General features: G+C 36.6%; 7 protein-coding genes across 7 annotated transcripts in view; 4 read left to right on the top strand and 3 right to left on the bottom strand.

The window, feature by feature from the left end:
* Positions 1–6,813, top strand: part of LOC132543685 (large ribosomal subunit protein mL45-like) — a 10,014-nt gene extending 3,201 nt beyond the window's left edge. The window contains exons 4-8 of the mRNA XM_060207201.1: positions 70–134; positions 2,135–2,286; positions 3,194–3,248; positions 5,228–5,377; positions 5,796–6,813. Of these exons, the coding sequence (XP_060063184.1) occupies positions 70–134; positions 2,135–2,286; positions 3,194–3,248; positions 5,228–5,377; positions 5,796–6,095 (722 nt within the window). The 3' untranslated portion in view covers positions 6,096–6,813. The remainder of the gene's footprint in view (positions 1–69; positions 135–2,134; positions 2,287–3,193; positions 3,249–5,227; positions 5,378–5,795) is intronic.
* Positions 6,814–16,406: 9,593 nt separating this feature from the next.
* LOC132543712 (uncharacterized) lies at positions 16,407–19,576 on the bottom strand. Its single transcript, XM_060207231.1, has 2 exons — positions 19,369–19,576; positions 16,407–16,900 (listed from the first exon to the last, which is right to left on the bottom strand). The coding sequence occupies exons 1-2, from the start codon at positions 19,574–19,576 to the stop codon at positions 16,407–16,409; spliced, it is 702 nt and encodes a 233-aa protein (XP_060063214.1).
* A 3,805-nt stretch (positions 19,577–23,381) lies between these two features.
* On the bottom strand, positions 23,382–48,606 carry LOC132543693 (calcium-binding mitochondrial carrier protein Aralar1-like). Its single transcript, XM_060207212.1, has 17 exons — positions 48,587–48,606; positions 42,857–42,910; positions 40,198–40,343; positions 39,681–39,796; positions 38,995–39,134; positions 38,341–38,487; positions 37,745–37,886; positions 35,718–35,811; positions 33,624–33,708; positions 32,860–32,953; positions 30,807–31,015; positions 30,408–30,488; positions 29,974–30,114; positions 29,269–29,407; positions 28,543–28,701; positions 28,131–28,221; positions 23,382–27,480 (listed from the first exon to the last, which is right to left on the bottom strand). The coding sequence occupies exons 1-17, from the start codon at positions 48,602–48,604 to the stop codon at positions 27,321–27,323; spliced, it is 2,016 nt and encodes a 671-aa protein (XP_060063195.1). The 5' UTR covers positions 48,605–48,606; the 3' UTR covers positions 23,382–27,320.
* Positions 48,607–48,784: 178 nt separating this feature from the next.
* Positions 48,785–70,750, top strand: LOC132543680 (histone acetyltransferase type B catalytic subunit-like). Its single transcript, XM_060207196.1, has 11 exons — positions 48,785–48,790; positions 52,224–52,295; positions 54,102–54,177; positions 54,377–54,500; positions 55,001–55,142; positions 58,073–58,226; positions 58,475–58,579; positions 61,335–61,441; positions 63,745–63,896; positions 66,146–66,262; positions 66,691–70,750. Exons 2-11 carry the CDS (start codon positions 52,235–52,237, stop codon positions 66,859–66,861), a joined length of 1,209 nt encoding a protein of 402 aa, XP_060063179.1. The 5' UTR covers positions 48,785–48,790; positions 52,224–52,234; the 3' UTR covers positions 66,862–70,750.
* LOC132543679 (aspartate aminotransferase-like) lies at positions 63,260–98,807 on the top strand. Its single transcript, XM_060207194.1, has 13 exons — positions 63,260–63,297; positions 73,571–73,920; positions 84,789–84,923; positions 85,713–85,840; positions 90,526–90,589; positions 91,379–91,418; positions 92,499–92,589; positions 93,127–93,192; positions 94,071–94,184; positions 94,873–94,955; positions 95,590–95,743; positions 96,326–96,502; positions 97,740–98,807. Exons 2-13 carry the CDS (start codon positions 73,701–73,703, stop codon positions 97,776–97,778), a joined length of 1,311 nt encoding a protein of 436 aa, XP_060063177.1. The 5' UTR covers positions 63,260–63,297; positions 73,571–73,700; the 3' UTR covers positions 97,779–98,807.
* A 21,085-nt stretch (positions 98,808–119,892) lies between these two features.
* On the top strand, positions 119,893–121,566 carry LOC132543713 (fibroin heavy chain-like). The gene has a single exon (XM_060207232.1). The coding sequence runs from the start codon at positions 119,893–119,895 to the stop codon at positions 121,564–121,566; it is 1,674 nt and encodes a 557-aa protein (XP_060063215.1).
* Positions 121,567–126,119: 4,553 nt separating this feature from the next.
* Positions 126,120–131,673, bottom strand: part of LOC132543692 (bone morphogenetic protein receptor type-2-like) — a 79,928-nt gene continuing 74,374 nt past the window's right edge. Inside the window, exons 10-12 of the mRNA XM_060207210.1 lie at positions 131,188–131,324; positions 130,705–130,837; positions 126,120–130,484 (exon numbers count right to left, since the gene is read on the bottom strand). Of these exons, the coding sequence (XP_060063193.1) occupies positions 128,794–130,484; positions 130,705–130,837; positions 131,188–131,324 (1,961 nt within the window). The 3' untranslated portion in view covers positions 126,120–128,793. The remainder of the gene's footprint in view (positions 130,485–130,704; positions 130,838–131,187; positions 131,325–131,673) is intronic.

The following is a 131,673-nucleotide window of genomic DNA, read 5'->3' on the forward strand; positions in this document are numbered from 1 at the left end:
TACAACATAACAGAGTGAAATCAACAATAGTGATTGACATTTGTGTGACGAGGAGTTGTTACATTTCAGACATGGTATTTGATGAGTTTCTTCCTCCAGAGGGTGATGGGAAATCGTCTCTCTTGTCTGTACAAGTAAGTGAGATCTTACTGCCTACTATTGTATTGTCTTTGTGATAAATCTGTTTGTAGATTATAAATGACATTGTTTAATAAATGGTGAAAACAACCTATACTATCTGTAAAAACCAATTTTACTAAAAGTCTTACAGAAACCTCATGTAATGCATGTTTCCGGTTGGTCGTTTTCATGCCTGGAGCACAACTTTGCCCTAAGTGAGGCAAAGATAATTGTTTTAAAAACATTTTCAAGATCTGTTATCATTGAGCTCTTGATTATCTCCTTCACAATTTAAAATACCAAAATATTTTAAAGAAAAAAAAAAAAAAAAACACACACACACACATACTGTCTCGGGTGAAAGCTCTGGTTCCCAGTTCCAAGGTGTTTGGCAATACCGGTAATAGGATTCTGATAAACACACCACATAGTACCTAGTGTGTGAATGAATATAAAGAATGACATCTCTTATTCTCTCAGTAGAATTTGGTATCAACATATGGACTATTCAAAGTTTATCTCAATTTGAGATTCTGTATGATAAACAATCATCAAATTTCTTGTTCAAGTTTCCTATCTTTCTAGATTTCCTCATCAAAATGAAAACTTTGGACATGTAACACTGTGCTCTTTGACACTGACCCACATGCTCATTAGAATATCTGTTTTGGTAAAAGGAGCAAACAAAGGACAACAAACAGAATTTGTTGAAATACTCAATAATGAAAGTTGTTAATATGATGATTATGCACATTTGTAACCCATGTTGATATAATTTGTAACCCATGTTGATATAATTTGTAACCCATGTTGATAACCCATGTTGATATAATTTGTAACCCATGTTGATATAATTTGTAACCCATGTTGATAACCCATATTGATATAATTTGTGAGCCATGTTGATATAATTTGTGACCCATGTTGATATATTTTTTAAGACTGGTCGATATGATGAAGATTTTCCTCAGTTGCTGTTGTCTTCTTACTACAAAAGCTTAAAATGTATTGTTAATATGATTATAATATTGATATAAAAAGTTTCAGTTTCATATATAAAGAAATGACAAAGTAATGATGATTTTACTATCCAAGATCAACAAAGATTTCCAACAAAATAATGACAATGACACAAGAATATAGAGCCATTTTTATGCCAAAAAATGCAAAAAAAAATTGTATGGTTTTTAGGGAAAATGTTACAATATCACTTCTTCATTTTCTAAAGAAAACTCAATGTGAACATGGTGATAATAACATGTTACATATCATATATGCAAAGCAAGAAATCACAGTTTCAAATATATTGGGAACAGGAGATAAAAATGTGATGGATTTTGAGAAAGAACGTGCTCTTTTTACATTAAACAAACTTTTCTGAAGATCAATAATACAATATCCTGTTGGAGTTCATTTGTAATTATGTGCTAAAAAACATCTTCAAACCAGCGAAAATATGCATTGCTAAAAATTATGACCTTGACCTGTATGCAAGATCACAAGGGTAGAATTTCCCTTAAATTATATTACTTTACTGAAGTTTTCCATAACAAGATTCACTGTGTCACATTTGTAGATAAATGTTCACTTTGCATTTTATAAGCATGCTAGTTTCAAAGTTTGTAAATAGACACTTTGTCAAATGTCATTTACACATATATTTGTAAAATACATTGATTACCAGGTCAGCAATGAAAGCCCATTGGGCCTCTTGTTTTTACTGAAAAGAAGTTCCATAACCTGCTTATATGTTAATGAGTAATTTGTTTAGTTGGACAGGTGTTTGATTCAAATAAAGATGATACCATATGAAGCTTAGTCATGTAAAAGGTCATTTTAGTGGAATGTGTAACAGATAAAAATATATCCCAGACCATAGCTGTCAGGGCTTTCAGTACTTTGATTTCTTTAGTTATGTATAAATCTGAATGTTTATTGTAACGGTAAAGTGGTATTACAATCTACTTCAATTATTGGATACTTATGAGTTACACATGTATGGATATTTTAACAGAAAGGTAAAGATGTGTGGAAAGGGAGTCTCTTAAAAGGAAAGAATGTGATAGACCGGAGGAAATTGAAACAGTATGACACAGCTTATGACGACAAAACATTTGCAGATATGGCCCAGTCACAACTCATAAAGACCTACACACTTTTACAGGAGTGAGTATAACACATATTTACAGGAGTGAGTAAAACACATTAACAGATGTGAGTATAACACACATTTACAGATGTGAGTATAACACACATTAACAGATGTGAGTATAACACATGAACAGATGTGAGTATAACACACATTAACAGATGTGAGTATAACACACATGAACAGATGTGAGTATAACACACATTTACAGATGTGAGTATAACACACATTAACAGATGTGAGTATAACACACATTAACAGATGTGAGTATAACACACATTTACAGATGTGAGTATAACACACATTAACAGATGTGAGTATAACACACATTTACAGATGTGAGTATAACACACATTAACAGATGTGAGTATAACACACATTTACAGATGTGAGTATAACACACATTAACAGATGTGAGTATAACACACATTTACAGATGTGAGTATAACACACATTAACAGATGTGAGTATAACACATGAACAGATGTGAGTATAACACACATTTACAGATGTGAGTATAACACATGAACAGATGTGAGTATAACACACATTAACAGATGTGAGTATAACACACATTTACAGATGTGAGTATAACACAGATTAACAGATGTGAGTATAACACATGAACAGATGTGAGTATAACACACATTAACAGATGTGAGTATAACACACATGAACAGATGTGAGTATAACATACATTTACAGATGTGAGTATAACACACATTAACAGATGTGAGTATAACACACATTAACAGATGTGAGTATAACACACATTTACAGATGTGAGTATAACACACATTTACAGTTGTGATTATGACACAATCCGTCAGGAATCTGTTACAGTCATGTTTATACTGACTTTGACTCCAAGCCAGATGAGTGTAATTGACATGTTGTAATGTAACTGTCTTGTTCATGTTTCAGTGTGAAGGCTAATGAGGATGAGCTCCATCAGCTGGTGTCAAACTTTGCATATCCAGTAAGTAATCTTTACATGATAAAATTTTACCCTATCGATATAAATATACCATACCCCTCCCCACCCAACTTTCCTTGATGATAACATTACTGTTTGTTACCAACTTACAAATTGTGTTTGTTTGGAGTCTTATGTCCTCCCAAAGGTAGAAGAAATTGTGTACTGATGATTGGGCAGTATTTTTAGGTCACCTGACCCAAAGAGCCATTGTGTAAACTTTTCTCTAGTTCCACTGGTGGGATTGAGCTAAAACTTGCTTGAAATGATCCTGAGATGGTCCTGATTAAGTGTTGTTATTTTTTTTGGGTATGTCTGAAATCCAAGATGGCCGTCATGGCCGCCATCTTGAAAAACATATTTTAAACTTCTTCTCAAGTTCCCCTGATGGCTTTGACCTAACAATTGGTTGGAATGTTTAGTAGCCTACAAAAAGTTGTTATTTTTTTACCTTGTCAGAACTTTGACACCAAAGCCAGGAGGCCATTTATTAGTATTATCAGTATAGGATGACAGTTATGATGGTATACCTGTATTTACATTGGCTTACTATCATCAGTGTCACCATTTCTTTTTCCTGATACTTTAAAGATACTTACCCTTTAACCTTTATATTTAATACTGGTTATCTTACTTGACATCAAGGTTTCTGGGCCAGTTGTACTGACATGTATTTGACAGGACTTGTTGGGTGTGGTTCACTTTTACTCACATGTTTTTGACAGGACTTGTTGGGTGTGGTTCACTTTTACTCACATGTATTTGACAGGACTTGTTGGGTGTGGTTCACTTTTACTCACATGTTTTTGACAGGACTTGTTGGGTGTGGTTCACTTTTACTCACATGTTTTTGACAGGACTTGTTGGGTGTGGTTCACTTTTACTCACATGTTTTTGACAGGACTTGTTGGATGTGGTTCACTTTTACTCACATGTTTTTGACAGGACTTCTTGGATGTGGTTCACTTTTACTCACATGTTTTTGACAGGACTTGTTGGGTGTGGTTCACTTTTACTCACATGTTTCTGACAGGACTTGTTGGGTGTGGTTCACTTTTACTGTCATGTATTTGACAGGACTTGTTGGGTGTGGTTCACATTTACTCACATGTATTTGACAGGTCTTGTTGGGTGTGGTTCACTTTTACTCACATGTTTTAGACAGGACCTGTTGGGTGTGGTTCACTTTTACTCCAATGTTTTTTGGACAGGACTTGTTGGGTGTGGTTCACTTTTACTGTCATGTATTTGACATGCCTTTTTTCATTGTTAACTTTTACTGTCATACAAAGATGATGAAAACTCAGTGTATACATTGATCATATCAAGACGATGTACAGTGTACAAAATTCAGGGCTCTCAACCCCTCAATAACAGAGTTATTGCCCTTTGTTGAAAATATCTTGTTTAGAGCATATCTTGGCTTGCATTTAAAGTAGAATATTGAAACCCGTTTACGTTGATCATAAGAAGACAATGTGCAGTGTACCTATGTTATGGCCCACAACCCCTTCATTACAGAGTTATTGCCTTTTTTTTAAAACTTTTGTGTGCACTGTATTTCTTTGTCTGCATTTAAACTAGGATATTGAAACAGGATGTATACTTCTGTCTTACAAAAGTAAGGTGCAGTGTAGCAAATTCAGGGTCCATGACCCCTCAATACAGAGTTATTGCCCTTTGTTAAAATTTTGTTTCATAATCATAGCTTTGATTGCATTAAAACTAGGATTATGAGACTTGGTATATACATTGGTTATACATGTGCAGTATACCAAACTCAGGGCCCTCAACCCCTTAATTACAGAACCACTGCCTTTTGTTTAAATTTTTGTGTCCATCAAAGATATTTTCAGGGAGCATTCATTAGTTTCGCTGATACTCTTGTCTATCTTTTGTTAACAAGATGACTTATGTAACAAAAATGACAGCTTTTTTAGACACACATGACCAGTAAGGCCCTTGTGACTCTTGTTTTGCAGAAATTAGTGTTTGGCTTGGAATTTAAGACATTTCGATGGAAATTTGTTGAATCTATTGAGCCACCGAGGGTTGTCCATATTCGAACAAATAAGATGATGGCAGACGATAACTTATATGCACAGGTGACAGTCCGTTGTCACACAAGACAGGTAATGGGCTTCATTTTTATAATCTTGATCTCAGAAATGCTTGTTATTACATCTGAGTTATGGTTATATTTACTCTATGACCTTAACTTTTATAAACATGAATATCATTTATTATATAATACTGGTACCTGTACATTAATCGTACAATGTATTGGTCAATATCTAAATTGTTTGTAAAGTACAAACAGCATTTATTGCATTATTCTTGTCTCTGTTACAGATTCATCAAAAATGTTTCATTTTAAAAAATAATCTTTCTTTCTCTTAAATGTCTTAATTATTATATCTGAAATTAAGTTGCTGTTTCATTAACTGATTCTATTAGAACCAGAATGAAAAACGTGGTTTACTCACTGAAATTATTATAATGAAAATTAAGTATTCACAAAGTAAGTTTCAATCAAATATTTTCTTACAGATTTTAGCGATATATGACAGATTTGGCCGTTTAATGTACGGCAGTGAGACGTTACCAAGGGACGTTTTAGAATATGTGGTGTTTGAGAAACACATTGTAAATATGTATGGAGAATGGAGATTACACAGTAAAATCACACCGTCATGGATGCCACAACAAGCTCCACTGATAAAAACCCTCGTAAAGCCAGAAATCCCGGACAGAGAGAAAATTCAAAAGGAAATAGATACATTGGTGTCTGGCAATGAGGTAGATAATGAGGATGAAACGGAAAAACAGGAAGTTCAAGCAACAAAGTAAATTACGAGAAGAGCATGGACTGCAAGAAAGATCAATACATCAAGTGAAGAATTGTGAATGATGACACCAGGAGGAAAACTGAAAAATGAGACAGATCAGTTCTAACTGAGGTCATCTTTAGGCACAGCAAATTACAATCAACTTGTACCTATAAATCATCGTTAGTTTTGACGGGATATTGATATCAATTCAGTTGTTCAGTCGGTGTAAACTTTTGTTGTTTTGAGATCTTTTATCTCGGTTAAGGACCAATATCTTTGAAACTCTGGAAACAACATCATGAATTTTTTCAATTTTGTGATTTTCTGTTATCAAGAGATATCTTTCAGTTTTAGACTATGGGAGACTTTATAGGATTTATATAAGATTATAAGATGTGGTTCAAAATTAGAACAAATTTTACTGAATAAAACAACAGCAAACTGGTTACTGCTACGATGTTTATTAGAAGTGTATTTTGCAGCATGTTTTTCATTATATATTGAGAAAATATAGTTATGTATTATCAGATATTTTCTTAGCTGAAAGTTGTTTGACTGAGTATTGAAGTAGGGAAAGTAATGGGATACCTTTATCCCTGTGAGCAAGATATTTGAATATGCAAGTTAAGTTACAAATGTGGTTGTGATATAAATATTATCATAGCTTTTTGTGCGAGTGTGAATGCAGTGTGTTTGCCATATGAAGATATCATTGAAATAAACTCTAGATAAAATTCTGTTCTTTGTTATCCTTCCTCTGTACATGAAACTGAAAACTTTACTGCTGTAATCCCTTATGTACCGGTATATGTGATATTAGGTCTGATGGTATAAATGTAATCCCTTATGTACCGGTATGTGTGATATTAGGTCTGATGGTATAAATGTAATCCCTTATGTACGGTATATGTGATATTAGGTCTGATGGTATAAATGTAATCCCTTATGTACCGGTATGTGTGATATTAGGTCTGATGGTATAAATGTAATCCCTTATGTACCGGTATATGTGATATTGGGTCTGATGGTATAAATGTAATCCCTTTTGTACCGGTATATGTGATATTAGGTCTGATGGTATAAATGTAATCCCTTATGTACCGGTATATGTGATATTAGGTCTGATGGTATAAATGTAATCCCTTATGTACCGGTATGTGTGATATTAGGTCTGATGGTATAAATGTAATCCCTTATGTACCGGTATATGTGATATTGGGTCTGATGGTAAAAATAGTATAAATGACCTCTCATCTTCATCTCTACATTACCTCTTTTACTCTGTACGCATTTTCCTGTCTTTTCTTGTCCAAAGGAAGATTGTAATACTGGACATAAGTATTGCAGTTGTCTCTCGAGAGGCGGACGTCGGGGAGTCAACATCATTGCATAATCTTTTGGCAAGCGAGAGCTATTACTTGAGAAGTACTTGATGGATCTTCCTCAAATTGCATATATAGGTTTTTATTGGTCCTTTGTTGTGCCCATTTGATTTTTGGCCTAATAAAAAAAAAAAAACAAAATGGCCAACAGGCAGCCATCTTGATTTTTTTTAATGAAGTTTGTTATCGCTATTTCTTGAGAAGTACTCGATGGATCTTTCTGTACTTGCATATATAGGTTTCTTTTGGTCCGTAGTTGTGCCCATTTGATTTTTGGCCAGATCAGAAAACAAAATAGCCAACAAGCAGAATTTTTTTAATGAAGTTTTTCATCGCTATTTCTTGAGAAGTACTCAATGGATCTCTCTCAAATTTCATGTGTATGCTTTCCTTGATCCCTAGTTGTGCCGGATTGATTTTGGTAATGATAAGAAAAACCAAAATGGCCAACAAGCAGCCATCTTGGATTTTGACATCAAAGTTTGTTATCACTATTTCTTGAGAACTACTCTATAAATCTTTCTCAAATTTCTTGTATAGGATCCTTTATTACCCTTGTTATGCTTTATTTAGTTTGGTACTGTCAGAAAAACAAATGGCTGACAGGCAGTCGTCTTGGATTTTGTCTAGAAAGAATTGTTATTGCTATTCCTTAAGAAGTACTGAATAGATAGCTCCCAAATGTCATACTTACGGTTCTTAGGTCTCTCCTTGTGATCGTTTGATTTTGGGACTGATCAGGAGAAACAAAATGGCTTCCAGTTTGGATTTGGCAGGTAAAGATTATCATTGCTATTTTCTGCAAAGGAATGTTCAAATGTCTTGCCATTAAGAGCAAAAACAGATAAGAGAAGAGAAAACAAAACAAAACACCGTTGCCTTTAAACAAAATCGGTCGCGACAATGTTGGCTATTTATGTCACTTATTTCGTAATTCTGTATTGACTTTAAGTTATCAAATAACATATGCCACACCCATAACAAAATCAAGGACTGAAAAACAGTATTTTACTGTCGCTGTCATTTCCACCCGCCATCATGTGTGTTCGTGGTTATTGGAAATCGACACGAACGCACATTGAAAAAACATAGACAGAAATGACAGTTCCATTTTGTAAATAATGGGATAACATAGGAACATAACTGGAAATGTATAAAACACATACAATTTATGTTATTACACTGATGCCCCTTTTACCTGTCAGCATACGACGTGATCGTATGATGCAATATAGGAATGTATTTAGATTTTTTTGAAAGCATTTCTTACTAATGGTACATTGGTTTTACAATTTAGTGATCGGTGTGATTTTTTCTCCACAGGAAGGAGAGGTAACGGAAAAGAAACCGATGTTCGCGACATGGTTTAAATTTTTTTTAATATGAAATTTCCCAACTAAGCATCAAATCTACGAGCACGTGTACATATATGACTTCATCGTCGTCTATACTACACAATGGACCTACCTGAAATTAATTTCATATTTTGATTATAGATCTTGGTAATTGATATAAAATGGAACAGTCATTTCTGTCTATGTTTTTTCAATGTGCGTTCGTGTCGTGTCAATTATGATATCATCTTTGTAACAGATAATTAATTTCATACGAAACTGATTGCAGCTGTCGGACGTCTTCAGTCTCGTGCGGAGAAAGATAAGTTTTTGTTGTTATCGAGTGGATGGAGAAAACTGACAAATGAAGATACATACTCATGTTCTATTGTATTGGCGATGAAGGGGATAGGTCTACATTATACTTTTGCATCAGTGTGTAATGTACTGACAAATGAAGATACATACTCATTTTCTATCGTATTGGCGATGAAGGGGATAGGTCTACATTATATTTTTGCATCAGTGTGTAATGTACTGACAAATGAAGATACATACTCATTTTCTATTGTATTGGCGATGAAGGGGATAGGTCTACATTATACTTTTGCATCAGTGTGTAATGTACTGACAAATGAAGATACATACTCATTTTCTATCGTATTGGCGATGAAGGGGATAGGTCTACATTATACTTTTGCATCAGTGTGTAATGTACTGACAAATGAAGATACATACTCATTTTCTATTGTATTGGCGGTGAAGGGGATAGGTCTACATTATACTTTTGCATCAGTGTGTAATGTACTGACAAATGAAGATACATACTCATTTTCTATCGTATTGGCGATGAAGGGGATAGGTCTACATTATACTTTTGCATCAGTGTGTAATGTACTGACAAATGAAGATACATACTCATTTTCTATTGTATTGGCGGTGAAGGGGATAGGTCTACATTATACTTTTGCATCAGTGTGTAATGTACTGACAAATGAAGATACATACTCATTTTCTATCGTATTGGCGATGAAGGGGATAGGTCTACATTATACTTTTGCATCAGTGTGTAATGTACTGACAAATGCAGATACATACTCATTTTCTATTGTATTGGCGATGAAGGGGATAGGTCTACATTATACTTTTGCATAAGTGTGTAATGTACTGACAAATGAAGATACATACTCATTTTCTATTGTATTGGCGATGAAGGGGATAGGTCTACATTATACTTTTGCATCAGTGTGTAATGTACTGACAAATGAAGATACATACTCATTTTCTATTGTATTGGCGATGAAGGGGATAGGTCTACATTATACTTTTGCATCAGTGTGTAATTTACTGACAAATGAAGATACATACTCATGTTCTATTGTATTGGCGATGAAGGGGATAGGTCTACATTATACTTTTGCATCAGTGTGTAATGTACTGACAAATGAAGATACATACTCATTTTCTATTGTATTGGCGATGAAGGGGATAGGTCTACATTATACTTTTGCATCAGTGTGTAATGTACTGACAAATGAAGATACATACTCATGTTCTATTGTATTGGCGATGAAGGGGATAGGTCTACATTATACTTTTGCATCAGTGTGTAATGTACTGACAAATGAAGATACATACTCATTTTCTATTGTATTGGCGATGAAGGGGATAGGTCTACATTATACTTTTGCATAAGTGTGTAATGTACTGACAAATGAAGATACATACTCATGTTCTATTGTATTGGCGATGAAGGGGATAGGTCTACATTATACTTTTGCATAAGTGTGTAATGTACTGACAAATGAAGATACATACTCATTTTCTATTGTATTGGCGATGAAGGGGATAGGTCTACATTATACTTTTGCATAAGTGTGTAATGTACTGACAAATGAAGATACATACTCATTTTCTATTGTATTGGCGATGAAGGGGATAGGTCTACATTATACTTTTGCATCAGTGTGTAATGTACTGACAAATGAAGATACATACTCATGTTCTATTGTATTGGCGATGAAGGGGATAGGTCTACATTATACTTTTGCATAAGTGTGTAATGTACTGACAAATGAAGATACATACTCATGTTCTATTGTATTGGCGATGAAGGGGATAGGTCTACATTATACTTTTGCATAAGTGTGTAATGTACTGACAAATGAAGATACATACTCATTTTCTATTGTATTGGCGATGAAGGGGATAGGTCTACATTATACTTTTGCATAAGTGTGTAATGTACTGACAAATGAAGATACATACTCATTTTCTGTTGTATTGGCGATGAAGGGGATAGGTCTACATTATACTTTTGCATCAGTGTGTAATTTACTGACAAATGAAGATACATACTCATGTTCTATTGTATTGGCGATGAAGGGGATAGGTCTACGATCTACTTTTGCATCAGTGTGTAATGTACTGACAAATGAAGATACATACTCATGTTCTATTGTATTGGCGATGAAGGGGATAGGTCTACATTATACTTTTGCATAAGTGTGTAATGTACTGACAAATGAAGATACATACTCATTTTCTATTGTATTGGCGATGAAGGGGATAGGTCTACATTATACTTTTGCATAAGTGTGTAATGTACTGACAAATGAAGATACATACTCATTTTCTATTGTATTGGCGATGAAGGGGATAGGTCTACATTATACTTTTGCATAAGTGTGTAATGTACTGACAAATGAAGATACATACTCATGTTCTATTGTATTGGCGATGAAGGGGATAGGTCTACATTATACTTTTGCATCAGTGTGTAATGTACTGACAAATGAAGATACATACTCATGTTCTATTGTATTGGCGATCTACTTTTGCATAAGTGTGTAATGTACTGACAAATGGATACATACTCATTTTCTATTGTATTGGCGATGAAGGGGATAGGTCTACATTATACTTTTGCATCAGTGTGTAATGTACTGACAAATGAAGATACATACTCATGTTCTATTGTATTGGCGATGAAGGGGATAGGTCTACATTATACTTTTGCATCAGTGTGTAATGTACTGACAAATGAAGATACATACTCATTTTCTATTGTATTGGCGATGAAGGGGATAGGTCTACATTATACTTTTGCATCAGTGTGTAATGTACTGACAAATGAAGATACATACTCATGTTCTATTGTATTGGCGATGAAGGGGATAGGTCTACATTATACTTTTGCATCAGTGTGTAATGTACTGACAAATGAAGATACATACTCATTTTCTATTGTATTGGCGATTAAGGGGATAGGTCTACATTATACTTTTGCATAAGTGTGTAATGTACTGACAAATGAAGATACATACTCATTTTCTATTGTATTGGCGATGAAGGGGATAGGTCTACATTATACTTTTGCATCAGTGTGTAATGTACTGACAAATGAAGATACATACTCATGTTCTATTGTATTGGCGATGAAGGGGATAGGTCTACATTCTACTTTTGCATCAGTGTGTAATGTACTGACAAATGAAGATACATACTCATTTTCTATTGTATTGGCGATGAAGGGGATAGGTCTACATTATACTTTTGCATAAGTGTGTAATGTACTGACAAATGAAGATACATACTCATGTTCTATTGTATTGGCGATGAAGGGGATAGGTCTACATTATACTTTTGCATCAGTGTGTAATGTACTGACAAATGAAGATACATACTCATGTTCTATTGTATTGGCGATGAAGGGGATAGGTCTACATTATACTTTTGCATCAGTGTGTAATGTACTGACAAATGAAGATACATACTCATGTTCTATTGTATTGGCGATGAAGGGGATAGGTCTACATTATACTTTTGCATCAGTGTGTAATGTACTGACAAATGAAGATACATACTCATTTTCTATTGTATTGGCGGTGAAGGGGATAGGTCTACATTATACTTTTGCATCAGTGTGTAATGTACTGACAAATGAAGATACATACTCATGTTCTATTGTATTGGCGATGAAGGGGATAGGTCTACATTATACTTTTGCATCAGTGTGTAATGTACTGACAAATGAAGATACATACTCATTTTCTATTGTATTGGCGGTGAAGGGGATAGGTCTACATTATACTTTTGCATCAGTGTGTAATGTACTGACAAATGAAGATACATACTCATGTTCTATTGTATTGGCGATGAAGGGGATAGGTCTACATTATACTTTTGCATCAGTGTGTAATGTACTGACAAATGAAGATACATACTCATTTTCTATTGTATTGGCGATGAAGGGGATAGGTCTACATTATACTTTTGCATCAGTGTGTAATGTACTGACAAATGAAGATACATACTCATGTTCTATTGTATTGGCGATGAAGGGGATAGGTCTACATTATACTTTTGCATAAGTGTGTAATGTACTGACAAATGAAGATACATACTCATTTTCTATTGTATTGGCGATGAAGGGGATAGGTCTACATTATACTTTTGCATAAGTGTGTAATGTACTGACAAATGAAGATACATACTCATTTTCTATTGTATTGGCGATGAAGGGGATAGGTCTACATTATACTTTTGCATAAGTGTGTAATGTACTGACAAATGAAGATACATACTCATTTTCTATTGTATTGGCGATGAAGGGGATAGGTCTACATTATACTTTTGCATAAGTGTGTAATGTACTGACAAATGAAGATACATACTCATTTTCTATTGTATTGGCGATGAAGGGGATAGGTCTACATTATACTTTTGCATCAGTGTGTAATGTACTGACAAATGAAGATACATACTCATGTTCTATTGTATTGGCGATGAAGGGGATAGGTCTACGATCTACTTTTGCATCAGTGTGTAATGTACTGACAAATGAAGATACATACTCATGTTCTATTGTATTGGCGATGAAGGGGATAGGTCTACATTATACTTTTGCATAAGTGTGTAATGTACTGACAAATGAAGATACATACTCATGTTCTATTGTATTGGCGATGAAGGGGATAGGTCTACATTATACTTTTGCATAAGTGTGTAATGTACTTTCAAATGAAGATACATACTCATGTTCTATTGTATTGGCGATGAAGGGGATAGGTCTACATTATACTTTTGCATAAGTGTGTAATGTACTGACAAATGAAGATACATACTCATTTTCTATTGTATTGGCGATGAAGGGGATAGGTCTACATTATACTTTTGCATAAGTGTGTAATGTACTGACAAATGAAGATACATACTCATTTTCTATTGTATTGGCGATGAAGGGGATAGGTCTACATTATACTTTTGCATCAGTGTGTAATGTACTGACAAATGAAGATACATACTCATGTTCTATTGTATTGGCGATGAAGGGGATAGGTCTACGATCTACTTTTGCATCAGTGTGTAATGTACTGACAAATGAAGATACATACTCATGTTCTATTGTATTGGCGATGAAGGGGATAGGTCTACATTATACTTTTGCATAAGTGTGTAATGTACTGACAAATGAAGATACATACTCATTTTCTATTGTATTGGCGATGAAGGGGATAGATCTACATTATACTTTTGCATCAGTGTGTAATGTACTGACAAATGAAGATACATACTCATTTTCTATTGTATTGGCGATGAAGGGGATAGGTCTACATTATACTTTTGCATCAGTGTGTAATGTACTGACAAATGAAGATACATACTCATTTTCTATTGTATTGGCGATGAAGGGGATAGGTCTACATTATACTTTTGCATCAGTGTGTAATGTACTGACAAATGAAGATACATACTCATTTTCTATTGTATTGGCGATGAAGGGGATAGGTCTACATTATACTTTTGCATCAGTGTGTAATGTACTGACAAATGAAGATACATACTCATTTTCTATTGTATTGGCGATGAAGGGGATAGGTCTACATTATACTTTTGCATCAGTGTGTAATGTACTGACAAATGAAGATACATACTCATGTTCTATTGTATTGGCGATGAAGGGGATAGGTCTACATTATACTTTTGCATCAGTGTGTAATGTACTGACAAATGAAGATACATACTCATTTTCTATTGTATTGGCGATGAAGGGGATAGGTCTACGATCTACTTTTGCATCAGTGTGTAATGTACTGACAAATGAAGATACATACTCATTTTCTATTGTATTGGCGATGAAGGGGATAGGTCTACGATCTACTTTTGCATCAGTGTGTAATGTACTGACAAATGAAGATACATACTCATTTTCTATTGTATTGGCGATGAAGGGGATAGGTCTACGATCTACTTTTGCATCAGTGTGTAATGTACTGACAAATGAAGATACATACTCATTTTCTATTGTATTGGCGATGAAGGGGATAGGTCTACATTATACTTTTGCATCAGTGTGTAATGTACTGACAAATGAAGATACATACTCATTTTCTATTGTATTGGCGATGAAGGGGATAGGTCTACGATCTACTTTCGCATCAGTGTGTAATGTACTGACAAATGAAGATACATACTCATGTTCTATTGTATTGGCGATGAAGGGGATAGGTCTACGATCTACTTTTGCATCAGTGTGTAATGTACTGACAAATGAAGATACATACTCATTTTCTATTGTATTGGCGATGAAGGGGATAGGTCTACGATCTACTTTTGCATAAGTGTGTAATGTACTGACAAATGAAGATACATACTCATTTTCTATTGTATTGGCGATGAAGGGGATAGGTCTACGATCTACTTTTGCATAAGTGTGTAATGTACTGACAAATGAAGATACATACTCATTTTCTATTGTATTGGCGATGAAGGGGATAGGTCTACGATCTACTTTTGCATAAGTGTGTAATGTACTGACAAATGAAGATACATACTCATTTTCTATTGTATTGGCGATGAAGGGGATAGGTCTACATTATACTTTTGCATAAGTGTGTAATGTACTGACAAATGAAGATACATACTCATTTTCTATCGTATTGGCGATGAAGGGGATAGGTCTACATTATACTTTTGCATCAGTGTGTAATGTACTGACAAATGAAGATACATACTCATTTTCTATTGTATTGGCGATGAAGGGGATAGGTCTACATTATACTTTTGCATCAGTGTGTAATGTACTGACAAATGAAGATACATACTCATTTTCTATTGTATTGGCGATGAAGGGGATAGGTCTACGATCTACTTTTGCATTAGTGTGTAATGTATGAGGTAAATGGATGATTGTTTAAACAGAAGCAATAAGAAACTTTATCGTGTACTTCTCTTGTATAATATGATGTATGTCGTCAGCGTTGTGTTTTAATAACTGAAAACATTCACTTTCCTTTTACATTTATCTATTTATTCATTTTTTAAAATTATATTTTTCATAAAACCGATAAAAAATCATAACATAATCCATAATGATCTAATATGTCTCTCTGGAATGTTCAAAGTCATTGTCCTTTAAAATTGAAGTCCCATTCGGCTTCACTTCTTACAGAAATAAATATGTCATTAATTTTGCTTCCAAAATAGGAACACAATGAACAAATTCTTGAGTGTCATTTTCCCATGGATTTCTGACACAGTGCTACAAGTGAAAAGTAGGACAGACATTGAAAACCGTTCTAACTGTTCACATCCGCTCCGAAAGTTCATCTTTCATTCATCTTCACATTTTGTGTAAAATGCATATCTTAGTTCGTTTTCGTCGCCGATGTTGGTTTGAGTCGTTATTCTATTCAAGGTCGAAAAAAGTTCATCGCCATGATAACAAATGTGCTTTGCCGTAGTCTGAGATATATCGTGAGAGACCTTTCGTTTCTGATGGGATCTCCTTTCTGGTGGACTCGGGCTGATTTGAGGCATATCGATGTCGAATTCAAAGCTATCTGACGAGGAGACAGACACTGCGGATGACGGACGCCATTCGGGGTCTGCGTCGGTATCTGGTGACGTCACATCGCCGCCAAGGCAGGGATCGCACACTAAGTCTATTAACGATTGTCGTTCCTGAAGGCAGTCGTCCAGCCCCTCAGAGATCGAATCGGTGTTTGGCGAGCTGAACTCGTGAGTGTTTGCTACAATACTCATCTCGTCAAATATCTCAAGGAGGAAATTGTCATTTTCGTAACACACCATATCCACATTATCATCTGTAAAACAGGAAGATACAGGGATTAGTACACAACTTACTAACACGGACAAGTATGTGTACTAGACAGTGGTACACAGCTTATTAACACGGACAAGTATGTGTACTAGACAGCGGTACACAGCTTATTAACACGGACAAGTATGTGTACCACACAGCGGTACACAGCTTATTAACACGGACAAGTATGTGTACTAGAGAGCGGTACACAGCTTATTAACACGGACAAGTATGTGTACCACACAGCGGTACACAGCTTATTAACACGGACAAGTATGTGTACTAGACAGCGGTACACAGCTTATTAACACGGACAAGTATATGTATTTTTTGTTTCTTCAATTAACTACATTACATCCTAGTTATTATATCGTTGGATTACGGCAGTAGTGATACGTGTATCTTATTATATTACTAAAAGTGTTTGTGAATACATCGATAATTTAATATCGTCGATGAAAGATTCCGAAAAATTATGCTAAAATCCATTATCATTAATGTAAAAATTGGAATATCTGTTTATTAAAAAATCACTGTTGGTTTTCTCGTACACTTATGGTGCCAGACTACTGAACACTACCCTCTTCTTCCTCGTTAAAATTGATTTTCATATAATTATACTATATGTTGCAATTATGAAAACCTACTCTGAACTCCAGGAGTTACTTCCCTTCGTTTCACTCTGTCAGTATATTTGCATGTCGTTTACAATTGTCGTTTTATGTTTGAAATTTATATACTTTCCTTGTTAAGATTTTAAAACAATGTCACGGTTTTACTCTTCCTAGGGGAATTCCCATGCCAGCTTATTGCCTGCAATGCTTTTTGTGGGTCTTCGACTTTTCAAATTACTATCCTGTATGAAATGTACATTATTGTTCGCCGATAAAATAAAAGAAGAGCATTTGAGATTTTAAATGATAAACAGCTTTTGAATTCGAGGTTTTTAGGCTAAACGTACTCAGTATGTATATAGCCTATTGCGACGGCCTTTCAGGAAAAAAATCACCATTTCGAAAAGAGCTCTCTAGCCGCAATTTTCTGCGTAAATAATGCCGCTATCTTTCAAATCGCTATTTTAAAAGCATCCACAATTAGTTTATTTTTTTTATAACAATACGATTACTATATATTTTAAAAAAGAAGCACAAAATGGTTGAACTATTGATAAATTTAGAACAATATATTTTACGGAATTTGCTCACGGACATCCCCGACCTGTGCTATTGAAGAAGATCGAGCTGACGTGATTCCTATCGCCTGCTGTGGATATTCCTAGAAAACAACCATTCAAGTTTTTGAAGATAAAAAGTTTGCGCTTCGTAGGCAAGGTACATTTGGTGCTCATGATTTATGAATAATTTATATTTAATTCTGTACTGATTATGATGTTGACTTTGTTATAACTTATATTTCTTGTCTTTTCGTTTTATTTGATGGAGGTTGATTGTGCTGATTTCTCAAGGTTTGTTAATGTGTATCAAATTTCCTTGAAATGAAAATATTCCTTAAAAAAAGTGCGTATAAAAAACCCAAAATATTCTTGTTTATAATTATCAATTAAGTAGAACTAAATATTTCCATAACATATTTATTCATTTTGCGTGTCATGGTGACATTATCTAATGCATTGGAGATCAGACATATTAGTAGCTATAGTGAAAATATTGTAAATTTTGTACATATATGTAAGTCTGGTTTAATCTCATAGAACTATTTTTTATAGATATAATTACTGGAAGAAAAGTCTAACCATGATACTTCAAGGAAGATAGGCATGTAAATACATTTAATGTAATTACTTACACTTTTATCTATCTAAAATGCTATGTACACCTTATTTACTTTCCTCGACTACAAATATAATTATAATAAGTAAGGACTATTACTTTGCAATACATTCAAAATAAAGAAGTAGGTATAAAGTCCTTTCGATTTGTCTAAATCCTCATTGATAGGATAGTTATTGCAACATCTTGGATATTTCAAAGGTTTTATTTAGTCAACTTCATCATTGAGCTATTTATCATTTGGCTTGTTGGCGATAAGTATATGGTTGTGTGTATTTTTTTTTTTTTTTTTTATTTTTTACCTATTTTGATTTGTTCGCATTATTGTCGTCAAATTTGAAATAAGAATTAAAGAAGATATAAAATCGCTTAAAATTAAGAAAAATAACCTCTGGTTCTCTTATTTTAGTAATTTTTGTATTCCAAAGTGTAGGAGTATGGGTAAAGTAATATAGCTTAGCGGTTATTTGTGAATATTTTTCAATACGTTTAGCCTCTAAGTACTTTGATTTAATTTACTTTCATGTGCTGACTTTCACTAATAATTATCTAAATGCGTTGTTGTTTATTTTACATCAAATTTTCAAGGTGTGTAATAGGTGTCTGTATCTTCTGGTACAATATCCTAATAATTATAAAAAAAAAATACTGATATCAAATGTGACAATAGAAAACTTACCCAGAATGGACGCGAGCTCGTCTTCAGTAGGTGATACACAGGGGCTGGTGTCTATTCGTAGAAAACATCCACAAGTACATGAATCCGGTAGGTGAAGCATCAGACTCGGGGCTGTCCAGCCGAAGTGTGTATTTTCCAATCCAGGAAACTGGATAGTGTCCTTCTCCGAGTCCAGATCCATGGATAGTGTATGTCGCGAGTCCTCCATGATGCATCTGGTGTATCAGTTCCCAGAGCTATAAACTGTCTTGTGGTCAGTAAATGTCACGTGCTGAAAGGACGTCAGTGACTGTATCCCATATGTCGTTCTCTAATATCATTGATCAGGGACTAACCGGAGTTTGACGGCGGTTCTGACCATCATTCGCTTGTTAGTTGTCCAGTCAAAGTAAGGTGAGATGTTGCGGTAGAAATTGCCGTTACATCTTGGCCGACTTCAAAGTGACCACCCAATGACTACGAGATGGCCATACAGTGTAGTCCACTTCTAATTAACATTCTTATTAGTAGAGCGCGGTGTAAGCACGTGCAACTCACACATAGACAATAAATGACATTGTTTTGGGATGACGGGTTCTAAATCAAAACGTTTATATATGTCTGTCATACGTCTGTATTTGAGTAAAAACAATATGTACATTTTTCAATTATTAGAAAATTTCATTCATATTCTGAACTGTTTTGGTCTGTTTTGAACAAGGACGTACATTAGTATACGTCAGTGGTTTTGAATTTTGGCAAAATGTACAGTGCGTATACATTGTATTAACAGGGACGTATAATATGTATTATACGTCCCTGGTATTAACAAGGATTGCTAGAAGCATGAAGAAACATGTTGATAAAGAACTGAAACAAATATATCAATAAACAATTATCAGGATTTAAGGAACTGACTTATTCGGAAAGACTGAAACGCCTAAAATTACCAACATTGGCATTCAGGAGGATTCGTGGGGATATGATTGAAGTCTTCAAAATTACGAACAATTTTTGTGATAGTAGCGCTGCTGGTTTCCTTAAATTGTGGATTGACATAGTTCAAATTCAGCGAACAAGGGGTCACTCCAAAAAACTTTACATGCAGCCCTGTAAACTTGACATCAGGAAACAATTTTTTCTTTGCGTGTGGTCAAAATATGGACCAATCTTCCGAACTATATTGTATCGGCACCAAACAGTTAACTCTTTCAAAAATAGATTAGATGAACTCTGGGCAAATCAAGAACTGGTATATAATTATAAATCAGAAATTCTGTAGTTCCTGGGTCTGACGTCTCAAATGACAATAATTGTAAACATTATCATTGTATCACTGAGACCGGTATAGAGGATCGTAACGATCCTGCACTAATAAGGACGGAATAAAACAATAATCGTTAAAATAAAATCGGTCTGTTTTGGGATTTCCGGATTTGAAGGTAAGAAAAACCACGCAAAGTATAATAGAAATATGTACGGTGTTTTCATGATAATATCACATATGTTATTATTCCGTTGAACGATTTTAAAAAAATAATAAACGAGTATTCTTTAAAAGCTATTTAATATTATTCTTGATAAAGGCGAATTTCCATCCAGTTGGCCAAAGCGAATCATTTACCATTGTTCTAGAAATGTGATCCTGATGACCCCAGTAATTATCACAGTATTAAGTTTGTCCACAATTACAAGTGCGTAAACAATGGGTTACTAAAATGGTATGAGCAGTTTGATATTATCACTGATGTCCAGGTGGGCTTAAAGCCTGGTCACCACATCGATGACGCCATACCTGCTCTACCTGGGATCATTAGAAAAGAACTTTGTAGATTATCGCGAGGCTTTCGTCAGTTTCAAAAGAAATTAATTGTTTTTGAGTTATTAGATGTTTCGAAGTCCCTTTACGGTGGTTTTTAAACTATGTGTAAGATACGTGTCGGAGCTATCTGATTTCTTTCCATGCACACAAGGCTTGATGCAATGTGAAGGGTTATTTCCCTTCCTTTATTCTATGTATGTAAACGAGTTCATTAATACGTCGTGTACTGCACTATCTCTACAGATTTTTCTATTGATGTATGCTGATGGCACAGTTCTGGTCTCTGAGTCAGCTTCCGATTTAAAGAAGATGTGAGAGTCTTTCAAATTATTTATTGACATGGCAGTTGTCAGTTAATATAGAAAAAATCGTTGCATTCCGAACTGTCAGTGAATCCAAAATTGAATGTCTTCGATGTCTTTGTTTCATCCGTTCTTTATTCTAGCTATGAAGTCTGGATGATTTATCCTGACTGATCAGATAAAAAAGTGCACAACGACTTTTTGAAAAAAAAAACAAAAAACAAAAAAACAAAAACTGAATGTTAAAATGAGTACACCTTCTTTCATGCAATATACTGAACTAGGTCGTTTGCCTATGCATATTACCCGGACGTGCCGGATAATTAGAATATTTGTTGATATAATTTAAGACTAATAATTGTATATTGAAGTCTGTGTCTGAAGAATGAATCACCGAAGCTGTAACTGGCGGCGTCAGGACAAAAACTTATTGCTATCCACTGATTGTCGGGACGTTAGCTTAAATCATATAGTTGATAACGAAAAGTATTTTTTTAAACATTTTTTTTCCAGACAACGTCTTTTCGATAATTTTAAGAAATTACGAAATGAGTATGCTGAAAACTCTTCAGAATGTTATCTTTACAAATTCTTGTGAGACTGCTCTACTTTACTTCATCATTCTATATCTATTCGAGATGATTATCTTTCGAGTTATATCTAAATTTTGATTATCTTCTCATCAGCGATTAAAAGAAAGTAGATATTACAAGAGAACGTAGGATTTGCAATCATTGTAACCAGGACCAAGTAGAAGTCGAGTTTCATTTCATTTTATTTAATTTAGTTTTTTTTTGTCCTCTGTATATAAATTTACGTAAAAGTTCATTAAAATATATTATATAATATCTGAATATTTTGTATGTGTTATAATAGAATGATATTGTACATATACATTGTATTTAACTGTTATGTGTTATAATAGTATTATCTTGTACATATACATTGTATTTAACTGTTATGTGTTATAATAGTATTATCTTGTACATATACATTGTATTTAACTGTTATGTGTTATAATAGTATTATCTTGTACATATACATTGTATTTAACTGTTATGTGTTATAATAGTATTATCTTGTACATATACATTGTATTTAACTGTTATGTGTTATAATAGTATTATCTTGTACATATACATTGTATTTAACTGTTATGTGTTATAATAGTATTATCTTGTACATATACATTGTATTTAACTGTTATGTGTTATAATAGTATTATCTTGTACATATACATTGTATTTAACTGTTATGTGTTATAATAGTATTATCTTGTACATATACATTGTATTTAACTGTTATGTGTTATAATAGTATTATCTTGTACAAGTACATTGTATTATCATGTATTTAACTGTTATACTTATGAGCTGTAAGGCTTAAAGTGAATGAACAATGAAGTACAGTTGCGGATGGAGGTTTTGCATGAAAAAATGGAGAACATAGTGAGTATATCTTACTGAATTCCAAGCATTCAATTCTAGTTTCCTTTCAGATGTCGCAAAAATGTTAATTTTTTCTGAATTTACCAATCATGTTTCAAAGATGACGGTGAAGGTACCAAATTTGAGAGTTAAAAACTCATGCACTCAAGTTAAATGAAAAATTGACTTCGATTTGAAGTTAGGCAGATTAAAGGCAGCATTCTTATACAGAAATAAGACAAGAGTGTATATGCATATTCGGTAGAGATATGTAAACGACAAGAGCAATACATACATATATTTTTAGGATATATTCTGTATAAGATAGTTGTCAGTTGTTAAAAACATGTTATATGTACGTCTCTGGTAGGGGTATATTCTGTCTGGCAGTCTGATTTTCAGAAAAGCTCTCAAAATGGACATAAAACCAGTCTGATTTACTAAAATGGAGCAAACTACAAATAAACAACAGAAGACAAGAAATCTTGTTGACAGGTATAAAATTTACCAGATGATTTATTTAACAAAGTATCTTTAATAAACAAAAAAAAAAAAAAAAAATTCCAAATGCATACTAACAAAATCATTCCTTAAGATTCTGTCACAAACAGAAGTTCAAAATATTTTGACAGGAAAACTAACAAGTTATGCCCTAAGAAAAATCTCAATTCCAGCTTTCTGATCGTCATTATATTGTAATGTTTCACATTGGAAAAGACTGGATTTTTTCCCCCCAGACAGCTCTCCATTCCAAAATATCATGTCACCATCTTTTTTTAAGATCTATAATTATCTCATTACACTGGTTTTGAATTATCATGATGAACTCTGTCAGCTTTCTTGTATCACATATAGTTCATGATAGTGAAATTGCACACAAGCATGTCTGCCAATTTAAATTCTAAAATCTGGGCTTTACAACTTGAGAATGAATGCCTGCCAAAATTTTTCTTTAGATATAAATATATGTAAGCTATAATCCATTCGGATGTTGACAGTTATAATTTTTAAGACTACTATAAAACACCTAACCTAAATCATAAGGAGGGACAAACAGGTTGAATATCTGATAAAATTACAAACCCTGTTTGGAAAATAGTTTACTAAATTGCAAATGTGTATTATGCTAAAATTTACAGTGTATTACAAATTTTTATGCATTTTAAACTTCATATAAAATGAAATTTCCATGAACACTCAAACATTTGTTCAAATAAGTATAAAATACTGTAAGCTTTCATTGTATGAATCTGACAACCTATTTCTTTCTAAAAATAACACTTTCTATGGTTATATTTCTGGGCTATTCCAGCGTAACATCTATCCCAACCAGGAACTCCATTTTTTAGTTAGAGGTACCACCCTCGGAAATAAATTGATAAGTTTGCTCTGAAGTAATATGATAGGAAGGAAACTGAAGTCTTGGCTAGAAGTGATTTATTTTGGAGTCCTCGTCCCCAGCAGATGTTTTACTGGAATAGTTTTTATCTACATGAAGTATATAAAGGAGTAATAGTTATAAAACACAATAACTTGAAACACCAGTGTGACTGCAATAATGGATTAGCACTCTACTAAAAATGTGAATGAAAAACACAACTTTTACCAGAGATGGTAGAAGTGTTTTCATAAAAAAGAAAGAAAATGAAGCTAACAAATAAATATTTCTTACAATATTTAATTTTTTTTTTTTACAGTAATTCGGCAATCAGCAACATCTCAGGGGAAAATAAAGGACAAAAAACCCAACTTGACCCTTATTGAACAAATTCTTAGTGGTAATGGGTTTGTTAAGAGTTGCAATAGCTTCCTACTGACTTGTAAATAAAATTGAGGCCCTACCTACAGATCTATCAAAACACATCAAAGTTCTGCCTGCAGGATTTAAAAAAATATATATATGAACTGAAGTTTAGGCAAGACACTCCAATTTTGGTCTTACCATTTTGGGTGAAAATTTCATTAAAATTTTAATAAAGTTAAATGACCATAACCCCGGAAAAAATAAATAGACCATAACCAAATCAGAGCTTGACCTGTACTTTATGGCAACAATATCTGTTTAAGTGAAAATAAGCAGAAACAAATTAACACAGAATGATGTGTCTTTACAAAAAAAAAAAAAAAATATCCGTAGAATAAACCTTTTCTCAATAACTTCAAGTTTAAAAGAAGGTGAAGTCTTTAAATGACACAATAATGAAGAATTACCTTATGAGAACAACATTCTTTGTAGGTTCCTTGTTTTATTGATTGTCTGGATTTAATACTTAATCATCTTTCCAAGCCAATTAATGGGAAAATAAACATGAAATATAACGCGATTTACTCTACTAAATTGTATGTGGGGTTTTACATCAGCCTGAATATTCTGGGTAAACCATGACAATGATGCCAAACTAATGCATCAGTTGCCCTGAGAGCAGATTACCGTAATGAGAACTGTCCAAATATAGAAGCACTTTTGTAAATGTATAAGAATAATCATAAAAAATGCCAAAATTTCCGGACGGAAATGATAAACATTTCATGCAAGTGTAAATTTTACAGGAACCATGATATAATATTGGCACGAACATCGTTTTATTAAAATATAAATCAGCTTACCAAACCAGCATAGCAGATTTGCAATTAACATCAAATGCATCATTCACAAAATCAGATTTTAAACAAAACTTTTACCAAAAATACAAGTACATGTATCTCCCTCAAGAAATCAATAGCAACCTAAACACTCAAATTTGGTGGGATAAATGTTGGGTAGTGTTAGTTAGAGACCCATGCTTTGGAGCACCAATTGTTTATACTAAAGACTTCTGACAGGGGAAACAACTCCATACATAAACTGTTTACATACACAAGGTTGATATTACCATCAGTAATCTGAATTGGCATATCAACATGTTCCTTTGGAAATGAGAATTAAATATTTTGTGAAAATCATAGCACTTTTAACTATCACAGATATTTTCACCATTATCAAAAAGAATTTTTTTTGCAAGAACAGACTGTACAGACAAACCTAGCTGCTTTAGTGGTCACCTGTTTTCAACAGTCATCTGCCATTAGTGGTAAACCTTTGAAGCATCCTTTTTGCCAGCAAAATAAGCAAATCACAAAACAAATCCTCATTCTTTTCAGTAAACATTTTTCAGTACACATTGAGTAAACAAAATCAACAACTGGTTATTCTGTTTCATGAATATCAATTATACTCGTTAAGACTGGAAATATATGAATGCTCTGTTCAGCTAATCTAGGATATAAAATTACCAGTGTCGCCAACTCAACTGACTTTGTCAGGTTAACCTTATATTGGCCATATTATGATGTGTTTAAATCAAGAAAAATGCTAGAATCACTCAATATTTTTTATAAGAAAATAAAAAATAAAAATGTTTAGGATCTAATTTTGTCAAAACAATGTTCAAACATAACATAGAACATCATCTAAATACAAGCGTATGTCATAACTATACAATGGAATTGATTGTAAGATGTTTTTCATTGATGACACTTTGAAACATCCTGATTTGAAGGCCATGACCAGATATTATTTGACAAGCAGTTGGCGACACTGAATTACATCTTTTATTACATGAGCTTACTTGATGCATCAAAAAAGATTTAATAACTTGAGACATTTTGACACACAATGACACCCACACTATTAATAGACTTGTAATAATATTTGGTATCTATAAATATAAACTACACTCTGTAATGGCAAACATTTACCTCCCTCTCCTCTGAGTTTGTCAGATCTGATTCAATTTCCACCCCAAGACATCTATATTCAAAGTGGTTAGTATACCTCCCCAATATTTCTTCCATGTTTTAATCTGGATTGTATACAACCACCCCAGGAAAATTTAACATTTATCACAGCTGTTTTCAAAAGTTATTAAGAGATAATACCATCAACCCTATCTTCAATGTTCATTACCTCCCCTACACACTTTCAATTATCAGGGTTGCTACATTTCTCAAATACTTTTCTACACTATATCTTGAGCATTACATTAAAAGTAATAGTTTTATTAACACACTTGATGATGACATGGAAGAAGACTGAGGATAAAGCAAGTAACAGGCCTGCGCTACTTGCTGCATTCCTACAGGTGCTCTGATCAACAAAACAATATAATCATTCAAGTGACCCATGGTCATCTACAGGGTTTAAATCTGACCAAACAGTCACAGTAGGTGACAACTTCCATTGTCAAGAGTCATCCTATTCAGGTTTCTTCAGGGTGATGAGTTTTTCAATATCTATACTGTTAAGTGGTAGAATAAATAGTGGTTCGTAAAAAAAAACATTTTAAGATAATTTTTTTTACTTTTTTACTCCTTTAAAACTTCTCATCCTTTCTTCAAATCTTTTTCTATAAAAAATGTTCAGGTTTCTATAGTCCTAAATCTTCATGATGCTGAAGCTTTGAATTTTGGTAAACACAGACCAAACTTGGACTCCATACCATCAAAGGTAGCCTTGGCAAGCCTGTAGCCTCCAATATGGTCGGGGTTCCGTGATAATTGCTCCTCCAGCACAGGAGATTTCCCTGCCGAACCTTCTGGTCGCCTACAGCAAAAACACATGTTCAGTTAATCAAATTCACCCTACACCTTCCAAAACATGTCTGTGATATTAGGATTTCTTAAGATTTGATTCACTTTAGAACTTCCAATAATTCAACAAACAATGGCTTGGGAAACGGTTCAAAGGTAAAATCTTCAGTAATTTGATGGTTCTTATAATCCTGATTATTGTCAGAATCCTCAGAAGCTCACATGATGGATCATTAGTGATCACAAGTTTTAGAGAAAATATATGATCTATCCTGGTTTCTAGTCATTCTTACCATTTTACAAGGGTTTCAAATTAGTCAGTAAACGGTAAAAATATCATCCTGACAGTCAAAAGGTACTCATGCAATAGGGCAAGTCAATAAGGCAAATAGATTCACTAAAAATATATCAAATTTTGTACCTGACCAGACATTTACATTTGAATCATGATTAATTGTCTTTACTTGTTAAAGATTATTTTTATATCTAATCTATAAACACCAGGTATGAAAAAGCACCATGACATATATTGAATATTCAAACACTTAAGATGTTTAATTTGTAATTTTTTTTTTCATACAGGATCATTAAAAAAAATCTTTGAAGAGTTAATTTTATACAAAAATAGTTATTCAGAGCAAAGGCTACTTGAGAAATACTTGCCTGCCACCAAAATCCACGTAAAACAATCTTTGTAACAATTCATATGTTAACAACGTCACACCAAACTGCGGAGAAGATCTAAAGACACGAGCTGCAATGAAAAATACAACACAATGAATTAGACAATGTAGTTTAAATTGTCGTAGAAGATGTTGTTTATTGCAGAAACATCATACTTCATTTATTACTTTTTAAACAGAAGGACTGTTGTGGATTTCTGCAAGTCCAACTAAAATCTACCATATCACCAAAGAGAACTCTTCTGACAATGCTTGGCTTTTTCATCAATAGAAAACAAGTTTCAACATTAGTGAGAGAATAGGTTTCCCCAATATATTGTATGTTTCCAAAGCCCATCAACACCATCCAACACTAAAGTTGATCTTGTTTCTACAATGTTAGATATGTGTACCTGGTGCTCCCTTCCAGAAGGCAGAAAATCCCTCCTCAGCGTAAATTTTCCTTGCACAGTCAATGAGGCCTGTGTAGACTGTCTGCCCCTGCCGGGCCTGAACTTGTAGTCTTGTCTTTATCACATCTGCAGGTGTCGGTAGTGCAGCCGCAGGCATACCTGTATATAGCATGGTTAATATAAGGATAGCGTTTCTTACTACTTGCTTAATGTTTAAAAAAATTTACTTCCATCATTACCATGAAATTTCTTTCCTCATCATTGGATACAGCTTATAATCAGGTTATAATCAGATAAGTTATAATTACGTCATCAATAAATAATAAATTGTCTTTAACTAAAGACAAATATTATCTATTATTCTATTACCATTTTTTAACTATACCTCTAATCTAAGGACCTTGCCTTGAGAAAATATTACCCCTCCTGTCATCAGCACTTCATAATATCACTACATCAAAGCACTCATTTTAAACCTCAGATGATGTGAAAGAGACCCCATTTTTTTTATGAACACAAATATAGGACCCTCATTTTCATACCCAGCTCAAGTTCTGGAACTAAATATAACACCTCTTTAGTGTTGCTGCACTAGAGGATACTAGAGTAATACAGACTTCTAGGACATTTTTTCATAACCTCCAGACTTTTCTATAAATAACTACTAACAAATAACCTCTGCTTAACTGAATTTCAACAGAAATTTTTTGAAAATTATCCACAAACCTGCACAGGTGGCTGCCAGCAGCAAAGTACCAGGTGAGTTGTAACCGTTTTCATCAGCAAATGCTTTCTTTAAATGAGCATAGGCAGGAAAGTATATAGCTGAGAAAGGTATGTCTCTGAGAAAACAGGCCCGGGAACCCTGTAAACAATCAGTATTCTGTCGATCTAGTGTAAGTCACCATACACATTTCACATCATATTTAGTAGACAGCTTGATCATCAATAGTATTTTCTTTGTAAATCTGAAACTTCACACAAACTTATCTATATTTAGAGAGCTCTCACTCGGGAAAAAATTCAATGAAGAAAAAAAAAATTATAATTGCAAGTACAAAACTATCAAATATATTTGTGGATGTGTATTGTCTCAATGTGAAGAAAGCAATCAGATGTGTGCTGGACAAAGATAACAACAAAACGCTGATGGGGTTTACAATTAAAACGCTTTCTAAGCCTTATGAATTTTTTGTGTATTCAAATAAAATTCACATCATTTATGGTCTTGAAATGTACACTTTTTTGTAAGTCTATTAGGCTGCCAGTAATTCATTAGTAAGTTTCCTAGACAAACATATTTTTTTCAATGAGAAATGAATATTCTGTAGACTTGACATAGGCTTAAAGAGAGTGGACTGGTAAAGATATTACTGTTCTCACCTCCAGCTCATAAATGTTTGACTACATCTATTTAACAGTTGAACAAACCTTGTAAAGCCCAAAGAATCCCAGGTCCTTAATGACAGTAAAGGCACTGACTCGAGTCTTGCCTACAATTTCTCCAGCTACCTGCAGTCGGATCTTCACAATTTCTAACGGATTTGTAAACATGACTTGTGATGCACCAGCCTGAAAGGGAAAAACTAAAGGTTAAAGATTTGGAATTTATCGCTTTCCGATATAATGAGCCAAATGTTACCTATACACTTTGTGAAAATGGAGATGTTACTTGTCATCTGCAGCAGATATTTATAAAGAAAATTGATATGGGAGAGTTAAGATTTTTTCGATGGCATCATCTACCATTGGTTAAGAGTCTTCTTACTCGTCTTCAGCTTTTTCATGCAATTTCTTCTGTCCATAGCAAGAAGCTTTCATAAATGTAAGGTTGTTTTTTAATGTCTGTCTTAAAATGATCTTACCGTTCCTCCTGCGACACATTCAGCCCACAGAGGTAGGCTACCATCTTTGTCCATAAGATTATCTCGCATGAAGTCATTCATCTGTAAACAAACACAAAATGATCATATTTAACATTAATTCTCACAAGACACTGTAAATACTGTATTTGTAACCTGTTAATCCACCAATAAGCCCATGTCTGGTAATAAGCCCACCTACGTATGTTGTTGTTCAGTACAAACCAATGTTATTTCAATGTCATGTGAAAAAGATAATTTGTTCACCTTGGCCTTGTCAAAAGTTTTGTTTCTGTATTAGTACTGCATATTCATTCAGTAAAATCTGTATTCAAAGAAAATGTTTTGATGCTTATTCTTCAAACCCCTGTAACCTACATGTGAATATCATGAAATACTAGCCGTTAGTTTGATAGCCTTCTCCGGACAGACACCGACCAGCTGGGGTCCCAAACCACGGTAGAGTCCAAGGATACCCTCATGTCGAATGACTTTCTTAAAACAGTCAAAACTGTTCTTGTACATGAGTTCTCCTACCATGGAACCAGTTCGCTGATTCTGTATACGTGTCTTTACAAGATCTATAGGATAGACTGCTGTGGCTCCAGTGGCTGGAAACAGGAATAATATATAATATACAGCAAAATGTCAATGACTTGCACATATATATGAAAAAATAAAAAGTATGAACAAAACTTTATATGGAGAGACTAAATTGATATGAAAATTCTGTACATCATACACCCTGTATACCTACCTCCGGTTATAGATCTGTACATCATACGCCCTGTATACCTACCTCCGGTTATAGATCTGATTAAATCTGTACATCATACACCCTGTATACCTACCTCAAGTTATAGATCAGTACATCATACACCCTGTATACCTACCTCCGGTTATAGATCTGTACATCATACGCCCTGTATACCTACCTCCGGTTATAGATCTGATTAAATCTGTACATCATACACCCTGTATACCTACCTCAAGTTATAGATCAGTACATCATACACCCTGTATACCTACCTCCGGTTATAGATCTGTACATCATACGCCCTGTATACCTACCTCCGGTTATAGATCTGATTAAATCTGTACATCATACACACTGTATACCTACCTCAAGTTATAGATCTGTACATCATACATTGTATACCTACCTCCAGTTATAGATCTGAGTAAATCTGTACATCATACACTCTGTATACCTACCTCCAGTTATAGATCTGTACATCATACACCCTGTTTACCTTCCTCCAGTTATAGATCTGATTAAATCTGTACATCATACACTCTGTATACCTACCTGCAGTTATAGATCTGAGTAAATCTGTACATCATACACCCTGTATACCTACCTCCAGTTATAGATCTGTACATCATACACCCTGTATACCTACCTCCAGTTATAGATCTGTACATCATACGCCCTGTATACCTACCTCCAGTTATAGATCTGTATATCATACACTCTGTATACCTACCTCCAGTTATAGATCTGTATATCATACACTCTGTATACCTACCTGCAGTTATAGATCTGAGTAAATCTGTACATCATACACCCTGTATACCTACCTCCAGTTATAGATCTGTACATCATACACCCTGTATACCTTCCTCCAGTTATAGATCTGATTAAATCTGTACATCATACACCCTGTATACCTACCTCCAGTTATAGATCTGAGTAAATCTGTTCATCATACACCCTGTATACCTACCTCCAGTTATAGATCTGTACATCATACACCCTGTATACCTACCTCCAGTTATAGATCTGTACAACATACACCCTGTATACCTACCTCCAGTTATAGATCTGTACATCATACACCCTGTATACCTACCTCCAGTTATAGATCTGTACATCATACATCCTGTATACCTACCTCCAGTTATAGATCTGTACATCATACACCCTGTATACCTACCTCCAGTTATAGATCAGTACATCATACACCCTGTATACCTACCTCCCTGTATACCTACCTCCAGTTATAGATCTGATTAAATCTGTACATCATACACCCTGTATACCTACCTCCAGTTATAGATCTGAGTAAATCTGTACATCATACACCCTGTATACCTACCTCCAGTTATAGATCTGTACATCATACACTCTGTATACCTTCCTCCAGTTATAGATCTGTATATCATACACTCTGTATACCTACCTGCAGTTATAGATCTGAGTAAATCTGTACATCATACACCCTGTATACCTACCTCCAGTTATAGATCTGTACATCATACACTCTGTATACCTTCCTCCAGTTATAGATCTGTACATCATACACCCTGTATACCTACCTCCAGTTATAGATCTGTACATCATACACCCTGTATACCTACCTCCAGTTATAGATCTGTATATCATACACTCTGTATACCTACCTGCAGTTATAGATATGATTAAATCTGTACAACATACGCCCTGTTTACCTACCTCCAGCTATTGATCCCAGAGTAAATCTGTATACACTCTCCAGTACACCTAACCAACTTGACCTTTCCTTTCCTTGTTCTAAGTTGAGTTTTTCCTACAAAAAAGTAACAGTTCTATAAAACCCAATTCTTTTAGTGTATCCTTTACTCTGACATTTATTTCTAGAGTTTGGTTGATGATGAACAGGCTTCAGTTTTAGTGATTTATTTGCTGAAAAATCTAGCTTACACTACAATTAAACTCTGGAAAAAGACTTAAATCATGTAAAAGGAAGAAACACCTGTGTTTTTTTGGGAAAGTCCCTGATAAGCTCACAAGCAGTGTTTATAAGCCTCCTAAAATATCACAACTGTCTTCAAATGTCAGAATTTGAATTTGTTTACATAAATTAAAACAAATCGAGAGTCTTCAACTCCTCATAAATACACAAATCCACCTTTTAACATAAACCACAATGTGCTGGACGGAAATATGCAACCAAGAGCTAAAACAGGTTTTTACATATTGGACTGACATTTGGCAGAGATCTTTTGGTTTGACAGTGGGATCTTATCATTGAAGAGATTTGAAAAAATGTAAGGCTTCATCATTCTAACAGGAATTATGTTGTCTACTGCTGTGACTAAGTCATTCTGGGATCCTCAGCTTTACCTTGTGTTATATTTCCCCCACAGCGGAGTAGTATATATACCCATCTATCCTGTGCTACAATCATCAACAGAAACTAAAGCATGTTCACAAAGCATGGTGTAAGAGTTCATTACCTGTGCAATAGCCATCTGAATTGTGAAAGGTGTTTCTCGTCCTTTCATAGGTGCAATTTTGTCCAGATCTTCATAAGACAATCTCCTGTTGATGAAAAGGAAATATCAATAATTGTCAAACAGTGTTCAGTTGTTTTCTTTCTGAAGGAAGCAAAATTCAATGCAGCATCAGCATTTTTGATACATATCACTGTCACACTTTAGCAAGAGAATCAGTGAAAATGATGAATGCTCCCTGAAAACAAACTTTATTGGAAACAAATTTAACAAAGGGCAATAATTCTATAATGAAGGTGTTTCAGACACTGAATTTTGTCCAATGTACCTCTTCTTAGTATGACCAATGTATATACCAAGTTCCATTATCCGAGTTAAAATGCAAGAAACTTAGGCTCTGGACACAAAATTTTAACAAAGGGCAATAACCCCTGAAGGGTCGTCGGCCCTGAGTTTGGAACACTGTACATTACCCTAGAATGGCCAATACGTACACCAAGTTTCATAATCCTTACTTAACTTTGGGCAAAGTTCTATATCAGGGTGACTATTGAAGCCAAAAAACTATCACAATAGTATTGTGATGCAGTGCTCCAGATAGCCTGCGTGAATGCGTTTTCACGCACAAGATTTGCGTCATTAACCCGTGCGAAATCCGGACTCTGCGTCAATGTCCGGCTCCAATATTACGTAGTTAGAAAACTCAATAATCTAAGTCAAACAGACACTTATCAAGTAAACGAAACTCGTAACAAGCGCATTCTTGATCGTGATTATAAACCAGTCGCATAGCAAATATGGCGCTGTCAAAAATGTTTACAAATTCAGTGTTACCCTAATATGGAAAAACCCATACACTTGATGAAGGCAGGGGTGAAAAACCCCTCAATTTATAAAGGTAGGAGTGAAAACCCCACATGTCAAAAAGTTATCTGGAGCACTGGTGATGTTATTGCTACAGTCAAGTAACTTTTGCAATACTGTTTCTTTTTGATTTTGAAATGTTTTTTCTAACCAAGAAACAAAGGTCATAAACCAATTTAAGGTATCAGAATGCTCAATCTTACAAATTTTAAAGCTGAAAAAAATCTTAACTTTTTATACCATCAAGTATGTTGCACAGTGATATTTGTTAAACTTTGTTATATTTTCATAAAATTTCTTTTATACATAAACATGCTATGCTGCTTGCTCTACCCCTGTTTTTGCCTTTTTACTGGAAACAATTTTTAAAATGCTGCTACCTTTCGCAATGTTGTTTATCAAATCATGTTACTTCAAGCATGGGTCTCAAACATGGACCTGGAGATAAACAAGTCACCACCTCCACTACTAAACTTTGTACATTTAATCTGATAAATATAAAGGGACATTTATGTAGCGACTTGTGCTTAAAATTCACCTTTTATTCTAGTAGGTGATTGTGTTGTCCTTGTATATAGCACTACTCCCAATCAAGGTCCCAAAGACACTTTCATAAATAAAGGAAGGTTTGTAGTGGTTTCGCAATAACTTGGGTGAAAAGTCTTGCTTTCAACTACCAATCTTGTTTATGGGGAAAAATCTCTGTTAACAATTGATAGTTAACACGCCATCATCATAGTTATCGACTTGAATAAAAGCCATCAACCTATTGCTATCAAGAGCAAAGCTATCGCAATACACTGATAACTGGACCTATCGTTACACCACTAGTTATATATGAAAGGATGTTCGGAAAAACAGACAGACGGACATGACAGGGACTGTAAGGGACTATATGTTCCCCCAAGATCATTAAAACACTTGACTGCATAACTAGAAATTCGAGAAAAGGACAAAAACGGTTAAGTAGAAACGAAGCATGTCAGAAAAATATCTTTTTCACCAACAACATCGATATTACAATAAAAAACTGTCATTCAAAAATCCAGTGTGCTAGCACCAATTTATGACTGAATAGTAATAATTTCCTTCAAAAACATCTGAAAATCTGAAATTGTTAAAAGCAACAGCTGCCCAGGAGGCCTGATAAAAATCAAACTTTAATCATTTTATCATTCAATAGAGTAAGACCATTGTACGTTAAGATTACATTTGGATGGTCTTAGTTCTTACCCTCTCTGGTGCTTCAATCCCACCAAGTGAAAGAGAATATCCAGTTCCAGTGGTGTAATCTGAGAGTATTCTTGAGCCTGATAAAGCATTTCCTCTGGAAACAGAAAACATCAAACTTGTCTCAAAGATCAATCTGTGATCCTTATCACAGAAATCACTGACATCAGTCGAAAGATCAATCTGTGATCCTTATCACAGAAATCACTGACATCAGTCGAAAGATCAATCTGTGATCCTTATCACAGAAATCACTGACATCAGTCGAAAGATCAATCTGTGATCCTTATCACAGAAATCACTGACATCAGTCGAAAGATCAATCTGTGATCCTTATCACAGAAATCACTGACATCAGTCGAAAGATCAATCTGTGATCCTTATCACAGAAATCACTGACATCAGTCGAAAGATCAATCTGTGATCCTTATCACAGAAATCACTGACATCAGTCGAAAGATCAATCTGTGATCCTTATCACAGAAATCACTGACATCAGTCGAAGGTAAAATCTGTAACAAAATCTCATCAAAGGAAAAGCAGGCACAAGACTGATCAATCTATAAAGAAACAAAAATTTAATTGAAATTTCAAAATCAATCAGATTGAATTATCTCCCCCTTTGAAAGCATAAGTTATGGTATTGTAACAATTTTGTGCCCAATGTCATACAAGTAAACTAGTGAGATGAGACAGAACAAATTAAGTATTGTGTAGGGTGTGAGATTTCTCTTTCTCCCACCTCTGCCCATGTAGGATAGACATGTCCCATGTGGAACACCCATGGAGGATAGATCTATCCCACATGACTGCACTCGGTGATCTCAGTCGGCTATCACAACCGACTCAAACCGACGAGTGGATGCTTTGTTTGCAGGTTCCGTAATGCGCGATTGTAACATCATAGTTAACATTAACTATAACAATCCTTGTCCAGGGAACACAAATAAATGTCGGAGGATCATCTATGACTCCAATTCTGAATGAACACACGCGTGGCACTCACGCCATTGCAATATTTCACGCGCATAAACAATTGACGTCATTATAAACTGGGAAATCCCCTTTTTGTCCATGACATCGCGGCAAGCCTACCCTACCTTAATAAATGATACGGAGTTAAATGTTGTTCAAGACAAGTATTTCCATGTATCTATCGCTAATTAAAATATTTAATTTCCAAAAAATAAATATTTCTAATGGTTATTCATATTGCGTTTGTAGTCTGTCATTTTGCTCTCGCGGAAGAATGTAGAATTTTGGAAACGTAAATGGTGATATCCATGCGCCATTCAGACACTTGTACCGTGGGATTTTTTTTTTTTTTTCGTTGTGGCGGAAATAATGGGGTGGGAGAAAAAAACCCTCGGTGTGATTTTTTTGTAGTCTAACCCTCGGCAGAGCCTCGGGCTAGACAACAACAAAAATCACCCCTCAGGTTGGAGATTTCTCTATCATACCCTCAGGGTAGGGGAAGATTCTATTAGTCTCTTGGTTAAGAAATATTTCAAGTCTCCTTATACTTTATATTCCATAATTATCAAGCTCCACCTTTTTTTATATACCATTTGACAAGAACTGTCAAAATCACCTGCCATCAAGACAGCAGAAAGTGCTGAAAATTTAAACACATTCTCACATACCAGTTATAATCAACAATTTCATTTTTTGAAATCAGGGCAGTGTCTGTTAAAAGTACCAGATATAACCAATGATTTTATTATTAAGCTTTAAATCAAAAGTGTTTACCAGCATCCATTTATAATCTGATTTCCTGGAAATTCCTGTGTTGGAATGAAGAGAAGAACATGGAGACTTTCGTGATATGAGTTTTACCATTTACCAGTTTGTTCCTAAACACAGCATGAAAACACAAAGAAATGTCAAACTGGGTCACCATTAATTCCTTATAACACGTTTTTTCTCTCAAAGTTCTCTTTTTTTTTCTACATATATACCAAAATAATAACAAGTTATAAACTAGAGTCGCGTGTAACTTTTTATACATATTTCCTTAAAGGGCTACTGACCTTTTGTGACCTCTTTGGAGGTATCACGCCGTGTGGCTGACATGTAGATCTTCTTCACCAGTTCCATGTTATTCAGCAGTGAAATAAAGGCCATGAAGAAAGGGTAACTAACCTGTCTGTGCTTCTCCCCTCCAACTGTTACCTAGCAACACATACATTAAGAGTACATTACTACATTTTGTAATAATAACACTAAGTTAACTGTTATCAAAAGTTACCTAAAACTCAAATTTATTTATTAAGCAACAGGCTTAAGCACAATCAGTTTAGTTTATTATTGCTTTACATCCTACAGTCTGGGTCATTTAAGGATGTGTCAGGTTTGGTTGGTGGAAGAAAGCTGGAGTTACGGGAGAAAATCCTGTGACCTGCGGCCAGTATCTGGCTGTTGCCCCATGTCGACCTCGCATCCGAGATTGTGAAATGGAGGGCTAGTAATAAAGATGCTCAGAGACCACTTGGCCACTGCACAATCATAAATTTGTTTGCCTAGCAAAATAGTAGCATGATAATTAACACTCAAACTGAATAGGGCAAAGATAATGTTTTATCTCTGGAGTGTTTTGGCAGGATATTATCAAATACCGGTATCTTACTGTGACGAGGTTATCTTTGACGAAGCTTGTGAGGAGATAACTTTTAAGAGACACCATGATTTCCTCAAAATCTTTTGCATTGATGTAGCCAGTACTTTTCTTGTCCAGTCTGCGAAAAGCTTGTAGAGCATGCTCATCGTGAAAGTCCTGAAACACAAAAGGTACCTTTTTCTTCCAATTTCCGTCAAAATTGACCTTGTCACTTATTTTGTTTCCAATGTTTCTATTTAAATTTGCATTGGATATCTAAACATCTGATCTCAAGTAGCTATATGTAGAGAGGATCACACAGCAAAAAATATCTTAATTTACATAATATTCTTCTTAAGGATCTTGTCTAAATTTAATTGTTTAAGATGGCACATTGAAATCTGAATCTAGGAGATAAATAAATTGAAAATAACAACAATCACGTTATATTCAGAAGTTTGAAAACAAATCCAGCCCATCATACATGTAAAATGCATATCATTATCCCAATAGTGTATTTATTGAAACAGAAGTCAATCAACAAACACATGCAAAACTATATTCAAAACAAAACCACATCTATTTCCTCTGAATATCAGGATTGTGAAATTTTACCCCTGATAATATTTGAGAAATAGTGTCTCTGACTCAACATCAAACTTGTGTCATTCACAGTAGACTTACATGGATCATCTGGGTGAATTCTGCATAGGTGACTTTTCGTTCTTTATCTTTGCCGAAGTGGAGTTTAATGAAATCACAGTTGAAATCAAAAGGTATCTTTCTGTTAAGTGTTGTATGCTGAATAATCTCTTCAAATTCACCTGTAAAAGAAAAGAGATTTTTTTTTACTTTTACTGAAACTAAATTGTGAGTTTCTATGCCTGCTGAACCAATGATCAACAACACTGATTAGGTGAACAAAGTTGTTCTGATCCATAATTAATATGTAACCCATAAAAAGTCGAAATATCAGACAAATTCAGTTGATCTTTAACCTTGACTGACATCCAACAAAATATAATCAGGTGTAGAATGATGCAATGTGTTGCTGTGGTGTGAATAGGAACTAAATCTATGGAGTGATTTAAGAGATATCTTGTGCAGTTGTGCTATTGACAGACAAAGTAATTACTATATATACTGCGTATACATACATTTTATAATTAAGTGTGTGACAGGTTGTTTAGGATATGCCTGCAAACACATTGACCTGACTATGTCCAAATCTTAATCTGCTTGTTGTAGTAATTGTGGGTAATGAATCCATTTTACTGCCACTTTCTGGTCAATAAAAAACACTTGATGGCTTTAACATTGGACTGAAAACAAACAAATCCTGTCAGAACTTCCTTAACTCATCAGCTTACCACATGAGATATATCCATTTCCATTTCTGTCAAAAATTTGAAAGGCAAGAGCGTACATGGAGTCTGGTAGTCGTAGTAGGGATTCAAAGGCCTTGAACTCCGCGAAAGAAATCTTCCTAAAATCAAAAAGTTTCAACAGTAATTATTGAAATATATTCTCCCACAAAAGAAAACGAAATGAAGCATGGCTCTTATTTACAAAGTATTACTAAATAATATCAAATAAAAACCTAGAAAATATTGATATGATCCTATATAAACACACCAAATTACAAACCTATTCACAAGATTAAGAATCAAATTGTTTTAATCCATTAAAGAAACACAATACCATACAAACTGTACCTCTTATATAAAAGAGTTCTATAGTTAAAGAAATATTTACGATACATTTCAATACAATTTGTACTCAACAATGGACGATACTTAACACTTTATTTATAAATATCAATATTTTATAACATGATAGAATTGATCACTATGTTTTAGAAATTTAAGTTTTACTGTGATAACCCACATGTTCCTGGAAGTATCCACACTGGAACCAAACAACTGCAGTGTGTACTCATCATAGTCGTCACCGTGGAGTATCCCAAGGTAGCGGTGGATCAGATCTGAGTACGTCATATATTCCTCCCCATCCTCCGTCTTACTACTGGCATACTACAGATAAAATATATATAGTGGTAAAGTACTAGTCATTACAGGGTTTTTGTTTTAACTGATGGCTACCTCAACAACCTACAGCAGGCTCCAAGGTTGCATGCCATCCAGAGACAACACAGAAAAGTCTACCTCTCTGGATCTGCTTCCCGAGAAAAACAAATCAGTTTTCGGATATATTTTATTGGTTCACTACTAATGAATTCTTTATCCTAGTTAGGCTTCAGTGAGAACAGCCATGTGCATGGCATAGACTTTAAACCAGATTGATTCCAAAATCAGAATTGGGTCTCAACTTTAGAACAATTAAGGTAGTCTAATCCTCTAGATTTCATGAGATAAAATTCAAATAAATGACTTATATTTTAATGGTGGATATACTTACACCACATTAAACTCACGTCACCACATTACTTTTACTAACACTGTCACATGCAGATATATACTTATCGACTACTGATCAAGATTTTGACAATTTGAAAGAATTAAACATTTTGTTTAATTAACTCCATTGTAAAACATAATAAACATATATCACATAAATATCAGTATATACACAAGAGATCCCAGAGGGATCTTGGCGCCCACCATTTGAGGATCTGTTTTCAGTTCTTGAAATTTTGTTTATTTTTGTTTGTTTGTTACAGGTGTTGTAAATGTTCATGAACTGGTCTTCATTGAATGTACTCAATGATGGCACAAGATATTTTTATTAAGCACCGATTAGCAAATATCATTTGAAAAAGATCCCAAAGTATTATTAGATAGCAGTCAGTTACAGGTGGGTAATGGACAATATGCTTGTGATGTATTACTGTTGACATCCAAGATGGCTGCCTGTGGGCCACCTTGATTTCAAATCAGTCCAAAAAAGGTACAATGCACAACTAGGGACCAAGGGAAACCAATATCTATGAAATATCAGAAGGATCCATCCAGTACTTCCTCAGATACAGCAGTAAGAAGATTTTACTCTCAAAATCCAAGATGGCTGCCTGTCAGCCATCTTGATTTCAGATCAGTCCAAAAATGTATAATGCACAACTTGGAACCAAAGGTAACCTGCATATGAAATTTGAGAAAGATCCATCCAGTACTTTCCAAGAAATAGCAGTAACAAACTTTTACATTCAAAATCCAAGATGGCCACCTGTCGGCCATCTTGAATTCGAATCAGTCCAAAAAAGTACAATGCACAACTAAGGACCAAGGGGAAACTGCTTATGAAATTTGAGAAAGATCCATCCAGTACTTTCTCAGAAATAGCGGTAACAAACTTTTACATCCAAAATCCAAGTTGGCCACCTGTCGGCCATCTTGAATTCGAATCTGTCCAAAAAAGGTACAATGCACAACTAGGGACCAAGGGGAAACTGCTTATGAAATTTGAGAAAGATCCATCCAGTACTTTCCAAGAAATAGCGGTAACAATCTTTTACATCCAAAATCCAAGATGGCCACCTGTCGGCCATCTTGAATTCGAATCAGTCCAAAAATGGTACAATGCACAACTAGGGACCAAGGGGAAACTGCATATGAAATTTGAGAAAGATCCATAAGTACTTTCTCAGAAATTATGGTAACAAGACTTGTTTACGGACGGACGGACGGACGGACGGACCACGGACCACAGATGCAGGGCGATTTGAATACCCCACCATCTGATGATGGTGGGCTAATAATATAATGCATAACTCTCACAAAAAAATTATGTTACGGTAAGAAAATCTAAATTCAATTTTGTTGCAAAATCTGGTCTCTTTTACTGGCAAAATTATCCTCAAAACTCTTTTTTAAATCATTTTCCAACTTTTGTGGGATAACCATCTGTTTGTATTAAGGCTTTGAAAAAAATTAATTAAAATAAACAAATAAAAAGTATCATTGTACTGCTGGTAGTGTTGTGAAATGACATTGTAGTTTGGGTACACCTCTGTTCTATAGGTAGCTACACCCCGGCCTTATACCTCTCTATTACCTGTGTTCAGCTCTCGGTTATCGCGCGACTCCAGAGCAATACAGATGTTTCTACCCATTGATGCGTCTGTCTGACAGTATTGTAACAATAATGACTCATCACTCATTTACAACAGTACACCCTAATTTTTGCTGGATAAAGACAGCTTGTTACATAAAATGAAACAGATTACCAGGGTCTGGAAGGAGTGACTTCACAGAAGGGTCAATCTATGTCAAACATTTTACAGCGTTTTATTTCAGACCTTGTATGGAATCACATTCTACCTATCAATTTGTTTTTGACCTCATATTAAGACCCCATAATAGGGACGCATTCATATTTCACCCAAGGTAACACGGTTCCATCATCCAATTAGATATGAAAAGGTGTGGGTGACCTACTGACCATCTGGTGGGTGGGTAATTGGTTGGTAATGCGTACTTTGGGAAAACAAGGGGGCTTAATAGATAAAGAGTGACTGACATTATAACTTGTTAGTATTATAGTGAACTATGTAACAGGTCACTTTAACACTGTTGAAATACTTTCTCACCTTGAGGAATATTCGACGGAGATCTTCAGTGTTTGTTCCTTTGAAAATCTCCACCTAGAAAATAACAACAGTAAAATACAGAATCTGAATTATAGATAATGTTGTTCTATGGGAAGATTTCTCATGTTAGAGAGAATAAACACATTATATATTTTGTGATAAAAGCGACACAGTGCTTATCTTTGTTGTGTCTCAAAGAAAACTGCATACTACCAAGGGGGATTAATAATTGACAAAAATGAAAAGATATCTAGATAACAATTTCTACTAGATCTAAGTCTTCTGTCATCTATTAAAGACACCAAACTTTGATGCAATGTTATACATAGGATATGTGCAATCAATTTAACTTTTAATGAAATCTTGGGACTTCTGAAATCTATTACAAATGATTACCAAACACACATGTAGACAATATGTACATAGCAAATACTAACATTATTAAATATAACAAGTTATATAAATAGCAATAATATTTGGCACAATCAAATGCTTTCTTAAACCTGCTTTCATTAATTAATTAAACTTGTTTTTTTTTTAAATTACAGAACAGACAGTAAACAATCTGTTAATTTTCCTCGAAGAATCAAGACAGAAATAAAATGCTAAATTACTGACCAATAAAGAATACATGTAATATATCACATGTTATAAAACATTAGTGTTCAATGAACCAACTAAAAGAAAATAACAGAGAGAAAGTTGATCATGCAATTCACCATTTCTAAAGTTACAATGCTATTAACCCAGACTTGTCAACCAAATATATCTAACTTTATGTTTCTGATTTAAACTAGCCTATCAAATAATAAACACAAATCCCTGTGCAAACTGCAGTATAGCACTGTGATTTACAGTACAAAAGGTCCATAGGACCTGTATTGTTCACCTGGCAAAATTGATTCCTCTTTCCCAATGAATGCTGAACACCAAATATGGTCATAGTCCAATCATTCCTACAGGAGGAGAAGGATTTTAAAGAATTTGCTCTATTTCCCTTCTGGCCCCAGGGTGCGGAGACCAAAGGTTTGAACAAAACTGATTCCCCTTCCCCTGAGAATGCTTCAAACCAAATTTAGGCAAAATCCAATCATTCCTACGAGAGGATTAGTATTTTAAAATATTTGCTTTATTTCCCAACCAAACTCGCTCCTTGGGGTTGAGACCCAATCACATATGAAATAATTCCTTCACCTGACAATGCTTTAGACCACATTTGGTCGCAATCATTCCTACTAGAAGAGTGGGATTTTAAAGAATTTACTCCATTACCCCTATTCGGGCCCACTCCTCCTGCCCCAGGGGGCCAAGACGTTATGTTTATACAAGAATGCTTCAGACAGAAGATCAGCTATATCCATTCATTCCTACACGGGGAGTAAAATTTTAAAGAACTTAGAAAATTTTCCCTTTTTGGGCCCCACTACTCAGGCCCCTAAAGGCCAAGAACCAATATTCATACAAAATTGGTTTTCCTTCCCCCAAAGGTGCTTCAGACCCAGTTTGGTCAAAATATGTTCAGTTGTTCTTGAGTAGTAGTGTTTTTTAATGCATGGTGTGTCAGTAGCATAAACCCACCAGTGCTTTGCACCCGATGAGCTAAGAATGTACTGCTTTACTCCTTATTCACTACACAATATAAAATATCAACCAATGTGGAACACATGCTCATTCACCTATTACTAGTAAATCTTCATTTCTACAATAAAGATAGAGTGTGTTAAAATTTATATACAGTGTGATAAAAATGTGTATGAAAATTACAATGAATAATGCATGACTCACTGGACCTAAACACGTTTAAAATCCCTCTGAATACAAATACTAAACTGTGATCCATATGCTGTCACTTGATTCACCCTCAATATGGAAATGTACAAAAACTAGTAAATTTAAAGTTTAAGCAAAAGGAAGTAAGTCTGAAATTTTAAAGAAGTAATTAATAAGTATTAATCAGTGAAAAAGTACCGCTGGTCACTCAATCTCTGCAGATTTGTCATCATTGAAAGGCCAAGCAAAACATGCAGTAGTTGTGGTTTCTAAGTTATGTGCTATTACAGCACTTTAGGGAAACAGGTTTGATCTATTTCCCATTATATTTGATGTGTTTACAAATGACGGATCTCAACAAGTCCATCAAGTTTCATGGGCGATTGCTCCTGTGGAATTCCAAGAAGTTAGCAGATATGGAATGAGTGATTTTATTCAGAAAACCAAATTACCATTTTATCTTTGCTTGGCCTAATCATATTAACTTTCATGCAATTTTATATTGTCGTTAACAGTAACTGAAGAGAAGGGAATCCATCATGCAAACTACAATGGAAAAAGAAGTCATCAACTGATGCAACAAAACACTGGGGAAACATGCATTTAATCTTAGCATCAGAAACTAATATCTAGCATACAATATCAGGGTAATTCTTAAACCACTGCAACACAAGTACATGCTACAGAAACATAATGTTTATGTGTACAATACCCTTACTGACCAAGCACATATACATCATATATTTTACGGAATGACAATGAAACAGAATTAAAATTTGTATTTGATATGCTACATGAAACGATGTATGAAGTTACAGATCATATCATATGACGTTATCATGAATAAATAAACATATGAAAAATGAAGCACTAGGAAGTTTTTCCATGTTACAGAAAACATTGATCAAGCACTATATTTAACAAATCACGTACAAATATAGACTCTATCAATGATAAAATACTTTCAGCACTTCATTGTCCAAACACTAAATCTGACAAAGTACCTGATCACAGTCGTTTAGTAAACAAGCTCAAAATAAGTTTCTCTTGGAATTTAGGGGATCAGATTTCATAAAAAAGTTTGTACTGGTTTCGTTTTGATTGTTCCTGAAGATGCATGCATCCAAGCTAAATGTTTTGTGTAAATGTGCTACTTGTTTAACATACAGGTAAGTCATTGCTACAGGATGGTGACACTAATTATTGGATAATGAAACTGGTAATTAATCGCCAGAGACAAAGTGTTTTGTGTGCGATGGACCAATACGCCGTAATTAGCCAGGTGTTATGCACAGGTGACTTTCTACTCTGTGTATGTATTGACTGATTTTGTCAGAAGACTGGTCAATGTTATGACAAAAATTGATTTCGAGGAAACGAATGATTTTTCTCTTGCTTTACAATTGAAAGGACTGAAAAATCGCTTCAAATATAGCGAAATTTTGACTCATAATAAATCCAGTCTAAAAACTAAAATTCGAAAGATATGGAAGGAAAAACATTGAGACTTGAAAATTATTTTGGCTCAAACAGAATTTTTGACTCGAGCGATTTCAAGAGGAGTTTAAACTGTTTTTGATCTTATTTTAACTGATTATGTGTGTTTTCCCCCTTTTCAATTATTATCAATATTCGTTAATACACTTTTAACTCAATAAACAAGAGGCCTAACGACCATGACTATCACCTGACCTAAGCAATAGGGAATATAAAGTTTATAGGGGAAGCAGTTTCCAAATGTCACAAAGAACATATTGTGACATTGATGATAGTAAGACTTAAGTGATGTTTTAAGCCCTTTGCCTTTGGGATCAGCCAGTGTCAATAACTGGTATATGCATACCATCCAAACTATCAGAGTTACTAATAATTCTTACCAAGTTATTTCAAATGAAAAATAAATAACTTTTATCTTCAAAAATCCAATTTTCCTATAAAAGCTTAAGTAAACTTAATACTCTCCTAAGGGGAAAATATGAGACCTTTGGGTCATGAAATTCAAAATTTTGGTAAAGACCCTTCCATCCATGGAGAGCATTTGATTCTACCATATCTGAGTGTTGAGAAGAAGGTTTTTGAAATTTGAATCAATTTGATCCCTTTTGGCCCCACCCACCTACCCCTAGGGGTCAGCCAGGATTCATATGTGCATATTATCAAAGTCATCACACTTCTAAACTTTGGACGAAATCATGATATTCCTACAGCAGAGAATGGACTTGGATTTTTCTTAATTTCTTTTGGGCCATGCCCCTCTCTCAAACGCCCAAATCCAATTACCAGGTATAAAAAATTTAAGTGCCCTTTGTGAAAGGATGTTTCAGACCTAATTGGGACATAATTCACTTATTTCTACAGAAGAAGGGATTCAAGAATTTCCTCCATTTCCATGAATCTCCTGCACAAGGCCAGAGGCCCATCATTTAAACAAAATTGAATCTCCTTTGCCCAAGAATGCTTCAGACAAAATTAGGACAGTATCCAATCATATCTACAAAGAAGAGAAAAATCTTGCAGAATAAGCTAAATACCACCTTTTTGTTCCTAACCCTCAGACCCACCATTTTATACAAAATTTAATCCTCTTCCCTAAGGATGCTTCGTATAAAATTTTGTCTGCTAAAGTTGTCCATGGCCAGTAGCAATTTGTATGAAAAATTGACAAAGGACAGATACTTTGGTATGCTGTAAGGAAACTTCTATTCAATTAAACAAAACATATATTACAGCATCTTCCCTATGTTTGCAGGTACTTGCATATAAAAACACAATGATGGAAACTTGTATCACAGATTAATCCAGGGTCAAATATTAAACTCTAAGATCCAAGTGGGGAAAATTATATTGTAACAGAGGAAATTTCCTACATGGAAAAGCAAATCTTCAATTTAGATGGGATCTCAAGTGTTTCCTTGCTATGAACCCGAGTGTAGACTTACTGATCCCAATTAAATGCTTTGTTGCCACATTGGGGAAAATTGATTCCCTATAAAAACGAGTGCAATACCTCTATGTGACATGCAATTATAGACCTTTTATTCTTCCTTGTTACACAAACTAACATTCCTAACTTACAAGTTAGATATTGATCTTGTGACATTATATAACTAGCTGATCAAATCTCGAAAATCAATAAACTAACATGTTACTAATACAATTTGGTTCCTTTCGACAAATCAGTGTTTATTATGTAGGATACAGACAAGGCTCTTACTGTCACATAATGACCAGGGAGGTCAGTACAAACAAGTGTTCATATTATACATGACAAATCATGTCTCTAATCCTATTTTTAATCATCATGCAATTCTCCAGGACATATAAAAATGAAACGCTTTATTACTCGACTGAAACTCTGATCAGTACTTTTCAGTTTAATAAAACAATTTCAAACATTTTCATATTTACATTATTTTCTCCTTAAAAATTATGTTGACAATTTCCGACATAAAAAATCAAATAAACGTGTACAAAATGCATGAGACGTTTGTTATGATCCGCACCTTCCCATTCCATGAAATAAATTTAATGCATTAAATCGGGTTTGAAAAATCGTCTGCATTTTCCGTTCGAAGGGAGATAACTTGATGCCCTTCAAAGTCCTTGGAAAACAAAAGTTGCAACGGTTTCATCTAAACTAACCTCTCATATCAAATGCTAGATAGTATTTTAAACTGAAAGAACAATCACCAGATTACACAGGAGATGCATTTAGTGATATGGTATAGACCAGATGCTAAATATTTCCCGCAAACCTTACAAGTTTACCTGCTTTGATTCACATTCTGCTTTTCTCAAAAAGGGCCATATTTTGGAAATTAAACCAAAGCCATCATTCTGAAAGATATGTAATCAACAAAAAATGATGAGATGGATTGATATTAAAATTAGAACCGTGATCATTGTGGCATGAGGTTGCATGCTGGAAAAACATAATAGGTGCATGGAAAAAAACCTTACTTCTCTCGTCGCCGCCATGATTCGTGTGGTACAAGGGCATCACGTGAAACCTTTTGCTTGATTGGTCCGTTAGTGACCTTGCGAATATGAATGCGAAAGTAGATAGGTTTTCCCATTTTTTTCAGCGATAAATTTAGAGAAAGCTCGAAAACACCGGACCCGGAAATGGATCTTTTTATGTCGCGGGATCTACGAAAATGGCGGGTAAGTAACAACACGTATATGTGCACTGATTATAGAATTAAAGCACAGTTAATTTAGCATTTCGTTTATCGTGCAAGTATAAATATATTTCAGTAGAAGTATGTACCCGTGTTTTCAAAATTAAGATCAATACTTAATGACATGAGATGTACGGTCTGCCTATTAGTATTGAATGTCCGAAAAAAACTGCGTAGTATCATAATCAAATATCAGTGATATTATACTTGAATGCGACTGTAAATAACACTTAGAACCAACAAAGTCCTCTTTTAATTCCACTACACTGTCCATCTAGCTTGACAGCCATTGATGCCAGACAGGTAGAACTACAATCTCGGTCCTCTAGCCTTAGCTTCATTAAATCTACGGCACTGAAGGTGGTTTTTCAGTCTGGTGAAGAGGTGGAAGTTTTTAGGGGCTATAGGTACAGGCGTAAAGAACAGGGTGGATGAAAAGGAAATTCACTGCCACTCTCGCAAACAGCTTCCTTCGCAACTCAGTTGGTGTACATTTGGACTGATGCAATGTCTAGGTGAATCAGATTTCCTTGAATTATTTTTGTTCGGAGGCCTTTTTCCTTGATTGATTAGAACATCTACTTCAGTAGGTTAGTATAATACTCTCCATTGATTGTGGTTCCTTGGAACAGTTGTTTGATGTGAATTTCTCCTTTATTGTCCTAAAAATTTGCTATGACGTTATGGATTGACCGGATGTCTTTGAAGATGTGGCATGTCTCTATTCTATTAATCAACTTCTGTTTACTCTCCAAATCATCATGATAAGCCAGGATTTATCACAGGTTACAACAATGAAATCAGCTGGGTTGGCATCGTACTGTGTTAGCACAGATTGTGACCACTGATTGCTCCATATCATCTTGGATGTATCGTTTTCATGAAGTATGCTATATTTGGATATACATGTCCATTTCCTGACAACTACTTGTCGATGGCTATACATGTGCTGACCAGAATTACCTTCTAAACTCTTTTTGCCGTACTGAAATTCCTTCAATCAGCATTGGGTAGTTCAGACATCATTTTTCCTGCTTATATGACTAGGTGCCATAAATGTCTCTATTCCCAATGCATTTAAGCAATTTTCCAATTGTGACATTTGTAAAAAAGTGGCAAAATCAGTGTGTATCATATGTGAAGCTGTAATCGACACTCCTTTATTAAATTGTTACTCATAGAACAACAAAATTAGTTCTACAATTTACATATGAAATTTTCCCATATAGAAATCACTTTTATTTCCTCACTGTGTTGCGTAAACAAGTAAACATGAAATTAATTACTGAAACAAGGGTGTATAATGTTTATGTATATATATTTCAAATAAGAGAAATGCTGAACCAAAATATCAACATGGCAACTAAAATTCAAATCACAATCACTAATATTTGCATTGATCACTATTGTTTTCAATACTTGTGGCTATCTTCAGGGTATTGCATCAATCACATCAATGCAATCGCCTGAAGATTCCTGGAAGTTGCCATGTTAATATTTTGTTTTTATATATATACATATATGCATTTTACTGTCTTATCTGTTTCTTAAAAGAACACCATGGTAAAAATTATTGATTTTGTTATTGATTGTTTGTGTTTTATACACTGTCGATTATGTTTCTATGCTGTCCTATCATTCACAGTCGATTTCACCTGTCCAGCTTGGTCATTTCTTTGGTTTGGTAAACCCTTTCCAGATTTAGCGCTGATAACGTCTCGGTATAGTTTCGAAAACGAGGCACTTCCTTTTCTAAACACATAAACATGGTGGCAGGCAGAAATGACAGTAGTGATACAGTCAGTAAAGTTAAGTTAATAATGGATGCAGGCAAATCAATGCCTCTATGTCCATATCTAAATTTGATTTACAATGGAATTGATATATCATATAATGTAGGAGGAAACAAATCGTTACATAGTGACTTAGCAATTTACGGTTTTGAGAGATCAAATTATTAGTCATCATGAAAGATTGATATATAGGTCTATTTATATTTCAGTGCTTAATATGGTATAACTTTCCTGGCTTAAATGTCTCGTTTTCTGCTGATGCGAAAATTTTTTCTGTTCCATGGTGGTCCTCGAACTCAATAAATGTAGGCTACAGATTCCTGTTCTTCTTTTCTTTTTGCCTCTTTATATAATTTCCTGATTTGTATAGAAGAAAATTGTTCACAGCTGCATAGCCTTTGGATATTTTTGAAAATGTTTCTTTTATGTATCAGAGAGTCGAATTTCACAAGCATTGGTCGCCCATTTTCACTTGACGCTATCCTTGAATCCGGGCGTTTTCCCAGTCTAATGACCTTCTGGGATCCTCTCTGAGCATTTCCACACGTTTCAATGATCCTCTCCACTACACGAATATCTGCTCTCATTCTTTTATTTCCATAGTCATCAGGCTGTTCAGGAACTCCAAAAATGACCATGTTGTTCTCCCTGCTTTGCCGATCCTTTACCTCGGAGAATATTTCATCTGAACACTGAGGTGTTTCCATCTGTTTCACAACCTTTTCCATTTCCTTTTTCAATATGCATTCGACAGCAGATATTTCACATTTCCTCTTCATTGAATTTTCCAAATCCTCAAGCCTTTTCTTGAATGTTTCCATTATCTCGCAACACCTTTCCTAAATTTTTCTATCGGTCAGTATACTTTTCCCAACTGTCACTCTACACGGAAGACAAAACCACATACTATCTGATCGGCACAAAACTTTGTACGTACGTATATCCATGCCAATACTTCCAATCCAAAAATATTTCCGGCATCTGTTGCATTTCAGCATTTTGGTTGTCTTCTCAACATACACCTTTGAACACAACTTACACCCAGATTAGGTGACGTTCAGGGTATCCATCCTGACTTCTGTAGACGAAGACACTGATTTGTCTCTGGCAACGGCTCCAGTAGTACCACTTCCGGCTTTACTTTTTGTCATTTTCCATAAAATCTATCAACGCTATTCACTCCAAAACACGTAACCAACTTCTTTGTAGTAACTTACATCAATCCCATGTTTCTTTTGTTATGTGTACTGTTGAAAACAGTAAATATCTAAGAAAATTACCCTGTTGCCTACGGATCTTCCTGAATCACAACCAGTAACCATGGCGTGACGTCACAATCCTGGTTCTACACATTTTGTTATTTTAATAACTTTTACATCAATTCAAAATTACAAAATAAGTAACAATAATGGCCAATCAATTCAGATGGGAAGCCATTTTGGCTTACAGATGACAGTGTTTTGTGCGCATGCATTGTCATATGTGATGAATAGACAAAGATTTCTTTTTTCTATTTATTAATTAACTTCTTTATGTACATATTTCAATGAAAACCAGCTGGCATTGTTCATAAGGTGATATATTTGATATATGTATATATGCAATAATATTTTTTTTTTTCAGGTATATCATTTATGAAAGATATACTGGAGGCATACAAATGTTCTGCAAATGAAGCCATACACTTCAAACTGGGTAATAAGAATATTTATAACTTAACAGGTTTGGTACGCTGTTGGAAAGTCAAGTTTCTGTATTATGTGACATATAACAAAGGATTGCCTATATGAAAGACCAAATGTTCAAAACACATTAGATACTTTTATTGATAGTCTGATCTTTTTTGGTTGGCTCATTAACTTAAAATTTTGAATTATAATGAGATAATTTAATTCATCCCTTTTTGTTTGCTATTACAATATTATGTGGAAGTATGACATTCAGTACATGTGTTATTACCGGCATACAAAATTATGAGGTGTTTTTCACTTTGAATCAGTTACTTTAGTCTCTTTGTTCCAATGAAATAATTCAGTTTGTTGTCTTTCTTTGTGTTGTATGACTGATGCTAGATCATCCAATATGACAATTTGTTGTTAGCTCACATGGCACAAAGGGGCAAGCAAGCTTATAGCATACTGTGGGGTTAGTCGTCCGTCTATCTTTTTTATACAAATCACTACTAGTCAAAGGACTTACTGGATTTTGACCAAATATGGTCAGAAGCATCCATAGGGAAAGTGGAATCAATTTTTAACTTACCTTGCCCAAAGGGCCATGTGAGCTTATGACATAACGTGGCATCTGTTGTCCGTCCATAAACAATATTTGTCATCACTATTTTTTGAGAAGTACTGGATGGGTCTTTCTGAATTTTCTTATGTAGGTTCCCCTTAGTCCGTTTTTGTGCCCGTTTGATTTTTGGGACTGATCAGAAAAACAAAATGGTCATCAGGTGGCCATCTTGGAGTTTTTCAGTGAAGTCTGTTACCACTACTTTTTGAGGAGTCCTGGATGGATCTCAAATTTCTTTTATAGGTTCCACTTCTTACTAGTTGTACCGGTTTGATTAATTGTCTGATCAAAAAAAGAAGATGACTGACAGGTAGCCACCTTGGCTTTTGCCTTCTGAAGTTTGCTAAAGCTATTTCTTGAAAACTATTCAATGGATTTCTCCCAAATTTCCTTGTTGTGCCAGTTTACTTTTGGAACTGATAGGAAAAACAAGACTGATGGCCATCTTGGATTTTCACTTTGTAGATTATTTAAAGCTATTTCTTGAGAATTGTTTTTCTCAAATTTCATATGTAGGTTCCCCTTGATCCTTAGTTATGCCTGTTTGATTTTGGGACAGATCAGAAAGACTAAAATTTCTGACAGACGGCCATATGGGATTTTCACTTTGAAAGTTTATCTCTGTTTCTTAAGAAGTACTGAATGGATCTCTGTCAGATGTAATATGTTGATTTCCATTGGTCCCTAGCACCTGGGGAGGGGGTATAACCCCCTCAATGAAGTTTGGGAGGGGGTTGTATTGGAATCACCCTGTTTGGCTGTCCGACTGTTCAACCCTCTGTCTGTCCACAATGTGTCAAGTAGATCTAATGAAGTACTGAAGCAGTATTTCTCAAACTAGGCGTATGATATATAATTGTGCGGTTTTCCAAAACCATTACCATAGAAACATTTTGGAGGCTTGTGGTTAGTGAAAATAAAGACATCTGGTTAAGTTGAAAATTGTTGTAATAAGGTTTAGGAAGATGACAAATACAATGACACCATTTTCAAAGAAAATAAATTGTTTCCATTTGGTTGCCATGGTGAGAGACAGTCTTGACTTTCTAGGAATGTTTTGTATTATGTTCAATGTTTTTCTTTACATCAGAGGTGCAATGTCATAAAATTTGCATGAACTTTTTATAAATGAGATCAAGTTTTTGTCAATCAGTATTGTTGGCAGTGAGAATAACTTTGTTACTGTATTTTCTTGTTCTTTTTCAGTAAGACAACAATCTGACATTGAAGATGATAACACAACATTTTTACCAGAAATGTCTCACCAACTATTTGGAGATCAGTAAGTGTCAATTAAAATTTTTGATGTTCTTTAATAAACAGTTATCTTTAAAAGATTTTTTTTTGGAGAGTTTTTCGTTTAAATTTACTGCTTTTCTCATTCAGTTTATTACAAGAAAGATCAATTTGGCTGAAGTTTTTCTTTTGTTATGGAGAACATTTTTACTTAATAATTTACTCGATTGTACTCTGTGTTACAGGGAGAGTATATTTGGCTACAAAGATTTGACAGTAGAAATGTTCTACAGTGCTGCAAGACTATCAACTTATGTGAACATGAAATATTCTGACAAAGTCACACCACAGAGGTTTGATGGAATACAGGTGATTATAAATGAAACATGTAGAGAAATAAATCTAAAATATTTGACAAAATCTCCTGAAAATGGGGTTAAAATATTATATATTATTATTAAACTTTTCCTCACAACCTGTCCACAAGCCTGATTCTCAGATCTGGTAGACTGTATGGAGCTTTGTGGAAAAATTTTGACAGTAATACAACAAAAACGAGGCAGTTAGGTTCCATTCAGTGTCGTCTTGCAGATTAGGTCTCTTTAACAAGGAGCTTCACAAATTTGATGTAATTTTAGTAAGAGGACTTTTTCACTGGTTCGGGATGGGGGCATTCTTTCCTCATTATGGTAAGAAAATTGGTGAATCTGGAAGGCTATTTACAGGATTAGATTGCAAATTTTTGGAATGTGGCTTAGATATAATTTTGAACTGGAAACAGGACCCATTATCAGCACCAGAAAGCCACAAAAGCCGAGTAAAACAAGAACATTTCATACAATATAAAATATATGTAATTTTGTCTATAGCCAGATAACGTAATAGGAACTCTGAACAAGAAACTCCCTCCAGGGTACCTCACCAACAGGGACCTGTTCCTAGCCTCCCTAGAGAAGGATGCTACTTTTAGACCATATGGCGAGATGCTACACAGTTACAAAGTCATCAAAGGTAAAAAAAAAAAAATATGGTTCCAAAATATTTCTCACTTAATATGTTCGATTTTTCTTTGTTGAAGGATTCACAAGATTCTCACACATCTTACTTTAAATAATAAATTAATACAATAATACAAATTAATGATGTAGTGACATGCACATGCAAAAAACCTATTTATGATTGTTTTCAATTTGCATTAAAAATGTTCAGCCAATGGTAAATTTCAGATTTAAATAATGGTTTCAAGTAATCACCTATTCCTCATCTAGACTTAGGATTGTTAAGTTCATTTCTCCTCTTCATTACCTTGAACTTAACATCTCCTTAGTTTAAAGTTGTGTACATCACTTATGTTTTTTTAGGGTAAACTTAACACAGTTAAGGTTTGAGCTGATTGTCATAGCCTTTGGAACTAACTGTTACTACCAATCCTAGCTTTCTGATTGTGGAAATATTCCAATGAGTTCACCATGCTACCTGTTAGAAGTTGTATGCTATATTTAATGCCACCATCTTTCAAAACAGTGTCATTCACGCATAATGTGGCTATGAGAAGTATTACACTGAAGATTTACCAAAATTGACAGACTATGTGATCATAAAAATATTCAGATCGAGATTAATGTCAATTCCCAACTAGCATTGCTCTGGTTTGCAGAGGAGTCTCCGAGGCAGGACAATATGGCGGAATGCTCATAATTGTAGGATCTATGACATCTATTCTTAGTAGTTTATCTAAAAGTTGACAACAAGTTCTAATCAGTAACAGTAAGAGTAGTAACGACTTTAGAAAATATGTATTAAAATAGTTAGCAACATCTAGATAAGATCACAATACACCTTTTTAACAAGTTTCATGCTGATATTTGTAAAATTGAATGAGTAATGGAGAGTTAGCTTTTCCTCAATCTCTGACTGCACTTTACATTGTTTATCACAATCGAGGGCAGCATCTTCAGTCACACTGAAGAGCAGCGTCATCTGATTTAATAGGGAACAAAATTCATAACAAGAAAGAATTCAATAAACAATCATTTATGACTTAAATCAGAGTTAATATTCCTTTTCACACAATATTGTTCACAAACCAGGTAATTGTAATCTCTGTTTTCTTTCATGTGCTCGCCAGCTGACACAAAATGAGGCCCCAACTTTGTATCACAAGTGTTAGCTTTGTGGAGCACAACACAGAATATACTATCTGTTGTATAGTTTTACTCTATGTCCAGATATTCATCGTATTACAGATTTTGCCATTGATGGTCATTTTTAGGTCATCTGACCCGAAGGGTCCGATGACCTATAGTCATCATGCTTCGTCCGTCGTCGTCCGCCGTGCGCCGTGCGCCGTGCGTTGTGCGCCGTCCGCCGTGCGCCGTCCGTAAACTTTTCATTCAAACGACTTCTTCTCAAATACTAGAAGGTCTAGGGGGCTAATACTTGGCACAGAGGATACTGGCATGGAGCTCTACCAAGTTTGTTCAAATGAATGACCTTGACCCACTTTAAAGGTCACAGGGGTCAAATATGTTAAAATCTTTAAACAACTTCTTCTCATTAACCAAAAGGCTCAGAGTGTAGATATTGGGCCTGTGACATGCTGGGATGAAGGACTACCAAGTTTGTTCAAATGAATGACCTTGACCCACTTTAAAGGTCACAGGGGTCAAATATGTTAAAATCTTTAAACAACCTCTTCTCAATAACCAAAAGGCTCAGATTGCTGATATTGTGCTTGTGGCATGCTGGGATGAAGGGCTATCAAGTTTGTTTAAATGAATGACCTTGAACAACTTTCAAGGTCACAGGGGTCAAATATGTCAAAATCTTTAAATAACTTCTTCTCAAATACTAGAAGGCCTAGGGGGCTAATACTTGGCCCATAGCATGCTGGCATGGAGCCCTACAAAGTTTGTTCAAATGAATGACCTTGGCCCACTTTCAAGGTCACAGGGGTCAAATATGTTAAAATCTTTAAACAACTTCTTCTCATTAACCAAAAGGCTCAGAGTGTAGATATTGGGCCTGTGACATGCTGGGATGAAGGACTACCAAGTTTGTTCAAATGAATGACCTCAACCCACTTTCAAGGTCACAGGGGTCAAATATGTTAAAATCTTTAAACAACTTCTTCTCATTAACCAAAAGGCTCAGAGTGTAGATATTGGGCCTGTGACATGCTTGGATGAAGGACTACCAAGTTTGTTCAAATGAATGACCTCAACCCACTTTCAAGGTCACAGGGGTCAAATATGTTAAAATCTTTAAACAACTTCTTCTCATTAACCAAAAGGCTCAGAGTGTAGATATTGGGCCTGTGACATGCTTGGATGAAGGACTACCAAGTTTGTTCAAATGAATGACCTTGACCCACTTTAAAGGTCACAGGGGTCAAATATGTTAAAATCTTTAAACAACTTCTTCTCAATAACCAAAAGGCTCAGATTGCTGATATTGTGCCTGTGGCATGCTGGGATGAAGGGCTATCAAGTTTAACTTTCAAGGTCACAGGGGTCAAATATGTCAAAATCTTTAAATAACTTCTTCTCAAATACTAGAAGGCCTAGGGGGCTAATACTTGGCCCATAGCATGCTGGCATGGAGCCCTACAAAGTTTGTTCAAATGAATGACCTTGGCCCACTTTCAAGGTCACAGGGGTCAAATATGTTAAAATATACAAAGGACTTCATCTCAATAAGCAAAAGTCTATGAGTGTAGATATTGGGCCTGTAAGATGCTTGGAGGAGAGGCTACCAAGTTTGTTCAAATGAATGACCTCAACCCACTTTCTAGGTTTGGCTTGCTTTTTGTCAGATGACCGTTAAGGCCCATGGGCCTCTTGTTATTAAAGTATTTGTTTTGCATGTGATTCATTATATCTTACATTTACAGATATATTATCAACATGTTTAGCTTTTCAGTACTTTGATTTGTATTTCAGACAATCAGGAGAGAAACTTTGAGGTATATAAAACGGACATCTCACCACCAGGATTCCGAGAGTACCATGAACATCTACAGACCTTTATCCTTTTCTTCATCGATGCTGCTTCCTACATAGATGTGGACGATGACAGATGGATGTTTTATTTGTTGTATGTAATGGCCATATCTATGTTTGTGCAACTGAACGAAGGTTTTGATTCCTGTTACGTTTTGAATTGTTAACAGAAACCTCATGATGTAATAATAATATGTACATAATCATTTTGTAAATATTTATCAGAAAATTTTTTCAAAAGTGATTGTTGTTTATTATTAAGCCTCAAAAATACATGATAAACCAATCAAAATACAGAACAGACATTCTCTGCAAATTATGACTCAACTTGAAATGTTTCAGATTTGAAAAATACAACATGGATGGAAATTCTGCTTATGCTATCGCAGGATACATGACAGTTTACAACTACTATGCATATCCAGAGAAGGTTCGTCCTAGAATAAGGTAATCCATCACGTAGTCTGTGTCTATACATTCAGATCATCTGAGGTGACTTAATCAGATTAAATCTCAGGTTAACCAAGTCACACAGGTGACTTTATCAGATTAAATCTCAGGTTAACCAAGTCACACAGGTGACTTTATCAGATTAAATCTCAGGTTAACCAAGTCACACAGGTGACCTAATCAGATTAAATCTGAGGTTAAACAAGTCACACAGGTGACCTAATCAGATTAAATCTGAGGTTAACCAAGTCACACAGGTGACTTTATCAGATTAAATCTGAGGTTAACCAAGTCACACAGGTGACCTAATCAGATTAAATCTGAGGTTAACCAAGTCACACAGGTGACTTAATCAGATTAAATCTCAGGTTAACCAAGTCACACAGGTGACTTTATCAGATTAAATCTCAGGTTAAACAAGTCACACAGGTGACTTTATCAGATTAAATCTGAGGTTAATTAAGTCACACAGGTGACCAAATCAGATTAAATCTGAGGTTAATTAAGTCACACAGGTGACCAAATCAGATTAAATCTGAGGTTAATTAAGTCACACAGGTGACTTAATCAGATTAAATCTGAGGTTAATTAAGTCACACAGGTGACCAAATCAGATTAAATCTGAGGCTGAACAAGTCACGCAGGTGACCTAATCAGATTAAATCTGAGGTTAATTAAGTCACACAGGTGACCAAATCAGATTAAATCTGAGGTTAATTAAGTCACACAGGTGACCTAATCAGATTAAATCTGAGGTTAATTAAGTCACGCAGGTGACCTAATCAGATTAAATCTGAGGTTAATTAAGTCACACAGTTGACCTAATCAGATTAAATCTGAGGTTAATGAAGTCACACAGGTGACCAAATCAGATTAACTCTGTGCTTATGCATGTGTATTATCTTGATTTCTATCAGGTAACTGAAGGGTTTTGTTATGCTCACCCTTGCCAGAAGGGTCTGAAGCATTGTTTGGTGAAAAGCAATTGTGGGTTTCGGTCCCCTTGGACTGGAGGGGTCGGGCCCGAGGTGAAATAGAGTAAAGTCTTTAAAAACCTAGTACTCCCGTAGGAATGATTAGATTATGCTCAATTTAAGTCAGAAACATTGTTGGGGAAAAGGGAATCAATTTTGTATAAATGGAAGGTCTCAGGACTCTGGGACAGGAGGGGCAGGGTCCAATAGGGGTTACAGAGGGAATCTTTAAAATCCTACTTCATCTGTAGAAATTACTGGACTTTGTCCTTATTTGGCCTCTAGTGTTAGGTAAAGGGGAATCAGTTTTGAATAATCAGGCTGAAGGCCAAGTGAGCTATATAGAGATACTGCAGCATCTTTTGTCTGTCAACTTTTCTGAGGCCTGAGGGCCGGGCTCAATAGAGAAAAGCAGTTTCTTTAAAATCTATCTTGTTCTTCAAGAATCACAGGATATTGTCCAAATTTGTTCTGAATCATGTTTAGGTGAAGGTTAATCAATTCTGTAAAAATGGTAGATCTGGGCTTCCTGTGGCAGGAGGGGCGGGGCCCAATATGGGAAATAGAGCAAATAATTTAAAATCCTACTCTTCCTGTAGGAATGATTGGCTTTTGTCCGAATTTGGTGTGAATCATGTTTGGATGAAAGGGAATCAGTTTTGTATAAACAGTGGATCTAGAGGCCACGTGGGGCATGAGAGTTGGGCTCAATACGGGAAATAAAGCAAATTCTTTAAAGTCCTACTCTACTTAGGACTATTGGATTTTGTCTCAGTTTGGTGTGAATCATGTTTTGATGAAATGGAATCAGTTTTGTATAAATGGTAATTCTCAGTCCCCTAGGGCTGAAGGTGAGGGGTTCAAGAAGGTAGATGTGTTGGAAAACAGTTTATATCCCCATCTCATAACATGTATAGCATTGCAGGGCATAAAGAGATAAACAAAATTGGGTTGTAGGAATTGGCCCTTGGGTCTGGCCCCTATCATAGGGACTCCGTTTCATGGTAATTTCTTTGAAGCAGTTGCGATCCCCAAACCTAAGCCATACAGGGCAATGTGGGGCATCAAAAGATAAACACATTCACAGTGAAAGAACTGGTCCGTGGGTGTAGCCTAACCGCTGTGGACTTAATTTCTGGGTGATATCATTGAAACAGAAATCTCCATCCCATAACCATATAGCTTGGCATCAAGAGATAGACATGTTTGTTATGTAAGAATTGACCCATGGGTACTGCATATCCGAAGGGACATTTTTTTTTTGGTCAAATTGTTATCCCACTATCAGATGGTGGGCTATGGAATGAATCTCAGTGGATCAGGTTTCATACATATCTTCCCTTTGGTCTCTACTTGTGCATGTTTGATTATAGGACTGATTAGACATACAAAATGGCTTTCAGGCGACCATCTTGGATTTGGCAGGTTAAAAGAAGAGCAAATAAAGATAAAAAAAATGGTGGGCACCCAGATCACCCTGGGATCTCCTGTTCGAAATTCTTTATTAAATGGCTGAATAGCTAAATTAGCTGGATGAGTGATACCCTCAATTAGTTAAATTTTGTTAAACTGCCTTGTGTTGGATATCTTGTCTATTGCTGGAGGGGACATTTAGTAAAATTTTGTTAAACTGTCTTGTGTTGGATATCTTTATTGCTGGAGGGGACATTTAATTTCCACAAAATTGCTCCAATAATCGAAATATATAACAAGCCAGTCACTTGTTCTGCACATGTTGTACAGAATAACAGAAAAATACATTTTAACTTTTATTGCAGCCAGGTTTTAGTTTTACCACCCTTCCAGAAGCAAGGTCATGGATGTCACCTTGTACAGACATTTTACAATGACTGTTACACAAGGTCAGAGGTCATGGACATCACAGGTAAGCAGGAACACAGGCACTCGAGGCCAGGATATTATTTTTTAAACATTGATTTTTGTTTTAGCACTCATGACTGACGTTATCTAAACGAAATATCAGCAGAATTCAAGTTTATGTGCCGGTTGACAAATCCGAGGTCCACGGTCATTAAAAATACACAAGGCAAGCAACTCCAGATTTTAAAAAATCGACCCCTCGCTTGGAAACTGGCTCAAAAAAAGTAGTTATGATAAGTTCCTTGTAAAACAATATGTATCCTTAGGTAGTGTGTATATTTACCTTTTATTTGGTGCATAACACTACAGGCAACGAGAAATTCACAATACGTACATGAGATTAACATCTCAATAACCGGAGATTTTATCGTCCATGTAATTATCTTTGACGGAAGTAACATGCCATTTCAAGGGCGGTCACTCCGACTTTTTGGGAGAGGAGTTCCGGATAGCACTATACCAGTGAACAGGCAAGAAAGGTTCCGATGTCATTACGCGCGTAACTTCAAAATAGATATTTTTATTTCTACAAATACATTTGCGGGGATGGAAAAATAATGGCTGGGCAAAGAAAGTCCACATTTGCCAACTCGGATACAATATCATGGTAAGGGATCATACAGAATGCATCAACTTTCAATCAAGCTGGCGGTAATGAGAATTTTTTTTTCAAAAAAAAAAAAAAAAATAAGAAAAAAATCATGCAGATAATGAAAAAAGGGCGCAATTTATGAAAAATATCGTGGGGGAAATATATTAACTTAGATATTGGAAATTAAATGATTTTTCCATAGTGATTTGTGTCAAGTTATTGAGAATATTTGAAAAGAGGCGCAATTTATGAAAAATATCGTGGGGGAAATATATTAACTTAGAAATTGGAAATTAAATGATTTTTTCCATAGTGATTTTTGTCAAGTTATTGAGAATATTTGAAAAGAGGCGCAATTTATGAAAAATATCGTTCCTTAGATAAAGCCCTACACTGTTTGCAGCAAAAAAAATACATTGACCTTTATTCAAGGTCACTTTGGTCCAATGTGTTGATTTTTTAAACGACTTATTCCGATTAACCAAAAGTCCAGGGATCATGATGTTTGTTAAAATGTTTCTTGGGTGAAGGGCAACAAAGTTTGAGAAAAGATATTACTTTGACATTATATTCAAGGTCATGGATAAACCCTTAAATAACATCTTCTGATAACCAAAAAGGCCTTGGGTCATGATATTTGGTCAGGAAGTCCATTGTATGGATGTTTGCCAAAACATACAGTACCTGTAGCAATACGAGCCCTTTGGGCCTCTTGGTTAATAAGTAATATGTATTTCTTTTCAAATATTCTCAATAACTTGACAAAAATCAATATGGAAAAAATCATTTAATTTCCAATTTCCCCCACGATATTTTTCATAAATTGCGCCCTTTTTTCATTATCTGCATGATTTTTTTCTTATTTTTTTTTTTTTTTTTTTTAAAAAAAATTCTCATTACCGCCAGCTTGATTGAAAGTTGATGCATTCTGTATAATCCCTTACCATGATATTGTATCCGAGTTGGCAAATGTGGACTTTCTTTGCCCAGCCATTATTTTTCCATCCCCGCAAATGTATTTGTAGAAATAAAAATATCTATTTTGAAGTTACGCGCGTAATGACATCGGAACCTTTCTTACCTGTTCACTGGTATAGTGCTATCCGGAACTCCTCTCCCAAAAAGTCGGAGTGACCGCCCTTGAAATGGCATGTTACTTCCGTCAAAGATAATTACATGGACGATAAAATCTCCGGTTATTGAGATGTTAATCTCATGTACGTATTGTGAATTTCTCGTTGCCTGTAGTGTTATGCACCAAATAAAAGGTAAATATACACACTACCTAAGGATACATATTGTTTTACAAGGAACTTATCATAACTACTTTTTTTGAGCCAGTTTCCAAGCGAGGGGTCGATTTTTTAAAATCTGGAGTTGCTTGCCTTGTGTATTTTTAATGACCGTGGACCTCGGATTTGTCAACCGGCACATAAACTTGAATTCTGCTGATATTTCGTTTAGATAACGTCAGTCATGAGTGCTAAAACAAAAATCAATGTTTAAAAAATAATATCCTGGCCTCGAGTGCCTGTGAGCAGGAAAGGTCATTTTTACTCTTAACTTCATCCAAATAGTGACATTTATGACTAGACAAAGACTTAACATGATCAGATTTTAAACTTATTAAAACATCAAAGATTTCATAATATCAGAATGAGGTTGAAAATTCTTTTTACTTCATAATTTTTTTTCTTAATATTTGCTTGATCCAGTTGAAGATCCTTCAGAAAACTTCCAGCGATTACGTGACTTTATTGATGCAAAAAACTGCATGAGGCTCACCAGCTATGAGGTTTCAAAACTCAAGGATGGGTTCTCGGAAGATATGGCAAAAGAAGCCAGGGAAAAACTCAAATTAAACAAGGTTAGTAAGTCCTAACAAAAAGGTTACTGAAATGCTAACTTATCAAGGTTACTGACAAGCTAACTATGTAGTCGAGGTTAGTGAAATGCTAACTAATCAAGGTTACTGACATTCTAACTAATTAAGGTTACTGACAAGCTAACTAATCAAGGTTACTGACATGCTAACTGCATAGTCGAGGTTAGTGAAATGCTAACTAATCGAGGTTAGTGACATGTTAAATGTGTAGTCAAGGTTAGTGAAATGCTAACTAATTAAGGTTACTGACATGCTAACTGTGTAGTTGAGGTTAGTGAAATACTAACTAATTGGGTTTATGAAATGTAAATTAATCAAGATTACTGACATCCAAACTAATTAAGGTCACTGATATGTTAACTAATCGAGTTTACTGTCATGCTAATTAATCAAAGTTAGTGAAATGGTTACAAATAGAGATTACTGAAATGCTAACTAATCAAGGTTAAGGAAATACTTACTGAATAAACTCCTATTCACAATTAACACATACTTTTTAAGATATTCATGAATTTAAAAACTGGAAAAGAGTCCATCAGAATTAAAGAATTGCATTCATGTTCTTAAAAACTTAGGTAAAGTTGATCTGGTCATTCAATACAATTACATTCCGCCAAAAAACTGTTGAAAGGTACTTCTAGTAATTACCTGTGTGTCTAAAGGTGCTACAGGTAATCACCTGTGTGTCTAAAGGTACTTCTGGTAATCATCTGTGTGTCTGAAGGTGCTACTAGTAATCACCTGTGTGTCTAAAGGTACTACCGGTAATCACCTGTGTGTCTAAAGGTACTACTAGTAATCACCTGTGTGTCTAAAGGTGCTACTAGTAATCACCTGTGTGTCTAAAGGTACTACTAGTAATCACCTGTGTGTCTAAAGGTACTACTAGTAATCACCTGTGTGTCTAAAGGTGCTACTGGTAATCACCTGTGTGTCTAAAGGTACTACTAGTAATCACCTGTGTGTCTAAAGGTGCTACTAGTAATCACCTGTGTGTCTAAAGGTGCCAACGGTAATCACCTGTGTGTCTAAAGGTACTACCGGTAATCACCTGTGTGTCTAAAGGTGCTACTGGTAATCACCTGTGTGTCTATTGTGAGATCTTGGCATGCTCAATCAGTCAGGTGCATCCTTGATTACCTGATGGTCGCCAAATTTCTGTAACTTTGCTTGTAATGATTTTTCCACCTTGATACTGTTGACAGTATTTTAACTCTGTTTCTCAGTGATTGATTGGTGTGAAGTGGTTGAAACGTTATCGAACTTTCAATATAACTGGTTACAAACTTCCTCTGTTACTCAGGATTGTGTCAGGATTGTGGTAAGATTGTGGTAGGATTGTGTCGGGATTGTTTTAGGATTGTTTTAGGATTGTGTCGGGATTGTGCCGGGATTGTGTCGGGATTGTGTCGGGATTGTGTCGGGATTGTGGTAGGATTGTGTCAGGATTGTGTCAGGATTGTGTCAGGATTGTGGTAGGATTGTGTCAGGATTGTGGTAGGATTGTGTAGGGATTGTGTCGGGATTGTGGTGGGATTGTGGTGGGATTGTGTCGGGATTGTGCTGGGATTGTGTCGGGATTGTGCTGGGATTGTGTCGGGATTGTGTCGGGATTGTGTCATCTGTCTGACCTTAAACAATTATTGTTATCATGATTTCTTGAGAAGAACTGGATAGAACTTTTTAAAATGTCATAAGTATGTTCCCCCTGTTCCCTAGTTGTGCATTTGCAGACATGCGGCCATCTTGGATTTTGAAGTAGTAGATTGTTGTTACTATTTTTGGAGAAATACTGGTTAGATCTTTCTCAAATTTCATTTGTAGATTTCTCTTGGTCCCTGACAAATATACCGTTACTTTATACATGTAAAACTTAGTGGCTACATTCAGATAATCACAAAGCCTAAAATCTAAAACAAAAGTCTGATTCTAGCAGGCGAAATCTGAAGTATTTGTGGTCACTGTCTTGTCTTCCAGTTTCTGGTTCTTATTAGACAAAATGACTGCCCTTCACAAATGACTGATGACTGGTGAAAATCAAATATTCTTTGATATTAATCTCATTTCCATCAATTATAATTTAACTGTTTATATCAATTACGACTACGAGGTGGTTTGGGGGACATGTATGTAACAGTCCCTATTACAATTAGAATGTGGTAATTTGGTATCTTTTTGAAATCTATCAATAAGATGCTATTCACACTTGTATGTCTGTTTGCATTTTTCAGAGACAATCACGCAGAATTTACGAGATCCTCAGACTAAAAGCAACAGACACAAGTGACAAAGAAATGTATGGAGCCTACAGACTTGATGTGAAACGTCGACTGAATGCACCCTTCCAGGTAGGACACCGGTCTCCGATTGGTCACAGCTTGAGTTTTATATGATTAGCATTATAGAAGTGATACACGTGGTAGCGTACTTTTAACAGAGGCCCAACTGTTTCTGTATTCAAGATGGCTGCTGTGGTACCAGATTGGCCGAAAGATTTCAGAGTATACTTGAGAATCTATGGTTGATATAAATGTAATGGTATACTTAGATAAAGATTACGCGAGATTGCGGCTGTTTGACAAAACATCTTACACTACTTCTGATAGTCTGTTATACTAATGATGATGTACCAATGTTAGTAAGTTGAATATTTTTTGATGGTACTAAAGTTTGGTGAAGATATCTCTATTTCAGGTTTTCAGTTATCCTTCACATTTTACAGAAGTTGGGATTCTACTTACTATCATTCCAAAATCCATTTTTGTTTCTCCTCTAGAAAAAAGGACGTGACTTTGATAAGCTGGAGAAAGTGTTACGCCCAGATGAACTGTCGGCAACATTGAGTTGCCTGTCAAAAGAACAGAGACTTGCATATCTTGAGAATACTTACCAAGAAAATGTGGAAATGTACCGACATGTCATTGAACGTCTCAACATTGCTGTATAAGTGAACAGGAGAGTCAAGGGTGAAATAAAAACAATTTATAAATATACAAAGAATACAAACTGTTTTTTAGCAGGGAGCCCTTACCTGGTAATTCTATATAGCCCACACATAACTATTTCATTAAGTGAAACCACCAACACATTTCATAGTCCTATAGTAAGCCATCTCCCTGACTTTGAGTCGGGGCAAAATGTTGGGCTTATTGTCCTTTGATAAGGTCGCTACCTGACTTTGAATGTAACGTGTTGGTCCCCTGGGCCTAAATTCATTATCTGTCACCTCAGGTATTATTGTGTGGGATGATCAGTATTATGATTTATAAGTCTGTTTAATTTTATTGATCAGTTCCGAATGTTAAGCTATAACAATATGTAATTTACAATGTGGTTTAAGGTCTATTTGTTTAGGAGTTTGTTAGAGAGACATGATTGTATGTCTTGATTTACCTACTGAGTAGGAAGTAATTACTGCTGTCATTGACTTGGTTAGTTGTTGCCCCAGGCAACGGAGCCAGTATCCTTGGATACTGAATATAAAGAACACCCAAAGTGATGTTGGTGTCTTCAACTATTTCATATTCATTTAATGGTAATCAATTAGTCCTCATCTTAGTCCTAGGTAATGTGTGTAACACAAGTCTGACTGGTTTATACAGCCATCCAAAGTGTTTGAGTGGAGTACTGGAATTAAGGTATGTCCTGAAAATGTACTAGAATCTGATATATATTCCAAATTAATTGCTTAAATTCAAGGAGTACAGACAATTATATATTTTTTATGTTCCCTGAAAATTTGCAGGGGAGCAACATAGTTGCTGCCTTGTCTGTTCTTCTGTCCATCCTTTTGTGTTCAGAGCAGAGGTTATACTAAGGGCATGTGTAGTGAAACTAATATAGGGCCCTGAACTATTCTGTTACAGAGTTATTGCCCTTTGTTAAAATGTTGTGTCTAGAGCACAACTTTAATTTGCTTGCATTTAAACTAAGATAATGAAACTTTGTACCAAAAATATTTGAATTTTATTCTTGTTCACACGTTAAAGGATAGGTAACTCGCTTTTATTAGAACTCATAAGATGCCAGTTCATGTTGCAATTAATGATCAATATGTACTGCCAGAGGGAGAGGATTTATATAGGCTTTAACCAGTTGCCTGGTACCTTTAAAAAATTGTTTTCAATAAAATCTTTGTGAAATGAAAAATTTGGTGTATACATTGATCATACGAAGGCAGTGTGCCATGTACCAAATTCAAGGCCATTGACTCCCTCAATTGCAGATTAATTGCCCTTTGATAAAAACATGGTGTCTAGAGCTTACAGTAAAGCTGTGGTCAGCTTGATCAGGCAGATATTTCTAACCCTAGATAGCATTGAATTATGCACATACATGTCACTTAATTAGCATTGATAAGTAGTGTGATTTCTTTCACATCTTGCAGTAATATCATGGGCAAACCAGCTGACAGGCCCCAACACTGTATTACAAGCTAAGGGATTAGTAAATATATACAGACCTCTGGATGTGCGGATGTGTTTTGTCAAAGAACAACATTGTTTCACTTCACATTTTAATAGATAATCACATCAGACTATCTAAATAATTGTAAGATTCGTTAAGATTTTAACAAACATGAATCCATTGTCATATTCACCCTCAATCCACACTCAGCAAACTGATATGTCAACGCTTATTTCTGTCAATACACAAGCGGAGATGTGTTTTGTACAGGCAAGTTTCTAACATTGCTTGCGTTTAATGTAGGGTAATGAAACTTTGCGCATAAATTGATCATACAAAGACAATGACCAATGTCAGGGCCCCTAACCGGTAATTACAGTGTTATTGCCCTTTGTTAAAATTCTGTATCTGGACCATTACTTTGCCTGTATTTAAACTAGGCTATTGAAACATCACATCAATTGTACAAAAGCAAGATGCAATGGAGCAGAGTCCGAGCCCATGACTACTCGATAGAGTTATTGCCTTGATATTAATTGTTGTTTGATAAAATTTTGTGTCATGGGCAAAGCTTTGCTTGCATTAAAACTAGAATCACAAAGCTTGATGTACACATCGATCATACTGAGAGGGTGTGCAGTATACTTATTAATTCAGGACCAACAACCTGGTTATTACAAAATTATTGCCCTTTGTTGAAATTTTGTCGTTTTTTTGGGGAGTATTCATCAATTTCACTAATTTTCATGTTTTTTCATTTAAATACATTTATATGATTTTTTTCTGAAATACTACAACTGTAAACTGGATGATGTATTCCAAGTATGTTGTGTGTTAGGAAGGAGTCGGGTGACCATGATGATGTATTTCAAGTATGTTGTGTGTTAGGAAGGAGTCGGGTGACCATGATGATGTATTTCTGTTTGCAGCTTTAAAACATGGTAGGTATTGACCGTTGTTAACTCATCGGATCTAAAGGACTGATAAGCTGATGCCCTGGCATGATGTCCATCAACATTTTACTAAAAATGACTCCTGGTCATTTAACGACTGAGCAGATTTTGACCAAATTTGGTCTGAAGTATCCTTGGGAGAAGTGTTACCAAGTTTGTATAAATATTGGTGTTTGGTCACCAAGGGCCTGAAGGGCAGGGCCTAAAAAGGAAAATTATGCAAGTTGTATGAAATCCTACTACTCTTGTAGGAATGAATAGATTATGTATGAATTTGGTTGGGAGCATTCTTAGGTGAAGAGAAATTAATCTTGTTTAAATGTTACGTCTTAGCCCATTGGGGTGAAAGTGGCGGGGCCCCAATAGGAGCAATAGATCAAATTCTTTAAAATCTCACTCCTCCTGTAGGAATGATTGGAATTGCTCAAATATTGTCGGAAACATTCTTAGGTGAATCAATCTTGTATAAACCTTAGGTCTCTGGCCCCCTGGGGTGGGAATGGCCAAATAGACAATAGAGCAAATTCTTTAAAATACTATTCCTGTAGGAATTATTAGGTTTTGCCCAAATATGGTCTGAATCATGTTTTGGAGAAGGTCAATCAATTTTATATAAAAGGTGGGTCTGGGCACCCAGGGGTGGGAGGGGCAGCTTTGAAACAATTGAGATCTCCATCCCATAACCATATGTCTATTGTGACGTCAGAATTGGCTCTTTTGTCTGGACCCACCTCTTGGGGCTTAATTTCTGGGTTATATCTTTAAATCACTTGAGATACCCTATAATCACAGACAACAATGCTTGGTATCAAGAGATAAACACTATCATGATGTGAGAATTGGCTCTGAGGTCTGGCCCTACTCCTAGGGAGTGAGTTTCTTGGAAATATCTTTGAAACAAATGAGATCGCCACCCCTAAACCATATAAGGCAATGCTTGGCATCCAGTGATAAACACATTCATGATTTTAGAATTGACCCTTTGATGTGGCACATCTCTAGGAACATTATTTCTGGGTTATATTTTTGACAAGGTTGAGATTCCAACCAGATAACCATATAACCTTTTAATTGGTATCAACAGAGAAAGACCTATAGGCATGTATACCATTGCTCAGCTTTAAGATTCATGTTAGCAATACAGGCCCTATGGGCCTCCTGTTTTGAATGGTGAATCCGACATCTGTTTGACCTCAAAGCTTGGCCCTAACAGGGATATTATTTCAGAAATTAGTTGTCATATTTGATATTCTTTGTTGGATCACTAAATAGCTGAATTAGCCAGGTCCCTTGAGCATCTTTTTATTTAACACTTTTGAACGATAATTATTATGATGTACGAGTAGAGTTGATAGATATTTGAGGGGGAAGGTTGGCTGAGGTTTCCAAGTGTGAATTCTATTTATTAAATTTTGTTGTCCTTTATAGATGAAATTTGATTTGAATGCCCATAAAAATAAAAGTGGATGGAATGTGCTTCTTTGTTCTTTGTTTATTGATAAATGTTTGTGGACAGTGTTTAAAATTACCTTACTTTTCTCAAGAAATAAGGCAGTGTATTGCTTTAACACTACATATATAATGGTGTATTTTCAATGAAAACTATCACAGTATACAGGTCCAGTAGGCCTGTACTACTTACCCATCCTGTAGCTTGTCAAGAGAAAACTTTGTTGGAAGAGCATATTCAGAAACTTGAATACTCTTCACCATAGCATGCTGAAGGTCCAATATCTACATTGGATTGTAGTTACTGGAGAAGAGCAGATGTCAGCCCTTGGAATTACATCAAGATATATATTTGTATACACATGCACTTCATCCTGGCCTGTAACCTTCCAAATATCTCTGCTCAAGGCATTGTGGTTTTTGAGAAATAAGTCTGATTTTAACATATTTAGCACTTTCGACAATGAAAGGAGTCAGTCATTCCATTGAACAAACTTTAAATCCCTCTATAACCAAACGGTATTGAGATAGAAACATGGTGAATGTTTTCAAGCTTATTCAGACCAATGACCATGACCTTCTTTCAAGGTCACAAGAGGCCTATTGTGCAGAAAAGGAACTCTCACTAATGACTAAAAGGCTATGGGTCATTATAGTGTTTGCTTGTTAGCTTGTTTGGACCATTAGCTATTAAATTTCTTAAAATGAACAATCTTGACCCACATTTAAGTAAGGCATTCACTTGTGTTTAAGTCTTCATAAGTTGAAGGTAAAACAAAATACAAGGGGAATAGTTGGTTTTCAACCTTCCTGAAAAATGTGCTGGATAAAGCAGGGATCTCCATAGACCTCCTCTCCCTTTCTCTGAAAATTCTGGATCCGCCAATGAAAACTACTGGTGCAAGAAGAGTAGTTAGGGTAATAGTGTCAGGAATCCACTTTGAGTGCAGAGATTTCCCTGTAGTCTCCTCAAGTCTCGGGTAATAGTGTCAGGAATACCCTTAGACGGCAGAGATTTCACTGTCGTCTCCTCAAGCCTGTAATATTGATAAATTGTATTTCTGCTCACAGATGCATGACGCTACATTTCCATACAGGGCCTACATGTACACTATAACTCTGCCACTTTCAGGTGTTTAAAATAAATATTAATCTATAGACGTAAAGTTATGGAGGAAGGGTGGTGAATCAGCAATTTGACAGACAAATAGTGTTACTGCTTTTAGCTTTCACAAATATTTAGTCTGCGTTGCCTCTTGTCTTGAAGTACTGCATACACTCTTAAAGATTATTGCTCAACTACTTCAATCTGGAACTCGATGTCAGTAACCATGTTCCAAGGCTGAAATTTCTCGTCCACAAATTGATCCAGATTTTGTCATTAATCTCTAGTTATCAAAAGTGAACGTGTTAAAATTTAGTGGAAAATCAGCTAGGCTTCCCTTCAAAATGTTTTAGTTATATCCGTCATTTAGTGATTGACCAATCGGTTCTATCAATCCCGATACACATTGATTTAGGCAAAAAATATGTAGCATTTTCTTAATTAATCAACTGTGTTACCAAACATGTCCCGATTTGGTCTACACCAAAAGTTGCTCATCTGCTCGGATTCATTGTTCGTGTTTTTACTAAAAGTTAAGACACTAAAGTTATTTTAATGAATGTCCGGACACAGTGTATTAAACTACATGTATACCCTCTTACTTATCCGAATTTCCCCTAGCTTCCATACCAGACATTAGACATTTTAACGGACAGATGTGTAGTATCACAGACATGTAGCCAATGACTCGGAGTAAACTCGGGTAGAGGTTATACGTGTGTGGAGCTTACCGTCCACTTTTCACCACTAACTCCCTTTTCATCCGATCGAAATGACCTAGAATATGGACATCTGACATAGACATTACAGGATTTAAGGAAATATTTATGGGTAGGCAAATATTCTTGATCCAAATTCATGATCACAGAGGTCACATACGCCAAAAACTGGAAACGATTTTTCACACTTGAAAAGCGTGTACATACTCCGGAGGGGATCTCTGGCTCTTTTAAAATATCCCATCCACAGCACGTTCACGGTTGTGTCAAGCCTTTTAGACACCGAAGTTATCAAATATGTCTAATATTGTGAAAAAATATCTACGAAGTTTTGACCTCCAATTGTGAACAACTCTCATAATAACGTCATTCGAGAGCAGAGGAAAATGTCCTTGTAAAAGCACAGTTCCTATGCGATTTGCTTAAAATAGGAAGTAAAAGAAGCGGTCTTTGGGCAGCTTGTTTACAGTGACCTACTTTCTCGGCAACATCGCACATTTCTATGTACCGTACATGTCCTTGATGTAACATGTCCATTTCCCCTCATTTGGATGCGGGGATTCTAGAGAATCTTCGGTCAAGTCCTTCTACATTGAACCTTGGAGTCAACTTCACAATAAAATGTATTGTATATCAACAGTTTCAAAATTCGGTAAACATCTATGTAAGAAAAACACGACTTGGTCTGTTCACTTCGGTCTTATTGGCCAGTACATAAGTACAACGATCGCATTTTATAAATGTGTAGTCTGAAAACATATATACACCAGTTAAAAGCCCTTGAATAATTTATATGCGGGCATGAAATTGGCAGAGCATGGTGGTGAAAAGTATTCAACCATTAACGAATCGTATAATATCGGTGTTACTATATAGATAAAACTGTACGGAGTACACAGAGCGGTCTCCATAGAAATATTTCATAAATCCGTGACGATTCCATTAGCTTAGTTGTGTGTGTTACCACACATAGCATTTCTTAGGTTATTTACGGTGGTGACGAGTTTGCTTTTGTTTGATCAGTTGTAGTAAGGACACACAAGTCAACACATTCGAACCGGAGTACACTACTGCTAAACCGTGGGCGCATCTGTCGATCAATTTTCGACCTAATTCTAGTGTTAACAGGAACTAACAGAAGTGGAGCGACAGAATGTCCCAAGACATGGAGTATGTCGACCTGGTGCGCACAGATCTGGAGGGATATGCGCCGGCCTCCAATCTTGCTTTTAATGAAAGGATAAGAAATTTGATTGAACAAGGAGGAAATGTTTATCATTTCGCCTTCGGACAGTCGCCATTTCCAGTAATACAGATAGCTACTGAGGCTTTAAGGGAAAATGCCCACCAAAACGCCTACCTCCCCGTGGCAGGTTGGTGTTGTGTGTGCATATGTGTGAGTTCTGCGGTTTGTGCTTTTGTTTTTAAAAATAGATATCCGTGTGTTGTATATCGTAGGCCAAGCTTGCGTGAAATCGGGAGCTTCTATATCACCAAACGCATGTGGTAATTAAATATCAGGACTAGACCAAATCTAAATCTAACAGTGCTTTTCCTTGATATCTGGCGATAAACATTTTGTGTATCTTAATCAACTCTCTAACGTGATCTCTAGTTGGAGGGTCGGATAATGGCGGGGAAATGTCATGGTTACAATCAATATCTTAAGCGTATGGTTAATTATTCAGATATATTCTGTTTTGGTGACGTATGATTAATTATTCAGATATATTCTGTTTTGGTGACATATTAATTTTTCAGATATATTCTGTTTTGGTGACACATGATTGATTATTCAGATATATTCTGTTTTGGTGACATATTAATTTTTCAGATATATTCTGTTTTGGTGACACATGATTGATTATTCAGATATATTCTGTTTTGGTGACACATGATTGATTATTCAGATATATTCTGTTTTGGTGACATATTAATTTTTCAGATATATTCTGTTTTGGTGACACATGATTGATTATTCAGATATATTCTGTTTTGGTGACACATGATTGATTATTCAGATATATTCTGTTTTGGTGACATATTAATTTTTCAGATATATTCTGTTTTGGTGACACATGATTGATTATTCAGATATATTCTGTTTTGGTGACGTATGATTAATTATTCAGATATATTCTGTTTTGGTGACATATTAATTTTTCAGATATATTCTGTTTTGGTGACACATTAATTTTTCAGATATATTCTGTTTTGGTGACACATGATTGATTATTCAGATATATTCTGTTTTGGTGACACATGATTGATTATTCAGATATATTCTGTTTTGGTGACACATGATTGATTATTCAGATATATTCTGTTTTGGTGACATATTAATTTTTCAGATATATTCTGTTTTGGTGACACATGATTGATTATTCAGATATATTCTGTTTTGGTGACACATGATTGATTATTCAGATATATTCTGTTTTGGTGACACATGATTGATTATTCAGATATATTCTGTTTTGGTGACTGTTACCCCGTTATGTTGTACTATCCTTATGTTATACAAAAGACCAGCAACAACCGTTCTCAAGTACAAATGTTGAGTATTAACACAAGTTACAACAATGATAACATGTATGGCCTGAGTATCGAGCTTAACAAGTTACTCCTTCCACGGCCACACCAGGACTGACTCTATTTGCTGTGATCTTACAGTTTATCCTAAAGCAACTATAATCTAATTCTGATAGGGAAAGTGTCTTCTACTGATCTACAATTAAACCGTGACCAGTTAATGTCTCCATGGTGGAGAGCATGCCCAGCCAATGTTTCACGGCATGATTCTGACACTAAGGTGACCGCAATTAAACTATCTGTCTGATAAGCCAGCCGGTCACATTAAGATTTAACGCAAATTATGTTCTACACTTGAGTGACAAATTTCACTATTAACATCCCCCTGCCTAAGAAAACTTTTACGGTCTAAAAGTTCAGAGATAGCAAACTGCTCATGATACTCAGGCTGAGATAATATTTAGTATGTACACAAACACTGGTAAGTTTACTTGAACAACAGTTAATTCTAAATTCTACAATATACTGTTAACTTCCTTGGATAAGGTACTTCTGTTAGACTGTCACTGTTTGTTCTTAAGGTATACACATAACAACCTTATCACATGTTCACAATTGATGATACATCCAGAGTCAGTGTTCGTCTCCTTTTTTTTCAAAATATATACACTATTTATTCAATTCTGGATAGTCCATCCGCATTGGCATTTTCCTGGCCCCGTCGATATCTGATTGTATAATGAAACTGTTGTAATGCCAGTGCCCATCTTAACAGTCTCTGATTCTTTTGCTTGGTCCTATCAAGCCATTTAAGTGGATTGTGGTCAGTCAAAATGGTAAAGTGAACACCACTAATATAATAGGAGAATGACTCAACACTCCAAACGATAGCTAAACATTCCTTCTCCACTGTAGAGTAATTTTGTTCCCGCGGCAGTAACTTTCTGCTGATGTACGCAATAGGGTGTTCCTTATTGTTGATATTCTGACTTAAGACCGCTCCAATAGCCACGTTGCTGGCATCAGTCTGAATGACGAAGGGCTCTTTAAAATCTGGATTTGCTAGTACCGGTGCCTTGGTCATCTCGTCCTTTAGTTGGTTGAATGCATTTACAGTGTCATCCATCCATTTGGGTTGCCTTGGTTTGTCTTTCCTTAGCATGTTGGTCAATGGAGCCGATATCTTGGCATAATCCTGAATGAAACGCCGATAATAACCAGTCATACCTAGAAATGACCTAATCCCTTTTTTGGTTTGTGGGAGGGGGAAGTCAACCATGGCTTGAACCTTCCGACTATCTGGTTTAAGCTTTCCTTTCCCGACAATGTGTCCCAGACAGTAAAGTTCCTCTTCACCAAATTGACATTTTGATGGCTTTACTGTTAATCCACTTTCCCGAAGTTTGTCCAATACAGTCTTGATATGTTCAAGGTGTTCCTTCCATGTGTCGCTGTATACCACTATATCATCAAAGTAAGCGACCACATGTTCTACTCCTGCTAACAGTCTGTCCATCATTCTTGCAAATGTAGCAGGCGCTGTTTTCATACCAAAAGGCATTACCTTGAATTGGAAGTGTCCAAATTCAGTTACGAAAGCTGACTTTTCCTGTGAATCTGGAGACAGAGGTATCTGCCAGTATCCCTTTGCTAGGTCCATAGTGCTGAGGTATTGAGCTTTGCCTAGCTTTTCAAATATCTCGTCCACCCTGGGTATTGGGTACCCGTCACATACAGTTACGTCGTTGAGTTTCCTGTAATCCACACATAGCCGAGTTGTAGTATCCTTCTTTTCCACCAAAACTATTGGAGATGAGTATGGACTTGAGGAAGGTGTTATATAACCACGCTCTATCATTTCATCCAACATTTTCTTCACCTCTTGTTTTTTGGCTTGAGGAATTCTGTATGGCTGTTGTCGGATTGGTTTCTCACACGTTGTCCTCAGGCTGTGCGTAACTAACAATGTTTTTCCTGGATTAGGATTTATGACATCACTGTATTCTTGACAAAGCTGACGGATTTCTTGGCGCTGTGACTTATCTAACATTTTGCCAAGTGTAACATCCAGTGTTACCTCCAATGTTGAATTAGAACCGTCAAAATCAGAATCGGCGATGTCAACCTTTTCGACAAACATGACGTTTTGGACAGCTCTATTGTACTTCCGTAGTAGGTTGATATGATAAACAACTCGTTTACGACGTCCTCCAACATTGACCTCATAGTTGACGTCGTTGACTTTCCTTATGACCCTATATGGTCCTTTCCATTGGGCGACCATTTTTGATGTGTCTGATGGTAGTAATAGTAGAACCTCGTCCCCAGGTCGAAGTTCCCGTTTTGTGGCGCTCCTGTCGTACCACTCTTTGATCTTTTGCCGTTTGTGTGTCAGGTTTTCCTGTACTGTTTCTCTAACCATTGCGAGCTTTTCTCTCATATGAACAACATGGTCAATGACAGATTTTCTAAGCTCTCCTTCACCTGTCATGGCTTGCTCTAAAATCTGTAATGGTCCTCTGACCGGCCATCCATATAGCATCTCAAATGGTGAGAATCCCGTTTCCTCATGGGGTACTTCCCTATATGCAAACAATGCATATGGCAACAGCTCGTCCCAGGCTTCCTGATTTGACGTGCAGAGTTTCTTTAACACAGCTTTGAGAGTTGCGTTAAATCTTTCTACCTTCCCATTAGCCTGTGGGTGATATGGCGATGTTGTTATGCCCTTGATTCCCATCACACGGTAGAGTTCTTGTATCATTTTTGAGGTGAAATTTGTGCCCTGGTCTGTCAGAATAACACGAGGCACTCCTACCCTACTGAACAGTTCCACCAATGTGTTAGCTATGGTTTCTGCGTCCACATTCTTTAATGCAAAAGCCTCTGGGTACCTTGTTGCGTCATCCATAACGGTAAGAATAAACCTGTTCCCCTTCTTTGTTCGAGACAGTGGCCCAACAACATCCATAGATATTTTGTAAAATGGCTCACTAATGATCGGTGGTTGTCCTAATGGAGCTTTCTCGTCACCACGTCTTCTGGCGGTCTTTTGACATACGTTACAAGTACTACAGTATTCCTGTATGTCCTTAAAAATTCCTGGCCAATAGAACGAATTAACGACACGCTCTTTGGTCTTTTCTATCCCTAAATGTCCCGCAAGTGGTCTATCATGTCCCAATTTAATGATATTGAGACGTAGTGCCTCTGGTAGTACTACCTGGACTCCATGTTGGGCTCCATCACTAGACTCCCATTTCCTACGGAGAATCCCATTTTCCCAGTACAGGGCATTCTTATCTTCCTGCACAGATTCCTCTGAACTTGCAGCTTTTCTCCGAATGTTGGCTAAAGTTGGATCTTCCTGCTGAAGCTTACTAAGCACTTCAGCATTTACAGCAGAAAGTTCAAGCGGTTCCTCTGTTGTGATGTTAACTGTATCATCCCCATTGCTGTGGGATACAGTCTCACTGATGTTGTCAATGTCCTCACCAACGCCATCGCCATGGTCCAGGTCCACATCGTTCGCCTGTCCAACATCACTTCCCTTACTGGCATCCACTTGGTCCGTGTCGGGGTCCATTCCAACTTTTACATGGCATTCCTTTGCCTTGTCCTCAGCTAGCCTTTCTTCAGCAATGTTATTACGATGTTGTGCACGCGTAACAACATTCACAGCCTTTGATTGTCTCTCTATGATGTCTACCCCCAACAGGGCTTCAGCGACAAGGTCAGGCACTAATCCGACCTGAGCATGTCCCTTATAATATGGCGTGTCCATATCAACGATAGCCAGTTTGGCTGAAAACGGCTGTCCAGTCGCTGTACACAGCGTCTCCCGCTGACCCTCCAATACACAACTTGGGTCCACCAGGTCTTCCCTAATCAAGGTCATCGCTGACCCAGTGTCTTTCACGAAACTAATATCACGGCCATTGACCTCTCCTGGGACATGGATAAGTCCTCCCGTGTATTGTCGCACTAAAAAACCTGCAAGATTTTTACCTTCTCTGTTTTTTGGACATTTCCTCGCGAAGTGCCCGTACTTGTTACAATTGTAACACTGCACACTTTTCATTTGCTCTGTCGATTGCTCCTTTCTCTGGTCCCGATCAGAGGTAAAAGTTTTTCCATTTATACTTTTACCTTGCGTTGATTTGTTTATATTCCGTTCAGGTAGAATATAATCCTCTGCGGCTTCAACCACACTGCTCGACCCTTTGTTACGGCGTATCCATTGTGCTTGTGACACTGGCAATGCACTAAGAAAATATTCCTCTTTGAATTTTTCCATGACATCCTCTACTGAGTCCACAAATCTAGTAAGATATTGTTCAATTCTTGCCATAAGTCCTCTGTATGTTTCCTTTGGTTCCCTTTGGGCTGTCTGTAATAGCTTGAAATATTGGTAGGGCCTTTTCCCGTACCTGTCCATTAGGGCTTTACAAAGTTCTTCAAATGACCCATGTGCTTGAATAGCTACCTCTCTGGCCTCACCTGTTAACAAGGTTCTCAGCTGTAGCATTTTTACTTCTTCTGTCCATCCAGCCTGTGTTGATAAAGCAGTAAACTCTGATAAGAATGTCACTATATCCTCACTTTCAGTATGATTATAAGGTTGAAGTTTCAGTCTAAACGGCACAGGGTTAGAATTTGTCTCACACCGTTCCTTTTGAAGTTTTGCTTTTTCAATCTCTAGTTCCAATTCTTTCACTTTCCTTTGATGTTCTCTTTCCTTTTCTTCGGCGTCCATTCTCATCTTTTCTCTTTCAACTTCCATCGTCATCCTTTCTCTTTCGAAATTCATTTGGCGTTCTTTTTCCTCTTTCTCTGCTTGAATTTCGAGTCTTCTTATTTCCAACTTTGTTTGTGCTGCCGTCATCTTCGCAGTTTCCGTTTCTTCAGTCGTCGACATATTGAACAGTTCTAATGAGCGTTATATCTTTGATAACGGAGTCCTTCTCCTTAGAATGATCCTTTACCGCTGCCACCAGAATATGTTACCCCGTTATGTTGTACTATCCTTATGTTATACAAAAGACCAGCAACAACCGTTCTCAAGTACAAATGTTGAGTATTAACACAAGTTACAACAATGATAACATGTATGGCCTGAGTATCGAGCTTAACAAGTTACTCCTTCCACGGCCACACCAGGACTGACTCTATTTGCTGTGATCTTACAGTTTATCCTAAAGCAACTATAATCTAATTCTGATAGGGAAAGTGTCTTCTACTGATCTACAATTAAACCGTGACCAGTTAATGTCTCCATGGTGGAGAGCATGCCCAGCCAATGTTTCACGGCATGATTCTGACACTAAGGTGACCGCAATTAAACTATCTGTCTGATAAGCCAGCCGGTCACATTAAGATTTAACGCAAATTATGTTCTACACTTGAGTGACAAATTTCACTATTAACAGTGACATATTAATTTTTCAGATATATTCTGTTTTGGTGACACATGATTGATTATTCAGATATATTCTGTTTTGGTGACACATGATTGATTATTCAGATATATTCTGTTTTGGTGACATATTAATTTTTCAGATATATTCTGTTTTGGTGACACATGATTGATTATTCAGATATATTCTGTTTTGGTGACATATTAATTTTTCAGATATATTCTGTTTTGGTGACACATGATTGATTATTCAGATATATTCTGTTTTGGTGACACATGATTGATTATTCAGATATATTCTGTTTTGGTGACATATTAATTTTTCAGATATATTCTGTTTTGGTGACACATGATTGATTATTCAGATATATTCTGTTTTGGTGACACATGATTGATTATTCAGATATATTCTGTTTTGGTGACATATTAATTTTTCAGATATATTCTGTTTTGGTGACACATTAATTTTTCAGATATATTCTGTTTTGGTGACACATGATTGATTATTCAGATATATTCTGTTTTGGTGACACATGATTGATTATTCAGATATATTCTGTTTTGGTGACACATGATTGATTATTCAGATATATTCTGTTTTGGTGACACATGATTGATTATTCAGATATATTCTGTTTTGGTGACATATTAATTATTCAGATATATTCTGTTTTGGTGACACATGATTGATTATTCAGATATATTCTGTTTTGGTGACACATGATTGATTATTCAGATATATTCTGTTTTGGTGACATATTAATTTTTCAGATATATTCTGTTTTGGTGACATATTAATTTTTCAGATATATTCTGTTTTGGTGACATATTAATTATTCAGATATATTCTGTTTTGGTGACACATGATTGATTATTCAGATATATTCTGTTTTGGTGACGTATGATTAATTATTCAGATATATTCTGTTTTGGTGACACATTAATTTTTCAGATATATTCTGTTTTGGTGACATATTAATTATTCAGATATATTCTGTTTTGGTGACACATGATTGATTATTCAGATATATTCTGTTTTGGTGACACATGATTGATTATTCAGATATATTCTGTTTTGGTGACACATGATTGATTATTCAGATATATTCTGTTTTGGTTACGCATGATTAAAGATCATAGACGTAAGGTCGTATATGATGCTCACTTATATTTTAAATTACCATGTGGTAGCAATTTTGATAGAATATTTGTTGTGAAAAAGATTCAAGTTGACAGAGTAAGTTATACTAAGCATATAGTTTGTAAGGATTAAAGTGGAGATTGACCTGATGGATGCTCATAACTTATTGAAAATTTTTGGAGTCACAGTTCAAAGTTTTGGATAGTCTTTTTTTAATTTCAATTAATAATAAAGGATCTTTCCCGTTACATTTTGTGCTGTGACCAAACCTTGCTTAACAAAGGTAAACCCGAACTTGGATTGTTAGATGTGATGTCTTTGGGATGGGGTTGATCGTCAGCGACCAGTTAGTTCAGTAGGTAGAGCATCCGTCTAGAGTTCTGAAGGTCCTGGGTTGGAACCCCAATCTGGCGGCACATTTTTCTACTCCTTTTACAATATTAATCACATCTCATAGGAATTGGAGTTATTAGGACTTGTTAGTGTTATTGAGGTAGAATAGGAATTTGAATAAATAGAGTGACTGTAGTGATATATTATGTAAGAGTTTTGGTCTCAAAGACCTTGTATCTAGTATATATGTCTGCTTTAAGAACTTGAGAATAATTAGAGAGCGTTTAATATTAAGAGCTTGTAATATTCATTCCTATAATCTGAAAGAGCTTGTAAGAGTTTTCTGTCATGGTGAATACCCTGATGTGTCATCAGTTACAGACACTGAGAGCTTGTTTTCTCAGAAAGTCTCTTCCGACTAGTAATGTGTTTGCTGTAATATTGAGAATCAGAAGTAGAGATAACCGAGTTTCTATGTGACACACATACTTAGGTTGTACCCTCCATATGGCATTGAAGTTGTATTTGGCCATCAAGTACCAGATAACACACCCAATATTGCTACTCATTTGATAGCAAAACTAATTTATGATGGAAATTTCCTAAAAAATGTCCTGTGCTCTTTCCTTTGTAGATTAACGTCTTTGTATAATAAACAGGAAAGCAGAGATTAATAAATTTATCATTCAAGTTAAATTTATATTCTGACCAACTTTAGACAGATTGCTTGTACATTGCTATTGTGCATCGTCCATTGTCATGCGCCATTTATGTCTGTAAACATCAGTAGGGGTTGGCAAATAATGAATTAATTAAAAAGTTTTGATTCAAACCCCCAGGAACTTATTGGGGCCCCGGAGGGGAAATTATGCAATATTTTGTTTCAAAACACTACTCCTTCTTAATGCTGGGGTAGATTATAACCAAATATGGTGTGAAACATTATTGTAGGTGGGTCTTTTAAATCAAGAAAGTTGATTTGACTCCTAGAGACTTGGGGAGGAGGCCCCAAAAGGGAAATTTAGATAATATTTTGATTCAAAATGTGACTCTTCCTTATGGTTTTAATGGATTTCAATTAAATTTGGTCTAAAACATCATTGAGAATGGGAAATCATTTTATAAATTCAGAAAGTTGATTAAACCTCTAGAGACTTCGGTACGGGCTTCAAAAGGACCAGGGAGTAGGGCCCCAAATGGGAAAGTTAGTCAATGATTTTGCTTCAAAACGCTATTCTTCCTTAATGCTTGAATGGATTATACCAAATGTGGTCTGAATTATCATCACGGAGATTCATTAGATTTGTTCGACTATCATCTGCAGTGCTGTGGTTTGTCCATTCATGCCTTGATTGTGAGATGACCATTTAGGGCCATGGCCCTCTTGTTAGGAAATCAGACCTAAAGGATCAGGATGACCTATAATCATCATTTTTCATCTGTTGTCGTGCTCCATCTGCCATGTGTAAACTTTCCATTCAAATGACTTCTTCTCAATAACCAAAAGGCTCAGTTTTCTGATATTGGGCATGTAGCATGCTGTGGTGGAGGGCTATCAGATTTGTTCAAATGGTTGACTTTGACCCATGTTCAAGGCCACAGGTGTCAAATATGCCAAAATCTTCAAATAACTTGTCCTGAATAACCAAAATTCTCAGGGTGTTGACTTTCGCCTGTAGCATGCTGGGGTGAAGGGCAACAAGTTTATAAAAAGGAATGATATTGACCCACTTTCAAGGTCAAAGGAATCAAATGTGTTGAAATCTTTAAAGTACTTATTCTCAATAACCAAAAGTCCTGGATACTGATATTGGTCTGTGGCATGCTGGGATTAAAAGTTACCAATTTTGCTCATGTGATTGACCTTGTCCCTTTTTAAAGGTCACAAGTGTCATATGTGTTAAAATCTTAAATTGACTTCTTCTCAATAATAAAAAGATCCAGGCTATCAATATTGATTCTGTTACATAATTAGATGAGGGGCTACCAGATTTATTCAAATGATTGACCTTGACCTACTTTCAAGGTCTCTTGGGTCGAATGAATTGAGATCTTAAAGTTTCTTTTTCAACAAGCAATAGGTGAGACTCATGGTATTTATGTAGTAACAGGCACGAGGGCAGATTGATAAGTAGTGAGCCTTGTATTGAAGAAGTTAGCAGGAATGTCTAATATTTCCTGACTTTTAAAGCTGTGTACCTGAAGACTGGTGGTATTTGGTCAATTAATGTTGAATTGAAGAGGTAGCACTCTAAGGTAAACAAGGCAAGAGACTTTTGGAAAATGATATCACTGGAAGAGCAGTGATTCAATACTTGCATAAGAAATTGAGCATCCATCTTATTCACCTGATCTTGGTCCAGCAGACTTTCACCTATTTACAAAATTGGATAAGGCCATTTCCTGTACAGACTTGGGTCAGATGATGATGTCATACATGCATTAAAGGATGTTCTGAACAGTCAAGAAGATGGCATCTTTAAACGTCGCTGACAAAAATGAATAGATACTGAATACCGGTACTAATATTGATAAAATCATAACGTCCATCAAAAGTCAAACCCTTAATATGAGGCTCACTCAGCTCTTGTTTAAGGAATAGAATTTCAAGTTAGCAGTTTTTTTTATAAACTGACAATGTCTTCTATGCAAGCTATAGCATAGTTGAGCAATTTAGGCCTATTTGGCCACTTTTATAAATAGATCCTTATGGTTAGATGACCATTTCAGCCTGTGGACACTAACTAAACAATGTCTCGGTAGAATTTTTCATCTTGTTTCAAACATGCTGTAATTGAGATTACTTTTTTCCAACAAAGGTTTACACGAGTTGCGCCATGGCATCAGCAAATTTCACGCAAAGTATGACAACATTGAAGTGGATCCCAGTGACATTATTGTTGGACCAGGTAGTAAGGAGCTGATATTTCTTCTTCTACAAATATTCAATGGAGGTATGTAAAGATGTCTGGATATCATCAGTTATGGCTTAATTAATTCTAATAATTTTACTGTGTCTGACAATAGATGGCCATGCCTGACGAGGACCACACACATATATGTATTGCTATTTTGTAAGATTTTCAACCATGAAATGATATTTCATTGTCCTGTAATAAGTTTGAAGATTTTCAACCATGAAATGATATTTCATTGTCCTGTAATAAGTTTTGAGTGACTTTGATTGAAACAAAATGTGTTGGCACGCAGAGGTCTTGTAATAAAGCCTCCCTTGGAAGCAATATAATGGGCCCCTGGACTTATTGTCTTGTAATAAGCCCACCCCTGATGTTGAGATAAAAGCAATATGTCAGACCTCATGGCTTCTGTCCTTTAATAAGCCCACCATTGACTGTGCTTAAGAAATGATATGTTGACCCTCTCTTGTCCTGTAATAAGCCCATCCCCTGACTTTGAGTAAGAAGCAATGTGTTGACCCCCTTTGTGTCCTGTAATAAGCCCACCCCCTGACTCTTGAGTAAGAAACAGTTTGTTGACCCCCCTGGTGTCCTGTAATAAGCCCACCCAATACTTTGAGCTAGAAGCATATGTTGACCCCTTAGGTCCTAATAAGTCCATCCCATAACTTTGGGTGAGAGGTAATGTGTTGGCCCCATGGTGTCCTGTAATAAGCCCATCCCCTGACTTTGAGCCAAACATGATGTATTGTAATAGTCTTATGAGATAAATCGTGACCTCATCAAGTGTGATGTTAGATAACTTTCCTGTTACCTTGTTTCCAGACGTGATTGTGATTTCACCATCATGGACGACATACAAACCCCAGACAAAGCTATCATGCCACAAAGCATATGTGATAGAAACAAGCATAGAAAATGACTGGAAGATAACACCAGGGCTTGTACAACAGGTATGGTACATTGGGAATCAACATTCCACAGATATGGGAAGTGTGTTACACACTGAAACTGTATCAAAATCATTTGTATGTTTAATAATTTGATTAATACAGAAAATACAGAATAGTTTGCACATTATGTGTTACGTAATCTACATTGTATCCAATATCAAGTAACCTGATGTCTGGGTTAGTCCTGTAGAATCAAGAGCGATGTTTTTAAGGGTTGTCAGACATTAAACAAGCATATTGTTAACATACCTTTAAGTATGTAGACAATGTTCTATATTATATTTAACATTCTTTCGGTTAAAGTAGATTCAGGATCAATTTGGAAAATTCTAAACTCTGATCTAGAGAGAATGAATATCAGGTGATTCCAGTATTTATCAGGATTTAAGCAGCTAGATCGTGATATAACAAGTTGACCTGGCAAAGTCAGTAGAGTTGGCAAAACTGAAACTTGTTTACATTTAAGTATTGGTTGAAATGGCCAGGTAGATCTTCCTTGTACCAGGACGAGCCTCTATTCGTAGCAAGCTTTGACGACCGTAAATGACATTTTACATAACATTGATAGAATAAAACCACTGTTTTTATGTAATTAGCTCGTCAGCACAGAGTTCCACATGTAACAAAACACACATGACCAGAACTGATATACCTTATAAACAGGCTAGTCCCAAAGGATGTTTCTGTTTTTCTTGTAAGCAAATACTAAAATATGGGTCGCAAGAAATAAATACTTCTCAGATCTGACCTAGGAATATTAGTTTTTTAGGTCATCAGCAGGCAACATGGCTTTCCTCTAGATAATTGTCGAGAAAGAAATAAAGTTTAGATTTTTTCAACATCTGTAAAATAATTAAAACTACAGTGAATTTCAATTGTTCATCTGACCTCACAAAGAAATGATATCCTAGACTTGTAGCCACCTTTATGTAAATATACAACCGATACTTACATCATTCCAAAATGTTGAAAATTATTTGTCAATTATCCTTATTCCTTTTGAGCTGCCTCCCTCAAACTCCCTACTGCAGCTTTGGCCTTGAACTCTGAAGAGGGCCCCCCATTTCATTTCAATCTACATACACACCAAAGGCATTTAGCTATGCACCAGCTTCCTACCAAATTAATGTTGGCAAATATTCCTTAGTTTCAGATTTGGAATTATGTTATAACATACATGGTTTGTGTGTTATTTCTCGAAAATTGGTTAATGTCTATAAGCTCCCAATCCTGTGTTTAGTAGGTAGACCCCTTTCTTTGAGGTGTACTGGAATGGACAAGACAAATGGGGCTGCATTAGCTCATTCAGGACAGCATAAGACTATATATCTTGTGTTTAATATCAGAAGTGTGTGGTTCGACAAGGTGATGATCAGAGGTGTGTGGTTTGACGTGGTGATGATCAGAGGTGTGTGGTTCGACGTGGTGAAGATTTAAGGTGTGTGGTTCGCAGAGGTGATGATCAGAAGTGTGGTTTAATGAGGTTAAGATCAGAGGTGTGTAGTTTGATGGGGTTAAGATCAGAGGTGTGTAGTTTGATGGGGTTAAGATCAGAGGTGTGTAGTTTGATGGGGTAAAGATCTAAGGTATGTAGTTTGATGGGGTAAAGATCTAAGGTGTGTAGTTTGATGGGGTAAAGATCAGAGGTGTGTAGTTTGATGGGGTAAAGATCTAAGGTGTGTAGTTTGATGGGGTAAAGATCAGAGGTGTGTAGTTTGATGGGGTAAAGATCTAAGGTGTGTAGTTTGATGGGGTAAAGATCAGAGGTGTGTGGTTCGACGTGGTGAAGATTTAAGGTGTGTGGTTCGCAGAGGTGATGATCAGAAGTGTGGTTTAATGAGGTTAAGATCAGAGGTGTGTAGTTTGATGGGGTTAAGGTCTGAGGTGTGTGGTTTGATGGGGTTAAGGTCTTAGGTGTGTGGTTTGATGGGTAAAGGCCTGAGGTGTGTAGTTTGATGGGGTAAAGATCAGAAGTGTGTGGTTTGATGGGGTTAAGGTCTGAGGTGTGTGGTTTGATGGGGTTAAGGTCTTAGGTGTGTGGTTTGATGGGTAAAGGCCTGAGGTGTGTGGTTTGATGGGGTAAAGATCAGAAGTGTGTGGTTGGATGGGATTAAGGTCTGAGGTGTGTGGTTTGATGAGGTAAAGATCAGAGGTATGTGGTTTGATGGGGAAAGGCCTGAGGTGTGTGATTTGATTAGGTAAAGATCAGAGATGTGTGGTTTGATGGGGTTAAGGTCTGAGGTGTGTGGTTTGATTAGGTAAAGATCAGAGGTGTGTGGTTTGATGGGATTAAGGTCTGAGGTGTGTTGTTTGATGGGGTTAAGGTCTGAGGTGTGTGTTTTGATGGAAGAAAGGTCCGAGGTGTGTGGTTTGATGGGGTTAATGTCTGAGGTTTGTGGTTTGATTAGGTTAAGGTCAGAGGTGTGTGGTTTGATGAGGTAAAGATCAGAGATGTGTGGTTTGATGGGGTAAAGATCAGAGGTGTGTGGTTTGATGGGGTTAAGATCTGAGGTTTGTGGTTTGATGGGGGTAAAGATCAGAAGTGTGTGGTTTGATGGGGTTAAGGTTTGAGGTGTGTGGTTTAAAGAGGTAAAGATCAGAGGTATGTGGTTTGATGGGGTTAAAGTCTGAGGTGTGTGGTTTGATTAGGTAAAGATCAGAGGTGTGTGGTTTGATGGGGTAAAGATCAGAAGTGTGTGGTTTGATGGGGTTAAGATCAGAGGTGTGTGGTTTGATGGGGTAAAGATCAGAGGTGTGTGGTTTGATGGGGTTAAGGTCTGAAGTGTGTGGTTTGATGAGGTAAAGATCACAGGTGTGTGGTTTGATGGGGTTAAGGTCTGAGGTGTGTGGTTTGATGGGGTTAAGGTCTGAGGTGTGTGGTTTGATGAGGTAAAGATCAGAGGTATGTGGTTTGATGGGTAAAGGCCTGAGGTGTGTGATTTGATTAGGTAAAGATCAGAGATGTGTGGTTTGATGGGGTTAAGGTCTGAGGTGTGTGGTTTGATTAGGTAAAGATCAGAGGTGTGTGGTTTGATGGGATTAAGGTCTGAGGTGTGTTGTTTGATGGGGTTAAGGTCTGAGGTGTGTGTTTTGATGGAGTTAAGGTCCGAGGTGTGTGGTTTGATGGGGTTAATGTCTGAGGTTTGTGGTTTGATTAGGTTAAGGTCAGAGGTGTGTGGTTTGATGAGGTAAAGATCAGAGATGTGTGGTTTGATGGGGTAAAGATCAGAGGTGTGTGGTTTGATGGGGTTAAGATCTGAGGTTTGTGGTTTGATGGGGTTAAGGTCTGAGGTGTGTGGTTTGATGAGGTAAAGATCAGAGGTGTGTGGTTTGATTAGGTAAAGGTCTGAGGTGTGTGGTTTGATGAGGTGAATATCTGGGGTGTGTGGTTTGATCCCTACATTTGGATGGTCTGCATGTCTTCATATTGTAATACTTCAGTTAAAAAATAGTGTTTTTTTTTCTTATGAATGTTTTTATGTGGTTCATCTCGAAGTGATTTCCTCTTATATCAAAACTAGGTTACACTGACCTATATCTTGACCTTTTTCATTAAAATTGCACGTCTTGGATTGGTGGTGTACCACATACTAGATACTAAAAATCTATCTTCCATAACATTCTGTACAGGTATAAAAGTGTGTTTAGTGTCACGGTCAATCATATATTTTTATAGTTCCACATATTCAGATATGTTTCATGGTTTTTATAAGCATTTTAATTAATTAGCAATTTTCACCCATTTATGGTTTAGGATTAGGATATGGGGATCAAGCACGGGAAGCCATATTTCTGACATTCCATACTGTGCACAGAGTGTGCTTAAAACCTAGATGTGATTGTAAAATTGAGCTGGGTTATTTTACCCACGGCGAGGTTCATTCTAACCCTCGTATGAGACAGTGAGGCTGTTATTGACAGTGCTGTGTAGGCATCATCTCCAGGTTCTAAGTAAATCTAGCAACCTCAAGGTCCATTTTAATCAATGTATGAGGCAGTAAGGCTGCCATGGATGGTCCTGTGTGGGCATTTGTAGGTTCTAGGTGAATCAAATGACTTTATGTGAACATCGTGTGATATAGACTGTTACTATTATCCCATTATCTTAGCGATTTAAGTTCAAGGATAACTTCCTGTGAAGGGATATATTAGGTAGTTATTTACAAGTACAGAAATTCTGCAAAAGATTCTTGCTTGATAAAATAAGAATAGCTGCAGCATCGCCAACTCGCCTGATTTCATCAGCTCAGCCAAGTAATGATCATATCATGAACTGCTTAAATTGTGAAAAATGCTGGAATCATCTGACATTGCTTCACTTCTGATCAATTTTTGAAAATTTATAATTCAATTTTTTTGGACCTAATAAAGTCAAAATACTGTTTAAATAATTATAACCTCGAACATTAACTTGATACATACATATGATAAAACTGTACAATGGAATTCAGTACAAGTTGTCTTTATCTCTAATGTCGCTGTTGGCTTGGAAGGATTAAGACCAGATGTTATATGACAAAAGGATGGCCACACTGTAGCTGTCATTTGTAATGGCTATCAAATGTATTAAAGTTTAGTTATTTAATACAAGTTTATTTGATAATTTTTATAACCAGAATTTAACTGATCTTAATCAGAGTTATTGAGGGGTGCTCTGCTGTAAATTGTTGGGTTTTAATTGGCAGTTGATGAAGTGTAACAGTTTGAAGAAGAATCGATTGTTGATCCTCAACAACCCAGACAATCCTAGTAAGTACACTTCGTACTGATATTTAACTTACCCTTTAATAGGCGTGAAATATTCAGTCCTTCAATTCTCTTCTCTCCTACCTCAAATTATAGTATTTTTCCAAGGGGAGTCTTAACATAGTTTTTTGTTTGTGAAACAGATAATATTTGAATTACTTAACAGTTCAATTGTAACTTACCTGACTTCCAGGGCCAATTAGTGAGCTGATGCTGTGGTGTGATGTTTATCATCTGTCAGGCTTCTGTCAATTCTCTTTAGAAAACTTCTGTAGAAGAACCAGTTGGTCTGGCATCATGATATTTTAGCTTGGAGCTTTTTCAGAATGAATTATAAACAATTTTGTGGAAAGAAATGGCAATGACCCATATTCAAATTCACTACAGCCAAATTTGTTAAACACTCGGAACAACTTCTAGTCAACCAAAAGATCTAGGATCCTGATAACTGTCATTCAGGCCCCTGAGATTGAACAGGAATAAGTTTGTAAAAAGAAATGTACTTGACTTGTATTCAAAGTCAATATACCTGGTATAATTTTATGACTTAGTAATTGTAATTTGTGAAACTTTGATATTCAGCCTTACGAAATATTTATTGGAGTCTTCCAGAGAAGACATTGTCAGTTAAAGAGGAATACTGATAGCTAGTTTCAGAAGTTAAATTAGACATTGTTCGGCTTGAAGGTCAATGATAAGGGACATGTATTGTTAGAATCAGTGAGTGATGTTGGCCCAATGGGGCTCTTGTCAATTGTTTGATGGTGTGTTATCATGCGAGTCTATTTTCAGCTGGAACCAGTTATAGTCAGACAGAACTCAAAGCACTCAGGTAACCTAGAAATTGTTAATATAGTAACCATAGAAACCGTGCAAACCATGCGTAATAGCTGGAGTAATACATTGTAACTGTTAATAATCCTATCAGTATAGTGCTGGAGTATTACATTGTAACTGTCAATAATCCTATCAGTATAGTGCTGGAGTAATAAATTGTAACTGTTAATAATCCTATCAGTATAGTTCTGCTGGAGTAATACATTGTAACTGTTAATAGTCCTATCAGTATAGTGCTGGAGTATTACATTGTAACTGTCAATAATCCTATCAGTATAGTGCTGGAGTAATATATTGTAACTGTTAATAATCCTATCAGTATAGTGCTGGAGTATTACATCGTAACTGTTAATAATCCTATCAGTATAGTGCTGGAGTAATATATTGTAACTGTTAATAATCCTATCAGTATAGTGCTGGAGTAATATATTGTAACTGTTAATAATCCTATCAGTATAGTGCTGGAGTATTACATCGTAACTGTTAATAATCCTATCAGTACAGTGCTGGAGTAATACATTGTAACTGTTAATAATCCTATCAGTATAGTGCTGGAGTATTACATCGTAACTGTTAATAATCCTATCAGTACAGTGCTGGAGTAATACATTGTAACTGTCAATAATCCTATCAGTATAGTGCTGCTGGAGTAATATATTGTAACTGTCAATAATCCTATCAGTATAGTGCTGCTGGAGTAATACATTGTAACTCTTAATAATCCTATCAGTACAGTGCTGGAGTAATACATTGTAACTGTCAATAATCCTATCAGTATAGTGCTGGAGTAATACATTGTAACTGTTAATAATCCTATCAGTATAGTGCTGGAGTATTACATTGTAACTGTCAATAATCCTATCAGTATAGTGCTGCTGGAGTAATACATTGTAACTGTTAATAGTCCTATCAGTATAGTGCTGCTGGAGTAATACATATTGTATAGGAAGTTTTTTTTATATTTCGCTTTTGTCAGAAATCAGTTTTTTAGACAACACATTACATCTTATTCTACATATCTTTTTCTGTTGTTTGAAACAGTTGGTAAAGATGTTGTGATTTGTCTTTGTTTCAGTGATGTCTTCCGTGAACACAACATTCTGGTGTTGAGCGATGAAATCTATGGTCGTCTGCATTACAATCAGTCCCATGTTTCTATGGCTAAGGTCAGTGACACAATCACAATGGTAGTAAATCCAGGCCCTGGCATACTTACACATGCTAAAGACTTGTTCAATGTGTTAGTGTAATGTGCCAAAGACTAGATTGTAACAAGAAATGTGATGTTAAATAAAATGTGATAATAGTTGAAATGTGATATAAAGGGAATGTCATATGAAAGGAAATGTGATTGATTATAATCTCAGATTTGGCATTACAAGAAATACTGTTAAAAAAAATGTTCATTTCTCTATCTCTCTGGAATTTTTATACACATAATTTGAAAAATAATTTCAAACATGTATAGGAGTCAGTATATAAAATTTCTTCAGTATACATTTGAAGTGTTAAGTGCGTAAACTTTCAACAGGACATAACCGGTTGAATGTCACAGTCATTTCATATTTGTAATTTTGTTAGTTCTTTAACAGTAACTGAGAGTGAACCTATTTGTTTTTCCAACTGATCAGTTTTGCGATGAAAAGAAAACTGTGTTAACTTGAAAAATACAATTTTGAATGTATGTGTGACATCTGTTACAGGTATATCCTGAGGGTACAATACTATGTACAGGATTGTCCAAATGGGCCAGTGCAGGAGGATGGCGGGTAAGTTGTACAGAGTAACAGAGATCTATGTACCCAGGTGATGAATAAAGATAAAGGATATTAGTTCTCTCTATTGGGGCCATGCAAACAGCAAAACGAAAAAATATTTTTGAGCGTAAACAGGGATATTCACAGGTTTGCTATCAAAAGCATGGTTGTAACAATTGTTTTCACGATTTCATGAAATAGTTTGTTTTACCATTAAATATCCAGGTGTGTAATAGACATGTAGGTCCATTTCTGTCCTTGTATATATCTATATAAAAACATCAAGTTTTATATAATTGATCTGATATCGTCACTTTCTGTTCTGTTACAAATGAAATGGAGGCTGAATAAGTATTTGCTTCACCACAGCTGTTCATTGCACACTGCAATTTAAACATGGATTTTAATTAAATCTTGGTAACAGTTTGTAGCGAGTCTTTTCAACTGATAGCTGAAACCCCATATAATATGGCCGATACATTGCTTTTTCCGTTTGTCAGCGATGACATAATACACCAGTGACAGACTGGGACAAAATTCTGTCATACGTATGAATATTGAATTTCAATGAAAAGCATTAAATATTTTTTATTTATTTTATATTCAGCAATAGTTTTATATATATATTCCTAGATACGTAATTGTTTTATCAATTTCATGATTGTTGAAATTGGTTTGTATTTGTGGAAGTATCATGATCTAAAAATTCTAAAATTAGTGTAGAAAAAAGTTAAAAATGGGCTATGATTGTACTAATAAATAAATGCTGTTTCTGTAGTATTATAATTTAATTATGTTAGATTTTATCAACCACAATTAATAAAAATAACAGCTTCCCAGTGTTAGAGAGCTTATTTTCTAAGTGTATAGGTTTGAATTTCTCTCAACAGATTGGCTATCACATATATCCACCACAGTTGTCTCCCCTGAAGAAGGCAGTCCAGAGTGCTGCGAGTCACACCTATTCCTGTGCTCCAGCACCCATGCAGTATGCAGTATCGAAGGTTATTTCAGAAATTTTAATAGATTCAGATTGTTATTTGAACTATGAGCATTATACCAATAACACAATAGAGTTATCTCCCTTACTTTACATGTCGGTGTTAATGCTTCATCAGTGAACATCTCTTGTTCCTTTAATTATGATCTGGATTTAATTCACAATCATCTTGGAAGAATGTCAAGTTTCTAATTGAATTTTAGAAACTCTACATTCATGATAAGATATTTTTGCATTCGACCTCCAAAATTTATAAACAAATATATGTTATCTCTCTATCTGTTGAACATCAGTACCTGAGATAGACTACCATTGATATTATTACAGTTTGAGGACAGTGAGGTGCTTCATGCTGAATTTGCCTTGATCCACTTGGCATTCATAATTCCTAGGAATATCCATCCGCCAATGCTTATATCTATATTAGTTTACAATTGTAATCTAGTTATAAGGGGAGGTAACCTCAGTTTGTTAGCCGATCATGTGATGTAATACAGACGTTGGGCAGGTTACACCATAGCAATTTCATATGATGGTTAATAAATCATTGGAGAGATTTTGTTAGGGGCTAAAAGTAATATTAAAACAGACAAGATTTATTTTTGAAGGATTTGAATACACATTTAGTCTGACAACTGGAATAATTTACTCTGCTGTCAACACAGTTATATCACTAGAAAAATATTTTTCAGATGTTCAAAGACTTAGATGGCTGTGATGAGTACATGAAGCATTGTTCTAGAATCATGGGAATGGTAGGAATGTACTGTCACAGGTAAGGAACCTACAACTTGTCCCACATGGATCATAGGTAAGGGTGTTGACCTACAACTGGTCCCACATGGATCATATTATGTAGCAGCTATGTTAATAACTAACAAAGATTGTATGATAGTTGGCACCAAAATGATACTGGGATCTTTGTCAAATGGTTCAATTTTTATTTTATTTAAACCTTCTTGACCTAAACTCCCCTTTTCTTCTCATAAAGAACCTAAAAGCCAATGATCATATTTGGCCAGCAGCATTTAAATTCTGGGGTGAAGGGGCCTGGGATTTAGTTATGTAATACACAAAAATAAGACATAGATATATTCATAAGATAACAGTGACAAATAACATATTGTGCAGGGGAATTATGTTGGAAATGAGTATGAACCTTGTATGCTTACAATACAGAACAGGTGAGCAATGCAGTCCCATTGGGCTTCTTGTTATATCTAAGCTAACCTTAAAATGAGCTGAAATTATAATTTCATGAACAAATGTCATTAATCTTTTATGAAAATGAAAGCAGTTTAGCATGTTTTAAATTTCATCATGAAGATTTAGGGTAATTTTTCCTGTTCCCATCATTTGATGATGTACAACAGGCCATAACAATATTGTAGAAATGTCCTTTTTATCAGAGAACTGACCTCGGTGGGAGTAAATGTGGTAAAACCAACAGCTGGCTATTATATTTTCCCTGACTTTGGAGTTGTTAAAAATAAACTCAGGCAGCGTGGAATTGAGACATGTCAACAAATGTGTGATGCCATCTTTGCTGAAACTTCTGTTGCAGTAAGTTGGGTTTCTTTTTCGGAAGAAGAAGAATTAAAAAAGAAAAGTTTTTCATGTAAGACTTCCTTTTCTGTAACAACACGAGAACAAGTCTAGACCACTCCTGTCATTATAGAAGAACCAGTCTAGTGAAACCATTTTTTCTGTCACAACAGTAAAACCTTTCAAGTGAGACCATCATTTCTGTCACCACAGTAGAACCTTTCTAGTGAGACCATAATTGCGGTCACCACAGTTGAACCTTCCCAGTGAGACCATCATTTCTGTCACCACAGTAGAACCAGTCTAGACAGACTTCCTCTCCTGTCAGTGTAGTTTAACTTGTATAGAGAGACCACCCCTTTTGTCACTATTACAGAACCATTCAAGAAACACCAATTCTTTCAAAACAGTTGAGAGATAATCCTGTTTGTAGAACTTGACTAATGAGGCCACTGTTTCTGTCACAATATTAGAAGCTGTCTTGAGAGACAACTCTATTAAACCTTGATAGCTGGTATTTAGGGAAACATCTCTACTGTTTATGATATAACCAACATAAAACAGAATTTCTGTTTAGTATCTTCCTACTTAATTTTACAGCTGATGGCAGGTGGACCTGCATTTTTGCGTCCCATTGAAGAACTTACCACTCGTCTCTGTTATGTACCATTTGATGGTAAGCCAGCACTTGTCGCCAGTCAAGCTATCGGTCTGGATGTTGGATTACCAGAAAATTTTGTCAAGGAATACTGCACACCTGTGTATGATGGCATACAGGTAAAAATGAAATATTGTTCAGCTGTTTGCTGTTCATTGCATTTATTAGAATCATTTAAAGCTCATTGGATTGTGTAATTTCTATGTCAGATTAAACCTAAATATATTTAGATTTCACTAATATTTTTATATATATCTTACACTCTACAACGATTACACTAGACTGTGCTGTCAGTCTATATTTGAAGGTACCTTTGTCCTTAACTTGAACAATTCAAATTTGATATTACATATGCAGATTAACTTAATCACAATTCCAACATACTGTACCAATTCAACAACTCCTACTGAGTCAGTATGAGTTGTTGTTGTAATACTGAGTCAATAGGAATTATTGTTCTGTAGTAATAAATCTGTAGGACTGAGGCAGTAGGACTTCTTATTCAATAGTACTGAGTCGGACTTGTTTCTAAATTGTACTTAGTAAATATGAGTTGTTTTTCAACAGTACTGAGTCAGTACGAGTTGTAATACTGAGTCAATAGGCATTGTTGCCCTGGTATGGAGTCAAAAGGAGACTAGGTCAGTTGGAACCTTTTCTATAATACTGAGTCAATAGGTGTTGTTGGCCTAATAAAAAGTCAGTAGGAGACTGAGTCAGTAGGATACTAGGTCAGTAGGAGACTGAGTCAGTATGAGACTTGGTCAGTAGGAGACAGGGTCAGTAGGCAACTGGGTCAGTAGGAGTCTGAGTCAGTAGGAGACTTGGTCAGTAGGAGATCAAGTGAGTAGGAGACTGGATCAGAAGGCGACCGGGTCAGTAGGCGACTGGGTCAGTAGGAGACTGAGTCAGTAGGAGACTGGGTCAGTATGAGACTGAGTCAGTATGAGACTGAGTCAGTATGAGACTGAGTCAGTAGGAGTTGTTGGTCTATAGAACTGAGTCAGTAAGAGTTGCTGCTCAATAGTATTGAGTCAGTAGGAGTTGTTGGTCTATAGAACTGATTCAGTAAGAGTTGTTTTGTATTGAGTCAGTAGGAGTTGTTTGCCAGCAGTGTTGCTGTTCTATTTCTAAGTCCATTGGAGTTGCTAAATAAATTCAGAGTCATTGTGGTCTCAACTCAGCTTCTGAGTCAGTATGTGTCATCCTTAGTGACTTTGGAATCTAATATTCTTATATTTATTGTGTAACAATTTATATATGCTGCTTCAAAGCTTCCATTATGTAATCGGAAAAATATGTCCGTGGCAGATATCTGGGTGACAAGTTGTTAATCTGTACGTGTTTTTGTTTCAGGTTTTGAAGCAGTGGGTAACAAAGCAGCTGGAGTCCTAGATCTACCTAGTCAATGTTTGTGATTAAGTGCTGATTCAGGAAAAAAGACACTGAAATGATTTAAAGTTGTCTTTGTCTAGGCAGTATTTAGTATACATGCGTGAAAAGATGTGTGAGAGTTTGTTTTGTGTAAGAACATTATATCAGAAGAAATGGAGGATTAGAAGTAAATCCTCAAACAAATTATGGTAGAAAAAAACAAGTAGGTTTAAGTCACAGAGAAGCAATAGCCAAATAGAAAAGATAACCATAAGGAATTCATTGTACTATCAGAGGTTTAATATATGGTAACTAAAACATACCTTTACACAGGAAATGTTAGTGGTCATATTTGTCTATTTGGCCAAAAAAGCTGAAAGTTGATCTTTTAATTTTGGCAACTGGTCATACTTCAGAGATTTCAACGGAAATAATATGTACATGGTAAACAGGTATGCTAGCCAGAGGACAAAAACTTATTTCTACATTGATCTGGATATATAGACACAATGCCTGCATTAAGTACCATTATTATTTATTATGCATACAAGTAAAAACACAGATGAAATAAATGTACCAAAATAATTACAATTAATGTGTAACTTTGTGAAAGTAAGGAAACTGAATGTTTGAAGGCACTCTCACATTCTTCCAAAGTTTCTATAATTTACAACCTAAAACCATACAAATATTAGAAAACAATTGAATGTTGTGCTGCAAAAATGACTGACCTGGATAAAAATTATGTGGAGACTCTTGAAAAGAGACAATTTTCATTATAATCTAAATGAAGTTTTCAAAATGAGAGCTATGTTAGGGACAACAAATTGCCAGTAATTTCAAAACATTGATCTGTATACAGAGGATCTCAAATGAGTGTCAATTTTGGTTGAGATTTATGAAGAAAGAGGCCCATAGGGTCTGTTTTGCTCACTTATAGTCAGCTTTCACATCAGAACAGCTTTTCCCCGAAGTATGAGGGATTCTATAAAGACTCAAATCATTAAAGTAACTTCATCCAGTCAGAAAAATAAATGATTTTGAACTTTACCTCTGTTTTGCTTTACAAGCCCAAACCCTCTGCTCTCAAAGGGTGACAGACCCTAGACTTTATGCCTCCTTCCCAAATGGTATTCATAAAAAATTTGGTAAAAATACTTTCATCCCAACAGGAAGACATTTAAGTGATTTCTCAATATCCCATATTGGTCCTTCCCCTCTGCCTCCAGGAGAGCCATACCTGATGTTTCTACAATAACCTTAAGTCCCATTTACCTTGGATGCTTGGAATATGCTGCCTATATTTTTGTTGTATTTGGCTGGAAAACGGCTGTATTTTAGCACAGGTATTAATTCCATAAACTTACTCTCTGAATTATTTTAGATATTGCGTTAGATTAATGAATAATATCAAGATAAGCAACTATAAATGTTGTGAAGAACAAGCAAGTTCATTTATGAAAAATGGTAAAATAGTTGTTATATAAAAAACTTAACAATAACTGTTGAAATTTTTAATTTCAATTTTCAATTGTTATTGAAAGGTGAACATAGTCAGTGTCTTAAAATATTAATAAATTGAATAAATAATTTGGCCCCTAACAGCCATGAATGTTCCAGAACAAATTTGGGCAAAATCCACTAATTTTTAGTTCACCTGGTCCAAAGATCAGAAGCATTCTTGGATGAAGGGAAATCAGTCTTTTATAAACATTAGGTTTGGTCATCTTGTGGCTGGAGGGAGGAGGGGTGGGGCCAAATGGAGGAGATATATTCTTTAAAATCTTACTCCTTCAGTAAGAATGATTAGATTTTGTCCACATTTAGTCTTTAAATATTCTTAGATGAAGGGAAATCAGTTCTGTATAAACACTGGATTTTTGCCCAGAGGGACATGAGAAGAGGGGGCCCAATTAGGGAAATAGAGTGAATTCCTTGAAATCTAACTTCTCCCTTAGGAATGATTGGACTTTGCTGAAACTTGGTCAGAAACACCCTTGGGTGAAAAAGACAAACGTTTTTTAGAAGTACATGCATTTGTTCTGCACCTCCAGTGGTCTGAAGGGCAAGGGCAAGGGCAAGGGCAAGGGCAAGAGGGGGGATTGGGAAATAGAGTAGATTCTTCAAAATTGAAATTCTGAATGGCTGAATAGCCATAATGGCCAGGTTAGGATGCTGGCCTATTGTTTATGATTAGTAGCGATCTGAATGACATACCGACGATGGACACCACAGTATCGCATAACTTATATTGTTTAACAAGACTACATAAAAACTGGTGACATGTTGCATGCTGGATGAAGGGATACCGAGTTTGTTCAAACGTTACCTTCTTCAAGGTAACATAGATCAAATGTAATAAAGTCTTAAATGTTAATTACTGTTATTTAATTTTCGTCATTACACCTGCCGCATACAGTAACCATTACAAGACTCCACTCTTTGTAACGGAAGACATTTATTAATATCACAGAACGCCTCTGCCTGGGTTCAAACCAAGGGCCTCTGGCTTACTACACTTACACTCATCTGAATGAGCTAACACCACTAGTGAACATAATGCTAGACAAAAACATCAAATATCGTGTTATAACAACATTTCCTACCGATGGCGTTATTTTCACTGAGGGATCTGTTAGGTGTTTACATCCTTCATTGTCGGAAGAAATTTGCTGTATTATTGCCTCCGACAATATCATAGATACAGTGAATTGGGGACATAGCTTGATATTTACTTAATGTCTGTTACAACGTATTCCGGTCATTTATCATAGACTATACTGTATCAAAGCAGTTGAATTCGGCAGTGTCGCAACTGTAAACTATATCCGACATAGTAGGTTTTATGCCTACCCCGTGGATAGCAATGAACCGATTCCTGATAGGTGAATCCAGTACAAGGCCTGTTTAAATTGACCGTTTCATTGTAAGACGTCTCACGTGGGAATTTGTCAGAATATGCAGAAAACGGCGTCGTTTATCTCCAGAGATAAGGTAAAAATTGGACAAAAGCGTACGTGTTTTCGTCAATGCAATACTGAACCACTTCAAATCAGGTGCAAAATTATTTTACCACCAGCCATTAAAAAAGAAGTTGCAGACCAAGATCCGTTCTCATTGTCGTATGTGAAGAACTGGTGTCCATTGTGGTAATACATTGCGTCCATTGTCAACGACAAACTATAACTGTTTCAAATCAAATAGCAATTTTCAGTAGAAAGGTACCAACAGTTGTTTTAATGATTATGACAAGTTAAAACGTCTCTGGCATACACTTAAATTCTGGAAGCCCAAAAAGTGATTACAAAGTGTGACATGAAATACAGTACTCCATCGCTAGGACTGAAAGTGTAATCTGTAATACAGTATTCCATCGCTAGGACGGAAAGTGTGATCTGAAATACAGTATTCCATCGCTAGGACAGCAAAGTGTGATCTGAAATACAGTATTCCATCGCTAGGACTGCAAAGTGTGATCTGAAATATAGTATTCCATCGCTAGAACTGCAAAGTGTGATCTGAAATACAGTATTCCGTCGCTAGGACCGAACAGTGTGATCTGAAATACAGTATTCCATCACTAGGACTGAAAAGTGTGATCTGAAATACAGTATTCCATCGCTAGAACTGAAAAGTGTGAACCATCGCTAGGACAGCAAAGTGTGATCTGAAATACAGTATTCCATCGCTATGACTGCAAAGTGTGATCTGAAATAGTGTTCCATCGCTAGGACTGCAAAGTGTGATCTGAAATACAGTATTCCATCGCTAGGACTGAAAAGTGTGATCCATCGCTAGGACAGCAAAGTGTGATCTGAAATACAGTATTCCATCGCTAGGACTGCAAAGTGTGATCTGAAATACAGTATTCCATCGCTATGACTGCAAAGTGTGATCTGAAATAGTGTTCCATCACTAGGACTGCAAAGTGTGATCTGAAATACAGTATTCCATCGCTATGACTGAACAGTGTGATCTGAAATACAGTATTCCATCGCAAGGACAGCAAAGTGTGATCTGAAATACAGTATTCCATCGCAAGGACAGCAAAGTGTGATCTGAAATACAGTATTCCATCGCTAGGACTGCAAAGTGTGATCTGAAATACAGTATTCCATCGCTAGAACTGCAAAGTGTGATCTGAAATACAGTATTCCGTCGCTAGGACTGAACAGTGTGATCCATCGCTAGGACAGCAAAGTGTGATCTGAAATACAGTATTCCATCGCTAGAACTGCAAAGTGTGATCTGAAATACAGTATTCCATCGCTATGACTGCAAAGTGTGATCTGAAATAGTGTTCCATCGCTAGGACTGCAAAGTGTGATCTGAAATACAGTATTCCATCGCTATGACTGAACAGTGTGATCTGAAATACAGTATTCCATCGCAAGGACAGCAAAGTGTGATCTGAAATACAGTATTCCATCGCTAGGACTGCAAAGTGTGATCTGAAATACAGTATTCCATCGCTAGAACTGCAAAGTGTGATCTGAAATACAGTATTCCGTCGCTAGGACTGAGCAGTGTGATCTGAAATACAGTATTCCATCGCCAGGACTGAAAAGTGTGATCCATCGCTAGGACAGCAAAGTGTGATCTGAAATACAGTATTCCATCGCTAGAACTGCAAAGTGTGATCTACAATACAGTATTCCATCGCTAGGACTGCAAAGTGTGATCTGAAATACAGTATTCCGTCGCTAGGACTGAACAGTGTGATCTGAAATACAGTATTCCATCGCAAGGACTTCAAAATGTGATCTGAAATACAGTATTCCATCGCTAGAACTGCAAAGTGTGATCTGAAATACAGTATTCCATCGCTAGGACTGCAAAGTGTGATCTGAAATACAGTATTCCATCGCTAGGACTGCAAAGTGTGATCTGAAATACAGTATTCCATCGCTATGACTGAACAGTGTGATCTGAAATACAGTATTCCATCGCAAGGACAGCAAAGTGTGATCTGAAATACAGTATTCCATCGCTAGGACTGCAAAGTGTGATCTGAAATACAGTATTCCATCGCTAGAACTGCAAAGTGTGATCTGAAATACAGTATTCCATCGCTAGGACTGAAAAGTGTGATCTCAAAATACAGTATTCCATCACTAGGACTGCAAAGTGTGATCTGAAATACAGTATTCCATCGCTATGACTGAACAGTGTGATCTGAAATATAGTATTCCATCGCAAGGACAGCAAAGTGTGATCTGAAATACAGCATTCCATCGCTAGGACTGCAAAGTGTGATCTGAAATACAGTATTCCATCGCTAGAACTGCAAAGTTTGATCTGAAATACAGTATTCCGTCGCTAGGACCGAACAGTGTGATCTGAAATACAGTATTCCATCACTAGGACTGAAAAGTGTGATCTGAAATACAGTATTCCATCGCTAGGACTGAAAAGTGTGATCCATCGCTAGGACTGCAAAGTGTGATCTGAAATACAGTATTCCATCGCTAGGACAGCAAAGTGTGATATGAAATACAGTATTCCATCGCTAGGACTGCAAAGTGTGATCTGAAATACAGTATTCCGTCGCTAGGACAGAACAGTGTGATCTGAAATACAGTATTCCATCGCTAGGACTGAAAAGTGTGATCTCAAAATACAGTATTCCATCGCTAAGACTGAACAGTGTGATCTGAAATACAGTATTCCATCGCTAGGACTGAAAAGTGTGATCTGAAATACAGTATTCCATCGCTAGGACTGAACAGTGTGATCTGAAATACAGTATTCCATCGCTAGGACTGCAAAGTGTGATCTGAAATACAGTATTCCATCGCTAAGACTGAACAGTGTGATCTGAAATACAGTATTCCATCGCTAGGACTGAAAAGTGTGATCTGAAATACAGTATTCCATCGCTAGGACTGAACAGTGTGATCTGAAATACAGTATTCCATCGCTAGGACTGCAAAGTGTGATCTGAAATACAGTATTCCATCGCTAGGACTGAACAGTGTGATCTGAAATACAGTATTCCATCGCTAGGACTGAACAGTGTGATCTGAAATACAGTATTCCATCGCAAGGACAGCAAAGTGTGATCTGAAATACAGTATTCCATCGCTAGGACTGCAAAGTGTGATCTGAAATACAGTATTCCATCGCTAGGACTGCAAAGTGTGATCTGAAATACAGTATTCCATCGCTAGGACTGAACAGTGTGATCTGAAATACAGTATTCCATCGCTAGGACTGAAAAGTGTGATCCATCGCTAGGACTGCAAAGTGTGATCTGAAATACAGTATTCCATCGCAAGGACAGCAAAGTGTGATCTACAATACAGTATTCCATCGCTAGGACTGCAAAGTGTGATCTGAAATACAGTATTCCGTCGCTAGGACAGAACAGTGTGATCTGAAATACAGTATTCCATCGCTAGGACTGAAAAGTGTGATCTCAAAATACAGTATTCCATCGCTAGGACTGAACAGTGTGATCTGAAATACAGTATTCCATCGCTAGGACTGAATAGTGTGATCTGAAATACAGTATTCCATCTAGGACTGAAAAGTGTGACTAGGACAGCAAAGTGTGATCTGAAATACAGTATTTCATCGCTAGGACTGAAAAGTGTGATCTGAAATACAGTGTAGGACTGAACAGTGTGATTTGAAATACAGTTTCCATCGCTAGGACTGAACAGTGTGATATGAAATACAGTATTCCATCGCTAGGACTGAACAGTGTGATCTCAAAATACAGTATTCCATCGCTAAGACTGAACAGTGTGATCTGAAATACAGTATTCCATCGCTAGGACTGAAAAGTGTGATCTGAAATACAGTATTCCATCGCTAGGACTGAACAGTGTGATCTGAAATACAGTATTCCATCGCTAGGACTGAACAGTGTGATCTGAAATACAGTATTCCATCGCTAGGACTGCAAAGTGTGATCTGAAATACAGTATTCCATCGCTAGGACTGAAAAGTGTGATCTGAAATACAGTATTCCATCGCTAGGACTGAACAGTGTGATCTGAAATACAGTATTCCATCGCTAGGACTGCAAAGTGTGATCTGAAATACAGTATTCCATCGCTAAGACTGAACAGTGTGATCTGAAATACAGTATTCCATCGCTAGGACTGAAAAGTGTGATCTGAAATACAGTATTCCATCGCTAGGACTGAACAGTGTGATCTGAAATACAGTATTCCATCGCTAGGACTGCAAAGTGTGATCTGAAATACAGTATTCCATCGCTAGGACTGAACAGTGTGATCTGAAATACAGTATTCCATCGCTAGGACTGAACAGTGTGATCTGAAATACAGTATTCCATCGCAAGGACAGCAAAGTGTGATCTGAAATACAGTATTCCATCGCTAGGACTGCAAAGTGTGATCTGAAATACAGTATTCCATCGCTAGGACTGCAAAGTGTGATCTGAAATACAGTATTCCATCGCTAGGACTGAACAGTGTGATCTGAAATACAGTATTCCATCGCTAGGACTGAAAAGTGTGTGCTAGGACTGCAAAGTGTGATCTGAAATACAGTATTCCATCGCAAGGACATCAAAGTGTGACTACAAACAGTATTCCATCGTGACTGCAAAGTGTGATCTGAAATACAGTATTCCGTCGCTAGGACAGAACAGTGTGATCTGAAATACAGTATTCCATCGCTAGGACTGAAAAGTGTGATCTCAAAATACAGTATTCCATCGCTAGGACTGAACAGTGTGATCTGAAATACAGTATTCCATCGCTAGGACTGAATAGTGTGATCTGAAATACAGTATTCCATCGCTAGGACTGAAAAGTGTGATCCATCGCTAGGACAGCAAAGTGTGATCTGAAATACAGTATTTCATCGCTAGGACTGAAAAGTGTGATCTGAAATACAGTATTCCATCGCTAGGACTGAACAGTGTGATTTGAAATACAGTTCTCCATCGCTAGGACTGAACAGTGTGATATGAAATACAGTATTCCATCGCTAGGACTGAACAGTGTGATCTCAAAATACAGTATTCCATCGCTAAGACTGAACAGTGTGATCTGAAATACAGTATTCCATCGCTAGGACTGAAAAGTGTGATCTGAAATACAGTATTCCATCGCTAGGACTGAACAGTGTGATCTGAAATACAGTATTCCATCGCTAGGACTGAACAGTGTGATCTGAAATACAGTATTCCATCGCAAGGACAGCAAAGTATGATCTGAAATACAGTATTCCATCGCTAGGACTGCAAAGTGTGATCTGAAATACAGTATTCCATCGCTAGGACTGCAAAGTGTGATCTGAAATACAGTATTCCATCGCTAGGACTGAACAGTGTGATCTGAAATACAGTATTCCATCGCTAGAATTGAAAAGTGTGATCCATCGCTAGGACTGCAAAGTGTGATCTGAAATACAGTATTCCATCGCAAGGACAGCAAAGTGTGATCTACAATACAGTATTCCATCGCTAGGACTGACAGTGAGGTGATCTGATAAACAGAAGACCGTCGCTAGGACAGAACAGTGTGATCTGAAATACAGTATTCCATCGCTAGGACTGAAAAGTGTGATCTCAAAATACAGTATTCCATCGCTAGGACTGAACAGTGTGATCTGAAATACAGTATTCCATCGCTAGGACTGAAAAGTGTGATCTGAAATACAGTATTCCATCGCTAGGACTGCAAAGTGTGATCTGAAATACAGTATTCCATCGCTAGGACTGAACAGTGTGATCTGAAATACAGTATTCCATCTGAAATACAGTATTCCTCGCAAGGACAGCAAAGGACTGAAATGTATTCCATCGCTAGGACTGCAAAGTGTGTGATCTGAAATACATTATTCCATCGCTAGGACTGAACAGTGTGATCTGAAATACAGTATTCCATCGCTAGGACTGAACAGTGTGATCTCAAAATACAGTATTCCATCGCTAAGACTGAACAGTGTGATCTGAAATACAGTATTCCATCGCTAGGACTGAAAAGTGTGATCTGAAATACAGTATTCCATCGCTAGGACTGAACAGTGTGATCTGAAATACAGTATTCCATCGCTAGGACTGAACAGTGTGATCTGAAATACAGTATTCCATCGCAAGGACAGCAAAGTATGATCTGAAATACAGTATTCCATCGCTAGGACTGCAAAGTGTGATCTGAAATACAGTATTCCATCGCTAGGACTGCAAAGTGTGATCTGAAATACAGTATTCCATCGCTAGGACTGAACAGTGTGATCTGAAATACAGTATTCCATCGCTAGAATTGAAAAGTGTGATCCATCGCTAGGACTGCAAAGTGTGATCTGAAATACAGTATTCCATCGCAAGGACAGCAAAGTGTGATCTACAATACAGTATTCCATCGCTAGGACTGCAAAGTGTGATCTGAAATACAGTATTCCGTCGCTAGGACAGAACAGTGTGATCTGAAATACAGTATTCCATCGCTAGGACTGAAAAGTGTGATCTCAAAATACAGTATTCCATCGCTAGGACTGAACAGTGTGATCTGAAATACAGTATTCCATCGCTAGGACTGAAAAGTGTGATCTGAAATACAGTATTCCATCGCTAGGACTGAACAGTGTGATCTGAAATACAGTATTCCATCGCTAGGACTGCAAAGTGTGATCTGAAATACAGTATTCCATCGCTAGGACTGAACAGTGTGATCTGAAATACAGTATTCCATCGCTAGGACTGAACAGTGTGATCTGAAATACAGTATTCCATCGCAAGGACAGCAAAGTGTGATCTGAAATACAGTATTCCATCGCTAGGACTGCAAAGTGTGATCTGAAATACAGTATTCCATCGCTAGGACTGCAAAGTGTGATCTGAAATACAGTATTCCATCGCTAGGACTGAACAGTGTGATCTGAAATACAGTATTCCATCGCTAGGACTGAAAAGTGTGATCCATCGCTAGGACTGCAAAGTGTGATCTGAAATACAGTATTCCATCGCAAGGACAGCAAAGTGTGATCTACAATACAGTATTCCATCGCTAGGACTGCAAAGTGTGATCTGAAATACAGTATTCCGTCGCTAGGACAGAACAGTGTGATCTGAAATACAGTATTCCATCGCTAGGACTGAAAAGTGTGATCTCAAAATACAGTATTCCATCGCTAGGACTGAACAGTGTGATCTGAAATACAGTATTCCATCGCTAGGACTGAATAGTGTGATCTGAAATACAGTATTCCATCGCTAGGACTGAAAAGTGTGATCCATCGCTAGGACAGCAAAGTGTGATCTGAAATACAGTATTTCATCGCTAGGACTGAAAAGTGTGATCTGAAATACAGTATTCCATCGCTAGGACTGAACAGTGTGATTTGAAATACAGTTCTCCATCGCTAGGACTGAACAGTGTGATATGAAATACAGTATTCCATCGCTAGGACTGAACAGTGTGATCTCAAAATACAGTATTCCATCGCTAAGACTGAACAGTGTGATCTGAAATACAGTATTCCATCGCTAGGACTGAAAAGTGTGATCTGAAATACAGTATTCCATCGCTAGGACTGAACAGTGTGATCTGAAATACAGTATTCCATCGCTAGGACTGAACAGTGTGATCTGAAATACAGTATTCCATCGCAAGGACAGCAAAGTATGATCTGAAATACAGTATTCCATCGCTAGGACTGCAAAGTGTGATCTGAAATACAGTATTCCATCGCTAGGACTGAAAAGTGTGATCTGAAATACAGTATTCCATCGCTAGGACTGAACAGTGTGATCTGAAATACAGTATTCCATCGCTAGGACTGCAAAGTGTGATCTGAAATACAGTATTCCATCGCTAAGACTGAACAGTGTGATCTGAAATACAGTATTCCATCGCTAGGACTGAAAAGTGTGATCTGAAATACAGTATTCCATCGCTAGGACTGAACAGTGTGATCTGAAATACAGTATTCCATCGCTAGGACTGCAAAGTGTGATCTGAAATACAGTATTCCATCGCTAGGACTGAACAGTGTGATCTGAAATACAGTATTCCATCGCTAGGACTGAACAGTGTGATCTGAAATACAGTATTCCATCGCAAGGACAGCAAAGTGTGATCTGAAATACAGTATTCCATCGCTAGGACTGCAAAGTGTGATCTGAAATACAGTATTCCATCGCTAGGACTGCAAAGTGTGATCTGAAATACAGTATTCCATCGCTAGGACTGAACAGTGTGATCTGAAATACAGTATTCCATCGCTAGGACTGAAAAGTGTGATCCATCGCTAGGACTGCAAAGTGTGATCTGAAATACAGTATTCCATCGCAAGGACAGCAAAGTGTGATCTACAATACAGTATTCCATCGCTAGGACTGCAAAGTGTGATCTGAAATACAGTATTCCGTCGCTAGGACAGAACAGTGTGATCTGAAATACAGTATTCCATCGCTAGGACTGAAAAGTGTGATCTCAAAATACAGTATTCCATCGCTAGGACTGAACAGTGTGATCTGAAATACAGTATTCCATCGCTAGGACTGAATAGTGTGATCTGAAATACAGTATTCCATCGCTAGGACTGAAAAGTGTGATCCATCGCTAGGACAGCAAAGTGTGATCTGAAATACAGTATTTCATCGCTAGGACTGAAAAGTGTGATCTGAAATACAGTATTCCATCGCTAGGACTGAACAGTGTGATTTGAAATACAGTTCTCCATCGCTAGGACTGAACAGTGTGATATGAAATACAGTATTCCATCGCTAGGACTGAACAGTGTGATCTCAAAATACAGTATTCCATCGCTAAGACTGAACAGTGTGATCTGAAATACAGTATTCCATCGCTAGGACTGAAAAGTGTGATCTGAAATACAGTATTCCATCGCTAGGACTGAACAGTGTGATCTGAAATACAGTATTCCATCGCTAGGACTGAACAGTGTGATCTGAAATACAGTATTCCATCGCAAGGACAGCAAAGTGTGATCTACAATACAGTATTCCATCGCTAGGACTGCAAAGTGTGATCTGAAATACAGTATTCCGTCGCTAGGACAGAACAGTGTGATCTGAAATACAGTATTCCATCGCTAGGACTGAAAAGTGTGATCTCAAAATACAGTATTCCATCGCTAGGACTGAACAGTGTGATCTGAAATACAGTATTCCATCGCTAGGACTGAATAGTGTGATCTGAAATACAGTATTCCATCGCTAGGACTGAAAAGTGTGATCCATCGCTAGGACAGCAAAGTGTGATCTGAAATACAGTATTTCATCGCTAGGACTGAAAAGTGTGATCTGAAATACAGTATTCCATCGCTAGGACTGAACAGTGTGATTTGAAATACAGTTCTCCATCGCTAGGACTGAACAGTGTGATATGAAATACAGTATTCCATCGCTAGGACTGAACAGTGTGATCTCAAAATACAGTATTCCATCGCTAAGACTGAACAGTGTGATCTGAAATACAGTATTCCATCGCTAGGACTGAAAAGTGTGATCTGAAATACAGTATTCCATCGCTAGGACTGAACAGTGTGATCTGAAATACAGTATTCCATCGCTAGGACTGAACAGTGTGATCTGAAATACAGTATTCCATCGCAAGGACAGCAAAGTATGATCTGAAATACAGTATTCCATCGCTAGGACTGCAAAGTGTGATCTGAAATACAGTATTCCATCGCTAGGACTGAAAAGTGTGATCTGAAATACAGTATTCCATCGCTAGGACTGAACAGTGTGATCTGAAATACAGTATTCCATCGCTAGGACTGCAAAGTGTGATCTGAAATACAGTATTCCATCGCTAAGACTGAACAGTGTGATCTGAAATACAGTATTCCATCGCTAGGACTGAAAAGTGTGATCTGAAATACAGTATTCCATCGCTAGGACTGAACAGTGTGATCTGAAATACAGTATTCCATCGCTAGGACTGCAAAGTGTGATCTGAAATACAGTATTCCATCGCTAGGACTGAACAGTGTGATCTGAAATACAGTATTCCATCGCTAGGACTGAACAGTGTGATCTGAAATACAGTATTCCATCGCAAGGACAGCAAAGTGTGATCTGAAATACAGTATTCCATCGCTAGGACTGCAAAGTGTGATCTGAAATACAGTATTCCATCGCTAGGACTGCAAAGTGTGATCTGAAATACAGTATTCCATCGCTAGGACTGAACAGTGTGATCTGAAATACAGTATTCCATCGCTAGGACTGAAAAGTGTGATCCATCGCTAGGACTGCAAAGTGTGATCTGAAATACAGTATTCCATCGCAAGGACAGCAAAGTGTGATCTACAATACAGTATTCCATCGCTAGGACTGCAAAGTGTGATCTGAAATACAGTATTCCGTCGCTAGGACAGAACAGTGTGATCTGAAATACAGTATTCCATCGCTAGGACTGAAAAGTGTGATCTCAAAATACAGTATTCCATCGCTAGGACTGAACAGTGTGATCTGAAATACAGTATTCCATCGCTAGGACTGAATAGTGTGATCTGAAATACAGTATTCCATCGCTAGGACTGAAAAGTGTGATCCATCGCTAGGACAGCAAAGTGTGATCTGAAATACAGTATTTCATCGCTAGGACTGAAAAGTGTGATCTGAAATACAGTATTCCATCGCTAGGACTGAACAGTGTGATTTGAAATACAGTTCTCCATCGCTAGGACTGAACAGTGTGATATGAAATACAGTATTCCATCGCTAGGACTGAACAGTGTGATCTCAAAATACAGTATTCCATCGCTAAGACTGAACAGTGTGATCTGAAATACAGTATTCCATCGCTAGGACTGAAAAGTGTGATCTGAAATACAGTATTCCATCGCTAGGACTGAACAGTGTGATCTGAAATACAGTATTCCATCGCTAGGACTGAACAGTGTGATCTGAAATACAGTATTCCATCGCAAGGACAGCAAAGTATGATCTGAAATACAGTATTCCATCGCTAGGACTGCAAAGTGTGATCTGAAATACAGTATTCCATCGCTAGGACTGCAAAGTGTGATCTGAAATACAGTATTCCATCGCTAGGACTGAACAGTGTGATCTGAAATACAGTATTCCATCGCTAGAATTGAAAAGTGTGATCCATCGCTAGGACTGCAAAGTGTGATCTGAAATACAGTATTCCATCGCAAGGACAGCAAAGTGTGATCTACAATACAGTATTCCATCGCTAGGACTGCAAAGTGTGATCTGAAATACAGTATTCCGTCGCTAGGACAGAACAGTGTGATCTGAAATACAGTATTCCATCGCTAGGACTGAAAAGTGTGATCTCAAAATACAGTATTCCATCGCTAGGACTGAACAGTGTGATCTGAAATACAGTATTCCATCGCTAGGACTGAATAGTGTGATCTGAAATACAGTATTCCATCGCTAGGACTGAAAAGTGTGATCCATCGCTAGGACAGCAAAGTGTGATCTGAAATACAGTATTCCATCGCTAGGACTGAAAAGTGTGATCTGAAATACAGTATTCCATCGCTAGGACTGAACAGTGTGATTTGAAATACAGTTCTCCATCGCTAGGACTGAACAGTGTGATCTGAAATACAGTATTCCATCGCTAGGACTGAACAGTGTGATCTGAAATACAGTATTCCATCGCAAGGACAGGAAAGTATGATCTGAAATACAGTATTCCTTCGCTAGGACTGCAAAGTGTGATCTGAAATACAGTATTCCATCGCTAGGACTGCAAAGTGTGATCTGAAATACAGTATTCCATCGCTAGGACTGAACAGTGTGATCTGAAATACAGTATTCCATCGCTAGGACTGCAAAGTGTGATCTGAAATACAGTATTCCATCGCTAGGACTGCAAAGTGTGATCTGAAATACAGTATTCCATCGCTAGGACTGAAAAGTGTTATCTGAAATACAGTATTCGATCGCTAGGACTGCAAAGTGTGATCTGAAATACAGTATTCCATCGCTAGGACAGCAAAGTGTGATCTGAAATACAGCATTCCATCGCTAGGACTGAAAAGTGTGATCTGAAATACAGTATTCCATCGCTAGGACTGAACAGTGTGATTTGAAATACAGTACTCAATCGCTAGGACTGAACAGTGTGATCTGAAATACAATATTCCATCGCTAGGACTGAACAGTGTGATCTGAAATACAGTATTCCATCGCAAGGACAGCAAAGTGTGATCTGAAATACAGTATTCCATCGCTAGGACTGCAAAGTGTGATCTGAAATACAGTATTCCATCGCTAGGACTGCAAAGTGTGATCTGAAATACAGTATTCCATCGCTAGGACTGAACAGTGTGATCTGAAATACAGTATTCCATCGCTAGGACTGCAAAGTGTGATCTGAAATACAGTATTCCATCGCTAGGACTGAAAAGTGTGATCTGAAATACAGTATTCCATCGCTAGGACAGCAAAGTGTGATCTGAAATACAGTATTCCATCGCTATGACTGCAAAGTGTGATCTGAAATACAGTGTTCCATCGCTAGGACTGAACAGTGTGATCTGAAATACAATATTCCATCGCTTGGACTCGGCTGATTTTCCGATATGCATTACATGAGATATACATTATATATAAAAAATATCTAATTTACCACACAGGATATCTTACATCACTGAAACGACATATGGACCAACATTGCTCCTTCAGTAATTGACAAATAGGGCTGCCATGTAGATATGTATCGTTTAATGTCTTCTCCATGTGAAATTGCTGGATGATTTAGAACCTGAGAAATCTATATTCCCAGATTTTTTTGCAATAAGTAGACTTGGGTTTATTTTATATGTTTCTCATATACGATCGCGTATAGAATGATTGGACAAGAACAAACACCGAAATGTCAAGAGAATCCAAACGTTAACTCCAAATCGATGAAACGTGGGCAAAATATGAACAAAATATTTGTAAGGGAAAGCCTCCCTTGTTAAAGAGTAAAAGAAATAAGGCCATGCATTCCCTGATTTTCCCGCCACATAAATCCTGGTCATGAAAGTGTTTATCTCTCTATATTTCATTTCAATTTTCAGAATACATAATTACATTGATGTTGAAAGTGCTAATGTGAAAAGAGACACATTAAGTGAAAACATGTGTAACAACATTAAAATGACATATGTTGCTTCTCTTGAGATTTGTTCAAAGTCCTGAAATCGGTTCTGTTTTAAATACCATCACATTCCAAGGTTTCCACAACTCACCAACTGTATAGATAATTCCACTCTTGGCCATAAAAGTAGTCCTACCGCTGTGAGATATTGGAAAACCATACTAGAAAGTAGCTCTGTATTTCTGTTTATGAACTGTACGAGAAGACATTCGTTTGCTCTGAACAAAGTGAGCTGTCAATTTGGCGTTTATTTACTTGTTATTTTCTTAGGGTCAACGCCTTTGCAGATTTAACATTAGCGTCTGACCCCGTTCGGAATTTCAAAATCTTATCAATATAAAAAGGTGTGGGCATAGGAAGCTTAAATCAGGCAAAGTTTCAGAAATCTTCCCGTGAAAATGGAACTTCATTGATACATGTGTTGGGGTAAAATGTGATACAATTCTCCTGGAGAATTACATTATCATTGTGCAGACAATAAACCAAATGTTATTTGAATACCGAACATTACACCCTATAAAGAAAGATTTATTTAGTGAAGATTAAACAGAAAAGTGTTTAATCCCATAACTATAGAGAAAACTACCATTTTGGACACGTTGGTTTACGTAGTTCTATAAAACCAGCCTGTTTATTCATACTCGCTAAAAAGTTGGTAAATGATGGTATTTTGCGACATGAAAATTTATAAAAATGACAACTGTTACTTGTCATTGAACACATTTGCTTTAAAAATAAAAAAATTAAAAAAAAAAAAAAAAACACACACAGAATCCTTCCCATTTTTAAAAAAATGTGTTTTTCCATTACCAAATGTCCGTAGGTCTTCATATTTTTCAGGTTGTTCTTGTGAATCGATGGAGTTTGGTTAATAGTGGCGACCTTGTTCTTCGTGCAATGTCACATAAGACATTTGTCAAAATGCTTCCAAAATTTGAATTTGAAATGATTTAGTCAGCAAATTTATATAAATCGTGTAATGAAAGTCTGTGGGGTCAATGAAGATCGTGTAATGAAAGTCTATGGAGTCAATGAAGATCGTGTAATGAAAGCCTGGGGTCAATGAAGATCGTGTAATGAAGGTCTATGGGGTTAATGAAGATCGTGTACTGAAAGTCTATGGAGTCAATGAAGATCGTGTAATGAAGGTCTATGGAGTCAATGAAGATCGTGTACTGAAAGTCTATGGAGTCAATGAAGATCGTGTAATGAAGGTCTGTGGAGTCAATGAAGATCGTGTAATGAAAGCCTGGGGTCAATGAAGATCGTGTAATGAAGGTCTATGGAGTCAATGAAGATCGTGTAATGAAGGTCTATGGGGTCAATGAAGATCGTGTAATGAAGGTCTACGGAGTCAATGAAGATCGTGTAATGAAAGTCTATGGAGTCAATGAATATCGTGTAATGAAAGTATATGGAGTCAATGAATATCGTGTAATGAAGGTCTATGGGGTCAATGAAGGTCTTTGGGGTCAAGGAAGATCGTGTAATGAAGGTCTATGGGGTCAAGGAAGATCGTGTAATGAAGGTCTATGGGGTCAATGAAGGTCTATGGGGTCAATGAAGATCGTGTAATGAAGGTCTACGCGGTCAATGAAGATCGTGTACTGAAGGTCTACGGAGTCAATGAAGATCGTGTACTGAAGGTCTATGGGGTCAATGAAGATCGTGTAATGAAGGTCTATGGGGTCAAGGAAGATCGTGTAATGAAGGTCTATGGGGTCAATGAAGATCGTGTAATGAAGGTCTATGGAGTCAATGAAGATCGTGTAATGAAGGTCTATGGAGTCAATGAAGATCGTGTACTGAAGGTCTATGGGGTCAATGAAGATCGTGTAATGAAGGTCTATGGAGTCAATGAAGATCGTGTAATGAAAGCTTGGGGTCAATGAAGATCGTGTAATGAAGGTCTATGGGGTCAATGAAGATCGTGTAATGAAAGTCTGTAGGGTCAATGAAGATCGTGTACTGAAGGTCTATGGGGTCAATGAAGATCGTGTAATGAAGGTCTATGGAGTCAATGAAGATCGTGTAATGAAGGTCTATGGGGTCAATGAAGATCGTGTACTGAAAGTCTATGGAGTCAATGAAGATCGTGTAATGAAGGTCTATGGGGTCAAGGAAGATCGTGTAATGAAGGTCTATGGAGTCAAGGAAGATCGTGTACTGAAGGTCTATGGGGTCAATGAAGATCGTGTAATGAAAGTCTATGGGGTCAAGGAAGATCGTGTAATGAAAGTCTGTGGGGTCAATGAAGATCGTGTACTGAAGGTCTATGGGGTCAATGAAGATCGTGTAATGAAGGTCTATGGAGTCAATGAAGATCGTGTAATGAAAGCCTGGGGTCAATGAAGATCGTGTAATGAAGGTCTATGGGGTCAATGAAGATCGTGTAATGAAAGTCTATGGGGTCAATGAAGATCGTGTAATGAAGGTCTATGGGGTCAAGGAAGATCGTGTAATGAAGGTCTATGGGGTCAAGGAAGATCGTGTAATGAAGGTCTGTGGGGTCAATGGAGATCGTTTACATTAGATGTCTGATAGTAATAGTGACCGGTTTTGCTTTGTCAATTGCAACCATTATGGTACTTCTGTGAAATGAAATAGTGATAGTGCAGTACTCAGTTAATTGAATTGTGAAAAATACTTTTATAATACGGTTTAATTCACCCAGTTGACCCAGTTGCATCGAGAAATTTTAGTTTTTTCAGCTACCCTTGCGGCCAAAGTCACGAACAGAGCATAACGGGATTGCATGGTCTTTAAATATCCTCTCTGGTGAAGACACATAAACCGGCCCATGTATAGCATTCAAAGATGCTATTGCTACCTCAATAAAATCCTGTTGAGAAAATAGTTTAAAGTGTGTTTCTCTTTGAACAGTTTCCACTGTTTCAGTCAACCATGATAACTCTGTGTACCCCGTCCATGCTTCACATTCCGCTTCACCGACATGGTCAATGTCAATGATTGTATTTGTTTGGTTACCTGCAGTTCAAGGAGATCATTTGTCCCGTGACCAGCTCTGGTTTTGAGATGAAGATCTAGTGGTTCCATCGTCCACAGGTACAGGGTCAATGAGGGGTTCAGGAAGTCAGCAGTTCATTGCGAACATGTGCTCCATATGGACACCACAGACAATGTAAATATATCTTGTTTATTCCGGCACGCTAAGGCGTTTTATCTGACTTATTGCCCTCTTTTCCACAGATGACCAAACCTTTTATGTGAATTCCCACCATAAACTCTCTACAGAGATCAGTGGTAGCTGGTTGGTTAACATGAAGTCTGTGTAAGCGTCACCAGCGTCCTTACATATGTCATCTTGAATGTTAGCTGTGCTAGGTTCACCAGACATTACTGGGCTTTAAGATAACATCTGTAACATTTTCCATATATTATACTTCCCTCTGATATACCGACGTTAACAGCAGTCAGAATTATATAAATGTCGTATCTGAGATCGGGACCCTTGAGGTAAATCTTTCAACCTAGGTTTGCAATCATGATCTGTGCACCCATCTACCATGGATAATCAGTAGTAGTTAACACAGAATACCTGACATATAGTGAGATATCAGTTCACCAGACATTACTGGGCTTTAAGATAACATCTGTAACATTTTCCATATATTATACTTCCCTCTGATATACCGACGTTCTCAGCAGTCAGAATTATATAAATGTCGTATCTGAGATCGGGACCCTTGAGGTAAATCTTTCAACCTAGGTTTGCAATCATGATCTGTGCACCCATCTACCATGGATAATCAGTAGTAGTTAACACAGAATACCTGACATATAGTGAGATATCAATTACAGGATAAATTACAGATTACTTTTGAATAATGCTTAGTTACTACAATACATATCTTCAAATCATGTATAATGTAATTACCATTGAAAACGATGACAATCAAATTTTCATGATATATGTTGTGCATTAAACATGCTTGTATTTCACCCCTTTTTGTATAACCTTGAATTGATTCCGTAGACAGAAAATACCAATATGTTAACAGAATCATAATCCAAACTCAAATTTAATAAAATCTGGATCAGAATATGAACCAAAGAAAGATTTACACGAAGACGCCTGTCCAATGATAATAAGAACATGTGTACCGGAAGAGTAAGCGTTTTCTGCTCCGTCGACGACACTTGCAAATATCGGTCAATCAAAGTAAGTAATACCATATTGCACAAAGAAATAGAATATTTCTCGATAAGATCACTTTGACAACTGTATACCTTTACAATAATGTTCACCAACCTTGAAATTGAAGTGATCTTTTGAAATCTTGTTTTACGACTTTTTGATAATGGGAGCAGTCCCTTGGAAATCAACTACAACATGTAATCATCATAGATTGGGGACGCAGGTTTGTTGCTATCCAGAAATGGAAAATTTACGATAGGGAAAATGAGATCATCACGTTATCATACAGCTTGGTCAAAAGCTGTCCATTTTGAGTTTCATTGTAGAAAAAGATCGACATAAGTTGCTGATATAGAAGAGATTCGTGTAATTTATTTTCAATTCTGTTGGGTATATACGATGGACGTGTTCAATTTAGCTAGAGGCCCATGGGCCTTGACGGTCATCTGACTACAAAAACTTTCAGAAGGGAGAAGGGTTATTTTTTTCTACTTTGGGAGAAAGAAGATGTTTTCCATGATGCAGATGGTAGTTCTGGTGATAGTACAGTAAAGGTTGAGCTCAATCCAACTGTGAAACCTGAGAAGTTTGAAATAGGTGTTGCATAGGAAAACCATGATTGCGCAATCATGTTACAAAATGGCTTCCCTGGCTGCCGTATCGAAGTTTTGACAAGGTCGAAAAATAACAACACTTTGTTGGCTATCTTTCCTTAACATTCCCACCAATGTTTATCTCAATGGCGCTAGTGGAACTGGAGAAGAAGTTTAAAATATGTTTTTCAAGACTGCGGCCAAAGATGGACGAAGCACGATGGCTATACTCATCATGACCCTTTGGGTCAGATGTCCTAAAAATATTGTTATTTAAAAACAAGACGTCAACCAAGGTGTTGTCAGCCAAAAACTTGATAATTTATGATTTCGTTCTCCGCATAAAAATGTTCACAGCCATATACTTGCATTGTTGTTCACCTTTCTTGTGTTATTGAGAATTCAGATATCACAATATGACTTATCAAAATAAGACATCTTGTACACCATACACTGTCATAATTCATTTTAAAACTACATTTAGCCGCGACAGTTATCTGTGATCATTTATACAGTTATGTTGTATTTTTATGTATCTACCAATGGCAAAAACACAGAAGAAATCAAATGTTGACTACAAGGTTTTATTTCCTTTCTTACCACTGGTCACATGACAACATGATGAGGTCCATGAAGACTACAGGAAAGGTTCATCCATCAGGATCTCATTGGTCTTGGACGAAATCGCATATGTATAACTTTTCAATATAAGATTCCCAATGGACCTGCTTCACTCACCTGAATAATTTAGATATTCAGCCATTTGATAAAGAATTTCAAATATGACAAACAATTTCTGATAAAGATTCCCTTTTGGGTCTCCCTCTCCTGGTAAAACAGAGGTCTGGACTCACTATTCATAAAAATTGTTTCAGACCAAACTTGGACAATATCCTTGCATAAAAGAAGTACTTTTAAGAACTTGCATTTCCCAATGTGGTCCCCCCTCCCCCCACCCCAAGGTGGCTGGGATGCAGTGTTTGTACAATTCCATTTCCTAAAGAATACTACAGATCATATATGGGCTATATCCATTTTTCTTATACTATGAGTAAGATTTTTAAAAAATTGAAAAAATTCCCCTTTTTGGTCCCATCCCTAAGGCCCTTGGGAACGGAACAAATCCACACAAACTTCTCATCAAATTTGGGTAATATCTTATTCCTAATGGAGGAACAGAATTTTAATGAATATGCTCTATTTCCCCAATTGGGTATGGATGAAGAGTATTAAACAAATTGATGAAAATTTAAGGAAGAAATGTGAACTGGAAACAAAATATAAGACAACTTCACTTTGACATGGGAGGTGGGTGTGGGAGTGGGGTGTGGGAGTGGGGTGTGGGAGGTGGGTGTGGGAGTGGGGTGTGGGAGGTGGGTGTGGGAGTGGGGTGTGGGAGGTGGGTGTGGGAGTGGAGTGTGGGAGTGGGGTGTGGGAGGTGGGTGTGGGAGTGGGGTGTGGGAGGTGGGTGTGGGAGTGTGGTGTGGGAGGTGGGTGTGGGAGTGGGGTGTGGGAGGTGGGTGTGGGAGTGGGGTGTGGGAGTGGGGTGTGGGAGGTGGGTGTGGGAGTGGGGTGTGGGAGGTGGGTGTGGGAGTGGGGTGTGGGAGGTGGGTGTGGGAGTGGGGTGTGGGAGTGGGGTGTGGGAGTGGGGTGTGGGAGGTGGGTGTGGGAGGTGGGTGTGGGAGGTGGGTGTGGGAGTGGGGTGTGGGAGTTGGGTGTGGGAGGTGGGTGTGGGAGGTGGGTGTGGGAGGTCCAGTGGGAGTGGGGTGTGGGAGTGGAGTGTGGGAGTGGGGTGTGGGTGTGGGAGGTGGGTGTGGGAGTGGAGTGTGGGAGTGGGGTGTGGGAGTGGGGTGTGGGAGGTGGGTGTGGGAGTGGGGTGTGGGAGGTGGGTGTGGGAGTGGGTTGTGGGAGGTGGGTGTGGGAGTGGGGTGTGGGAGGTGGGTGTGGGAGTGGCGTGTGGGAGGTGGGTGTGGGAGGTGGGTGTGGGAGGTGGGTGTGGGAGTGAGGTGTGGGAGTGGGGTGTGGGAGGTGGGTGTGGGAGTGGGGTGTGGAAGGTGGGTGTGGGAGTGGAGTGTGGGAGTGGGGTGTGGGAGTGGGGTGTGGGAGGTGGGTGTGGGAGGTGGGTGTGGGAGGTGGGTGTGGGAGTGGGGTGTGGGAGTGGGGTGTGGGGGTGGGGGAGTGGGGTGTGGGAGGTGGGTGTGGGAGGTGGATGTGGGAGTGGAGTGTGGGAGTGGGGTGTGGGAGTGTGGTGTGGGAGTGGGAGGTGGGTGTGGGAGGTGGGTGTGGGAGTGGGGTGTGGGAGTGGGGTGTGGGAGTGTGGTGTGGGAGGTGGGTGTGGGAGGTGGGTGTGGGAGTGGGGTGTGGGAGTGGGGTGTGGGAGTGGAGTGTGGGAGTGGGGTGTGGGAGGTGGGTGTGGGAGTGGGGTGTGGGAGGTGGGTGTGGGAGGTGGGTGTGGGAGTGGGGTGTGGGAGTGTGGTGTGGGTGTGGGAGGTGGGTGTGGGAGTAGGGTGTGGGTGTGGGTGTGGGAGTGGGGTGTGGGGTGTGGGAGTGGAGTGTGGGAGTGGGGTGTGGGAGGTGGGTGTGGGAGTGGGGTGTGGGAGGTGGGTGTGGGAGTGGGGTGTGGGAGGTGGGTGTGGGGTGTGGGAGTGGGGTGTGAGAGGTGGGTGTGGGAGTGGGGTGTGGGAGGTGGGTGTGGGAGTGGGTGTGGGAGTGAGGTGTGGGAGTGGGGTGTGGGAGGTGGGTGTGGGAGTGGAGTGTGGGAGTGGAGTGTGGGAGTGGGGTGTGGGAGTGGGGTGTGGGAGGTGGGTGTGGGAGGTGGGTGTGGGAGTGTGGTGTGGGAGGTGGGTGTGGGAGTGGGGTGTGGGAGGTGGGTGTGGGAGTGGGGTGTGGGAGTGGGGTATATGACATTCAGGAGTTCAAGAAGTACCAAACTGCTAAGACCTATGATATCTTCCATGAAATCAGGAATATTCTAATTTGACTAATTCATTGTTGACCCACTCATATTGGAAGTCATCTCCCTGAACAACAAAACTGTCAAATACAGTAACCTTTGGCACGTCATTGTAAGTCTTCTCAGTTCATAGTTACCTAATTTAAAGGACATTCATCCATGCTTTCTCCTGTCAAATGCAATGACCTTTGACCTTATGATTGTTGAGAAGATGTGATGTTTTATATGCGTGGAGCACAGACAACAACAGATAAATGATTCACACCTGTAGTTTAGTTTATTGTTGCTCTACATCCTTTTAACAGTCATTTAAGGACCTGCCAGACTTGGGTAGAGGAGGAAAGCCAGAGATCCTGCAGAAAAACACTGACATCTGGTCATTACATGGCCACTGCCCCATGTACTTTGGCTCCAAAATAGAACTTGTGACAAAATGATTTATTTCATATTCACAGAGTGTGACTTTCTCCTGGAAATCTAGATGAGAGATCAAGTCAACAACACATTAGGATGTATAACTGCAATTTTATTGCAAATACAATCAAGCATAAAGGACAGGACTATTACAGCTTTGACAAAAAAACAAAGAGTTCCTAGAAAGGGCAATTACTCTAAATGAAATAATGGCTCTTACAATGTGCTTACAAGACAATGGCGCACCATCATATATACAAGGAATTGAAGAAAGTGACAGAGGGTCAGTTAGGGTTGTTATATGTTTGTAGGAGGGTATATATATTAATACTTCCTTTCACATATTCTTTATCTTTTGAAATCATTTCATTAAAACACATTTCTTTAAACCACGAAAGAAAATAAATATCAGTTTTAGCATGTAATGAAATAAGATACTAAATTCAAATAAGAAAAGTTAAAATTGTAAGATTTTAACTGAACTGTCCCTACTTCCAAATTTATATTAATTACATATTTTGAGAGGCTCATCATAAAAATGGTATGAAATTTTTCAGGAGATAACAAAGAAAAATGGAATTGAGGATTTTTCAGGACATCTTAAGTCTATGTAATATGAGTGTTGATGAAACCAAATCATTTGTGAATTCCATGTACAAGCTCATTCTTGACCTATGAAGTCACCTTAGCAGAATGACTAACCATGGTTAAAGATATAACTGTGTGTGTCCTTAGAGTGTTATATTCAAATTACAGTTTCAAATATTGACAAAAAAGCAATTCAATTTGCAAACAAAATGCATTTTTAATTCCACTGTAATTTGGTTATCACCCTTTGATGTTTTGGTTTGACACTCTAACTGATAAAAAGAAGTAAATTAAATGTTGGCACCATGGCCTTCATAAACATAACTCAGGTATCAATAACCTCATTTACAAGAAGAAAAATTCAAAAACTAATTTCAATTATCAAAATTTCATTTTTTATATAATATTTATTTGTATAACAAAAATCTGTGTTTGCAAATATGTTTACTTTTAATGTTATTCATAAATACATGTTTGATATTCTAAGCCAGAAATAAATATGATGGTTTTCTTTTTAGCCATTCAAACTGAACATTTACCTCTTAAAAATAAGTTTGAATATTTTAAGGACTTAAAAAAAAATGCAGATCATCATATTATTACAAAGACAATGAAATTTTAAAGATTCCACTGAAACACACCAAGTTCATATTTTCACAATTTTTATATCAATTTTTAGATATATCAAAAAACATATGAATGAATATAATCCAACAAACAATGATGCACTCAAGCATTATTGACGGAAATCATACCTTCTTTATGAAATCACAAAGTCAAAAATTTGAAATAATGTAATTAAAATGACAATTAAGTAATGACATGTTTAAAGCTAGGTCTTCGACAATTTAAAAAAAATGTCAGAAAAATCCAGAAGATTGTTATGCACTGACTTGTACCACCAAACATTCTTTTATTACAATTTAATTGTAAAAATTGAAGCTTTTTACTTAAAAGACACTGTACATCACCTTGACATTATGTCAATCAGTTTTGCTCCTTTAAAGGAATTCACAAAAGACAATAATCACTATTTTGAAATAACCCTATAAATAATTCATTTACAATCAACAAACAAAACATTGTAATAAACAGCTAGAAGGAAAAAAAAAAAAAAATCTGACCATTTACACCCTCCCCCCATCAACCCCCTCCCCCCTCTCAAAAAAACAAAAAAAATATGGAATGTACCATTTGTTTCCATTTTACTTATAAGATTTGATGATGATTTCATACCAACCCATGAAAGACCGTTTTCTGACTGCCATATCAAAAACATCATCACATCATCCTGTCTTAAAGACATGTGATGCTAGAGTTACCTTAAAGTCTTGTTTCTTGATCACTATAATACAAAATATGTTTCTAGCGCCAGTTGTCTACCAATTACAAAATGACAGATAAGTCAGGTATCAATGTATACAACAGGTTTGATTTAAACTTGCTTATTAATACCTAAAGAGAAAAATTTCAAACATTTAACCAAATTTTTCCCTTCTCGAGGTCAGGTGTCAGTAAAGTCAAGTGTCAGTAAAGTCAGGTTTTACTGTATATCACAGGATGTCATTAAAATCAGGTGTCAGCAAGGTCGGGTGACAGTAAGGTCAGGTTTTACTGTATATCACAGGATGTCATTAAAATCAGGTGTCAGTAAAGTCAGGTTTTACTGTATATTACAGGATGTCATTTAAGTCAGGTGTCAGCAAGGTCGGGTGACAGTAAGGTCAGGTTTTACTGTATATCACAGGATGTCATTAAAATCAGGTGTCAGTAAAGTCAGGTTTTACTGTATATTACAGGATGTCATTAAAGTCAGGCGTCAGCAAGGTCGGGTGACAGTAAGGTCAGGTTTTACTGTATATCACAGGATGTCATTAAAATCAGGTGTCAGTAAAGTCAGGTTTTACTGTATATTACAGGATGTCATTAAAGTCAGGTGTCAGAAAGGTAATGTTTTACTGTATCTTACAGGATGTCATTAAAGTCATGTGTCAGTATGGTCATGTTTTACTGTATATTACAGGATGTCATTAAAGTCATGTGTCAGTATGGTCATGTTTTACTGTATATTACAGGATGTCATTAAAGTCAGGTGTCAGTATGGTCATGTTTTACTGTATATTACAGGATGTCATTAAAGTCAGGTGTCAGTATGGTCATGTTTTACTGTATATTACAGGATGTCATTAAAGTCAGGTGTCAGAAAGGTCAGGTTATTCTGTATATTACAGGATGTCATGAAAGTAGGGTGTCAGAAAAGTCAGGTGTTACTGTATATCACAGGATGTCATTAAAATCAGGTGTAAGTAAAGTCAGGAGTCAGTAAAGTCAGGTGTCAGTAAAGTCAGGTTTTACTGTATATTACAGGATGTCATTAAAGTCAGGTGTCAGTAAAGTCAGGTTTTACTGTATATTACAGGATGTCATTAAAGTCAGGTGTCAGTAAGGTCAGGTTTTGCTGTATATTACAGGATGTCATTAAAGTCAGGTGTCAGTAAGGTCAGGTTTTACTGTATATTACAGGATGTCATTAAAGTCAGGTGTCAGTAAGGTCAGGTTTTGCTGTATATTACAGGATGTCATTAAAGTCAGGTGTCAGTAAGGTCAGGTTTTGCTGTATATTACAGGATATCATTAAAGTCAGGTGTCAGTAAAGTCAGGTTTTACTGTATATTTCAGGATGTCATTAAAGTCAAGTGTCAGTAAGGTCTGGTTTTACTGTATATTATAGGATGTCATTAAAATCAGGTGTCATTAAAGTCAGATATTTAATATATATTACAAGATATCATTAAAGTCACGTACAAGTTTAATCACTGCTAAGAGAGAAGAGTGAAAGAGCAGCTAGTTTGTCCACAAAAATCAATAAAAAAATTGCATGGCAATCAGATGTATGAAAGTCAAATTTTGGGTGATTCATACTCTGCACTCATTTCTGAGACAAGACATTACTGCCAGTCTGAGGATACAGCACATTGTATATTAAACAGCTGATAAAACAATGAAACAAATATACAGTGATGTAGGCAGCAGTGTAAATTATGCCCTATAGAATAAATACTATCGATTTTCAAGGGAAACAGATTTAAGGAATATTGCCCAACTTTTCATTCCTCAGCTGACATCTCCCTTGGCTAATATTTATTCTGATTATTCTTTTTGTTTCATTCAAAATGCAATATTGTTTGAAATAATGGATTTGAATTTCATCCCAGATCACAGATCATTTGAATGAAAAATTCCACTTTTTGATAAAGGAACTCTAAAATGCAATGAAAGATGTTAAACTCCTGACTGAAAAAGTCACTTCAGTAAGGGTTACCTCCCTTGGTTCAGTATGATAATATACAGTTCCAATAAAAACCAACAATACTGAAATTTTCAACAGTAATATGCTAATTTTACTATCAACCTTTCTCTCCTTCATCCAATATCTCTCTCGCTTTCTCTCTCATTTACTTCCCAACTATACAATAACTGGCTGACTTGTTGCAGATACATAAATTAAGCCAAGCATATAGATGTAATGAAAATGTCATTTTAAATGAAGAATTAAATACAGAACACAAAACATGACAGTTTACTTTTATATAACATTACGATACAAAAACGACAGAAATCTAGTTTGGCACTTAAATAATTTGCGTTCATACAAAAAGCACTGTGTTTATTACAGAAGGGCAACATCCATTGAAACTTTGCTAAGCATGCCTCCTACATTGCACAAACAATTCCTATTACACAGGCATCAATTCTATGAGACATTTTAATATTTGCTCAACGTAGCTATATGTATAACACAGACATTCCTATCCCTCCATTAATACAAGTATACACAATAATCATAATGATTCCAAGGCAAGTTGTCCTTCACTTCTAAATGAAGAGATGATGACAAATGGAATAACAGATGTGTTGGTGGAAACAGGAAATGGCACAGAAAAAAGGAAACATTATCATACATAAAACATAAACAAGAAAACATTGGAAAATGACTTATCAACAAGAGGCCTAGCAGCCTTGACTGTCACCTGAGATGAGAGATATTAAACATAAAGATTAAAGGGTAAGTAGCTTTCAAGTGTCAAGAAAAAGAAACTGTGACATTGACGGTACATGGTTATCAATACATACATACCATTAAAACTGTCATCTTGATTAATATTTCTTTTACATAGTTATTCCCAATAAGAAATAAACAACATTATGTTCAAAAATGCATCTTTTCTATGCAAATTATAGTAAAGTTAATCTAGGGAAAACGTCAGACCCATCCATGAAGAGCATTTGATTCTACAACACCTGGGAGTTAAAAGAAGACTTGAAATTTCAGTTAATTTGACTGTTTTTGCCCCAATCATTGAAATGGGCTCAGGGTTTTTTTTTGAGAAGAAGTAGAAAATGTTAAATTGTTAATGGATGCACGACGCCGGACAAAGGTGATCGCAGTAGGTCACCAAGAAACTTTGCCTCAAGTAAACTAAAAACTCATCATTATTTACCTATTTCAATATCTATTTTAAAAGAATTTGATATAACAAAAGAACAATACAATTTCTCAAATACAATTATTAAGTATCTCAGAGATAAGGTTTCTTGAATATCATTTTAACATCAAGATTGAAACTGTTGACAGTAATATGTGTTAAAACACATACATGTACCCACCCACACACTCACACCTACACACTCACAATAGACCAAACATGATGGACACATGTTGATTAAAACAAAAACTTCCTGTGTAATTTCTTAAGGATTTTAAAGGTGAAATTCTCATAGCTGGTGACGACTGACAATTTTATAATATTCTATATAAACGATAACCCATAGTAACATCAAACACAGAACGATGACAATATATCAACGATCAAACACGATCTCAGATCCCCTCTCCTACTGGCACAAATAACAAAATAACCAACTCCTGTCATAATTGCACAAATATAAAACAACAAATCACTTAAAACCAATTAAATATCAGCAATAATTAAATATAAACTGTAAATGAATGGGTTAATCAGTTTTTATCACTTCACATGCAACGTATAGTGATATATAGTTTTAATAAAGGTATTTCAGATTGGTCTGTTAAATACAAGGACCTCAACTTTTACAATCTGAAGTTGAAAAGCAATATAACATATATTACTTATCAAGTTAATAACCATCTATTTTGAGAAAACTCCTGAATCTGAGAAAGACTCAATTTTCATGCAATACATTTGTGTATTGCTTACCTGCTCAGCAGCATTTGAAGAGAATGTTTTTACTAATATCTTAAATTTCTTGGTTTTTTTTATAATTATTCCCAAACTTGTTACAAACTTGTTTCAGTAAATTCCAATAACACAGAATAGTTATTTTGAAGATTAAAATGGGGCAGACCCCAATGAGCATGAAAGTAGAACAAAGTCATTTACTTGAATAAGCTTTAAAAGTCCTTTATCCCAGGATGTACTGATCCATCTTAGCTCAACCTAGCATCTTGGTAATAGAGAAACTGTGTAAAAAGATGACAAACAATGAACATCTCCATAAAATTCTCACTAGTCCATCACAGAAGTGAGCTAAAACTGGGTCAGGGTTATAAACTTGGACAACCTTGTTATTAGTCTTTTCACCCAACAAACCTCAGAGATTTAAAATGGTGTTGAATATCAGTCATTTCTGGAAACCTCTGGGGTGCTTATGGCTTTTCTCATAGTAAAGAATGCCATTTAACATCACGTCTTTCCAAAAAACAAGGAAAATCATCATAAAGGAAAAGATCACAAGGAAATGACCCTGGTATATCATTCAAAACAAATGCTGGTTACATTTACAATCTTCAAGTCACATAATCTGAAGTACATCCCACCAATGCACATCTGCTTCCATTTCTTCCTCTCAAAAGCTAACATTCTCTTGTCCTTAAAAATCCATTTTCATTCTACTTTTTTTACAGAAATGTCATTTACAACCAGCCATCATTAAGTAGAATTCACCATTCAGATGATCCAGCAAAGAAATACTTTTTTTTTTAATACTAATTCACAAGATTCACCAGTAACTGTTTTAATTGCACATTAAGAAAAGTGATTAGATGTGTTTGAAAATCCACAATTGTATCAAATCCAGATACACTGCTAACGTCAAAAACAAATTCATGTTGAGATTACTTTTTTTTACAACTCACAATCCAGACTTCCCAACACATTCATTTTCCTGACTTTTTCACTGTCAATTTTCACTTCCACACACAGCACTAACAATTGTGATCTGCTGTCGCAAAAGAATTTGCATTCCTGTCCAGTAACACGAGTTCCTGTAGACTAGCACTGGACTTACACACCTTATTCTGTAGGATTTCTGGGTGTTCCATGAAATACTTTGTCATCAGTCTATCATCATACAGTGAAAACCTTCCATGTTTCAATGATAATGGTGTCTTTATCCGGCGTTTTATCTTCGCCTTTGGTTCAATCAGGGTAACGACATTACAATCGGCTTTCTTCGAGCTCTCCGTGAGGAGATTAAGATCTGAGCAAGTTTTTGATTCTCCCAAGTGTTTTTGAGAAGTGTAGTTATGTCCCTTTAAGGAAAGTGAGTCTGGTCTTTTAAATGTTTGAACTCTATCCTCCTTTCCGTCTTCTTCCTCCTCACCAAACCCTGTCTCACTCCATCGCTTTGATTTGTTTGTTTTTTGAGGGCTAAGATCAGAAGTACTTTTGGAATATGGTCCTTTACGAATTTTAACAATTGATTGGTGTGCACGCTGAGGAACCATTTCTAGTTTCGCAACTCCGATTTCTGCCATTCCAAGTCTACTTTCTAGCTGTGTACTATTTCGAGATGACCTCCCAGAATGAGTCTCGTCAGAATGAGAAATATTTAAGTTCAAAGGTCTGACAACAGGGTTTCCATTTCGCATTTGAACCTCAGTTGGTACAGCTTGATTTAGATTCACATTTGAGTGGTCAGTATGTCCATAACTTTTGCTGGAATTTGAAGAAAGTGAACTGGGTCGATTTGTATTTGACCTAGAAGATGAACTTGCACATACACTTGAATTATCAAAATTTCCATTGATATGCGACATGTTCTCCTTGCTGTTCCTTGCACTGTCTCTATCAGTCTCCTTTTTGTCAGAACTTCTTGTCACAATCTTTGACAACAAACTGAGTTGTCCGAGCTTACTCCCTAACTCCCTAGCACTCATTAATTTGCTCAGCTTACTCCTGTGGGGTTTAGGCTCTGAACCCCGACTTCCTCCAGGCTGGGGATTGGTACCTGGCAGGTTGGCAATCTTCGGCCTCACTGGATGATTGTCACCATGAACCTGATTCTGGACGTATGATATTGGATGTGAGCGATGATGATTCAATACGTCATTTTGAACAAGTGAAGTTTCCAAATTGTCACTGAAACCATCAAATGATGTGTCGTCGGTTGCTATATTAGATGGAGCATTTTGAGCAGTTTCCACAAGACGGTTATCGACCCCATACACAAGCTGATTACCAGATACAGCTAGTTCTTCATCGCTACGTTTATGTGTATTTCTCTCTACGGTTGGATTCCTGCCTTGGTGTGGACGCAGAACAGATTTATTTTTGTCCATTGCTACATTCATGAGTTTCTGTGGAGGAAGGGAAATCTCTCCTTCCGATGGTGATAATATGGTGTCCGTTGTTGATGAAGACATTCCCCAGTCTTGTCTCCATGACAGAGGGCGCTGGCTGACAACGTCACTACTGACGTAACTGTTTGGAGGTGACGACACAAGGAGGTGGGCAGTACTACTGTCTGACTGGGTGTTAGGAATCTGTTCCCTAAGTGTGGTTGTATTGACATGTCCATTAGCCAGGTGACACTGACCGTCCACCTTCAGGTCTGTAGTGTCTGTAGAAATCGGCTCAAACAGATTACTGGTAGTGGTGATGGTAGGTGTCATACCTAGAAAAGACAGACGATACCTTAATGAGAACTATCTCCCTTAAATTCTGTAACGTGTAGATTTTTTGATGTTTTTTAAAATTAATTGATATATTCAATTTTTTTACAAAATCTCCAATTCCCCTCCCCATCCCCCCTCCCCACAATTTCACAGATTTTGTCTTCTTATTGAAAACAAGCATATCTACAATGCTGTGGATATGTATGCACACTAACATACCTTTGTGTTTGGAATCTTGGGACCATAGGGTCATAAGGTCAGAGATACGCTCCTCCACACACATGGCTGTCAGTCTAGCCTCAGCATCGTGATCCCAACAGTCTTCAATAGTCTCTTTCAATGCCCTGATAGCCTACAATATTCAAATTCCAAATCAATATCTTAGTTACAATAACAGAGAAAAGGAGTGAAATAAAACAACATAGTTTAACCCGGTAGGTACTAAGTCCTACCAACTTGAGATAGAAATTCTGTCAAGCTTGTTTGGTAGAATGTCCAAGTAATTTGGATAACAGTATGCTCCACCATAAAATAGGTGAGACATGGAAATATCATTATAGTATGTTATTAGACTACATAGTAAGAAGAATAGTAGAATAATTAGTTGGAAACACTTCTTTATTCATACAAGTTCTTCAAAAAGGACTGCACATTATCCTTCTAGATGAAGGATTGGTCAAGTAAGTTATGATAAAGTCCTACCTGATTATAATCCTTCCATACTTCAGGAAACTTTGGCCGCACTTTGTTGCGAGAAACGAGAATCTGCATCTCTTCAAATGACGGATGGTTCCCAGCCTCTTTCTGAAATGGCAGCATGTATTCTGGGGTTGGGACTCCTGCAGAAAAACAGAGACTCAAGTTTTATAGCTGACTCAGTCCGAGTCAATTTTATTGCTGACTCCGTGAGCATAGATTCAGGGTGGCGAATTCAGAAATAAAACATGGACTCAAGTTTAATTTTTACTAGTACTAAAATTGTACCATCTATGTAATTAGGAGATAAGTATGAGGATACCACGGGATGATTTTCTTTACTTTGCCCATTAGTAAGATATCGACTTTTTCTCCGCTATATAGTTTCGGATTTCCAGAAATATTAATAATCTTTGCCAATGGCTATAAATATTCATGTTATATTGATTGGAAAAAAACTTTTGTCATGTAAACAAATAATACTTAGTTCAC

The sequence above is a fragment of the Ylistrum balloti genome, unplaced genomic scaffold (genome assembly GCF_031769215.1).
Source record: "Ylistrum balloti isolate Yb309-2 unplaced genomic scaffold, AGI_CSIRO_Ybal_v1 Utg369762, whole genome shotgun sequence".
NCBI lineage: Eukaryota > Metazoa > Mollusca > Bivalvia > Pectinida > Pectinidae > Ylistrum > Ylistrum balloti.

Excerpts from the sequence above, each read along its gene's own strand:
- LOC132543712 (XM_060207231.1), bottom strand. The coding sequence starts at position 19,576 with ATGGAGGACTCGCGACATACACTATCCATGGATCTGGACTCGGAGAAG. Across the intron at positions 16,901-19,368 it reads CGAGCTCGCGTCCATTCTGG|ATGATAATGTGGATATGGTG; the intron begins GTAAGTTTTCTA and ends CCTGTTTTACAG.
- LOC132543693 (XM_060207212.1), bottom strand. Across the intron at positions 39,797-40,197 it reads GTGGATACTTCCAGGAACAT|GAAGATTTCTTTCGCGGAGT; the intron begins GTGGGTTATCAC and ends TTTTGATTTTAG. Across the intron at positions 33,709-35,717 it reads GGATTGAAGCACCAGAGAGG|GAGATTGTCTTATGAAGATC; the intron begins GTAAGAACTAAG and ends TTTCATCAACAG.
- LOC132543680 (XM_060207196.1), top strand. The coding sequence starts at position 52,235 with ATGAAAGATATACTGGAGGCATACAAATGTTCTGCAAATGAAGCCATA. Across the intron at positions 55,143-58,072 it reads CAGTTACAAAGTCATCAAAG|ACAATCAGGAGAGAAACTTT; the intron begins GTAAAAAAAAAA and ends TTTGTATTTCAG. Across the intron at positions 58,580-61,334 it reads AAGGTTCGTCCTAGAATAAG|CCAGGTTTTAGTTTTACCAC; the intron begins GTAATCCATCAC and ends CTTTTATTGCAG.
- LOC132543679 (XM_060207194.1), top strand. The coding sequence starts at position 73,701 with ATGTCCCAAGACATGGAGTATGTCGACCTGGTGCGCACAGATCTGGAG. Across the intron at positions 90,590-91,378 it reads CAACAACCCAGACAATCCTA|CTGGAACCAGTTATAGTCAG; the intron begins GTAAGTACACTT and ends GTCTATTTTCAG. Across the intron at positions 91,419-92,498 it reads ACAGAACTCAAAGCACTCAG|TGATGTCTTCCGTGAACACA; the intron begins GTAACCTAGAAA and ends TCTTTGTTTCAG.
- LOC132543713 (XM_060207232.1), top strand. The coding sequence starts at position 119,893 with ATGGGAGGTGGGTGTGGGAGTGGGGTGTGGGAGTGGGGTGTGGGAGGT.